At 43.3% G+C, this 144,179-nt stretch overlaps 2 protein-coding genes across 3 annotated transcripts; one reads left to right on the top strand and one right to left on the bottom strand.

Annotated features, from left to right (window-relative positions):
- Positions 1–23,609: 23,609 nt before the first annotated feature.
- On the bottom strand, positions 23,610–98,060 carry DCAF5 (DDB1 and CUL4 associated factor 5). 2 transcript variants are annotated; one of them, XM_074148794.1, is made up of 10 exons: positions 97,828–98,041; positions 86,941–87,084; positions 82,614–82,650; positions 80,822–80,961; positions 76,338–76,467; positions 57,650–57,863; positions 43,393–43,459; positions 32,285–32,412; positions 24,374–25,673; positions 23,620–24,319 (listed from the first exon to the last, which is right to left on the bottom strand). In XM_074148794.1, the coding sequence occupies exons 1-10, from the start codon at positions 98,039–98,041 to the stop codon at positions 23,865–23,867; spliced, it is 2,829 nt and encodes a 942-aa protein (XP_074004895.1). In that variant the 3' UTR covers positions 23,620–23,864. The 2 variants fall into 2 exon arrangements, with proteins under 2 accessions (XP_074004894.1, XP_074004895.1); XM_074148793.1 differs by having other exon boundaries at positions 23,610–25,673; positions 97,828–98,060.
- Positions 98,061–108,772: 10,712 nt separating this feature from the next.
- Positions 108,773–117,710, top strand: EXD2 (exonuclease 3'-5' domain containing 2). Its single transcript, XM_074148511.1, has 8 exons — positions 108,773–109,111; positions 110,035–110,291; positions 111,341–111,467; positions 112,275–112,600; positions 114,904–115,010; positions 115,223–115,358; positions 116,127–116,483; positions 117,494–117,710. The coding sequence occupies exons 1-8, from the start codon at positions 108,773–108,775 to the stop codon at positions 117,708–117,710; spliced, it is 1,866 nt and encodes a 621-aa protein (XP_074004612.1).
- Positions 117,711–144,179: the final 26,469 nt, after the last annotated feature.

Raw genomic sequence — 144,179 nt, 5'->3', positions numbered from 1 at the left:
AGTTTCTGAAGGGGAAAATGTGAAAAAATTAAGAGGGCTGCCACTTGTGTAAGATGAATTGACGATATTTGTTTGCGAAATACAGTGGAATATATTATTTTCTACTGCAATTCATTACAACTACTCATAGGCACAGTTCTGTGTTTCCTAATGCTCATGGCCATCTCAGGTCCGGAGCCAGAAATATTCTCTCAGAGAAACAATTCTAGTTCTCTGCTGATAGACGTCCACTCACGGCCCATGGAGCATATTTTAACCCCTCTCTGTGTTCCTTTCAGATTCAAGTGCACCTAAAGTATCTCAAGTACCTGGTACCCTGAAGAATAATGGAAACAAAAAAGAGTGAATATTTGACTAAGAACCGAGGGGAACTTACATGCAAATTACACATTTGCAAACCGCTGGCAAGCCAGTGCCAATTTCTTCCATAGCACTACACAAATGCAAACTTGGTTGATGAAGGGTTTTTGCTCAAAGTTCTGGTTAAATTCTGTCCTGACAGCACCTTGTTGGGGTGCCCTGTGATTCTTAGCAGACAAAATTGTGAAACAATTTCCATCATAGGTCTGTGCGTAGACTCTGTTCCACATACTCATAATTTCTGAAACATTCAGCTTTGGGATTAATCATGTTTCCAGGCTCTTAATTCAAGGATGATTTTCTACTAAGGCAAAAAAGTAACCAAACATCGCCCTCCATCTCCCTGGATTCCTAAGGCACCATTCCTTGAACTGTGGGCAATGCAAAAAGTACACAATTGTCATGGTAGAAAATAAATATAAAAAATTCTCTATCACTTGACTCAAACAAGGCCCCATTTTGGATTTTGACAGGTACCCAGGTCTCCCTTGTGCTGAGTTCAGTTTAGCACCATTGCTTGACTTCAGTGAAAGTGGAGAATATATGAGCTTAAGGTTATTGGAATATCACTTTAAAACATGCTCAAATAGCATTTGCTAATAGTAGAGCTGAGCACAGCTCCCAGCGTGGTGGCATCTACATGCACATCCCCTCCGCCCAGGGGCTTAGGCTGGGGCTGTAGAGCTGCTGGAACAGGCTTTGTGGGTCTGGCTGAAACACATAAATAACCTCGATCCTCTCTGATTCTGTTTTCTTAAACCAGCAAATTAGCCACAAGTTACATTGCTTTAGCTAAAAATAAAATATAAATATCACGGGGTTGTCTGCAGACGTCTGGCCTCTTTGTGCGTGACACCTGAGATCCCTACAAGTGAAAAACAAAGTGGAGGGCACCAGGCTCCCCGTTTTCTCCATGCTTTTGCGGTTTGTTGTCTCTGGACATTTGTCAGCACCGTGCAATTGCTGAGTTTCCTCTCCAGGGCCAGTTTCCTTGTTTGCCCAGACCTTTCAAATAGCTCCTGGGAGAGAAAGCCCAACCCCTTCTGCATGACCACCAGAGAGGAGAAGTGAGTCCCAGCCCAGCTGTGCGGGTTCTTCTGGGGCATGGCCAAGACTGATGGCGCTTGCACTTCTTTTGCCACAGAGCCACGGCACAACGTCTTTGCTGATGCCAGCTGGTCGGGAACAAGTCCCCTGACCCTTATTATTTTGCAGCATGACCCGTTTCTGCACAGTTGCACCCCAGCCCTCAGGCACTCTCTGGGAGTGACTCCCATTTGCATCATAGCTTTTGCACTTAAGTAATGAAAACTTTCACAAGGGAAAAAAAAAACCAACCAACCCTGCACACAACAATAGTGGTAATTATGGAAAGAGCAATTAAAAAAAGAGAGGGAGAAAGAGGGTCTGGGCCCAGTCCAAATTGTGTGTGCCCAATAGCAAAAGTACCATTACCTTGAACAGGACTGAGTGCTGGCGTCTTCCTGTTTCCCAAATAAAGCTGCAGAAGAGACACACCTTGGATTTACAGTAGCGTTTTCTCTCGTACCTGCTTATCGGCTTTGTTCATTTATCAGTGACTTAGCATTTATATTTACAAAATTCAGCCCATCCAACAGGTTTCCAGAGCATAGTCACAGCGTATTGCACGCATCTAGAACACCCTGAGAGAAGAAACCAGCTCCAAGAGCTACTTAAACATCAATAGAGTTCAGCTCTGCCAGAGCGTTGGTGGGAGAAATTACAGGCGGGTGTGAATGGCTGAAAAATTCCTGTCACCGTTCTCCAGCCTGGCTCAGCAGGAGCACTAACCTCCTCCCAGCAAACTCGTCCCTCCTGACAGCAGGTCTGTTTCCCTCTGGTCTCTGCCCGCACAAGCGGCCCGGACACCCCCAGCCCTCCACGGCCACCCTTGATGCAGGTGATTCAAAGCAAGGGCTGTGGTGTCCCCTGAGCGCAGCCCCATGCTGCGTGTGCTCACACCCTCTCACATTTGCACCATCATCTTTTATTAGACACAAGATGACACTCAGACCAGCCTGGTCCCAGAGTAGGTCTCTATATTCAGATAAGCTTGGGGATGGATGCCCTGAAGAAGGAGGGGGGCCGGTATCTGCCTTTACCCTCCCCTGGAAGAGCAGAAGCAGCATTCGCTCTACACTCGGTCCCGCTGAGAAAACTTCAGATCTTGCACTTTAATCTCTAGCTACAGACACGTCTCTCGCTCCTTCCAGCTCCAACGGGGAAGCTTGGAAAGAGCTGCCACCGCAGGGAGTTGCCTTCCGGGAGGAGGTGCACATGCATGGGCCACAGGGTGGGAGAAACTGGCTGGGCCACCGGGCCGGGAGGGCTGGCTGCTGGGGAGCTCTGTGCCAGGGGGGAGCCTGGGTGCCTTCCACGTGGTTTGCTTAAAAACAAAACCAGAAAACCACATCAAGTTCCCGGGGTTATAATGTAAAAAGGCATTAGGAGCTTGAATTGCATTCTGGTTTAATGTCTGTGAAAGTTCAGGACAAATTTTTCAGTAGGACTCTCGTTCTTAAGCACCATCAGATAATTCAGGTTGGAAAGGACCCCCGGAGGACATCTGTTCTAACCACCGGCTCAGAGAAGGGCCAGTTTTGTTCAGGCTACTCAGTCCAAAAAAGCATGATCCCACTAACATTCATCCTATCTGCTGGCTCGAGAGACTGGATTGTGTTTTTACCACATTTTAGTCACACTAGCAATGCAGAAACCACCGCAGCTCTGCTCAGCTAAGGAGTCAGGTTCTATTTTTTTCCCCTGGTTTATATAAAAACGGCAATTGGTAAGAGCCCAAACTGTCCTCAGCTCCACCAGAACAATGGCCATTGTCCTGGAAAAAAGTAAGTCACGCTGAGGCCCCTTATGCTACTTCTAGTGGCCACATTGTCTTTGATAAAAATAACCCAGGGCTATTCTTTAAAAAACATGCTCCGAGGTCCTCCAGAAGGACAAGGTCTTTTGATAAAAAAACATGTCTGAAAGACAGTATCTGCCATGTCATGGCCTTGTAACACCACAACTAAAGTAGCGCTGGTGAAATTTTCTTGTGGTACCTGGGTTTTGCCTTGGAGATCTCCTGGACAAGAGAGAGTGTGCTGGGTCTGCACTGCCTGGGGACCCAGCGAGCTTGTGGTCCTTCCCTCGCAGCCTTCCGGTTTCACCAGGAGTCCTGTGCCTTGTAACCGCTTTTGCTGCAGTCCATGGACTGAGTGAGGGAAGGTGTGATGTCTGGGTTTCCATCATGCAGCGCTGGGTAGGGTAAGCAGCATTTTGGCCAAGCGCTGAGACCAGGCGAAAGGAAACACGGAGAAGGAGAGGCTGTAAAGACCAGAGAAAGGGAAGGAGGAAGGATATATTGGGGCCATCAGGTCACATGCTCCCAACGGGAAACTCAGTGGTGTTTGGGTATGTCTGGTTTTAGGAATCAAGTCCTGCTTCCTCCATGGAAACATTACCATGTGGGAAAACCTCTGCTCTCTTCAAAAAGAAGTTTCTTGCCCTCAAAGTTATAAGAAAGATCTGGGTCTCTCCCCTGAATGCCCAAAAGGTGGATGACATCTCCTGCTGGTATGAGACTGGTGGCAGATTGGGCAGGGAAAGGGGCTGGTGGCAGATGGGGCTGTCCGATGCCACTGCCCCACACCATGGGAGGGGGAAAACAGGAAATATGCAGAAAAAGTGGCATGAGGGGAAGATTAGCCAGGGAGCATGCAGGGAGACACTGTCCAAAGTGACATGTTGAGAGAAGCTCAGGACCACACAGGCTGCTTGCAACCATGCAAGATGTTTCTATCCAGGCTTTGAAAAGGGTACGGAGGAAATAGCTGGAATTTAACACTTGGCGTGCCTATGTTTTATACCAAGAAGTATCATTTTCCTCTTTGCTTGTAAAGGAAACAAGCCATCTTAAAACAAAGGTTTAAATGATTGAAAAATCTCTTCTGGGCAAACTTTGTGGGTGTCTGGTAAGAAGCAAATGAGCCATTTTGATATCACAGTGTCTTCCCGCACTGTATTTTAAGAGGCATAGAGGCTGCTACTTTCAGGAAAAATTGCCTGAGGGAAATGACAAATAACTGATAGATTGAAAGGCTTATGTCAAAATCCTCCCTCGCTTTCTCCCAATTCAATCTCAAAGAGAGGTCAAAAATAGGGCTGGCACACTTTGAGTGTCCCTAAAGACTTTGGATTTTGTCACTTTGCCCTACACTCAGCAGACTCAAGCTTCCAGTCAAGTGTTTCTAAAATTGATGTTGTATTGATGTCAATACAATCCTCCAAAGCACAAAATAGGACACACTCGAGCAAGCAGACAGATTTCCAAACTGTCTGGCCCCTTTACATCATTTCCTCCTCATAACTCATCCTGCGGGCCGTACCTCTGACTTGCACATCTCTGGCTTCCTTTTAGATAAGGGAGAAATTCTTCTCATGCCACGTGAACTTCTTCAGTTTTATCACCAATCTCTCAGATAAGGAGCTCAACTGAAGCAATCCTTGCCGTGCTCACATTCCAGTCTTCTAACAGCAGAACATGGAGCTTTCCCACCTTATAAGGATGAGTTTCGCTGCTCATTTGAAAGGTGCTGTAACTGCTTTAAAAGATTTCTCAGCCTGAATACTGCAGGAGGAAATGTACCTGGTACCTGCCCTTCTGGATTAGCCGGCAACCTGGCGTTCCTGGGATGCGCCTGAGCAAAAAGCATTTGGGAGGCTATATTGAATACTTTTAGGTTTTGTAGACGGATTTTTATCCCTCTCCCAACCTAAGCCAGTGCTGGCTGCAGTTAATTCAGCAAGTCACAAAACTTCTGCAGCGAATCAGAAATTCGTTTCATAGATGGGAATTCACTTTCCCCAAATTCCGCTCTCCTCGCCGATAGTTGAACTCCAGGCTCTGAGTGAATGTCTGCTACTGCTGCCTGGAAAACAACCAAGCTAATGTGCTTCTGTCTAGAAGAACCCCAAAGTGTTCTTGTTTTTTACTACATGTGAGGAAAATTGGAATGTCAATGTATTAACAAAATAAGCGTTGGCATTTAAAATGAAGCAGAGAAACCAGATGCTCTGTCTCCCTCTTCATGCAAAGCAAGAAGCAAGTGTCCCAAGAAACACCGAATGGTCCCTGTTGTATGGAGACCGGGCTGCCTGTTCAGACATTTATGCAATAAAATGGACACTTTAAATTATACCAAATATGCCATTTGGCCTTTTAATTTCTTTCTTTTTTTTTTTTTTTTTGTTTTGTCTCCAGTTTTCAGGTTAGAAGTCCTTGCTCCACTCATAGAAAAAAATATCTGTTTTGGAAATCAAGGACTGGGGAGAATGGGAAAGGATCCCTTTTGGCAGATTATTTGAACATCCAGGCTCCAACGATGAGTGATGCGCTATAGACCATTTCATCACAGGCCATGCTGTTCTCATGAGGCTTATTTCTCACACTCCTCCCTGCTCACAGCAAGGAAAGACGTGGATTTGATGGATGGACCACTCAGTGGATAAGGAACAGGCTGGATGGCCACACTCAAAGGGTTGCAGTCAACAGCTCAGTGTCCAAGTGGAAACCGGTGACGAGTGGCATTCCTCAGGGGTCAGTACTGGGACCAGTGCTGTTTAACATCTTTGTCAGTGACATGGACAGTGGGATTGAGCGCACCCTCAGCATGTTTGCAGACAACACAAAGCTGTGTAGCACGGTCAACATACTGGAGGGAAGAGGTGCCATCCAGAGGCATCTTTACTGTGAGGGTGGTGAGGCACTGGAACAGGCTACCCAGAGAAGTTGTGGATGCCCCATCCCTGGAGGTGTTCAAGGCCGGGTTGGATGGGGCTTTGAGCAACTTGGTCTAGTGGATGGTGTCCCTGGCCATGGCAGGGGGGTTGGAACTTGATGATTAAGGTCCCTTCCAAACCAAACCATTCTATGATTCTATGATGCTCTGAAAGCTCAAGGGCAGAGCCATGGAGAGCATCAGGCCCCTCTTCCAGTGCTGGATGGACATAGGGCTGCGCAGTGTTGTCCTGCAAGAACTCAGCCAGTTCTTCCTTTCCTCTCTGTGTTCTCCCTCCAGACCTACCTGAGAGACATTTCTTTGAAGGACAGGTCAGGAAGGGCCAAGGACAGACCTCGGGGTTTACACTGGGTGGTGGAGAAGCAGGAGGATTTTCTCTGTGTGGGAGCGAGGGCAGACCAGAAAGGTTGGAGGCTAGTGTCCCATGTCAACTGCTTCAGCCAAAACCGACGGCAGGAGAAGAGTAGGTTATTTTTAATTAAACCAACAACAGAGAAGGACCCATGATATTGTTCTTGAATGGGAACTATTTAAAGGAATAAATCATCGCCATGGAAACGGGGAGCTTTGCCAGAGCAAGGCAGGAAATGAAGTTCAATGAGACATACCCGAGGAATTTTCAGCCATGATAACAGCAGTAACTGCCCATTTTGGGGTTGCACCTTTGGGCCAGGGGACTCCAAGTTGTCTTCCTGAGCCCATGGAGCACAGGGAAGTCAATCACCCCAGGCATTTGTGGTGGGAGGCAGCACCTCTGCAAGGTTACCCTTCAGCACCACGTATGCCTGTGGTGGGAGGTGAGGAAGAACACAGCCTGTAACCGAGCTTGCAAAAGAGCTTTGGAAAGTAAAATTAACTACACAGGGATTAGACCAAAATGAACCCAGAGGTCTTGAAAGCTTTGAAACATGTTATCAGCCTGGCTGCTTCTTTAAGTCCTGATTAGATCCAAAAGCCTGTTCTTTATCTTGAAGTCCTAAGAGGCAAGGACAAGAGCTTAGCTGAAAGGCAACAATCCCTTCACCCCATTTAGGAGTTTGTTATGTCCCCCGCACTCATCCTAATACTCTAGGGAAAGTACGGACACCCCATTCTTGGCTATTGCAATTGCTCACCAAAAATAAGTCTCCTAATTGCATAGGGTGGCTTATACACCTTACACAAACCTGTTGGCATCTAGCCTTCCTCCCTGTGCTGTCAGGGAGGCTGAATCCTGAGTAGATCTATTCACTCAATATGTTATTGGCCTTTTTTGAGCCATTTCCATGCTCAGGAGTCCAAGGCAGGGCAACTGCCATCTCCTCCACTGCGTTTGAAGCACTATGGGCAGGTGCTTTGTGTTATTCTTTGTTGGGTGCTTCTTCAATGCAACTCCAACCATGGTTGAGTGTGCAGGCAGAACCAAAGTTGAAGGCATAGAAAACCCGGAAAAGAAAAATCCAGTTGTATAAAATAAGCTAGAGAAACGATAGTTGCAGTACCCCAAGCAGTGATATGGTGGCAAGAAGGCTTAGAGAAGCCTGAAGGAGTGGCACCACCAATGCGAGAGGAACCAGCAGCCCCAGTCCTCACTTGAGAGCAAGTGCATTCCTTGCCTGGCCTCCTTGACACTTATCTTAATATTCCATTTTGTGACAAGAAACTCCAGCACTCCTGTAAGGAAGTGAGTCTTACAGCGAGGGCGCCGGCGACCTCAGAAGTGACCTTGGTTTAAGTAGCAGTCATCTGCCTGCGAGTCAGCCTGGAGGCTTCCTGTGATGCACGTGTGTCTGTTTGCAGGCACTTTGAAGCCCATCTTGAGCAGCAGCTCTTGGGTGTGACGGAAAAATGTTCTCTGTGGTCAACACTTTCACGGAATCTAATGCCAGTTGCAGATCCCATGATTAGTCCTTGGTAGATTAGTCCTCCAGGTGGATCGAAGCAGAGGTGGCGAACCTGCTGCATCTGAGGACCAGCCAGTTTGTTAGGTGCAGGGGGGCGTCCTCGACTTTGGTGATCTCCTTGTGCATCTCCTCTCCTTTTTTGGGAGCAGAAGACCCACACGTGTCCTGGGGACACGCCACACCACGGCGCCTGTGCTGGTCCTCGGGGCAGCTGGGCTGCAGGCGCCAGACCCAAGCCAAGAAGGCAGCAAACCAGACGGAGGCTAATATTACTCTTCCCAGAGGTTCAGTAGGTCACTGCTTCATCCTGTGAGCAACTCCAAATTTCAGGGCAGTGAGAGAATTGTTTATATTGGCTACTTGTACGAATGTGGAAAAAAAAAAAAAAAAAAGGGTATTATGGGACTTCTGTTCTTTAATTCCAAAAAGAAATCAAACATGTCTAGACTGTTGCACGCATGTGGCTTTCTTCCAGGCTTCTCCCACCTGGAGCAATAAGCGGGCTGGAAATTCTCCACAAAAGAGTTTTCAACACCCATTTAAGAACACTCTCACCCCATGCACACTAGTCAGCTTCGACCAGCCAAATCCTATTAGGAAGCAACCTCAGAACGGGAAAGAGCTTTCAGGCGCAGGTCGCAGAAAGTCTCTGTGGTTTCCTCACCCCCTTTCCACAGAAGGAGACTGAGGACCTGGCTGGCAGCTCACCCACTGTGGGACAGGATTCGGCTGGTCTCAGCAAAACCCCCAGCACTGCTCAGTTGATAAAAGAAAATGTACTGGAACTTGTTGGCCACAGGCCCTGGGAAGGATAAGATAAAAACTTTCAGAATAGGGAGTACTGACTTCCTACAAGGACAGCTGGTGAGACTGTAAAACAATTATCCTGTAAAAGAGAAACTATTGTCCTTGCTCAAGATAGATTGATATAATTAGAAGAAATAAGTGTTTAGAAAAATACTTTTTGCATTAGCATCAGCATTAGCCAATCTGTGAATGCCTAATGTGGAATGTGAACCAATTAGCTTAGAACATGCTACCTTAGGACTAGTATAAATGTATGTAAAGAATTATAATAAAATCGACACCTTGCTTGCATCAAGCTGCGTCCCGTCTCTCCATCGCGGCAACCCATGGCCAGGGCAGGGGGAGCGCAGGGGGGACACGGCCACCTGCCCTCCTGCAGGGAGTCTGCGGGAGCAGCAGCCACCACCCACCCCACGGGGACGCACGCTGCCCTCCTCCAGCTGCAGGTCCATCCCCAGGGACCCACCCACCCCCGCATGAGACCACGTGAAGCAGGGCTGCAGTTCAGGCGTGGTTTTGGTCCTTTGTTGTTATCTGGTGAACTTGAAATTGCTGCTGACACGAGATGTCAGAGCTGGCTGCGGAGAAAGATTTTTTCCCTTTAGCTAGGAAGCAGCCCGAGTTCAGACTTCATTCTCATCAGCTCACCAAGGAGACGTGATGGCAGAGGTGGAGGAGGACTAGCAACCGGGGAATGGGTGCGCTGCTCTTGCAGCCCATCCAGCCTGTCCCCTTTGATAAAGCTGACAGCCGGGGAGGTAGGAGGGTTGTGGGAAACGATTAGCAGAAGGCACAAGGGAGTTGCTGTGCTGATTGAAGCCCGACGTCTACCTCGTCTGGCAGCAGCCCCAGCGAGGCTATTCAGAGGGACGTGGAGAACCGTGTGGTCAGGCACATGTGAGACTGCCACGTACCTTGGCTTTTTGAGAGGTTTCCCGAATCTCATAAACACTGAAGCTCAAGCTACCATGACCTATGTTGTGTTCAATCTTCTTCCAAGATTACCAGTCCCAAAATTTTCATTCTTTCCCTCCGTATAGAAAGGAAGATCCTTCTTATCCCATCACTGTAGACATTTGTCCAGCAGAGGCAGAGGTGAGACACCAAAGTACCTGCATAACCAGCAGAGGTGGGAACCACCATAGGAGCTGGCTTCTGAAAGCCGCAGATTTTTTTTTTTTAAATTGGTTGGAAACAGAAGTGCTGAGGTACCAACAGGCCGACTCCTGTTCTTACCTCTGCTGTCAGAGTGGTTCCAAAGAATGTTTATCATCAATATGGTGATAGGCGCTTTATATATATAAATAGATATATATATTCCCTCCCTTTTCTTAGCAGATCTACAGAGCTACCTTTAACTGGTTTCTCTGCTGCGTGTCCTGACGCGCAAACCCCCAACACTTTGCCATCACCAAGTCTTTCCAGAGCTGCCAGGGACATGGGTAGAAGGTTTAGCCCCACGAGGAGAAGAGGGCCAGGGAAACAGGCGGTGGTTTTCACACTTCTCTAGTCCAAAAAAGTCCAGATCATGTAATTGTCTGTACACGATGCAAAAGACAAGTATTTGAGAGAGGTTTTGAGAAATCTGCTCCTACAACGGTGAAGAGCTTCTGAACTCAGACAGCAAGTTCAGTCCCAGTATGAAATATTGCTTAGTGCTAGTGGAATGTTGCTACACAGCAGCGGGGTGTAAGTAGGTCTAGATCATCAGACAGGAATCTTTCTAAAGCTATAAAACTTGAAATAAACAGAGAGCCGGGGTCAGACTGGGTCAGTTCCCCAGGGCTGGGGACTATTAAGAAGAGTCCCCTGCTCGGGAAGGGGGTGCTGAGTCTGTCTGCTGGCAACGTGCTCTGACTGACCACGCGTGGAGATGGGGTTGGTCTGCAGGGCTGAGGGCAACCCTGCTGCTCTGGGGGTACCGCCTGCCCCCAGGGCCAATGTGTTACTAAACACAGGGGGAGGCTGGCCTGGGCAGGAGGGCGAGATGGGAGCCCTTCCACCCATGTGGACCACTCATACCTGAGCTTTTCCTTCTCCTGCAGCAGGGCCAGCTCCTCAGCTGGGAGAGAGGCCACACCAGTTTGGCAGTAACTGGGATCTCTGACACAGGAGGAGGACACAGGCTGCAGATGGGCTGTGCAGGAGCAGACGTTTCCCATCTGGCGGAGCCGACAGCTCTTAAGCGGATGGATAACACTGTGGTTACACAGATGCGCTATGTCCAATCAGCTATTCATATATAATTCAAGATGTATGTGGTGACATGCTTTAAGCCCTATAGAAGAATCCAAGATATGTATGAGATTACCAAGTACTTACTTTGAGGGGTTATCACAGCCCACTGCCTCGGTGGCATCCTCATGCTCAGCACCAGCCACATCCCCCCCGTCCAGCATCCCTCCTCCGCCACCGTGATTTTCCATGGCCAGGAACAACCTGAACAGAGCAAGGCAAGGAGCGGGTAATTACCACCATCATCTGAAAATGATTTCTTTGGGAAGCTGAGTAATTTGATCAGATACTTCCATCTTCTGCTACCGACTGCCCAGGGCCAAGCACGCTGCTTTCTTCACCAGCAGGACATTGTCTTGTTAATATTACATGAATTATAAAAGGATGAATGAACGATACCTATAATTTGATTCCATTTCCTGCATTTAAAAAAAAAATTAGATTTATTTAAGAAAAGAAGAACTGAGTTATTATTCATCATGGAGCACTCCACTGGGAAATGTTACAGAGCTACAGAGAAAAACCCAGGCTCCAGAGTCAGCTCTTTGAGTTTAAAGTAATAAAATTTCTCCAGGAACATTCATAGATCTTTCACTAACGCTAATTCAGCCTCTCCCTCTGTTTATGCAATGATGAATTCTCTGGCTGATTAAATCGGCTCCCCCATCATAGTTTTCATAAGAAGGGAACTTAAATCAGTTTGGTTTGTTGAAGGTAGTCAAGCACAACCAAAAAGTTTTTGGAGAATGATCTTCAAGCTGCTACTTTTCAGAGAGGAACAGCAACAAGGCGTATAATAAACTTGGTGAACATCACCAGGACTGTTCAGTGAATTAGTCTACTATGTCTCAAAGAGTGTGGATACTACTGTGCAAGTATAACACAGAAGGGATTCTGTAGTCAAAATATCTGTATAACCCGTCTTTCCTCAGTCTGTTGCCATATAGAACCAGACACCCCATGGGTTATTCCCCAGAGAGCTGTCTGCGTTCACAGATTTGAAAACATCAGTTCAAGACCGGAGTAACACGAAATGGCATGGCCTCAGCGCAGTGCTCCGAGGGGCCCCTCCAAGACAGGATTCAATGAAGTTACGATCAGATTTGCACTATCATCGGTCTTTTTCCCCATCTCCTCATCTGGTCATCATTTAGCAGCAGCGAAACTCCTGTTGCCGTCTGGCCGGGCGCTGCCAGCATGGCTGGCTCCAGCTGCCCGCTCGGTGGAGCACGGCCTGGGCAGCAGCACAAGGGGTGAGGGAAACTGAAAAAGAGAAGAATCACAACCTGCCTTAGTAGGAAAATGGGCTGAAAGAGGCTTTTGTCTTTGTAACACAAGGCAAACGTGGCTTTCACATTCGCCTAAAAAGCGGGCAACTGGACCGGCAGCTGCAGTACCTTAGGAATGGCTCACGTGGGCTTAGCGTAGCTTCTGTTGGATGGATGCACGCAGCCTCGTTACCTGAAATGGCACTGGAAATACTTTTTCCTCTCTCTGCTTGCCTCTCCAGTGCATCAGGCAGGTGCAAGTTCACCTCCGCAGAGCATTACGCACCGCACCATTAGGTTCCAGCAGGAAATTGTGCTGTTTAATACAAGATTTACAGGGGTGAACGTCCGTGCTGCTAACGTTTCCATGGTACAGCCGCAGAAGGTGCAGAAGAGTCAGCATCACGCAGCCACAGCGCTGCAAGCAAACGCTTCCCTTCGTGAGAAACCCCCAGGGCTGACTTGTGCTGCAGCAGCCACGGCGATCGACAGCAGGGCAACTAAATGCAGGCATCCTTGAAACTGCTCGGGAGTCTGTTTTCGTTTAGTTTTCCTAAAAGATGATAGGAAAAGGTAACATCGAGTCGCCTGTTTTATACCCCTCAACCATACAAATCCCTGCTTTTCTGGCTGCATCCCTCCCATTCCCAAGGCTCCCAGCTCTGTTTGCCTTTCCCATGCTTACTCCAGCCCTGACACGAGATCCACGTTCTAGGGTCTCCTCTTACTTGCCGGCTTCCCACAGCAGCTCGTCCCCAGCCCCGCATGGCTTTGCTAAGGGGAGGAGACCCCTGTGGGCTGTCCCCATGGCAGGGGGGGCGCACCTCGGCCCCCAGGGTGGGAAGATGGGGTGAAGCGAGGCGTAGCGTTCCCATATCCCGCTCCCAGCAGCAGGGGCCGTCTCGGGACCTGCATCTTTTCTCTCGCAGAAGCCTGTTAAGAAGCCAGCACAAGCAGTAGGTGAGCACAAAGAGAAAAGGCCTCGTGATTTCTCTTTTGTCTAACAGCTATTCTTTTTCTCAAGAAATCGGCCCAGGTTTGGCTTAAATGAGAACTTATTTGGTCCCTGGTAACAAGCAATGTGCAGGTTCTTCAGCATCAAAGATGCTTTCCTTTGCCAGCATCAGCTCTATTTTCCCTTCGTCGGTCCTGCCCAGCCCCCCGAGAGGCTGCTCCCAGCTGAGCTGCCTCGCGAGTCACCATGTTGTACGAATTGAATCTTTGACGGGATTCTTTTATCGCATCTAGGATGTAAAAGAAAAGTGTTCCTGCAGCCTGCGGGCTGGTCCGTAAGCGTGGCAGTAAAGCTTTTCCACACACGCCGTGTCAGGGCATGATGGTGGCTCTTCTCTCCCGGCCGTGAGGAGGCAGCGGCTCCGGGCTGTGACCGGGTGCTGCCACAGAAGCCGAGCTTCAACAGCGTGGCATGTGCGTGTGTAAACCTATAGCTATACATTTTCATAGAATATAAACAAGTACAGGCAAATGAAAACAATCCAAACCAGCTGAAGCCTGGGCTGCGTTCAGTTCCCTCTCATTAGGCTCAGTCCCCCGGGGCCTCAGCAAGGACACAAGCCCAGGTGCACCCTGAAGCGTGGTCGGTCCCTCCACCCTGCTCTTGGCACCCAGCAGCCTGGTGAGAAGTCAGGGGAACTACATGCGGTGGTGGCCGTCACTTGAGGGTCGGGGCTAACGAGACCAAACATTGGGAGGCCGAGCCTGGCTGCTGATGGCACCTCTGGACCTTCAGCACTGATTCACTGCCCCGGTGCTGCTTTCTCGGGTGATGGTCTTGGGCTGTTAAACTTCTGTATCTAAGCAGTGTGTAGAAACACTCAAGTCTTTTGCTTGGTTCTCGTATGGACTCGCAGGTGCCGAGATGGTCTGGGGCGTCCCAGGCAACAGAGCCTGATCTGCAGAGCCCCGTCCTTCTCACAGCGTGCCTTTCCCGCCTGTAACACCGGCTGCAAAGGACACAGCTACGCTTGTGTGTGTTGCCCAACTATCAATAAAGGTATTAATCGATATATCAGTAGCCATTTCAGGCTCTGCAGTTCACTAAACGTGTTTCTGATGATTCCCTGCTTGAGCTTAAGGTTGGTTAATGCTCAACACACTGAACGTACGTTGCTCTGGTTTAGTAGACAATGCTTGGACCTTTCAACACTGAAAACACCTCTCCAGGAGCTTAAGTGTCCTGGTTTGAGGTAAAACAGAACTAATTTTCTGTTCAGTACTTTTACTTTTTTAGCTAGGCCTCTTCTAACTAAACTCTGAAATTAACAGGATTATTGCAGCTTCTACATTTATCAGCCTGAACCTGAAATCTCGTAACATACGCTTAGCTCAACAGTCCATTTTCTATGCCATTCCCTATCAGTTTGCGCTATTAGTTATCCACAATAATATTTTTTTGCTTCTTTTTTTAGCTGTTGTCCCATATCAAGCCTTCCATCGTTCTGTGCCAGCGCTGAAAGCAAGCCGACGGGACCGGAATTAGGTCATCCCATTTCCATAGCTGCTTCCCAGTCCCCCAGAGCTCCCCTAAACTCCAAGGCTTATTAATAAAACCCCCGTTACGCTGGCGGTTCAGAGACCTCTCCATGCTGTTGGTTGAAAACTCTGGAGTGCAAATTATCCGCTCCTGGTTGTTTGAAGATACACAGCAAGAGCAGCAGTGGCTTCCCAGCTGTGGGGGCATCTCCCCTTGGGATGCTGCCCACCCACTGCCCACCCTGCCTTACCGCAGACAAACTGCACTTCCAGCTAATTCTGGGCAAACAAGAGGTTCCTTCTGATCTAGATTTAATTGAACACTCCTTCTTGCCCTTTATTCCATGTTTTTCCATTACGATCTTTGTTTCCCTCATTACTTGCCCACATTTCCTCATTTCTAATTCATAGCAGTGAACTTCCCCTTTTCACTGTTTGCTAATTATAAATACATATTTTATTACTGCATTTACTGCCCCTGCACCCAAGCTCATTTGCAAACCACCAGTACCCAGATCTCTTGGTGTGGCTTTTGGACTTCCTAGGAAAATCTCCTAAAATTGTTTTAAGTCAGGGCTGGGGAGAAAGAAGCCACTGCTACCTTATATCCTGCTCCTGGCAGCAGTGAAATAGGGGTTTTGCACCCTGAAACCAAAAGCAAGGGTCTCGCATCGAGTGGTATCGGTGAGGGAGGGAGAAGGAGTTCTAGCGACTCTCCTCCCTCCCCAGTAGATCACTCCTCAACAGGGCAAGACCCCACTTCCCACTGAAGCCGGGAGGCAGAGCACCCCCCTTCCAGTCTGGCTCCCACCAAACACTCCTGCTGCTCCTTCTGGGGTTTTCCTTCCCAGTGAACAAGCAGGAGGAACCTGTCAGCTTTCCTTCAGCTTCGGAAGCTGAACCCGTTCCCACGGGAAGCCCAGGAGAGCAGCACTGCCCCTGTCCCAGAGAAGAGAATTCCCTTCTGCAGCGGTTTCATGCCAGTAGATCTCAGCTGCTCAGGAAACCATCAGCCCCCTCCTCACTCAGAGCTTGCAGTTGAAATGTTGGGGTTTCCCCCCCTCCACCCTCCAGCTGTACACAGATTAAATCCTTTCTTTTAGGCAGTATAATTGCTGTATGGCATGATCAGCTGAGGATTCCCTTTGGTTTAAACTTCACGAATGTAATTAGCTAAGCAATGCACTCACTTCAAGTTCTGTAATAATTTTCATCTGGCAAGGGTAAGACAAAAGTAGACTTGCCCTTCGGCTGGAAACAAGCGCTGGCTTTGGAAACTACAGGATAACGCTGTAGAAACATCAAAGGTATTTCAGGCCCAGCAGCAGGAGACCTCAAGATGTGTCACTCAGACTGAAACCTTCCGATGTTTGTGCAGAATTTCAACTTAAGAGCACAGCAAAGTGATTAACAGACCATTACTCCTGCCGTCTGCTGCGATTTGTGCACCCCTAGCAAGGGGACCTACTGTCCCGATGTGTTCCTTAACTGCTGGGACGTTGGGCCGCAAAAGATCTGGATCTTTTGCATCTATATTATTAGTGGAGGGAATGAGAAAATATGCCCTTCCTGACCAAATAGGTGAAGAGCCCTCGTGTTGGGTGGCAAACTGCAGAAGTTTTGACTGTAAAAGTATGTGTAAGTAAGGAAAAATCTCCATCTAAGGCTCTAAATCGCTTCCCCTGTTGCTCAGACAGATTATCCTAGTCAGTCAGCCATTTAGGAATTCAAAACATTGCTACAGACTTTCCCAGCTTAAAAATAAGTCTTCCACATCATCAGAAGCATGTAGGAGCTAAAAAAAGCTTCTTTATGGAAAGACTATAGATCTGCCCCGTAGGACGCACTGAATCAGTTCTCGGGCGGCATTAACAGGCGACAGGGGACGGCGGCTGCTGTCGTCCCTGCGTGCAGGTGAGCGCATCCCACGGCAGAGTCGGCGCATGGGAAAGGCAAAATACTGAGAATATTTGGGAATACTTGGGAACTTGGGAATACTGAGTGTATAGAGAGGGCTTATAAATGGCTCGAAGCATGTTACTTCCTTTCATGCCAAGACTGTTAAAGCCCAGATCGTCTTTCCTTTCTCTCCCTCCAAAGCTCAGATAGGCGGGAAGCAGACTTTTCTCATGCTTTGGGGAAAATTGTATTCAAGGTATAATCCAAGCCAGGAAGTGCCAGATCTGGCCATAATATACTGGAAATATCATGGAAGCAAAGAGCATTGTGACATCCTGAACTGGGGACAGTTTCATTTTTGCTTTCTAGGCACCCGGCGCCACAAGTGTCTCTAGATCCTAGAGGGAAGAAAAAGGTACAAGGCTCCTTGAGGAGATGTAGAAACCTCAGGAAGAGGGAGTTAGAGGAGGCTCTTGCCTTGGAGTTCTCTGTTCCTCCTGCAAGGATGCATTAGTTTTCTTTCCTCATTTTAACAGGCTGCATAAAGATCACCCTGAAGTAAAGCCCCAAAACTTCCTTCCAAGGTCCAAGGGCAAACATCAAATAAAACCAAGGTGCTTTCCTCCAAGGATCTTTGTTCAGCAAGTCCCAGGCAACGTGAAGCTAAACCAGACAGCTATACAATGGAAGAGACAGGATCAGCTGGCCAAAATCAGGGACAACCTTGCTGCTAACAACCATTTGTTGGGAAGAAGTGATCCCTGCTGGGTGACGCACCAGTGGATACGAGGCATGACGGTGGCTTCCCAATCAGTGATCCAAGTTGTCCAAGCTCAAGTGTGAGAAGTCACTTCTGTTAACATATTGCTTAGGCTTTTAGCAGCTAGAATTAGAAGCAGGTGATGAACTTTTATGCAGAACCTAATGGGTATTTAGGGTATGGAGGGTTTTTTTTTTTGTTTGCTTGTTTTTAAATACATTTCAACTCCTTTCCCAGTCCCTGACAGAACTCAGTTCTGAAGCTCACGCTGTTTCTTTCAAAAAATAATTCAAAATGTACCTCAGCACTTTTTAACCTCACATGCGATGCATCAGGATTTCCTTGAAGCAAGTTTTGTTTCAGGGAAGCAGAACTTGACCCTTTTGGTCTTTGTTCTGGAAGCAGGACACTTACACCCAGGACTTCCACGGAGAGCATATGGTTTGACCATTTTGAAACGACCAGAATGCAAACCCTGTAAATAGGTAGGAGCTGGTGTTTTCAGCTGTTGATACTGCTACAGGCAGCCATGGTTTGTGAAGTAAAATGCTGCAGACCACTGGCGGCTCATAGTAGTGTGGTCCCAGAGGTAGATTCTATCTAGAAACGACCAACTTCTGTAGTATCTGATCACGGAAGTGCTCAGTGTATAGCCAGAGGCACCGTCTGGCTGTGAAGGACCTGGTCCCCCATCAAAAGTTCAAATTCAGGCAGGTTTTTTGCCTATTTATAGGAACAGTGAAAACATTTTTTTGCTCATTCGTGCCACCTACTTCCAAATAGCCAGTGTGCAAATGGCAGCTTCAGCAGAGGGGCAACTCCCTTCAGCTCCAAAAGCAGCGACGATGCCAACCCACATCTGTGCAGCAGCTCCGGAGGTGCCGGCCGATAATCGAGACTAGAACTGAACAGAAAAATACTCATGAGAGAGAAAAGCTGAGCCTGGCAGCCATATCCCAGAACAAACAGCTCACTGGCTTGGGCGCTCATTTAGGAGGTTGGTATTACGTGTCCCCAGGAAAATAAATAAATAACCCCCCACGCACACGCCAGCTGATTTGGAAAGGGCAATTCTCCCAGGTCTCAGACAAACGGGGTGCGTACAAGGCTGGGTCAGCACCTCCCTCCTGCTCCCTGTGCCAAAGAAGATGACAGGAGGGAGAGAAGGGAGAAAGAGAATCCTCTGGCATTTTCTCAGCAAACTATAAATCACCCCAGTATTTGGGGAACTCTTTCCATTTCCTTTCCCCCTTTTGCATTTCAGACAAAGAATTTCACTGAATTTTTAGAGTTGGAAGGGACCATAAAGATCATCTAGTCCAACTCCCCTGCTGAAGCAGGATTGCCCAGAGCATGTCAGAGCATGTTACTCAGGACTGCATCCAGGCGGGTCTTGAAAATCTCCAAAGAAGGGGACTCCACAACCTCCCTGGGCAGCCTGTTCCAGGGCTCTGTCACCCTCACCGTAAAGAAGTTTCTTCTCATATTTGAGTGGAACCACTCAAGAAGAACAAAGCCCACTCCTGAGTAATGCAACAGGCTGATGCTTGGGTTGTTTAGGACACTCAAGTGAAAGGCAGGAGACCCGGCTTCGAGTCCTGGACCGGAATCAGGCAGAGCACAAGCATCAAATCCAGATTGCTTGTTTCCTACGGCAACACAACACACTGACACCTCTTCTGAGGTTTCACTGCTGCTGAAATGCACAACCACTAAAGAAAACTTCAGCAAACCTAGCACCTGCCATAAGCCGGGGGGTGGGGGGGCTCGGAGGGGACTTTTGTTTTGTTTTCCCCCCTAAATAACTGCCATTTTCTCAGTAGGTGTTTGAAACAAAGTTCTCGTTCACGTTAGTATAGCATTAGCTGGGTTAAGTAGTGCACCCTGACCCAGCAGTACACTGATGTGTTTTACAAATTATGTACGTGCTATAATTAGCTTATTGGAGAATTCCTGAAGAACTAGGTGCATATGTACGTAGTTACTCAGTTGTGGCAGCGATTTGCCTGACTCTCCGGTACCCTGCAGAGCCCGCAGCGGAGCACTGAGCTTCCCAGGTCAGGCCAAAGCGTACTCAGAATCCGAGTGGGTGAAAATGAGAGAAAGCATCAGGTGCCAATGGCTCCTCTCTCCATAGTACTGCCTGGAAAAAGATGAAAACTCACCAACACGGATCATTTTAACTCAATGACAACATAATAAAAATCCTGTCTTGCTCTTGTGTGCAAACAGCAAAATAACTGACTGCAAATGAAAGCATCCCAAGACCTCAGTAATATCGAGCCACAGCAGCTTCTGATGCCACGGTGAGGAAGAAACCCCTCTGTGTTCACTGGGAGGTGGCAGTGCAGGCACGTACAGGACCTCAGAAGTAGACCGAACCGCATTCATAGAATCATAGAATCATCCAGGTTGGAAGAGACCCTTGGGATCATCGAGTCCAACCATCTACCCTACACTACAAAGTTCTCCCCTATATTGTAACCCCCAACACCACATCTAAACGTCTCTTAAACACATCCAGGGATGGTGACTCAACCACCTCCCTGGGCAGCCTATTCCAATGCCCGACCACTCTTTCTGTGAAAAATTCTTTCCTAATGTTCAGTCTAAACGTACCCTGCTGGAGCTTGAATCTTTTAAATATTTGAGGAAGAATGCTTTTCTAGCTACCAAGTGACACGGCTTAAAGCAGAGATTAGGACCAGGTTTCAATCACTTATTCTATTATGAAACTTAGGGGGGAAAAAAACCATCCACTGTAATTTTTGAAGAGAAAAAGTTCTGAAATTAGTTGTCCCTTCCCAACTATTCCTCCAACAGAGACGGGCTGGATTTCAAAACATACTGCAATCAACTGGTATGGCCATGGTCAAACCCCCGTGCTCTTCCCGTCTCCAGGCAGCTATTATCTCTCTGCATGTGCTTTGCCTGCGAGAAAGCACTGCTCCTCCACAGCAAAACGTCATCTCCATTGAGCCACTCACCTCGGAGAAGGCTCGCCAGCTCTGGCAAGAGGATCACTTGAGAGCTGGGAAAACCCCAGCAGAACTTTGGTTGATAGATCTTGTATCCTCCTGCATCTTTGAAAGCGGTGAATACCCCAGCCCAGAAAAGCCTCGTGCTTGCCTGCTTCAGAGGAAGAGTCAGCTTTGACTCTCTCACAAACTGGTTGGTTTGACATTCGTTCTTTTAACAGAGAAAGCTGAGATAAGCTTGTAGATATATATATATATAGATATATATATATATAGATATATATATATATATATATATATAAAGAGCTTCTTTAAAGATCAATCTTTCTCTACCCCAAGTGTTAGGAGGAGACGTTAAGGGAGTTTTCTTTCCCACTGACAAGGTTTTCTGGAGATGAACTCTACAACCTGGCCTGGCAAATGTCCTGCCATAACCAGTTGCACGATAAGCAAACAGTGGGTGGCCAACAAGGTAGTTCAATATTTACACAACCTTTTCATTTCTAAGTACATGGCGCAGATTTTTAGAAAAGGTGAAATCTCTTCAGATAAACTTGTAAGATTTTCCACGGAACGGCTTCCTCTCTGTCCCCAGAAGCGGGGAGCAGCAACCCCAAACACCCAGCACCGCTCCCATCCCGCGGCCCAGGAATGGCCAGTGCACAGCAGGGCCAGTGACCCAGCAGGGCTAGTGGCCCAGCGTGGGGAGAGCCAGCAGATGTACAGCATCAAGGACAAAGAAAAGCGCTCTACAAAGAGCGGCTGTTGCCACTGCTGGCTCCCTGCAGCGGGCATGCTGCTGCTGCCTGCTTGATTTTATTTGGTCTTTTCCAGACACTGCAGCTGCCTGGCACTGATAACAGTTCTCCGTGTCAGAAGGTGAACCCACTGATTGGGAAGTTACAGTTCTTGTGTGCACTGAAATTTCCTGCGAACAAAAGGTTAAGATTGCAGCCTACCTTCCTCCTCCTGCCTGAGGGAGACTAGAAACAACAAGCTGCAGAGGGGATGGGAGGCTGTCTTTGGGGAAACCACAGCACACCTTTATGCCCAGAGCCCGCAGAGGAGCGTTAACACCAAACCCGGGAGATTTTATTCTGCTTTTGAAAACAAACAAAAGAACCAGAAAGCAGATACTGCAAGGCATTTGAGATAACACTGAGAAAAGATGACCATGTCAAAGGAGAGTGGAGACACTCACTCACCAGCAATCTGGGCATTCTTCAGAGGAGAGCTGAGCCCAAGAAGCGACAGCTGAGAAAATTTTCCAATGTAAAGAACTTTTAAAAAATAAAATAATAAACTTTTGACTCGGCAACCTCAAGATTTTGGCTAAAACGCAGCATTTACAATAAGGTGTCTTTACAACCAAGGAGAACACTCTTATAGTGATCTTGATTGCAGCACTCTAAAATAGAATCAGTCCAGAACAATTTTTTCATTAAGGTAACAATGTATCAGCTTGTCTCCTTATTGGCACTTGCACTTCTGTTTGAAAACATCCCTTTCTTTCGGCCTTCTTACGCCCTTCTTAAATATGACATCGTACCTTATTCCAAGTTCTCACTTAGCGAAGCCGACCAAGGGCGGGCAAACGGCCCATGGCACACAGTAGCTGTAAGACAATTTTTCATCTCGTGTTCTTCACTCTCCGCCCCACACCGTTCCCTCCCAGCACCCCAAGTGCTCCCTTACTTCCATCATGTTTTAACAGGGCATCTTCCTTCTTTCCCCAGGAACCAGGTAGCTGTGCGTATGAAATAATTATTCTGAGACCAGAATAATTAGTGTACTGCTAGAGTCATATCGAAAGCAAAAATCTCCTATTCCTTAAAATAATCTAGTCCTTCCTCAGTACTGGGTTGAAAGCCCGTGACAATTACTGGGGTCAAAAGAAGCCTCTTTTTCTGTTGTCAGCACTGCAAGCCACGCACACGTGGTTTTCCTGTCCTTTACAGGTGGTTTCTTTTCCCTCCACACTCTGACTCCTCCTACCTTGTTGCTGGGGAAGCAAGTGCAATTCCGCCAATTCCAGCACACCAGGACTGAGAGGACTCACAAGATACTCCATCAAAAACAGAGCTCAGGCAAGAACAGACTCCGACTACTTGACCATTACACCAGTTCCTGGCAGGCAGAGCTACACTCTTGCTCCAGTTCCGATTGCCAGACTTGGAGCCCCCGCGTTCTCACACGTGGGGACGTTTCTCTGAAGCTCTCCCGTACCAACACAGCTCTGCTGAATCCACCCACCAATCTGCAGTGGTGGGAAACCAACCCTGACCTCCAATGCCAACCTGTTTTGAGCTTTGGGCTAAGAAAACTGCTAAAAAAAAAAAAAAAAAAAAAAAAAGGGCAGTTTTCAGACTTTAGCAAGTGTTGCTGTTAATGTGCACCAGTGACATTATCCATTCTTCTGCTATTTTCTCTTTGGCCTGCTGCCTCCCAAAAGTAAGCACATGGGGGGAGGGGAGGGCACAGTCAAAACACATCCCAACACTCACAATCAGATTCTTAATAATAGTAATGAATCTCTACATGTTAAACTCACGGAAAGGCATGTTTCAATGCCTGATTTTTAATAGCCCTTGGTTAGAGTGAGGCCTACAACATAATACTTTCCTCTTGGCAAACAATCACATTTTAGTATAGTGATGACACTGTGTTATTCAGTTCTTTTCTTTTAAAAAACCCACAAAATTGAATGTCACCATGGGAACAGTCTAAAGTTGATTTTGGAAAGAGGCTCACTTCCTATAGCTTTTCTGTTGGCATAAAAATAATGTCACTGAACTGTATCAGAAGCAAGTGTTTTATGAACTTTAGTCTCTAAAGATACCAGTCAGTTCTGAAAATATCCTCCCTAATGGTTCCATTTCTTTAGTTTCTGAAGCAGAATAAAGGGCCCAGAAAGGCTTCTTTCCTGTTTTCCTCAACAAGAAACACACCCCAAGCTACCACCAATGTGATCTAATTCAATCATTCTTCAGCCTGTAACGTGTAATAAGTGTCAGTACGGAAAAATTCCTTCTCAGAAGAACAATTAAAACTTAAAGCAGTCATCCTGGTTGGCTGGCTGAACAAACGACACATGTTCACACAAGAATAATTCAGTCAACCGTCTTAATAAGGATTTACTTTAAACAGAACCTTGTATGGGTACACTAGACTCAGTCTCATTAAGGAGTAAGTTGGATTTTTATACAGCATGAACCATTGGCAATCTAAAACAGACCCACTGAAGAATGGAATGGAGAATCAAACGCAATGTTTCAGACCCAAGCTCTATGTGCCTTTAATACTTTCTTTTTCCTTTTTTTTTTTTTTGAGAGAGTGCACACTACGACAGACATTTGCATTTATCATGTTTTTAACTTCTTTTCTAAGGATGAACTCTCTGAATCTGCATCTTCCAACTCCGCTCTGTGTCTTTTCAGTCCTCCGAGAGACTGAGAGCTCTCACTGCCCGCAGGATGCAAGTCAGCGGTATCCTCCCTTGTGTTCACACTGTAGCTGTTGGAGTCCAGCTCGGACAGGCAGCAGTCTTTGTGCAAGGTCACACCCGTCTGTACAAGGTTGCCATGATCAGCATTTGAGCGCACCTGTAGTCCCTGCGTCACAGCCTCCTGCTCTCCAAAACTCTGTCCGTTGTTGAAGCAAGAAGGGCGAAGATGCAAGTGGCCATTGTTGTGGTTAATGCAGGAGGTGTCGAGGCTCCTCTCCTCACTGTCATCAGTCTGGTTTCTGGAGCAGTGACCTGACATGCTGCAGATGGCCACAGCGGAGAATGGAGGGACCAGTGAGTGATGGCTTGATGCTGGTTGACAGTTCTGACTATTTTTCTGTTCCACAAGTCCTGCTGTCTGAATGCAAGGTTCTTCAGTACAACTACTTAGCCCTTTACGGTTGGCTTTTCCATTGAGCTTTTTAGTCTCAAAAGGATGCTCTATACCTCCACTGCTAGCGTCTTCAGATGTGTTTTCTTGACCCTCCATCCGCCGCTGATTGTCACATTCATGAGCTTGACCATTAGCAGAATTTTCTGTCAAGCCACGTTCTTTTAAAGTTTCTTTGTTGTGGCTTTCAGTAGAAAGAGCTGGGGAACCTTGAGGACCTACTGAACTCAAGTTCCTAGCATCTTCCTTATTTAGTGAGTGTGATGTACTGTGCCTTCCACTAGTTCCTGGTTTCCCTTCATCATTCTCTCCATCTCCTCTGGAGGATTCACCATCTTTACTAGCTGAATACGATATGTAAGAATAATGAAGCCATTTGTAAGCTTTGTAAATCTTTCTCTCCACTGATTCGCTGTCTGAACAAGGAGAAGTCCTTTCTTTGAGAACTTCTTTATTGGCTGAACTCCTTTCTGGCGAAGAAGCTGGAGAAGAAGAAAGATCATCTACTTTGATCTGGGGGTAATCATAGATGTCCTCACCTATGTAGGGGGTCACATTCTCCGTGTTAGTGCTAGTCCTTTGCTCCTTTTGCACCTTCTGCCGGCGCCTCAAGGCATTGCGTTGCCTCATAGATGTACGTCGTTCATTCAGTTCCTCTTCATCTTCTGTGCTGCTGCTGCTGCTGGAGCTGCTGGATTCGTTCTCCTCAGGGCTCGGGGACCGTGGCCGTGGGAAAAGGTCCGTATCTAGTTCCGCCTCACAGGTATTGTCATCAGAGTCAGACTCATTGGAAAGAGCCAGGAGACGTTTATCCTGATACTTTCTCAGTGCGGAGAGCCTCTGCTGACGGGAAGCCACGTCTTCTCTGGCTGAGGGGGATTCACTTGATCTTAAGGCTCTCAAGTTATAGGCAGTTTCATCAGACTCTTCAGCCACGTGTGGTGGGGAGTGATGCAAAGAGGCGGAGGACTCCGACTCGCTGTAAGCGGAGCGCTCACTTACTCCTGCATGGAGCTGCAGGATTGTGCTCTCACTGAGGTCACTGTCCGAGTCTGAGCTCCAGCCCTCGATCTCCCGGCGCACCAGGGAGTCAAAAAAGGCCATCATCCTTGGATCTTCCTGGACCGACTGGTTGGCATAATCATGGGACAAACCACTACCACTGTTCAACACCAGGCTGATGTACTCTTCGTGAGTGTAGAGGCAACGCGAATCATCCTCAATTCTACCATCCAGATCCCCCGTGCAGTCAGGCTGCTTGTAAGGACTCCAGATCTGTAACAGAAAACAAAAAAAAAATACGTATGTGTTTGAATTCATAAGCTATTATATGCATTTGAAATAGAACAGTAGCACAAATACACAAAACAATTGCAAGTTGCAGATTGTTTTTATTAAATGTTAGCCATCAGACTCATACTTACAAGTATTCCGGAGATGTGGGGTTTTTTTCTAGCCTTTTACAAATGTGTTTTTCCTGCATCTACTTCACCCATCCAGAATTTAAAAGCTTTCACCCCACAGATTATCCATCATTTCAATATTTCATTGTGTAATAATTTCTCCCAAATTGCAGGGCTCTATTTTTATGTAACAGGGGATGCGTACTCACTAACGGTAAGCTACAATACAGTCTTAGCACTAATGAAGGCACTTGTTTCCCAGGAAACTAGAGTTGCTTGTGCCAGTGATGTAGAGTATATTTCACCCAGCTGCATAGTCCCTCACACCTTATCAGCAGGCAGGGAGCTCAATGTGTGGAGGTGAAAAGCAGAACTGCACTGTTCCCTCCAGGAAACAGTCTGGAGACTGTTGGAAAGGAAGGAAAGAAAGGAAAGAAAAGCATCCAACATCCTCTCAGGACACAGCAGCAGTTTTAGTTAGTAGGGAAAGGTGAAGGAGAAGAGTTTTACTGAAAGCTACTTCTGAAGTGGAGAGAACAACATTGTGAAGTGTAATGATTTCACCAATAGCAACAGCCTTGACTGTGCTGTACATCCAGCCTTCCCTCAGTTTCCTGGTGTGGAGGGGAAAAGAAAAAAAAAAAAGCCCCAAAGAAGATCCACCAATATCCCTAAGAAACTGGTAATACTTATCAACATAGTATTAGTAATCCATAGCAAACATAGTAGTTGGAGCTCCTTACCTTTCTCAGTTTTACTCATGGATTTGGGACAATTTGTTTAAGGCACACATTGGACAACCCTATCACCTTATTCTAGATCGATTGTTAACGTGATGGACAACACTTACGGTAAGCAGAACTTACCCACAACACTGCCTTGTAGTTCTGCTTATAAAATACCTGATTTCAGTCATGGTTTGCTTTTAGCCCACTAACAAGCCCAGGGAAAAAAAATCCTATGCCAGCTGTCTATACCAGGTTGGCCTTTTAAGATAGACTTGCAAAAAACATCTAACTCTCTTCCCCAACAGAAATCAGTCAAGTTTTGTTCCAAATACACAAAAGCACTAACAAGAAGAGTATTTTGCCTGTATAAATGAGATAAGCAGCACTCATTTCACAGATGCGTAGTTAACACATGCAACATAATCTGATACTACCATGACAAGCACTATAAAAAAAGCCCACGAGAATGCCAGTAATTTGGTATTCGCAGAGCTTTTCAACAGCGTACAGTAAAACCGCACACCTTTAATATTGGAAATAAAACAAAATAAATTATCTTGCACCTACTTGTTCCACACAGCCAAATTTTAGATGTACAGGTAACCTATATTCTGGAATTCTCCCAAAGTTGAATACCTTTACGTCGCATCCCCTGTAATTTATGGTTAACAGAGCTTCCACATATGATCTGGCTATAGATCATATAAAAGATACACTATTCCAAAATTAAAGTGGGCTGCAGATACACCTTCTTCTGTATGGCAACCATCAAGCTGCTTTTAGAACAAAGGCAAAGGAATTTTACATTGCATTACATTGGCCTGTTCCTAGGAATGTGCCTCAGTATCAAGGTGTACTCACTATTTGTACTTAATTGCTATTTTTATTATTTGCAGTACGTAAGTAAATTCTCTTCCAGTACAGTTCATTAATATAATACTTGAAACCACAATGAAGACAGTCTCCACTGGTTCAAGCACTGCACTTACTAGACACCTATCTCAAGGGACAAGCATCAGGTTTGGATAAAGATAACAAAACCCAACCTAAGCCCACTATGTATAGACTTCCATCAACCATAGTTAACCTTTTTAAAATATTCAAAAGAACAGAATCTGCTTCGCCTCCTAAATACAACATGGGAAAGAGTCTTCTCTCAGTGGGTGCACAAGAGAGACTGTCGATTCAGGGATACAGCAAGTTTTTTAATAGAAAAATAGAACTCTGCTTGCTCTAGGGACTATTCTGATTTGCTGCCTTCTTGATGATTTAACTAGCACACGTTCAGTACCTTCTCTCACAATTTATCAGATCTTTTTCCCTCTTTGTCCCACTACCGAGCATTTCAGCAAGCAGATCAGAGCTTTCCGTATTTAAGAAGCGTATACCTTCTTGTAAATCACAAAGATAAATGCTTCATACTGTATGCCTGGGCAAGCAGGCTGGCATGCCCCTTCCTCAAATAGCCTTAGCAGTGCTAGATTGATCACTAGGTTTTATAAAACTTTTTTTTTCTTGTTTAAGCAAGAGAATTAGAAAACTCTTAAGATTCTGTGTGAACCAATATAAATGGAGGAGAGGTAGTCCACTCTGAAGCGTCTCTGGGAAAGGTCTGTTTTATAATGAAAAGTCATCTAAAAAGGTACATAATGTGTGCACAGAGATTCCACATCCTCATTAGTGCTAACAGGTATTTCTGCAAGCACCAGAGAAAATACAGCAGTGTTAAATATTGAAAAGATAGCTACACTACAAAGAGTCCATAGTGAGGCTTTTCCATTCCAAGACAGATTTATTCAGAGAGAAGGGGTAAATAACAAAGAGAAGTCAAGGGAATTCAGGATGAATACCTGTTTGTACAGCATCAGATGTCTCTGGAGATTGATACCCTTACTTCTTAGACATTTTGCCATGAGGGAGTGCAAGGGCCTGCCAGAGTCCCAGAAAGAAATCAGACTAAGAATCTATCCTTGGCAGAACTGGGAGGTCTTTAAAATAGCAGCAACTGGTCCAATGCCCTCTGTGGCATCCGAAATAGGCTCCTTTGTAAATGGAATGCCTTTGGCTTTTTCTCATCCTCTGACTGATGCCATGTCAAGGAAGAATGTGAGCAAATTGGAGAAAATAAGTTGGCAAATCATCCCACTGAAGCAGCAATCTATCACGAAGTTCTTTCTCTGTGAGAGGATTAAGGAGCTGAATATTACTCACTGATGCCCCAAGTATGGATATAAAAATAGGAACAACAAAAAAAACGGGGAGTACAAAACTGGTTCTCTACTTCAGCAGAGATGCTACAGAGAGCGTCTTTGAATTGCTTGTATTCCATGGTGGCAAACCCCCAAATTTGAAAACAAAAAAGTAGTTATGCCCGTAGTGCAAGAATAATTAAAACCATCCATATATCTGATTAGGCAAAGGCAGCTAGCCACAATGACATTAATCTGTCACCATAGCAACATAGGCAAATAGACTTTGCTATCTTTGATATACTGATGATTTTTTAACAAATGGGACCTACAACAGTTGTGCTCAGTTGCACGGTATTACATTTCCAATACAAAACAGTATTTCTTTCTGAAAATCTTTATGCACTTTCCCTATTTTATCTTTTCTGGAACTGTCTTCTAACTGCATAATTCTCCGTGGCCCTCCTCTAAGCCCCACACATCAGAGGGAAAGCCTCATTTATTTCTTCTGCAATGCAATTTGTTTTCCTGCCAGTATATCCCAATGTTTCACACATTTAACTGAGGGAAAAGTGGTATTTTTCTGTTTTATGTTGCTTTAGCCCTCGTGGCGAATACTTGCTGCAAATAATAATTTTAGTTCACAACTGTGCTTTTCCATACAATTTTACTGTGGTTCAGGTTTTTGAAATGGAGGGCAACGAGCATTTCAGTTGGGTTGATGTGTCCCAGCACACACTGCCAGGAGTCAAGGCTTCTAGTATTCTTTACCGATGAGCTTGTTGAGTCTTATTTTAGGTTTCTGAAACCTCCTCACTTGAATATTCACACACCCCCTGACCCTCATCTTATCCACTGTATTCTCAGCCTGAGCAGAATTCAAACCCTAAACCACTGAGTTACTGAGTTATATTCTTGCAGGTGTTTTACAACAAAATAAAACTAAAGCAAAAAGCCCATAACCACAAAGGTCAAAATCATTCTTGTGAATACTATTCATTTCAGCAGGGCTAGGCCCGAGATGAATTTGTATCTCATTTGCAATCAGCATTAAAATAGCAAGTGTGTTGGCAGAAGCACGTGGAACTATTGAATGGCTTGTCTGTATCACGGCTTGATACTGGTGCTATCAATTCCTCACTTCTTGAAGTACTAAATTTAGGCCAGCTAGTCTAAAAATTAAGGGCTCAGACAAACAACTACTTGCATCCACATTTTTAATTCATCACAGAGTCTCTACAATTGAGGGAATGGAATACCAGCCAACCACAGTGAAGTTATCTTCTGTAATTTAATTCCAGAAAGATTTTTAGAAGACTCTTGAAGGACAGTTAAGGAAGGACACTTCTTAAGGAACTGAGTAAAACAAACAAATAAAAACCAAGAAAACAAGAAAACATAAAAAACCCTATCACTTTAATTTATGGCTCTTCCTCTTCTCATCTCAACCTCTCTGAGCAAGCACGTCAAGTGTTTGTATGGGGGAAAGACAGCCATGCAAGGGAAGGACTTGTGTTCCCAGCTGTTTCTAACACAGTGAATAGCCCCTCAGAACTGCTGGTGGTGCTTTTCCTGGTTTGCCCTTGTGCTAGTGGCAGTTACCAGCCTCCAGCCTATCTGCAGAAGTAGCTGGAATGAAGAAGAAACCACTATTGTATGGTCACCCACAACTGCTGTTCACTAAGACGGTACCTTTCAAGAGCGAAGTCATGCAGATCAGACAAGATACGAGCCTTAAAACAACCTGATCCCCAAACAAGGCACACTACAAGCCAAGACAAAATGACATACAACAACAGAGTAAGAAGTTCTGGCTCACTAATACATGAAACACCCTTCCCTTAATTTGTTTCTAGCTTGCAATGTTTGGGGAATTCAGTTCCTTCAAAGCAGCTACACGAGTTCCATCGCACACACTGCGACACAACAGGCGTTCTCTTCTGAGGAGGCAGTCAAGCAGAGGTGTCTTTGAAAGAGTTACACAACCTGTGACTGGAGCCTTAATCAAACTAACCTTTTAATCACTAGGTAAAAAAACAAAAACCCCGCCAAAACCCAAGCAGAAGTACACAAAAGCAACACAGGGGATGTTTATACCAATGGTAATCCAACAGTCTAAGAACACTCATGCAGGAAGGATTCATCGGGTAAAGGGTCAGCAGATCAAAAATCCAAAAGGGAGAATTCAGGCTGTGAATCAAGTTCCCAAATAAAATAAAAAAAATGCCTCTGGCAAAACTGTTGTTAAACAGCGGCAGTTTGACTGCTTGGAAATTGAAAACTCGGTGAGCTGCTAAGACCCCTCGATGCACTTTTGTCCAAAGCCTGGACTTGATAGATTTGTGATCAAACCTGTCAGAGGATACAGATGAAGAAAAAAGTAGAAAAGCAAACTAAAGGATCAGTGGAAAGTAGAAGAGAAGAAAAGCTGAACCACAATCAGAACCCAAATGCTGCTAGCAGCTGTAATGCAAGTGATGCAGCTGGACATTGGGCCATGATCCCAGGGTTTTGGGCCAGTTCTGGTCCATAAGTTGCAGACCACTAACACTTTCCTTTGCAGGGCAAGTTCACTCAGTCAACTTGTAGCTGACTGAAGCATTTACTAATATTCAAACAACCTCATTTACAGCCACATGCAGGTAAGACTTTTATGAAGTCATTCAACAGATAGACTGAATTTTTAAGTAGGAAAATGAGAACTGATGCTGCTTCTAACTTTCTGCTTTCTTTCATCTTTTTGGTAGACCAAAATTATAGCAAAATTTCTATGGCAGCAGAACGCAAGTGCATTATTGTAGCATAATCCTCTGCCTCCCCACCCTCCACCTCTGCTATTAGAAATGACAAAAAAGTTTCTGCCTTGCTCCCACAATACTGACTGTCTTTCTTTAAGGAAAAAAAGTTTCAGGACCTAAGATTGTTATTTCTTTACATTCCATATAAAAAAAGAACACAAACTGTCTAAAAATACTGTACATTGCTGGAGGATTCAGAAAAGACATATTGTGGAAGGTATTAAGAGTCCTGTTTCCTCTGGAAGTCACAGAAAGGTATGATGAATTGATTCAATGCAGAAGTGCGCTCAAAAAATTATAGAAGGGCTCCTGAGGCAGTATTTGGTCTAAATTCAGGTAGGTCAGGCTAAGCCAAGCCCAATGATACTCTTTGGAGAGATTGTTATTACATTTTAGACCAAACTACCAGAAGTTTTAGGAGGTGAGATGTTAAAGCTGTGATCAAACTCTCCAGAAAAGGACTGTTTGCATGATACTTCAGTTATGTACAGAAAGAGACTGGAAAAAAAACATTTCCTTTTTCAAGGTACAAATCCAGGAAATTCTGATCTTATCTCTTATATCTCAAACCTTTAAAATTGAAACGGAGTTCACAGCTGAAATGCCCAATTAAAAATTTGCATCAGTTTAGCCAGCAAATGAGACATACCACTTTACAAATGAGTAAGATGAGAAGACAGGATGGGTGTGAAAAAGAATGACGCCGAGCTAAGCAAAGTATTTATCCTGAAATACTGAAAGAACACATTTTCTGATAATTAATCTTACCTTTATAATCTTTTCAACGCCAGAAGAACAGATCATGTAAGTGTGAGGATTAAACCGGACTTGGTTTACAATTGACCGATGACCTTTCAATACCATAAAAGCACCATTGACGACCCTGCCAATGCCACCTAGGGGAAAAACAAGCACACACTGAAATGAATCATTAAATCTTCATATTGCTTTCATTCATAATCATTCAAAGTTGTATTATATTTGACAATGTGCTTCAGCTTTATTTTGCAATATTTTAAGGCCTGTGTTGGCTGCAGAATTCCGATTTGATGAGCAATGCCCCTATGAAAACCTGCAAGTTTGATGAAAAGCATCCTTCTTGCAAATTAGGACTTAGAGGCTAGCTTTAGTTCAAACTATCTAAACAGACAATGAAGGTTTTTGACCTAATACAACAAGTATGTGAATAAGAACAACATACATAGTTAATGAAATCACCAGTGAAACCATTGTGCCTAAGGCATGACACTACTCACAGTTTGTAAATTTGAAGCAGAGGGAAATAAAGAGGTTGACTTAATAGCTATACTCTGTTTTTTCAATTTACTTTTTAAATCAGCAATTCATTACTGTCACAGTTTAGTCCAGTCTGATGGGAAGGAATCTAAAGGAGGCAATCTTCAAGCCTAGAAACTTGAGTTACTACATTACAGCTGGACTTAGTATAAGTATAGCCTTCCCTAGACCAGGATCTATAACACCACATACTTCTGTGAATCAAGCTTAGAGAGGGACCTGAAATACCATATCTGACCAGTGGGTTATATCACTCTTTGTCACAAGGCAGCGAATTGACTGAAGTGGAATGCTTTTGTGCTTATGGTAAAACTCAAAACAGAAGCCAGACATTGTTCATTGACTCTTACTAGGTCTATATAACCAAAGCAAGAAACTCACACAGTAATTTTTTATATTAGTAGATTTACACAATTGAAACCATATGTTTGTTAGAAAGCATACCTGTGTAAACATACATAATAAATCAATATAATAATAAACAAGTGTCAATCAACATGCTATGATTAACATCTTCAGTGAAAGAAACCGAAACGTTAAAAAGAGGGAAAGTAAAAACTGAAAACCACTTCAGAGGAAAACAATCTTGCTATTTACAACTTCAAAGGTTGTAAGCAAACTTTACAGAAAGTTAAAATAATTTCATTAGCTTCTCTGCTACTTATAGGCATCTCAACACTAAATGAATAAACTTTATGTTTTTCTTGATGAAGATGTTTGCTATCCTCCTTTGTCCTCAATGGGAGCTCTTTCAGCTGAAATAGCTGCTGGTTTAAGCCCTAAGCCCAATGTTGAACAACTTGTCTTCTAAAACAGAGAGTTGGAGTTCTCCTGCAATGCACATTTCCGAAAGAAAAACTTGCATTAACACTGAAGAGTAGCAAGATAGAAGGGTCAAGGAAAAAAAAAAAAAAGGAAAAAAAAAAGTCATTCCTATATCACCTTCAATTTGGTAGGTTACATAAACAATAAAGAACTGCAGCCAGTGAGGTTGTGTTTAGCCCCTTTCTTCTTAGAAAAAGTACTCTATCCCTTCCACTCATTTTAACTACACTCTGAAGGCCAGACCGATGCATACATGGTGTACAGAACATGATAAGGTTTTAGAAGCAAGGAGTCATCCAACTCCTAAAAATCTAGAGACAGATCTTTTTACTGCTTTTGGAAAGTGTTCTGTTTGCACAAATCATTCTTTGCAGACAAACTGCAGCCTCATGGAACTTTGGGATAGAAAGATAATGTGCCTGAAGAAGGGAAAAGAGATGGTGAGTAACTCCAAGGACCAAATCGCATGGCCATTTTAAAGACTTTGTGTATAGAATGAAAGCTCATTTAAAATTAAGAAAACTTGAAAGGGAGACGATCACTCCAGTGATGAAATACGTTCATTGAAACTGCACTGAGACTGAGCTACATGAACGGTTCTACAAGTTCTGCCTTTGGCCACTAGAGCAAGATTTCACCAATGTAAACAAAGTTGACTGAGAAGTAACTGATTGAAGAGCAAGTTCATTAAATGCCAAATTGGGCTTTTTTGATTTTCTTTTCCATTTTATGAGATTACTCACGTCCTTTCATTCTGCTCACCCTGCTAGACACTCATGACCATATTTATGGCTGATGGCAAGTTGCCCTACTCCCATAGCATTCCTTCCAGCCAAATCACAGTTGTCAATCCAATTGCATCTATCAAGCCAGTGGTAGATGGTTACATCAAGTCCAGTTCTCAGTGCATTTATCTTGACCTAGCAGACAAGTGTTCCGGAAAGAGGGCCTCGGGAATGAACAGACAATTTGCTTAGGAAATGTTTCCAAGTCTGTAAGTAATGCCTAAAACAAGTTTTAACTATCCATGGACTCTAGCTGCCTGAATTCAGTACAAACCAAGAAATATGCCCTATGAAACACACTATGAATCACTCACAAAAGACTGAGAAGTTAAAAAGACAATAAGCAAAGAAAGAATTATAATGGAGATGAAATACCAGTTTAGGGCACCAATATTTTGGGCTGCATTTCCAAGTCAGTCATTGGCCTTTTGTGGTACTGTGTGAATTAACACATGGTTATTTTCCTAGTAAAACAGTGAAAACAGTTATTTAATGCCAGAAATGTCTTCTGGCATTAAGCTTTAAATGTTTATCAATACACTAAAAGCACTGGATGAAGAGTGCACAGCATACCATGTCTAGAGCACAGCTCTCCCTAGGCTCTCATCAAATTCAGAAAGTGTCTGAAGCCCAGAAAGCCAGCCGCATCCTGGGCTTCATCAAAAGATGCATGACCAGCAGGTCGATGGAAGTGATTCTGACCCCCTACTCCACCCTGGCGAGTACCTGGAGTACTGTGTCCAGCTCTGGGGTCTCCAGCACAAGAAAGACCTAGACCTGTTGGAGCAGGTCCAGAGGAGGGCCACAAAAATGATCAGAGGGGTGGAACACCTCTCTTATGAGGACAGGCTGAAACAGTTGGAGTTTTTCAGTCTGGAGAAGAGGACTTTGAGGAGACCTTATATCAGCTTTTCAATAAAGGGGGCTTATAAGAAAGACAGACTTTTTATCAAGGCCTGTAGTGAGAGAAGGGGCAACAGTTTTAAGCTGAAGAGAGTAGATTTGTATTGGATATAAAGAAGAATTTTTTTACAATGAGGGCGGTGAGACACTGGAACAGGTTGCTCGGGAAGTTGTGGATGCCCCATCCCTGGAAGTGTTCAAGGTCAGGGTGGATGGGGCTTTGAGCAACCAGATCTAGTGGAAGGTGTCCCTGCCCTTAACAGGGTTCCCTTCCAACCCAAACCATTCTGTGATTCTATGAAGGAACTCAAAAGCTTTCTGTTATAATACTGAAGTTCTCCAAAATTCCTTCTAAGCCACTAACAGTAAAATCAGAGGAAGCACAGTACTAGAACATCCTTCACTCCTTTTAGAGTGAAGGTGAACTTCCCTACAAAGCCTCTTAAAACAACTAACTACCCAATTTACATTAAAGTCCAGTAGGAGCAGATTACTGCAATCACAAATCTTAGCAGTCAGCTTCTTCCAGTAGCATAAGAGGTTTTAATAATTTAAACCAAGAAGTATTGATTCCAGTAACACTCTGATAATCTCTGTGTCAAATATAATAGACTGCCCCAGAACCTCATTTCTGGACAATCCCTTGCCTGATGCAATTTTAGTCTACCAACTCCTATGTGCTTAAGTGACATCTCTAAGTTAGTGCTTAATGCAGAGCCTTCTACATCCTTCTCCTGACAGTGGTCCCTTCATTTTACAGTGGCTCAGCAAAGTTGGTATGGAATTACGTGTGTATCTGTGTGGCAGACAGATGCCTGTGTCCAGACTTGTCTGGAACCCCCCTGGTCTCCCAGCAGAGGCTTAGCTGCAGCCATAGAGCTTCCAGTCATCTCACAGTGTGAGTAAAGTTTGCTCATGTCTGCTGGCAAAAATAACGTGCATCTGTACATTAAGTAGAGGTTGGCCATGAACTGCTGAAATTCCTGAGGCCATCTTCCTTTTTTGCCTGTAATAATTTCTATTTCTTTTTGCTGTCTTCACTTGAACTGGTATATTCTATTTGTATTGTTTCAGCAGAATTGGCCTCTGCTATCCCAACAACACTCAAATTTTGCTTTGGAGGTTTGAGGGTTTTTTAAGAGATAGGAGTGTTGTTTGTTTGGTTTTAAATTTAGTGGCACGCACAGGTCCTGCAACTGGTTTAGCATGGCAGCTTTTATATTCTTCGGTAATTACCACGTGTATAAGCAGTGCTTATATGTAAGCTAATGGCTTCTGTATATGTTGTTAATAATATTACCAAAAAAAAAAGTCTTCAAAGGCCAATTACGCTGATTTTAGAAGGTTTGTAACTTTCTAATCTCTAACTACTGGAGAGAAGGGATGGAGATATACTAGCTGGTTTTGCAATACTTTCCAAAAATTGCTATGCTTAAAGACAGTTCTGAGTAGTGGTTTAGTGTTCTAGCTGTGCTCGTTGCTGTTTCTTTGGTCTGCTTTTATTTGATACACGAAGTGAAATGTCAAGAAAATCTCTCTTCCTCTGTACCCTGCAAATAAATGCTCCAAAGAGGAGCAATACAAAGTCTCAAAAAATTCTTTACATAATATCCTACTATGATATCTGACCATCTGGAAGAAATAACTTACAAAAGGCTAAATCTGAGGTGTACATTTTAAAACAGATTTCCCCTACACAGATTTGACAAGAATACCATGGCAACACAAGGAATGTCTACAGGCTCTGATATAAACTGAAGGAATAATACGATGCTTTGAAGTAGTAGATGTCTACTAAGTTGTCAAAGTGATTACTTCTTGGCTTGCTTTATTATTTTGTTTTATATATTATGCTAATTAAATTGTCATTAGTTATGCACCTTTGTAACTATTTATGCAAATGAGATGACATTTCACATATTGAGGACATACTAGATGGTACATACCAACTATCTTAAAAAACACTAGTAAATCATAATGAAGGCGAGTGAGAGATTTGGTCAGCAACCTGACTGCTGATGCGCAAGTTCCACCACACATAACAGTGTTTAAAAAAAAACAAACCAGAAGAATTAATTATTTGAAGGATAAGGAAAAAAAAAAAAAAAGGAAGCGATAGATTATTAGGAAAAGTGCCCTAGTGCAGAAATCCTGTAAGAATGTAAAACAGTCTCTAAACTAATGGAAGCTGCATTGTTCCAACCATTAAAAAAACCCAACTGTCAAAGTGCTGGAGAACTTGCTGGGCTAAGGAACAATCCTCCACTGGCTCGGTAACAGAGGAATTAAATGACCTCATTAAGAAGAAGTCCTTTCTATCTGTTCTATCTAGGACACTGAAAAAGAAGTCCCAGTGGTTGTTCATATAAGGTAGAAAGACGTTCCACAGACTAAAGCATAACTTCATACAAGCCTTGTGAATTATTCAAAGTGCTGAAAACTCCTGAGAAGAACCAGATATTTGCAGCCGCTGCCAGTGTGCCATAGCATACCATTCCACTGTAGTACTTGGCACTACAGTAGAAAGCTCGTTTAAAATTAATTTCGTTTTCATTAATAATATTCCGGGACACATTTAGACCGTAGGCCACAGCCCTGCATTTGAATCCTATGAGGTCATGATGTGCTAACGGAAGAGACATATCATAGTTTGGAAAGTAAATCCACAGCACAACGCAAGCAAATATGTACAGCATATAGGGCCTCTGCCTGCAGTGAAGCAGATTATGTTTAGATTCCTTAAAAAAGCCTCTCTCTGGTCATTCACACACCTGTATTTGTTTTGTACAGTGGATCCTTTCTCCTCCCAGCACGGTAAGAGGCGACAGTTTCAAGGAGGTACCAGGGGATGCTGTCTTATTACTTCTGCTACTACAAGAGACAGCGAAAGGGAGTGTCTGCCCAAGAGAAAGCAGCTCCAACTCCATCTGCAGACTGCCTCCTTTGTCACCTTCAAACCCACCCTCCACCTCCCAGGCCAGGTGAAAGGATCACCATGGCCTTGCAAAGATTTACCATAAGCACAGGGTGCAGTGGCCTGGCATCAGCACCTGCCTCAGGCAACCTACTCTTCCAGGCGATCATCCCCTTTGCCCAGCCTATGCCTCGAACCAGCCCCATGGCGGCCTTGTACCTCTGCAGAGGTTCCAAAAGCCAAAAGAAAAAAAGTCATATTTAAACATCTAAAGAATATACAGAAAGCTGAAGTGGTAGTGGCTATTTTTGGATGTATATTTCCTCCCTTCTTTTGTTGCTACTGCGTACCTGCCATGTCTATCTGCATCTTATCTCTACCAACCTTCCCACTGTGGTTATCACCATCAGAGCTGAACAACAATATGAAAGCTAAGACAAAATTATTATAGAAATAAACTTTGGCACACCCTTTCCATTTTGTCCCCTCTGAGAGAGGTTGCTCTTTCAGTGTGTTTAACTGCATAGGTCGCAATGGTTTTTACAATATAATTGGAACCATGCAAATTACCACCACCAAATACCAAATATGCTTTCTGAACATAAAGGGAATAAAATAAGTGAAATTATCACACAACTGATAGCTTTTTTTTTTTTTTTTTTTTTTTAAAACAGAGGTGTGAAGACTGCTTGCCTGTGCTTTTATTTTGTACTGGTAGCTGCAAACACTTTCAATAGAACAAAGAGGAAGGAGCTTTGGTACAATCAGATGGCCAGCTGCTGGGGACTAAGGCTTCTCCAGCCTCTCCCAGTGCTCAGTCTAATTTCCACCTTTCTGGTCCTAAATTAGGTATTAAACATGCCAAGGCCTGTGACAGAAACACTTACAGATGCTGAATCTTTTTCCACCTGGCTACAGCACTACAAAGCACCACCTTGTTTTCTGACAGATGCCATCTAGCCAGGACATTTCCACAGGTTCCTGGTATTAAAATCCAAACGACATGGAAACCAGTCTAAATCCCACTAAATTCTTCTACACTGCCCCACCACTTTCTTGCTGTGATAATCAAACAAGTGTTCCATTGCACACTATGGTCAACACTGACCTGAAGGGAGAGAAACCACAGTCCTAAAAGTAAAACAGTTTAGATCCCAAGACCACACTTCAGAAAAATCCATTTTTAAAAAATACAAACTTTCCAGAGCGTGCTCCCCATTGGGCCAGGCAGCTTCCCCCTGTCCCAACCCAACTGGTAAGTATATATGCATGGGTGCACATATACAGAAGTCTCAAAAATAGCTAAAGACATTAAGAAACACTTAATCATATATTATTCATCTTCACTTATCAGCCTGGAACTTTGAGAACTTAAACCACAAGCTGTCTCCAATAAGATAACCCTGTTCAAATGTTGTGAAAAGATCTGTTGCTGAATTCTTCAAGCCTAAAGAGGTGTCTGCATTTACAATGACCAACAAGGAGAAAAAAAGGGAAGAAAAATTGCATCAGTTCTGCTGAAAATTGGTGCAATTGGTTTAGTAACAGGACCACAATGACAGGCCCTTTCTTGCTAGCAGTTACAGTCAAAGGCAGAATTAAAAAGTGGTTTTGAAATGCATTTCACTGTTCTGATTTAGTGAAGTTTTTGAGAAGTCTGGTGGCAGCCTGCTCACGTAAACTGAAGGATCCCCAACTGTCTTCTCCATCACAAATAAACATCATATCCCTCACATAGCATCTTTGAGCAGTATTTCAAAAGCAACAGACAAGCTCTGAGTTGCAAAGATGATTCAGAGTAGTGGGTGAGGAATGTAAATTCCACTTTGCAAAACATTTGGTCTACTAAGCCCTCTATTACTCCATAAGACATGTCAGGTTTTGTCTTGAACAGGGATTCTTTACCAGCTAAGAGACCATGTTAATACCAGTTATGTTTACATACTGCCTGAAGTGCTTATACCTTAACAGTCTTGCTGGGCAGATCATGCAGGGCCGATGTCTCTTCTCACTTCTAACTTGCCTTGGAGTAAAGTAAAAATTGTGGAAACTCAGGACCGCTTTACTTCCGCCAGACTAATGTATTAATTCTGCTAGAAACTCTGCCTCTGAAGAAAACTGGAATATATACTTTAAAGAGGAAATTGGCTAACAAATTCACCAAGTAATCAGCAATTACTTCTGAAGCACAGTGGAAAGCTGGATAGTACTTGGATGGAGAAGAAAGTGGAAAAATGAGCAAACTACTCCATCTTCAAGAAAGGAAAAGAGGTGGTAAAAAAGCAACAAACCTTCTGGCATAGGAAATCCTGGCCTATTCAGAAAAATCTAAGACTGTGGAGGGAAACAGCCAATAAAACTCTTTAACAGAACAGCTTCCTAAGCAATTTAGGAAGTATCTTTTTTCACAGACTCCCCCAGCCTGAAGTAAATCCTGTCTAATAACTGGACCGAACAAAACCGCCAGCAGAGTTTCCAGCTGAAGGGGAAAGACTTAATGCAGCCTACTGGCAGGACACCTCAAAATTATGATTATTTGCAAAAAACAGCAGAATTTGTTCCATTTTCCTGGCAAAATACCAGCACAGGTAACCGTATTCCTCCAACTTGAAATATGCTTGCTATTGTCTGACTGGTGTGCTCCTTCCCACTCTTCTTCACCTCTTGTGTAGCAACGTTTCTAACCATTAGCTAGCTAGTACTTGCTGCACCTGTACTTAAGCAAAATCATCTATTTCAGAGTTGTCATTAAGGATGCAGCTCTGTAAAAAGATTTATGCTTGAAAAAAACTTGCTATTTACAAATAGCTGATATAATTTAAGGGAGCTGTATCATAAATATTTATAGCAACACAATGTCTGAATTCAAGCGGAAGGTACAAATCAGTTAGAGAGACATTTTTATTTAAAATACCAACCAACAGTACAGGACGTTGCATCATCCTGTCTAGTTTGTACAGTATTGTAAATGAAAGACCACATTCCACCCCCTCAGATCACAGACCCAAAGACACTCCTATTTTAAGCTATAACATGAGAAGGAGTTTTCTACTGAAGCAGAATCTTTCCACATCCTTACAGCAAGGCTGCTTCTCCAAGAAGCAGCACAGCAACCTCTCTAGCTGAACAATTATTCTGAACCACAGGATGAGATTTAAGAAAGGATGTTTCATCACATTCAACACAGGCACAACCCTTCAAGAAGGGATGAATGAAGAAAAGCACTTCAATAAGCCTGTCACAGGTGATTTGGATGGCCAATGAATTATTTGCCACAGAAGCCCAATCTTTAGGTCTAACAAAGCTCACGAGTTTCATTAAATTGATAAGAGAACTGCTCAAGTTACAAGAGACCAAGACACACAGCTCCTAGTACAGGATATTTGGATTCCATTAAGCAACCACTGAGGGCAATTGACATTAAGTAATTAATTTTGTAACTGAAATGTCGCAAGTTCACTGACACCCTTCCTCAAGTTACAAGAGCCAGAAACCAGAAAGCTGACCAAAACATGGATGGCGTTGTTTTGTGGTAATTCTAGCTATTTGTGCAAAAGTTTAGCAGTCTTTGTGCAAAAGTCCCAGCTAAAAAGTGTCATCTGCAGCTGCCTGGGAAAAAAGTTTTCAAGAGCATCACAGCCAGATAAACACAAAATCCCAAATCTAGAATTTACAAACAGAGTCAGGACAACTATAGTAACATGCATAAAATGTATATCCACACAGATGTACAGTCCACACATAAAAACCGACAGATAAATCAATAATAAAAATGTATGTAATCTTTGTTTTAACTAAGGGAAAATTCCGTAAGTGGCAGTAACACAGTGTCAAACGTAAAAGGGAATCATACAAATTAAAAGGGAAGCGGGCAGAAGTCTCTATAAACCCTACACAAAAACAGAAGGCCAAGGTACCGGTATCTTTAGCAAGACCATCTTCAGGACTTCTGGACTGCAACGTCAAATGTTGTTTAAATAAGCAATCCAAAATTAGAATGGCATTTTCCTCAAAACCCAGTCGCTAACCAAACCTTTTAGAGGCCAGTCATCCTCTCAGCTGTAATTAACAGCCTTTGAAAATGAAACAAAATATTTTCACTTTACCTCTAATGCAGCTTGTAATTTGCTCTCACTATTGCTAAAGCACCTGAGACCACGGGATAGCACTCAGTTGTACTTAATACCACTAAAATATGCAGTTTAAACTGTCAGAGCCATTAAAAATAGAAATGGCAGAACATTTTTGTAAAGTCTCGGGTCTTTCAGTCAGGATTCACACCCTTCTAAAAGAACCCAGGGATTTGTTTCAACAGAAGAGATATGCTGATGTCGTACGGCTTAGAGATAGCAGTGGATGATGTCATATTGCCAAACCCTACGCAATACCAGAAGACACTAAATTAGGCACTGACCAACTGTGGCATCTACAATACTACTGTTACATCCCCCCCCTCCCCCCCCCCCCCGCTGCTTTTCTTTACTCTAACACCCCTCTCCTCTACTTTCACGCAGAGCTGAGGTAGCGCTACTTGCTTAGCATGTCTGCCCCAGCATGGGAAGGGTCAGAAAAGAGTCAGAAGCAGTCATTTCCAGCAGCTGATAGTGCTTCTCCACCCAGAAAGTAGAAAAGCATAACTGCTCTGCATTGGAAATCAGTGGGAGGGTTTTGGTGCAAGAAGAAAGAACGAGGGGAAGAGAGGCCAGTGCACTGGAGCTGTAAGGAGCAGCAGCCTGTGAACCCAGCATCATTTTATGTTGCAAGCTTCATTATGAGATGAAATTTCTTAATAACAGGTTGCAAGTTCTTCAGCGAACTCAGATCAGCTTAGAAGCAGCAGAGTTAGTAGACAAGAGGGAGGAAGACACACCCTGCTCCACCCACAGCTCTTTCTCTCCATCAGCTCATCAAAAAGATTTAAATGACCATTATACAAGAAGAAAAATAAAATCAGTACAATAAAAGATTCAAAGGGCATTGGACATTCTTATCCAGAGACTGAATTAGGCATTTGTAAACTCTCCCCATCCAGCTTTCATCAGAATCACTCTAGATTCACTGGCTGAGTAAGAACAGCAATTTTTCCAAAAACAAACTAGTATTTGTCAGACACCTGCTCCCTCTCCCCCAAATTCCAAAACAACAAAACTTACCTGCTTCTGGATCTGGAGGAATCCTCCACATATACAAATTGAAGTCATCAGAACCCGAAAGGATGTACTGTTAGGAATAAAAATAAAAACAGTTTACCACGAAGTATCACCTGAATTATGTTATTTTATTGTTGATCTAGTTTCTCCAAACCAAAGATGAGAAAAAAGCATAAATTGTGCCATTTGTTGCACCTCAATGATCAACTCACCCTTAAACGGGGGTGAAGTACCAGCACAAAAATGTTGCATACATATAAATGGACCAAAATTCAAAAGCACGCTTCATGTATCTAATGCTTACTGCCCAAAACGTACGCCATCTTCACTAAATAAGGCTATGGATTTTGGTTGGCTTTAATACAAGCGTGTCTAGATCAAACTCTCATATCTTGCAGCCTGCAACTCTGCTCTTTTTTTAATGTTAAAGTCTTTCATCCTTTTTTTTTCATCTCCTGAACTACTGAGGAAAGCTCCACCAAACACATACCTAAGAAGAGAGCTAGCATGTCCACTACACACAAGCACAACACATCTGGCTCACCAGTCTACTAAGACCATCAAAAGTCAGTCACTGAGGATAATCTTGAACACTGAACAAAACCAAAGCTAAACACTCACTGTCAGCAAGTCTCAAGCAGTTTAAAAAACCCCACATTTATCACACTGTTCATTTTTTTCCTGGTTATAGTTACTCTGAAGAGATGGAAGGCTGCCCTTTTTCAACAGTGCATGAATGATAAGCAATATCTTTATTGTACAGAAGTTTAGGCAATACGCAACTTGAAGTAGCTTAATATACTACAAACATGCAGTGGAATGACAGGTGACATTTGACACAGCAAAAAGCTTATGCCTCTCAGTTACGAGAAGCCACAAACAGCACCTTGTCTCCAAATACCTCTTCCCCAATAAACTGTATTCCATGTCATTTCTCTCTCTCCCACATTAGAGATGAGATGACATTTAGTCTATAGCGCAGATTCCAATTCCAGTTATACTGGTGTAGACAGTGTAAATCTCTAGCCCTCAACTGACTTAAGGTTTCTGTTTAATCAATACAGTCCAGAAGTCCATTTTATTATTATTAGGGTAGAAGGAAGGGAGAAAAAGAAAGAAACGGAGCGAGTTTGTCCCTTTTCTAACCTTTCATAGGAGACATTCTGTTTTGTTTGGCTCACATATAATTGGCTTGTGTCTTTCATTCTCCAGGAATACATAAACTCATCAGGCAAAGTAACATCAAGCAGTGAGGAGACAAGTCCTGGAATAACACAGGACTGAGAAGCAAATAAACAAAAAATATACACTAACACGGAGACTACAGCCATAAATTTGCGTATATTCTGTTTGCAATACTAATTAAGTTCGTGAAGTGTTTGGATGCTTCCAGGCACAAAAATGGAATAACCAACCACTAAAATTCCTTCTTTGCTTTCCTCCTATGACAATCCAACCATTCTTTTTTCTCCTAGTTTTAAGGATGTAGGATGTGAGTAAGCACTTATGAATGCAATTCTGCTTGTTTTCTGACAGATAAGAAGCACTGATCAAACAAAAGTTCCTTTAAAAACTTGTGCACACTAGTTCTGTATCACTCATAGACCCATCCTTTCCAAGCCAGAAAAGTTTTTTCGAAAAGCCAACATGTTCAAGCCCTTAGGCAGCTCACCTCTGCCAGACTGACCTGACGGTGCCAGGAATATGTGCTCCCCTTTCATTTGACTGCTTGTAAATGTTAGCTCACAGCAGGCTGAGCCACTGCGCCAAAACTACAGAGATTAGGGCTCATATAAGCAGCCTCCCAGCACCCCTAATATGTTGTTACACAAGAAATGCTACATGAAAAAAAGAAGTCTTGTTTAAAGTTATGAAAATTGTTGCCAATTGTTAGTATTTATTACCAAATTGTGTGGTTGAAGCAGCAACTGGTTTGCCTAGGACACGTGGGGAAAAATGGAGACTTCTAAAACAGCTAGAAAGCTCAGTATCTTGAATTTATGACCATAACACTTTTTTTTTTTCTCTAAAACAAACAAGTTCTAACAACTCCTCAACATGAGAGTCATTTTATGCCATAAATCAAAGCAAGCTACCAAAAATGACAGACCCCAAAGTGACAGATTTGAGCTATCCTGCACCAGGCACACAACACAGAAAAAACGTGCAGGGAACAAAGTGTCTGTGAGACTCCTCAAGTCAGCTTCTGAACTGATTTGCAGAGGAACACACTGTGTATCCTGCAAGACTCAAGGGTCAATCATGTAGGAAATCATTGCCCAATGAACAAGAATGTAGTACCTGCAAAGACCACTCATCTGAGTATACTCTGTCTTGCTTTGGAGACAGCAAAATTTAGAGTGCCCTTGCCGTGATGTGGACTAATGGCAACTTGACTGTACTATCAAAAGTGTAACCAAGAGGTCAAGACAAGCGATTATTCCCCTTACATGGCACTTTTGTGGCCACTCCTGGAGTACTGTGTCTGGTTTGGGTCCCTCAATACAAGAGTGACACTAATGACTCGGACAAAGAGTGGAGAAGGGCCACTGGGGCTGAAGGCACATGTCCTGCAAGGAAAAGCTAAGGGAACTGGCTTTATTTAGCCAGAAAAAAGAGAAAGTGAAGGGACAGAGCGGACCCCAACGGTCTCTCACTGTCTGAAGGAATACGGAACAGCTGGGGACAAACTCTTCTCAGAGGAATGCCACGGACACTCGGGAAGCGACCGTCACAAGTCACAGCAAGGGCAATTCCAGCTGAGCACAAGGGAACAGCACGTTCAAGAGGAGCATAACAAACACTGCAGCTCAGCCCCAGAAAGGTGCTGGAATCTCCACCCTTGCAAATCCAGAATTTACCTCTACAATTCCCTGAGCAACCTGATCTGACTTGGAAGATGCTCTGCTGTGAGAAGCAGCTTAAGTCAGATGACCTTAAGTCAAAGCAGTCTTCTGATTCATTTTTTCAAAGATTACTGAACTAAAAAGCGAAATACTTATTTTGGTGGATTTGGGCTGGTTTTTGGGTTGGGGAGTGAGAAGGAGGGAGGGCGGGAGAGGCGGGCAGTGTCAGGAGAATGCCCACCTGAAACGTTTAAACTCCATCACATATCACAGCTTCATGAAAACTCCAATGGGAAGACAAACTTTGGCCACATCGAGGCATAAGCTGCAGTTCAGCACAAAAAGCTCTAAAGCACCATGAAGTCCTTCACATCTTTACCGTTTTCTAGCCTTTATGACATTTGCACCAGTCAAATACACTTGGCCAAAGTATTCTGGAGTGAATGAAGAGAAAAAAAGTAGGAATGATCTGCATTGCAATTTATGTTTAGTCACAGAACAAAGCTCAGCTCAGCATCTGTGCTGTTCTGAAGTGCTTACAGGCTTAATCTTGCAACTGAGACAGCCATCAGTAAGTGCCAAAATCATTAATTGACAAAGTCATCTACACAAGTTTGATGTTGTAAGCAATGGGCTGTGAGTTCCAAACTTTTTATGTAAATTGAAATTTTATTTTGATAGCTAGCTCTGCCAATAATTATCAGAAAGAAATCATATTCCACAAAATATCCAACTGTTTGGTACCTCTGCCATTCCACTGCCACCACTGTAGCAGCCAGCATTGTTTTCCACCCTCTTTTCCCATTAGGATACCTCTGGGATACATGTTTTCCTGCTGTTCTTACAATATAGAACTGAATTCCCAAATGCATTCCTTTTGTCCTTTTCTGTAAGACCAGGTGATAGAGGTCTGAGAAGTGGAACATGCTTTTTCAGAGAGAGATCAAGAGACTGCCAGAAGCACAACTTCATGACTGCAGCTATTGCAAGAAAGATGTGCCAGCTGAAGCTTCAAGAATAGACCCCCAAGCTGCTAAAGCCAGAAACACGCCTCTTCCATGACATTTCCAAAAGAAACTCAATTCCAATTAGTACTCTCTGCACAAGACAATGGGAACCCAAGGCCTCTGGAGAGCGCAGCTGGACTGATGTTACTAGGACATCTACATGATCATCTGCAAAAATTTTTCTTTGATGTATTCATTATTAGTATAACAATGAGCCAATAGTTTTCCACACTACTTGAAAGTTGGAGAATAAAGATTATGAAAATGCAAGTCAGTCCATACTACTAGAAAATTCAAAGTAGTAATTGCTACGAAGTGCACCAAGCCCTAGCTAATAACACTGAAATCTTGAGGGAACAGAGTAGACTTTTATAAAGGAAGGAACAGAAAGAAAAGACAGGGGCTGGGGTGGGGTAGATGAAAGAATGTCATGCTGCATATGCTTAGACTCCACTTTAATTGTGGCCAAGGATTTTTGGTCCAGAGGGGATGTGCAAAGTACCTTCTGTTCACTCACTTTAAGAACAAAAGCCCAGATAATCAAATCACAGAGGTAAGCCAGTGAGAGGCAAAACCAGGCATTTCACAGAGACAAGTAAATGGCTCTCTCCCTCCTCCCACACTCCCTCCCAAAACGGCAAACTGGAAGCAGAGCATAACCTCAAGAACCAGTGCTGAATTCTGAATCAGACCAGACACTGCGCGAGGAGCTCAGATGCTCAGATGTCTGGGGGGAGAGACCAATATTAAAACCACCTGTTTCATTGTCTGCATTTTTGCTGCCTATCTGACCAGGACTTCGGAAATCAACATTCACAATATTCACATGAACATGAGATTAGACAGAAAAACAGTTGCTAATAATTAATATTGGAATTTTTTTAGAAGGGAAGAATCAGCTTCTATGTCTAGCTGTTAGCAACAATGACAGGAAAAGGCTTCCAGACGACTACAAGCTGCTGATTCAGAAGTTTGCCTTAGAAGGAAGAAAACTCTCAGGCGTGGTTAGTCTGCTGCTGGAGAAAACACAAATTCAGTCTGAGCTTCAAGTACGCATAAAATGCTTAAAATGAACTACCATCAGGAATCTGGCAGAACTACTTCGGACTAGCACTCCCCACTCATTCCACTGTAACTCTTCTCATTTTCTCTCTCCCCAAGGAAATTACAGCAGTTGATATAAATAAATGGAGATCTAATCTGCTGCTGCTATAGTCTCGTAACAGTAGCATTAGCATTGCATTTTGCAGAGTACTACCCCTCTAGGGGGTTTATTTTTGTTCTTACCACTGCCAGTTTGAAAGCTTTCAAAATCCCACAAGCTACATTTCCTCAGGTGCTACTGAATATGGAGTATTTAAAAAAAATTGTATTTAAATCAAACCTTATTTTATAGTTTCAAACATCCACGTTTCCTGTTTCCATAAAATTTCTTCTTACTTAAGACCTGTATCAGAGACATTTTTAAGCTTTTGGCCCCAGACAAGGGACCAGCCAACATGGATCATTTTCCCAAAAGTATCAGCCAGTCTTTTGAATGGCCCTACTAGCGTAGGGGAGAACAAGAAGAATGTAGGGGAATTTGTCTTAAAAACACAAACCGAAAAGCACCACGATCATAGAATTATAAATGGATGAATGCGACCACGGGTAGTGGTACAGAGATGAAAACATTTGAAAAGTGATTGCTGCTAAGTTACTAACAGGAAAAAGCTTGTTAAGAGATACTCAAATTCCATGCTGCTGCTTACAGCTTTTACTAACAAGTCAGCTCTGAAAGAGACTAAACTTCTTAAATCTCAATTCCCACTCACTTGACCATGTCTGTCCTTTCCTCAGAGGGGCCCATGAAACTTGGGGCAGAAAAGATCAGAATAGACAGAATTTTTCTCAACCTTTTAACTGTCCCTTAGCTTCTTGAAGTAATGCAAAAGCCATACACTGGGGAAGAAGTACGGAGGCATCCAAATTTGAAACAGTTCTGCTGGTGCTTTGCACACCTCCTTTAAGAGGCAGGATGTACAGTCCCTCTATATGTGACGGTGGTGAGGCACTGGAACAGGTTGCCCAGGGAAGTTGTGGATGCCCCATCCCTGGAGATGTTCAAGGTCAGGCTGGATGGGGCTTTGAGCAACGTGGTCTAGCGGGAGGTGTCCCTGCCCATGGCAGGGGGGTTGGAACTTGATAATCTTTAAGATCCCTTCCAACCTGAACCATTCTATGATTCTATGATATTGCCTATAACTCATGGGTGAGTCACTTTGCTTTTTTCCCCTATGACAACATATAAAGAATCTGGATTGGTGGCAGTCTGCTAGGCTGAAGTCTTAACTTCCCTTGAGCATATTTAAAGATCCGCCTTGCACATCTTCTCTGTGGTGGGATATGCGCTGAGGAAACCACAGTTTGACATGAACCATCACTGAAGTCTGAAAAACATTATTTGTCCAAAAGAGATTGAAATTCATAGCAATCAGCACTTTGGAGAAAGAATCCATTTACATGAAGAACATAAAAACTGTATTTTTCCAAGGAGGAAAGGTTTCCTAAGGAAACAGAGCTTATGCTCTTTTGTTCTTTGTGGCATCTCTCCGACTAGAAGAACTTTTAAGCCTAATGGCCAATTTCAAATTTGATAGAGGACCTGAGGGTTACAGAATTGTGGACTGCCTAGAAATATTCTTTTACAAACAGGCAGACACACGGAAGAGAGCGAGAGAGACCCTCTAAGTAGCCACTGAGAGCAAAGCAGTATCATAATTACACCCCACTACTAAACATCAGGAAACCCAAATGGGAACTCATCCTGGAACCCAACAAAATCCCAATGATTCATCACAATCTGCTTCTCATGAACTATTTAAAAGGGAATTAGAAAGCAAGCTGTAAATAAAAAGTAAAAAGAAAGATCACCTCATATGCACATATATTTGTGTGTGTGCTTGCAAGTATATATAAAACATTGCAGCCATGAACAGAGGTCTTGCTATATATTACATTTTTTGCATGAAAAAAGTTTGACAGAAGACAAACAAAATTTTTTTTGATAGCTGCTTCTGGGCCTTTTGTGATGCCAAGACTGCTCTACACATATTCCTTATAAATGAGACTTCCTCTGCTATTTTCTCCGTTTTAAAAAAATGATTGATACCTAATTTACTATTTGATCAGAATTTGTTAAGTCTGCATTTCCTGCAAGTAGAAAGTCTACAGATTTGTTTTCAAATCATGTCTTTGTTGTTAGAGTACCTATTGACCAGAGAGGAAACAAGGTAAGGACACATCTATGGAGGAAGAAAAGACTTTCCTATTCAAAAAGCTAAGAGAGGCAAACAAACAAGGAATCAGCAACATAATACAGCTTGTTTGAGATGGTCAATACCAGAAGAATGAAAGAAAAAAAATAGGGTCTCCCACAGAGCAGAGCACTCTTTTTCTTTCCTTAAATAATTAAGAAATAAACAACCATATATTGGTCAAGTATTTCCATCTCTCTGCAATTCCTGATCTTTCTGTCAGGCTGCAACCTTTACGCTGATGAATCTAGGCTTTTAGTATAGAACTCCCACTGAGTACAGCTTGAAAACCTGCTCTAATGATCATCTACTGACTTCCTCAGTAGGTATGTTCCCACCTACATTCCCTTATGCCAACATCAGCGCTCGTAACACAGCAGTAGTCTGGTTCGGTAGCTAGAACAGTAAAATCCCATACAAATCACAGTCATTCAACACTATTTCTTCTCATTTATGTATTTCAACCAGCTTTCAACCAGCTTCAGGTGGATGCCAGTACAGCCCAAGTAAAGCACAGGACCTCCCCTCTCAAGGGCATAGAGCTTTTTCGTACCCTCAGACTGCAACCCCAGTCAGAGTGGCTGCCTCTTCTCCTCCCTTTAGAAGCTCTCACTGTCACCAACTAAGAATTTCCTCCCTCCAAGGCAGTTAAACCAGGGTGTAGGGTAAGAGCACCCACCTCTGCAGGCTATTAACCTCTTGTTGCTGTCTCTCAATGACAAAGCCTAAAGTAAGGAGAGACGTAACTGGGAAAGTAATTTCTGAAATGTGTTATGGAAAAGTTATGGTTAAGAAAATAATTTACCTACAAGAAAGGAAACCTATACATTCTTTTATCTCTGCTTTGTAATAAATTCTGGGGCACAAATCATATCCTTTGTGCAATATTTAACAAATTTAAAGAGTAATCTACAACTAGGGCTCACAGCACTGTGGTATTAAGAAACACATTTGCTTTGAAAACAGCTGTCTTTTTTTCATACTGGCCGGAACAGCAGCTTACAACCTGTACCGTTTCAGTCTGTTTTCCAGGAAGGTTGAAACTGGCACAAAAAAGAGCTTAAAAGTTTTCTATCTCAGCCTAAGAATCAAACAGGTATGTCCAAAAGATTTTTACAACAGAAACTTTGTTCTTCAATAAAAAGCATGCCTATCTCATGAACTGGAAAAAGAAAAGCTGTGACACAGCAGACTGGAGAAATACAAATTGCTCCTAGTACATAAAATTCAAAGCCAAAAATTTGTATTCCCACTCCGTAAATCCCTAATCTTATAAGCAGCCAACTCCATGTGGGGCAATTTTAAAAGCTTACAGAAGCATCATCAAGAACAATCCATCAACATTTTTACAGCTGCCTTTTTGCTGTAGAGAAAGGCCATAACAGTAATTTTATTCATGAACAAAAGCAACTTAGAAACCCTTACTGTGGATTTCTATGGCAGGGAAAATGTTCCTATTACATTGCAAAGAAAGCAACACCATGTTTATCTGAGCATACGAAGGGGACTCACTCTTCTATACATGGCTGAAATCGCATGTACCCCAACTGCTCTCTTGCATTTTTTTCAGCCATCTGTTACTTTACTTTTTCAAATACACATTAAATCAAATATTCTATTAGTCAAAATCCTCCTACAGAATTCATAGTTGCTTCTTCAGTATCTAGACAAGGCCTAGCTTTAACAGCTACAAGAGAAACACTGCCAGTGCAGCACCCATTGTGTGTCACTTCTCACTCCCTTTCCTCTCAGCAGCCCGGCCAGGGATGGTACTAAACTGCCGATCTCCTGTGATGCCCCTATGAGGAACACGAAGCCTGTTAACCTCACTCTCCTGAGTCAGGGTTCCACTCCACCAGAATACAGCTTCAGCATGGGTCCCTTTGGCTAACGCATCACTGCCCAGAGGTCTTCCAGAATGCAGAAGAGAAGGGAGGCAGGAAATGGAGCAGGGAGGATGCCCTAGGGAACTGGGAAGAGGTGATCAGCATAAGAAGGGTTAAAGAAAACTCCCAGCCCCTTCTGTCAAGACCCTGACTCTGAAAAGCCATTTTCAGTATGACTCTCCCATGTCAGTTACCAAAAGTGATGGGAAATAAATAATTTCATAACCAGATAAAGTACTCATGTATGTATTTTATATGTATATAATGTTATACATATAGCTGTGATTTAAAATGCCATTTAAATAAAGTAAAAAACAAAATACCACCTCATCAGTAATTCCTGAAAGAAGCCAACTTAAGGCAAAGTAAAACACTGATTTTTTTCATCCAATCACAACAACATATTTGCACACTGAGCGCTTTTCGTATATTAAGAAATACTGACTGCAGCAAGCTACTATTCATTAAGAAGTCTTCTATGCACAGGAAACTCACAACATATTATTTGGAAGAATAATTCCCTTTCTTCTTTTTAGTTTTTAAGGCTAGACGTTGATAAGTACTATTTCCTGAGATAAATGGCCATTAAGTTAGATGACGTGGAGAAGAACTCAGAAGAAAAGTTCTATTTCTTTAAAAAGGCAATGCACAGCCCCTGGCACCTATACAGCTAATCCTGCTCTTGGAAGGGTTATGGTCATGTAATAATTCTGTCCCGCTAAAAACTGGGTTGTCCCTAACTGGGGTTGTTTAACACAGACTTCAACATAATGAAGGCTGTAACTTTATAGGGAGTTGAAGCAGCCTGCAGGACCGCGAGCGGTGCATTCCTGAAACTCTCCTATACCAAAGTAATGTCAACACAGAAGGCTGAGTGGTGACGTAATGTCTGAGGGCATGCCAGAGTCAAGACACTTTTTGTTTGATTCACAAGGGTATAAGTTATTTCTTCCCACCCCCGCCTTTTTAAAAATTGGGCAATAAGCAGTTGATTTTACAGCTACAAGCGTTATAGAGCCTCACATTATCTGCAGAGTGAGAAAAGGAATGAGCTGATAGCATTCATCACTATGACACAGGCAACAATTCTTGAGCAAGAAAAGCTTTTGGCCTATTTTAGTTTAGAGGGTTTTTTGTGGTCTGTGGGGTTTGTGGGGCTTTTTTTGCTGCTGCCCATCACTGTGGTCTCTGAGGCTCCTACACTTAAAAATGCATTAAAGCTGAAGTCCTTTAATATTTCTCATATCCTCAGATCCAAGAAGATATTTTTCAAAGCAGTCTAGCAACTAAAAATCCTTAGTATTTAAAACAACATTTCCCAAATTTTAATGCTGACAAGAATGGAAACTCCCCCAGCACCCTGACACGACTTGAGATTCTCACACACTTTATGATTTGTATGTAAACAAACACTTGCGCACACCAGGGTAAAGCCAGTGGGAGTCAGGTGCATAAACAAACTGCCTTTAAAATTCTGGGCCTGGATGCCTGCACCAGAAAGATGGATAGATTATGCTCTCACATAAATTTCTACAGCCAACAGAGGGAGTGGGCAGCTGAGAGTCACACTTGATCCATCCAGTCTATCTCATCCTTCTCCCTTCCACAGCTGTATGACTCAAGTGAGCTCCCGGATAACGCAAATGGCATACAATTTTGAATGCATTTATCTACCAACATCAGAGCTCGCCTACAAAGAACAGAAAAAAAATCAGTGGCATGTGAATGAGGTCATTACACTCATGACATAGACAAAAGACAGAGTTCTGAGAGAAGCAAATAAAGGCAATTATAAATGGGTACAAATAAACCACCATCTAAATATTGCCTCTCAAGCTTTGGTAGTTGTAAGAAACAAGAAAAGTCTGACTACGGCATTTCTAGGAAAAATGCTTGCGTATACTGTTTGCTGATTTTCAAATCAGATTCACAAGGACAAGGGCAATAATGCTTTTGGAGGAAAACAAGTTTGCAAGGACACAAAAAGAAGCAAAGCTGTTCATCCTCTAAGATCTCTGTCGCTTCGCTTGTGCTACAACCCACACACCCAAAATACCTGCAACGACTCAAAACCATCTAAGCACTTCAGAACGCGTTCTCTCAAACTTAAAAAAAATCATTAGGGTTAGCAGGTGAATTTTTCTGAGTTTTGTTCCTTAAAGCATTAATGGTATTTCATTCTTTGTTAAGAGGTTTCACCCTCCTTGCATCACAGATGCTCCAATAAAACAAGCTGGTATGCAGCAGGCTCCCCTCTAGAGTGACAGTTCAGGAGTTCTGGATGCAAGTCCTGTTTGAGTACCTGTCACAATCCTTGGGTGCTAAGACGACAATAATGAGAAAAGATTAGTCTACAGGGCCTAACTGCCATCAACAGACAAACCAATCAAACCATTCTGCAACCAGCAGCGTGTGTTTTATTTGTGCAAAGAAATTGTATTAATTTAACACATATACCTTGTCAAAGTAAGAATAACGCATCTGATCATTATGGGAACTTAAGTATTTAGTTTCTTGAAACTAATTCTTGAAATATAAGGGTGACCTCTAAAAGAGCTTCCCTCTGTGGGCTTGGAAACAGCTTGGAATCTGTTTGGTTTTGCCATACTAGAATCCAACAGCTCCATACAGAACAAGATGTTATTTACCTTCTCTGTAGATTTTCACCACTGTGTTGCAGCAAACCTCCAAAGGCAAGTACTAAGATACTAACAGTTGTGGGTTTTTAAACCCTGGTGGTCATGATTTACAGGAAAACCTCCTGTGAGGAAACCATTTTCCATGTACAAACACCATAGAAAGATTAGCAAAGGCTGTAGTTCTGTGAGGTGCCGAGTCTCACAGTGCCAAAAGGCCATCTCTCCATCTCTCACCCACCCTCTGATCCCTTCCTTATACTGCACCAAACACTTGCCTGAGCTCTCTGAGTGTTAATACAAGTCATTAACCACAAAGAAGTAGTCAATGCTGCTGCCAGGTTGGAAAGTTGAATCAGTGATAGGTCATGCGTCACCTCCTCTGGGTAAGAAAGGCCTCCCCCTTTCAGCACTTTTTTCCCCAATGCAACTGCATTCTAAGCATTGAGGAGTTAAGGATATCCCTTGCTTGTTAGGCTTAAAATATAGAATTGAAATGCAACTTTATCAGATAACTAACTGTGCAGGCAACACATAATAGTTTTTGAGCACAGGAGAGTCACATTTTTATATTACTAGGCTCTGTAGGAAGTATTAAAACCTAACTATTTAAGACAGCTTAAAAGAGGAAAAAAAGATTGAGTCATCAGTTTAATAAAGATGAAAAGAAAAATTGAAGACAGAGGAAAATAAGAGGTGCAATGAGAGAAAATTTCTGAAGAAGCCTTCTTACCACAAGTGCCACTCATAATTTGAACACAACTTTCTTATCCTTAGATCTCTCCAAATGAGCCATAGCCCACACAAACTTTTGATCCTACAAGGAAATACAAGCAAGGAATTCCACGAAGCTCACTTTGCATGGATCTTGAATGAAAGACATTCTTTATTAAGACAAAGGACAGCAATATTAAATGGGAGAGGGGGCTGGAACCAGATTAAATTGGAAACAGATTTATTTATTTTTTTGATGAGTTCTGATTTGCGGGTGAAGTCTTGTATACATTATTTCATACTCACAAAACTCACCAGAAAGCAAAAGCATACTAGTTGTACAAAAGGGTAAAGTCAAAAAACATTGTAATTTTTTTTTTTTATTTGTCTTCTGTATCTTACAGTAGGTTCCAACTCTAACCTTCTTCTCTAGATACACCTGGAACTGGGTTCTCTGTAAAAGGCAGTCCCTAAGGACTATCTACAGTGTAGACAATCCTAGTCAGCTGAAGTTGAGGATTACTGGACTTCATCTTCCTTATTAGCTTCTTATAGCATTTATAACAGAATATAAATGTATTTTGCTCTGATTTCCAACTGGTTAATAGCATTATGTGCTGCTACTTACCTGAACAGAAAGTCCATCAAACCAAAAGAATACCAAGTCTTTTAAAAATGCAGAATTCTGAAGTATCAACCGTACACAGAACAACCATATTCTTCCCATTAAAATAACACCACACCCATAAAATGGCTTAGAAAGCACAACAACAGATACTAAGGCTTTTATCTAGATTTTCAGTAACAGATAAGAAGCTTAACTGTATGTCACAGTGTACACAGGTCTTCTCTGACTTCCAGAGGAGAAATGAGTGTCATCTTTAGGCTGACTAAGTAACGGACCACAAATTGTAACCAGTTTTCTTCTTAAACAATACATGTGTTTGCCCATTCTTTATAGTAAACCACTCTTTTTTTTGAGATGGTTTCATTACTGCATTTTTACACTTCTTCTACCTAAAACCATGTAAAACTGAAGAACACTGCTCAACTTCAGTGATGCAAATGTATTTCCTACTTGCAGTCTGAAAGAAGCTCAACTCTGCCTCCTGCAGCAGCAGCAATAGAATTAATGACCAAATTCTGACTGCAGGAATTTTATTGATGACAGCAAAGAATTTTCAGATCTTGGCTCTATACTATCATGGCTTAAAAATACATTTTTTTTTTGTCCTTACACAGTGTTAGTGGTTATTAAATACAGCTGTCCAAAGACAATATCCAGCTCCAGAGTCATACAAACTGTTGTTAGTCACTTTAGGTGTGACTTATTTCTTTGTGATTTAGTAGTAGGGACAGAGTCCCGCCTCAGTGAAGTAACAAACTATTCCCTCCTAAGCACCCGCCATCACCACTTACAGAATTACTGAACTATAAAGACCTATAATGGGATCTATTAATATAGTATTAAAGGAGAAACATTATAATTTGAAGTAAGAATCAGTAACTCTATAAATCCACACTATTTATGTTTTGGATTGCCTCTACTGGACTCAGTACCGATACCGAAATGAAAGGAAGATGCTTCCTTAGCATATGGAGATAATATTGTCTACTCACGGTTCTAAAATCCTATTAATTGGACCTAAAAAGCCTCTGCAAATGTTTTTCTTGTGAATATCACCTTCCAAGTAAAATTTATCATGTGCTTTGGTATACATTTTTCCTTTTTCAGAGCCTACGTTGCAAAACAGTTCTGAGGTAAGCCTACATGTCTCTTGCCTCCTGTTTTAATTCCTGAATCGTGAAAAAAAACCCTTGCAGAGGGTTGCATGGAAACTCTGGAGACTTGGGACATCACTGCTTGCTTATTACCTGATCACGATCACCTGCAAAACAGCAGCTCTTCATGGTACATGAGTTGAAGTACCCTTGGTTGTCAAACTGGAAGACGGGCAGCCGGCAGTGGATATCATAGAGGACCGGAGGAAGGCGCCGACGCAACGCCAGCAGCTGGGTTCCATTGCTGTTGAACCGGACACTCATGGCACTCTGAAGGGAGAGGTTTCCACCATAGCGGAGCAGCGAACTGGGAAAAGACAGAGGAAACAAGTGAGATGGGCCGCGCATAGGAATTTAACTACTTAAAGACAGAACTCTCTCTTTAAACTTACCAAGTCATTTCAAAGAAACAAGCCCAGTAAACCATAATCTTACTTAGTTTCTGCTTCAAATCATCAGTTCCTGAACAAACTTGATTCAAAACCTGAATAACAAACTATCAAAATGCTAAGACTATAAAGTGTTCAGAAGAGCGAGTAGTTTTGTTAATAACAAAACATTTCCTGCATAGGAGCAGTGTCTCAGAGAGTAGCCTTAGCCTCAAAAAGGCTGTTCTTGCACTTCTGGGATGTCTGCATTTGGGACTGACCCTACCAGTGCTCAGCAATATTTGGTCGGCTGCTGCCTGAATCCAGCCAGCCCAAACTTTTTTTTTTCCCCTCTGCTCTGGCACTGGGTGGCATTTTCTCCAATTGTAGACACCCTGACCACTATTTCACTTCTGCTTCTATTTACATTTCTACAGGACATCAGAGAACGTTTGAACTCTACAATCAGTTCCAGCTGTCTTACATAGAAGGCCATCTTACTAATAAGTTATTACAAGAAATGCTAAAATAAGTCACTTAGCTAATCTCAAACCCGCTTCATCTAAAAATACTGCCAAGTAGGCAAGACAATTATGCTACCACATCGCTATTACCTAAAACTTTCACACATTGAATTTGCTGGTTTCCTTGTCCCATATAAGGCTGTATGATCACAGCTGGAGTATTTGTATCAGTTCTTACTGATATATACAAGATGAAAACAAAGGGTCACAAGTTTCCAGGCTTTCTCTTTAAAACAATATGAGAACATGGAATTTGTTCCATCCAGGAACCTAAAGATAATCAAAGCATACCTGAAATTCAACTTGCATTGTACGAGCTTTCTGATTTTTTCAAAGACTTAATTCAATCCCTGCACTTGAAAAGATTGTGCATATGGGAAGGGAGACAAAGATGGAGGCATTTTATTCATTTTTTGTTCAGTGAACATTGAAACCTCCTTAAGCAATACCAGAGCTTGACCTTTTGTTAACAGGTTTTGAGCAATCCCCATCAAATCTTGTTAAGAGCTGTGACTTTTATGTACCTTCTGGACCAGACAAGGCACACTAGCACAGAATTAGCAGATTCTAGAGGGAAGTTTAATCATAGATTTTAATGCATTTTACTTTTTGATTTAGGCCTCTGCCCAACATTTGTGAAAAATGAGTCACTCCACATGGACGGGAAGCCACATTCCATGCAGGTTGAAACACGCATCGTTACATGAGATACTGTAAAGTTAAAAAACTATTGTTCCTAAGCCAGAGTTAAACAAAACCAAAAACAAAATAGAAGATTCCACTTAATGAATACACTGGAAATATGCTTCGCTCACAGACACTCACTTTGTGAACTGAAAGTCAGAATGCCACAAAGCAACCAGAAGTCATATTTTCAAAGCCAACTTGTAAGAGCTTCAAGCTGAGCACCAAAAATTCTGAACGCCTGTATCAGCATGAAGAGTCCTGCTCTCTCACGTGTGTATGTGCACTCTCCTCCTGCTAGGCAAAGACACTGTGCTTCTCTTAATAGTGTTTATGGTTTTAAATAAAAACATGAGAAAATTTAATACTAGAGACTGTAATCTTAGAAACGAGGATTTAGGATCCCCCTCATCAGCCCTAGTTTTTGTTCGAGATCAATAAAGTACTCAGCCAGCTCAAAACAGTCAGGCATCAAAAAAACCAAAAACCCAAAACACACTCTCGACTTTTTTTTTTCCCCTCCCCCTTTCCCAATAGGTTTGTGTAAGCCAATTTCTTTTTCTATGGAAGTTTCCACTTCCTTAAAAAAAAAAAAAAGAAAAAAAGAAAAAAAAAAGAAAAAAGAAAAAAAAAAAGAAAAAAAAAGAAAAAAAGAAAGACACCACAAAAATTAAACAAAACAACAAAAAAAAATACCAAAAAACCCCAAAACCCCAGCCAAAAAAACAAGCAGAAGAAATAAATCTAGACTTTTTTGGCTACAAAAGGTCCATTTTTCTATAAAAATATACATATATGTCATGGTGAAGAATTTGTATCAACCAGATGTAATTTTAAGGTGCAGGCACTGCTGCTCCAAGGCTAAGCCCCTCTCCTCACTACCAGTTCTCCTCCTCAATCTAAATCGCAACCCGGAATTCTCTCCTGCCTTCAAGTGAGTGAGCCTACCAGATGTCCCATCCTTTCAAATCTCCACGCAAAGTTTCCATGGTTACTATTATTATGCCTTGTCTGAAATATTTTGGGATTATATTTTATAGTAATAGTAGTGTAGTATTAAACTAGCTTCCATTCTGCTTACAGATGTTTTCATTAAGCTCCTATAGCAGTCAAAGCTATCAAAGAAAATGCCTCTTGTAGCTGAATTCTGTATTGTGTCTCAGTAACTTTGGTGTAACAGATCTCTGAAAGAATATTTTACTTCAGAAATTAAATGAAATAAGAAAGGCTAGAATTTCAGAAATTGGGATCATATGCACACGTAAGAAGTCTAGAATTAAGGAGCTGCACAGTTAACACCTCTCAAAAGATCCACAGCTCTGCCTACCTCATACCCTCAACTCCACACAATTCAGCCACACATGTAATGGAAATACAGTTTGTGCTGCAGTTCCTTGAACATTTGGCTCAAAAGAAAAAAAACCAAAAAACCAAAAAAAACACAAAACACCACCCACCCCACCCCCAACCCAAACCCCACGCTAATAAAAAAGGCAGTGGGCTAAGTTTGGCTGATAGAGAAAGAAATGCTAAAGCAGCCATTTGCCATTCATATGGAAGAGCAACATGCTGATGACTTTCCCCTCCTCTCAATTCTGTCCACAAAAACCAGACTCCGGAGCTCCCAGTGCAGCATTTCACTGCACTAAATCACAAGACAGTGGTCTTCTGTTTTCCCCACCCTGCTGTGTCCTGCTTGCTTCCTCTCTGCCTCTTTGAAAGGGTTTGTTAAATTAACTGCACAGTGTTTTCCTTTAACAAGCTATGAAAAGAGGCAGCAGGTAGGTAGGTGGGGATGAAGAGAGCCAAACTGACATCAAAAACCCCCAAGCATCCATTTTCTGACCCAAACAGAGGAGAAATATTTGCGCTCTCTCTACTCCTACAAGGGAAGGTTTGAGAGATATGGTCAGAAATATGATGGGGGGGAGGGTCTCGAGGGGGTGCAGCTCATGGCTTCGTCTTGGTGGAAAAACTAGGAACCTATAGCTCACAAATAGAGGAGATGAAGGATTTGAGAAAACTCTCTCCCCCTCTGCCTCCTGCTGCAGGCAGTGCAAATGGCAGCAGTATTTAGAACTAAGCATTTAGACTTCAGTAATTTCCATTATAAAATTTAGTTGATTATAGAATAACCATGCTGGTTTTGGGAAAAAAATAAAAATTGACAAAGATGTCTTCCACAGTATTCCATCACCATAAAAATCACAGGAAAAAAGCAGTCAATCATCTCCAAGAAAGATGCTGGGGGAAGCTATCTTATTTTTTTTATAGTATTAAACCAATACTAGTACTCATTATTACTGAAGAGGATGTCTGAATCAAGAAGCTCTAAAAGATCTTCAAACTAGTCATAACCAGAGCTTTTGCTCTTTTTCTTTTATTGGGGTGGGGAGGGAAGAGGAATGGGAGAGCTGTGTTTAAGCACGTTGAGTGCTCAAATGACTATCTCCGCTTTCCCAGTTGCATCACGGCGCTGCTCTGTACCTTTAGTCAGTGCTACTTTTGGATTTTTTCACACAGGATTACGCGGGGCAGTGTAGACATGCTTGGATAAGTTGCTCATGTTAGAACTGCCACTTCTGCCTGCTCCTTATTACATGCTCCGGCAAAGGATTTTCAGAGGCAACACCTTCTTGCAGTTACGAGAAGTTTACTGATGCATCAGACTAATAGCAATACTCCCCTCTCGAAGACATAGGCCATGACAGCCAGTGAGAAATCTGAAGACAAACCTAAAAGGGCATCTCTGAACAAGATGGGCACCCTTTCTGCTTTATCTTTACAAATCCAGACCCAGACTACTCCGGGATTTAGTCTGCTTCCAAATTTGGCTCACCCAGCCAGCTGTGGAATGCTGATGTTGCCCACCAGCTCTGGAAGCAATAGAGAGAGATGCGTGCACTTCTGAGTTTTGAAAAAAGTCATCCTGTATGATTAAGGGAAATATTTAGTCCACAGATGGAACGTTGCAATCCAAACACACACGCTGGAGCTAGAGAATGGACAGTTATGTGCAATATGGTAATTTCCGTACTTGGATGTGCTGCACACAGGCAGCACTCAAGTGTTAACTAAATACCAGCTCAGGCAAACAATGGAAGGCTTTCAATCCAAGAGCAGCACCACTAAAGTAAATAAATCCTGTTCTACTGGCAGCCAGTGGGTGAGGGAAGAAGTAGTCTCACTGCGCTCAGAATTTGCAGGAAAAGTCTATACCTGAAACAAGCATTTCCCTCTCCCTCCTCTCCCCCCTTTTCTAAACAAAGAAGTTGTTTCATCCCTTTTTGAAAAGTCAACTGCCTGAGTGGTAACATAAGCTTAGCCCAGGCTATTCAAAAGTTAGCTTGGCAACAGACAGTGGCCATTAGAACTGAGAGAAGATCAGCGTCTTGGTAGAAATAAAATAAAAACAGGATGCATGACAGCATTAAATAGAACCGCTAAATAAAACCATTGAATAGCTTCTCTTGATAAGCTACAAATCTGACAACAAACTGCAGTACAGACACTGTCCTTGGCAAATGAGTGCCATTTAAGAGGGAGAAGGAAGGAAGGAAGGGAGAAAGTGTCGATACCATAAACAGCAGTGTGTGAAACTAACTTAATGAAAGAATGACCTTAAAAGGAAAAAATGAATTGAATGCTTGTAACTAATACACACTATTACACACAACCGTGTTTGTCAGCATTTCTGTAACCACAAAATTGAGGAACTTCTAACTGTGCAAAAAGAACTGGAATGAAACTCGGCAAACAGAATCTTGGCCTGGAAAACTCCAGAAAGATTTGGGGTTTTATTTGGAAGAAAGTTATTCTGTGTGTGTAAACACACACAATTCTTACTTAGTTTGGAGCAAACACTTAGAAAGTGCCAAATTAGCGAATAATAGAAAAGCAAGCACAAGATCAATTAGCATGCATATTTTTTTTTTAAGTAGATCACAAATATCACAGAAATATCAAGACAGCTTCTTTGAAAGGCAGGTAAGTCATGTCAAAGTGTATGGAGTTTCTCTGTATGGATTCAGAAGTGTTAACAAACGTGAAGAAAGTCCATCAGTGTTTTAAGATTTAAAAGGTACATAAGCCATACTCAAGATTTTATTATTTCTCAGTAACATGCTCATTTTTCTAAATTCTGTCATCACTATCTCTAATTATCTCACTACCTTTATAAGAACTTTCTTCAAGAACTACATCCCCCGGAATCCTTAACAGGAAGTAAGAGGTATTTGCATGGGCTTTAGAGAATAACAAAATAAAAGAAAGGCTGTACATTGTTAGCAAAACTAAACACCTTTTGTTTCCTACAAAAAGAACGTACAAGTAAAATCAACTACATCCACCAAGACTGATAAAGTAGGGAATTGAAAAAGTAGGGAATTCAGGGTAAAGATTCTGCATGTTCAAGAACATGTCATTCCTTCTGCTCCTTACTGTTAGGGTCAGGAACATGTAAATTAGTATAAAAAGGAAGCCCCCATCATTAATAAACTTTCATGCACGGCAAACTGTAAGGTGAAGCTTCACCTTTCTCCCTAAAACCATCAAGGCAATAATTATTTTTTTTTTAATAATTTATTAATTTTTTAAATAAGGGAGATTCTTATCTGGTAATTTCAGAATAACTTATCTGACTTCAGAATTCTGGAGCCTCAAGAACGTCAAACATCCCCAGATTTACATACCCAGAGCACCCAGACCTCGTAACAGCAAAGGTTTGCATGGTTTGGCCCTTATGATCTCATTGAATCACTGAATGCTAATGTTGCTTCATGGGTGTTCTCAGGCAGCTCTCCAGAAAGCATCATGTTTTCCTTTATTCTGCCTTCATTCACAGGAAAAAACCTACAGATTTTCAGTGTTTTGAGGAAGATGACAAGAGCAGAGGCATAAAGTATACTAAGCTCTCCCCCTCATTTGTATTACTTTTATCCTTTTAGGACTTAAGGCTTACCTCAGCCATTACAGTGATTAAACAGTAGCAAATGACAATAATAACAAAAACAACCCTGTGTGTTTGAATGTTTCACATCCTCCTCCAGCTCTATCCAAGGTTTGTTTTGGTCTTATTACAGACTTGTTCCCAAACATTCTCACTGTCCTAGGCTTGCCCCCACTAGAGATTTGAGAGTCAGCAGGCACAGGAGTGTTCTATTCTCACTCTCTGCTTGAATCACCTAGGTGTTACTGTAATGTAAGTAATAAATGAGATCTAGCAGACAGTAAAATAGTTTTTCAGGAAAAGAAAAAAACATTTAGCCAGATTAACACAGAAAAGAAAGTAGAGAATACAAAGTAAAGAACAACTGTCCAACAACCACAAGATAAACTAGCTAAATCACCTGATTATTTTCCTCCTTTTCTAATCCCTAAATTCTACAGTTGGAGTCCATTATTCAGCCTGTTCAGAAATAGCATCTTGTAGGATGGAGTACAGCTGAATCCAGCAAAACACAAAGGAGTAGCTTCCATCAGATAACCAGACAGAGAATATGCAAATACAGTGAGTCGTGGCATGGGAAGATGACCTTTAGGCCAAATGAAGGAACAGGAGCTGTTTGTAAAATGAAGGACACACTGAAGTCAGCATAACTCAAAGAACACAGACACCAGAGAACGTTACCTCAGTAAAATGAGTGTAAAAGTTGGTAATTCTTCCTGAAGGATAAATCCATCTTCACACCTTAGTGTCTCTGCAACATTAGTCATGTATCAATACTGCAGTCCTCCGAAGCATTTGTTCCTATACACGTTTCTGTGCTGCAATTCTTGTACTGCATTAGAAAAACTGAGTAACACCAGCCACAGATTTCTTCTCTCATCCAGTAACATAAATACACTCACTCCCTTTCTTTTCTCCAGCAAAACTCCATGAATTTTTAATTTAACAAAGCTACAAAAGCTGAAATTAAAGAAAAGAGCAGCAACAAGAAAGTAACCCTTTCTTTAAACAGGAGAAGTGGCAAGATCCAAGATGGTCCTGCAGCAGCACAGTCCAGTCTTGAATCAGTAAAGCTTTTGCCTCTAATAGGCACAAGATGAATAGAAATTATCATGTAAAGCTAACTGAATGCAACTGCATGCACAACTTTAGTCTCATCAAATTGGTTCCACCACAATTTCCCATCGACTGATCTTTCAAAGACTAATTCCCTTGTTTTACAACAGAGTGGAACTAATGTTTCAGATGTTCTCCCAGTAAACGCACTAAGAAGGTCCCTCCCTTGTATTCAGTTACCAATGTATTTTTTTTAAATTTTATTTTCCTTTTTTAAACAAAAATTATTATCTCTTAATTCCTTTCCTTATTTTAATTCCCTCCTGATTGAAAAGAGGCATAAAGGTGATTAGGGGAAGGCTTGTATGATCACAGACCTATTTCCTTAAAAAAGGACTCTATAAAAACACATTAAATCAGAGCTCCTTTTGAACAACAGATTACTACTTTATACTTTTAAATTTACATTGCAAGGTCAATACTTTGCACTTTAAATTCTTGCTTTAGGAAGACCTGTGTGCTAGAGAATTTCAAAGCTAACAAAAAGATAAGCAACATTTGGCTTTTGAAGCAGGCAGTATTCCCATTCCTTGATACAGGAAAAACTGAGAGCAAGGGAGGTCAATCAACAGACCTACCCAACACTGTGAAACAAAACCAGGTTTCCTGACTTCTTGTTTACTGCATGAAGCTACTTATGTTCTTGAAAATTATAAACCTGAATAGCACCGCCACTTCTGGGAGCAAGCTGGATCCCACAGAGTAAAAGATCAGTACCTGGCTTAAAGTGCCTGGCCAGAACCAAACTAGGGCTAGCGTGGGGATGCTGGTAGGTGTGAAAAAGTTTAATCTTCAAATCAGAAAATCCACATGCATATGATGGAGGGCTAATTATCTGCAATGGATAGGATGATTTTAGCTCATAAGGTTTGAGAAAACTACTAAACCAAGACAGGAAAAACTGAACAGAAGAAGAGTCACCATAGCCCTAAGAAAAACAAACAATTAGAAGCTGAAGTACTAACAATACTTATTTTTGTTATACAATTTGAACCTTAGTACTCCAAAACTCAGTTGCGTGATCAACAAATCTGAGGATGCTAGAGGAAATTCAGAAATCTTTCATTCTGTCATTATAAGAAAACTTCAAAATCTTCAGTTTGCACATCAGTGGACTAACGTGAATACACTCCACTACAGGAAAAATATCAGCCCTAAACATAGAAGCAGCTAAACTAAACCCTCTAACCCAAGAGGGGCTGACAAGGTCAGGCATAAATAAAGCAGGACTGCCAGTGCGATAAGGAATGTTCAGAAGCTAATGAGAGGGCCTTTCCTATAGCACCATCCTAGTTAATTCCGCAATAAGGACAAGATATAAAGGTGGGGAAAAGAGACTACAGCACCTGCTTCACCCACTTGAATACCAGGCAGTACTCAGCAGACTTGCACACTTACTTGAGTATTTCTAGACTCTCTATTAGTTGGTGCTCACACCAGCAGCAGAAAATATCACCTGCTTCAGAGTAAAAAATACGTATCTATAAATTCACTGATTTGCATCTTTTGCAACTTTAGCACAGCACTTCTGTTTCTAAAAGGGGAAAAAGAAATTTAAAAAAAAAAAAAAAGTCAAAAAGCATTAACTGGCTGAAAGTGGTAAGAAAAGGAGTCCATATGCAGGAAAGAGCTCTTCCCAGCAGAAATACCACTTAATCCATCAGCATGACTAAAGCCTTAATGATTGTCACCATCTCTCTTTGCCCAAAGTCAAAAAGGCTTATTTGCAAGTACTCCCTTTTTAATTCAGTGGCCCCCTACTAGAGAGGCAGAGGAGACTACCTTAGATGTTTCTAACATTAAAGAAGTCATTTGATTTTGGCTAAACCTGTGGCAAACATCCCACTCCTGTAGCCATCATGTAACATCCTATTAAAAACATGTAAGGAAAACACAATTACAACCAAAGATGCTACTTTGAGAAAATTCCCGGTCCACCAGTCCTAGTCTCTAAAGAGCCTTGAGCCTCACCAAACTCAACTGTCAGAAGCAAAAACTGAGTTTACCCCCCAGATTAATATCTCCTTCAACACAACTGTCAACAAGACTGGATCCCACACTTGCACTTCCAGAAGCTTAGTATTTCAGCCAACATACCAGACATATTGCTAACACACAGATAAAACTAGGCAACAGCTACTTTTTAGAGTAAGCTCAGGAAAGTAAGCCAGAAAGGATAAAACTCAGCATGTGCATGAGCATTTCTCAGAAAATTGCTGTCTCTTCTTCTGGTATGATCTTTAAGGATCAAATACCTTGAAGATATGGCAACCACTGGAGACCTAAAGCTATCACTTGGACTCAGTTACAGTGCTGGTTTTATGACCCTACAATACCTTCTGCATCACCACACAGGTTTTTCTAAAGTCCTCTCTACACAACAGGCTATAAATATCACCTGTGGTACAGACAGAGCTGCAAACACTCATCATCCTTTCCTCCCTTTTCCTTGCACTCCCACCCATCAACAAAAAAAACCCTAACAGAATAAACCATGCTTCTATTGAGAGGTAGGACTTAGCCCTCTCTTGCAAAGACAGTCTATTTGACATGCATCTAACTAAACTCTGAAGAACTGTTCTCAAATTGTCTGTAGTTCTGGTAGCTACCACTTCTATTTCAAAACCGACATAGAACTCCTGAATCCAAACCCCAGCTTTTCCAACTACATGTCAGCACGTCAATCTAACATAAACCACCTGCAAGACTTCTACGTCCTTAGATTATCACGAGTAGAGAGATACTCCATACCCCTCCGTAGAAAAAGGTCATGTAGTACATACAGTGTTTTCATCTTGCCAGAGACCATTACACTGATCCAGAAACAAGAAAGTAATACTCATCAGGTCTTTAAAGGGCTGTGAACTAAATGAAACAAATAAAACCATAAGGCAAAGCAATCAGGAGCCAAGAACTGGATTTTCAGAAGTACTGAGTACCTGTGATTTCCAACAGATTTGGATCAGAAGTTATGCATACAGTCCATTTACTGTTGTAAGAGTTGGATTGTGTTTTCCTGCAGCACAACAACTAAGCTGAACACCCAGTATGGGGTAACCAAGTAGACCTCTGCCCCAGTGGGAATTATGGTTACTTCCTCTCTATGAATAGGCTCACCAACCTACTGATAGTATGTCCAAAGTTGAAACAAATTTGGCAATATGATCCGTGTATCATTGCTTTGGGCTTCAGCCCATGGGTGGAAAGATGGGCACAGCTGGGTTAGCTCTTGAGGGTGGGCTGCCTGACTTATATGACTACCCTCATGTGGACTATGACATTAAGGGCTCGGTGATGTAAGGGGGCAGCCCCTCATCAAGAGCCACAGTCACTGCCAACGTCTACCCTGGTGAACAGAAAAGATCCTCCAGCCATCAGCCACTGATGGAAAAGATCCCGGATGTCTATCCTACAAGAGCTGGAGATGAGGACTGTTGGAGGAGCTGGAACACCTAAAGGTAGTAATTCTATGTTTTGTACTTAGAATTGCACACAGGTGTTACCGTTGTGATTGATACTGTAATAACCCGATTGTGACTGTTAATAAACTAAGCATGAAGTAAGAGACATGGGACTCTTAATGATTATTAATCGTGATGCACCACATGCTGATAATGACCTCTTACCAGCTATGATCAGGTGGATGGGCCACCTTCACTTAACCCAAAAAATGAACATGTATTCTATATATGTTCAATAAATAGCACTTGGCAGAAAAAGCTCTGTTCAAGACAAAGACTTTAGAGAACATACTGTCAGTACAGCAGCACAGTACAGCCACATCCTTCAAAGTCCTCCACACACTGGCAAGGTCAACATACCCTGACATTCATAAACATGCTAAGAAGAGTCCTCCCTCAAGATCCCCCTGCATCTAATTAGTCTATTACAGGGAAGAAATTTCCATCTCTATATTTTGCTTACTATTTAATGAGCTAATCACCAGGTGATTCGCTAATACCTAACAACAAGTATTCCTTATCCAGAGCTTGGAAGTTTGCTTCCTCAGAATTCTCAGTGCAGGAAGCAAATTTGATGTTAGTTTGAAGCCCTCTTGACTGGTCTATTTTGAGACACAAATATTCATTTAATGTGACCTAAAAGCAGTTTGCTTAAAAAGGCTCTGAACTGCAGTTACTCCTCAGCCAAGACAAAGACAGAAATCAAAGCTGAATTAATGTTCCTGTTTGGCTTTGTCTGTAAAGCACTGATGGAAAACACTGAAACTGACGCTCTCTTAACTTGGGCTTTTTATGACTTGTATGATCATTTTAAAATATGCCACAAGGTTTACAGTCACCAAGGAATACCAGGTTTGCCCTGGTGGTCAAGGGTATTTTTTTTTTTAACTCATCATTGGGCTTTTCGAGTACATTGACTTGTAACCACACATACAGCACAGGCCTCCTGAACTTTCAGAATAATCTTAAAAAGGTCTATCGCATGTAAGCACTTCTACCTCACTCAGAGCTTGAATCCAGTACTTGAGTTCTGGGGACAAAAGTGTTCCCAGAACTCAACACTCAAGACCGGTGTCCTGGAACACTATGTTGTACTGCAGGAACATAAAAAGTCAAATGTCAAGCAGACATACTCTCTGCTTATAGTTTATTCTCATGAAACGGGCAGCCTTGGAAGGTAAATCATCCCCAACTTTGGTTATGTTTCACCTCTTCTACTTTGCAAAAAGCCACCAGGAATTCTTGTAAGGAATGTACAGATGAGATAAAAAAGGGGAAGGTTACTGTAGCAAAAGAAACTGAAGCAAGTAAAACCGTAATGCCACAAACAGCTGAACATATCTAATAGTTCACTGCTTCCTTCTTATCTCCTATTCTCATCCCTACAAGCTTCCCTTTCTCTTCTCCATCATCTATGCTATTCACTGGGGCGCCCTTGAACCCAGCTCAACTTGCTAGGACTCACAAATGGATCCCACTGTGTAAAAAGCACAGGCTCCACACTCCCATCACAACCAGAAAACACTTCTGTGAACAGCATTTTTGTAGCATGAAAATCAGTTTAAAAGTATGTGATGGTCATTAATAGGACAGACCAATAATCATTTTGATCTCAAGACCTTCCAGATCAGTTGACGTAAGTAGGGGGGTGGGGTGGGTGGGGTGAACAAAGGAAAACAATTAATTAAAGGGGATAATTATCATATTTTCTCAGGAAAAAAAAAAAAAGCCTTTTGATTTCAGTAAAAGAAGGAGATGGGCATGGGGCTGCATGGAAAAGGGGAAGGGAGATCTGGAGTACCTAAAAATAACTGGAATTACATAGTCGTTGCTTGAAGTATGTATGTAAACTGACTTGTTGAGTTACCCCCAGCAATCCCATAACAATACATATTTGCAATACATATTTTATTGTAATGAGTTTAAGATACACAGACTTGCCTTTTTCATTTTCTTAAAAAAGGCACAGCTTCCAGACCCCATCTAGTGGTGTGAGTGCCTTCCAACAGCCTCATTAATCAAGACCACAGTTAAGCTTTTCAGTGCACTGTTTTTAAAAATGAAACAATACAGTCGGTTTGAGTTTAACGTCCACCTGAAAGAATGGCAATACTCACACGTTCTAAAAATAGAAAAATAAAATTTCCAGAATCACTAGTCAACTTGCAATCATGCTGGACTTATATTAGTTCTATTTTAAAAGTGCTTCATATGCTATTTTTGAGGATCCATTCCACATTCAGATCTTATTAGTATACTGGGAGAGAAGGGGGGAATCTCAATTGCTGCACTAAATCCGAGACAGAAGAGATACCAAGCTGTGAATGAACTTTGGAAAAAGCAAAATGAATCCGCCTCTGTATCCTGACTCAGTCAGCAAGACTAATCAAATTACGACTATTTGAAGTGAGCTAAACTTTTCACAATTCAGAGCTGTCTCTAAATTTCCCCACACATGCCAAGAAATGCTGGCTTTCAATTACCTTCTTCACTGTAGTAGAGAAGCATAAAGCACTCCCAGCTTCCCATCAGAAAGCTAACCAATTTCACAGTATATGAGTAAAATCTACTCATAATCAGGACTTTTCTCTAATCCTAAAAATATTTTATTTTGAATTTCTAGATGTGTTTAGTGTTGCCTGTCCAAAGCAGAAAAAAACAACTCTCCTGGCTGGAGGCATGTAACAGCAAGCTAGAAGGCAAATTCTCCTATAACCCAATTGGAGATGAGCCGTCTATTTTGGAAAAATATACTCTGGTGTAAAAATCCTCAGATTTTCCAGATAAATAAGTAGATGCAGCTCCTTTGTTTCTGACAAGCAGTGGAATCTATATCTGAATTCTCTAACCTACTAGTACATCACTACTCCATTCAAGATTTTGAAAATTCAGAGCTATTCATTTAAAACAGCACAATTAGCCATATTCCACTGAGTGCCATACAAGTTTAGAAGTTAACAGCAAATCACCCCTTTTCTGACAGTGCATCATCAAGCTGAACAAAATAAAACTATACCTCAACCTGAGGAGTCTCTGTTGATTAAAACCAGAAATTCAGCATTAAACCTGATCCCCTTCAAATAAGTGAAGGGCAGCTGAATGCTGTGGGCTTATCAAACCCCACCTTGGTCTGTAAAGAGTATTACTGCACCGGTGCTGTTGTATATGAAGGTATTGCTAGCTACAGTACTGTTATTTGCCACAAACAGCTAGTCTTCAGAATTCCAGGCTTTCCATTTGTTTTCTAGATTTTGCAGGGGAGCAGCAGGATTCCCCAGAACAGTCTCCAGTTATGAACCAAACCAAGTAGTGGCTGCATCAGTTTAATTCTGCTTCCACTGACAGAGAACAGTACAGTAGTCAGGGTAAATGAGTTTTACATGAAGTGTTATACTAGCAGCAAATTATTAACTACGTATCACCATTTCACCTTCCCCACATTGGAGGAGTGCTGCAGCCCTGCTTAACCCACTGGAAGGTACGATTTTGGCAATCCACAGCAAACATCTAAAAGCACCTACACTTCTTCCCCTTCTTTCTACCCATTCAACTGCTAATCAGAACCCCACCACCACACATCATGACAAAACAAGACAAGACATTACCTGATCCAGCCATTTCTGCTAGCACCATGGGAAGAACAATAGGACTGGAAAACCTCCCACGATGGCCACAATATTATGAAGGATTACATCAACGCTGAAGGAAAGGAGGAATTTCCCTTGACAGTTTACAGCATAAAATAAAGTCTCTCACAAGTGAGCTTCATGCACAGCAAAGGAAATAAAAGGTAGGCTAGGGAAGGAATAGACTGATCTAGCAATTTTATACTATAGTTATATATTGTGCTCTTCAACAATCCCAGCAAATTAATCCTTCTACATCATGTCCCCCAAAAGTCTCTATTCCCTCATCCTTCCTGTACCTCAGGAAGTGTCACATTTTCTTGGATACTGATGACAGTATAAAATAGAGCTACAAACGTGTAGAGAAGCAAGGATTTCCACTATTAGCAGACTTTTTGGTAATGAGAAAAGCAGCTGATGCAGTAGTGCTTCTTTGCTGTGCTAGTGTTCTGGCATGCAAGTTACACAGGCAGCTTCCTGTTTATCCCTAGATTACGGAGAACTTCAGGGCTGTTTAATCCATTCTGCCTATAAAATTAATCAGCCAAAATGCTTTTGGCACACATCTTACCTGAAGCTACACCGTGTCCTTTATTATTAATAAGAATACGGAAAATATACACAAACTTCCTCACATACCAACTTCAGTTCTATGTAAAGTCTACCACAAGTGCTTACAGCATTATGTGGATTACTTCATTCTTAACAAAAAACTTATTTTTTTCCTGACAATTAAGCTCACAGTGTATTTTCCCCAGAAGAGACTGTAACAAACTAAAACCCACAGATGAAAATCTAAATTCTGGCTTCTACTTCCTCACTGCAGCAAGCATTATATCTTAACTGATCTACAATTTAATAAAATTGTTTCCTTATAAGACAAAGTAAATTGGCTCCAAATACATGAAAAAATCAAGTTCCGTATTTCTAGATTAACAAACTAGATCTATAGATACCAGAGGGAGTTTCGGCAAATGCTCTGTACTAAAGACTGAAAATCCTGTCTAATTTATTTCAACCTGAGGGACTCTGGCTTTGGCAGCCCGCTAGCAGGACACAGCTCACTGTGAAGAGGCCCCTTCCCCGAGAGCAAACTGCAGTGGCAGCAAAGCGCTTTGGGCCATTTTCTTTCCCTCAGCCAAGCATACCCTTCTGCACCACCTTTTGGGCACAGCTCTGATCAAGCAAAGGAGGAAAGCTGATGGCTGTCCCAGGAAAGTGGCAGCTGAGAGCAGACTTAGCACCTGCATTCATTGAAGTTACAGCTTGCTCAGCCTAAGGCAGGAAGCACGTGCCTATTTTACAAAATGCAACACACCAAGTGGGTGCAAATGCTTTAAATTCAGTGCTTAAGGGAACGGACTGCATGGTATATGCAGTGTGTCCAGCTGTACAATAAGGGTGTTTTCCCTACATATGGAAAAAGTTGTGTGACCTATGCACCTAGGAATTTCAGCACTGTAGTTGCAAGGTATGATGTTTAACGGTCACCACTTAGTTTTTTAATTGGAAAGATTTACTTTCATCAGATTAGGATCAGAGAAAGGGTAGCTCTTGGCCATCAGATGTAAGCATACAAGCTTCCACCAAATTAAATTGTGCAAGGCCTTCAAGATGTCACAGAGGTTATAACGTAAGGCACCCTTTCCCCTCCCATCAGTCAAAAAAAGACTGTAGAATTCAGATTTGTCAAAGGTTATTAAATCTTTCATACTGGTGCTAAGCCTGAAGAAATATGAATTACTTGCCAATAAGCAGTACCAATTTAATTTTGTTATAGCTATTTTATACTTGGTATTAGGAAGAACAATGCCACAATACAGCTAAAAATGTGTCCTTATGTGTGTGAGCATGGACTATTATCCCATACACACACAGTGGCCCCTAACAAGCTCACGTCAAGCACTTTGCCTTGTGATTAGGACTGAGGCAGAAGGTAGGATAGCATCTAGACTGGAGATCTTCTGAGTTTCTATGACCTTATAGCTGCTACCACCCCAAGAAATAGCTCATCAACACTTTTATATATAAACTGAGAAACTTTTGGAGATAAAAGTCTTCATGAGGATAGCTAAAAATAAGAAAAAGGCACCATTTCTGCTATTAGAAAGCAGCTGTTAAAATTTTTAAGAGGAGAATTCCTTCCTCAAGTAATCTGCTTCTGCATTTATCAGGGCCAGTGCTTGTATCCTTAGTGATACTCACTTCCTCTCTCTATTCTTGTTAGCCTTGTACAACCTTTCCAGGGGTGATCCCATTTCATTTTGCTACCCAAGTGAAAGACTTCATCTAAATTTTGCATCCATATAGGATTTCTATTGATATCAGATATAGCACTCCACCAACATAATTTTTTTTATATTCAAACTCTGAGAAAAAATGTCTGAAGAGAGACATTTTTGGGGTAACTCCCTTTTGAAAATAAGACCAGCACAACCTGCAGAAGTTCTTAAACCATAAAATTGAGGTAGAAGCTGAAAAACAAAGAATCCTGCAAAACCAGTATGAGGCCAGCTGGCTTGGCAAGAGGAAGCCAACATTGTCTGTATTAGTTCACAAGGAAAAACCAGACATGAACTGAAGTTAAAATGTCAGAAATTTTATGGGGAAAAAAACCAAACAAGAAACATGTTTTGTAAGAGCAAAATAACCCTAATGTCATGTATTTCTCTCCCTCTATCCAGTAAATGCTGACGTTACTTTGATGTTAGGAAGTCACTCACTAAGACCCAGACATAAGGAATTTGACAAGGATAAGAGCATATAGCTTAGGCAACTTCCTAACTCCCTTCCAGTTAAGTTTCATCAAACCTAAATTTGATGATAGCAGACTGTAGAAGAGCTGCCAACAAGGGCTCTGGCAAACTTCACAAATGTGAGTGAGCTCTAGAGCCATCAGCATGAGCGTGCAAATTCTGATTTAAGCTTAAAACCAAAAATCAATTCAAACCATTAATGTTTACAATTTAAGAATAATAAATCCTCCTGAAACCATAATTTGGTTGCTATTGTAATGGATGTCTAAACATTTCGATTTTTTTTAAGCCAGTTATAATTATCTCTGTATGAGATTGCTTTTAGTGTCTATATAGTACAAAAGCAAGAATATTTAGTGATATGTGCTTCTAGGTATTCCAAGAAATTCACCAATAAGGGGAGAGTCAAGTGTACACTATGAAAAATTTTAAATAGCTGAGGCTACTGCACTATAAATGTACCACCTGTTTTCCTCTCTTTTTACTTTTTTGAAATTATCGTTTCTACACTTACACTTGTAACTGGAAGTATGTAAACATAAAAGTTGGTGGGGTGAGAGAAACATCTAATTGAGGTGCTCAAACTTTTTTCTGATTATTATGATAAAAAATGGAAATTACTTTCAAAATCTGAAAGATTGAAAAAGACTTCAACAGAAGCTTAATCTCTCATGCACGCGAAACTGGTGTCAGACATTGCACATACATCCACTTTAAAACTCAGTCTGACCACACTTCATGCTGCAAATTTATTCTCTTCATTTGTTTAAAGTCCTATGCAAATCTGAAAGCACATTATGCAGCCAAACTGATTATCCAGGTGTTTAGGAAGTCATAAAACTCTTAAGTGTTGAGTAAAAAGCTCCCTCGACCATAATCTCTGGTCAGCCACTGAAAACTTAGCTGGGTAGAATAAACAAACTGTAAACCAGGCAGTGCCCACCATGGCTTCTGCCAGTATTAGCAAGCCAGTGCTAAACATAATGATGCAAACTTGACACAACAATACGAGTTAATCTGCAGCGGTGAGGCCAGAGAGGCTTCCAAAAAACCACTTACCTTAACATTGAAGACCTAGCCCCCTTTTAAATCAAATTAGATTGCACATATGAAGAAGAATGTTAATTTTGCAAAATAATTGAATTCAGCATTACTAACATTGCTATTAACTTTGTTCTGCATCTTTTCTTACCATCATATGTTCTGACTTAAAAAAAAAATAGTGGCATGCCATCACCTCTCAAGGGAAAGAGATAGCACAGCATAAAACAAGGCTAACAAGGACAGCCAAATCTTACCTCTGAGGTTTACGAATATCCCAGAGTCCCACACCCTCCTTAGAGTTGGCAGTAGCCAGTAATCTGGGTTCTACTGGATTAAACATCACACTGTGAAAGGCTGATGGGTAGTGTGCCAAGCAGAAGGGGTCTGTTGAAAAAATTAAGATTTCAGACATAAGAACAAACAATACATACAACTGTTCAATGCAGTGAGTTTGGCAGCCTAATATGGAAACAGCATAACAAGATCTGAAGATACGGAGACATGTTCAAACCATTTCTCAAGCTGACACATCCAAAGCAATATAAAAAGTGAGGTTTTAAAATCCACCCACGCGTACATTAACTTTGTCTAAATATGGAAAAGGACACATACTGGATTTCAAGACAGCATTTTGCTTATGGAAGGTTATCAGAGTTTAAAACTAGCCACTTGAAGATCAAGTATATGAATCTTCTTAAGGTTCATGACCAAACGGTCACCTAAGAAGGACTACATACAAGGGGGCTTCTGAAAGTTTCCAAGCAATATATACCTGGAAGCTTCCACAGCCATTGATGACCACCCAAACTGTAAGTGTAGCAGCAACTGCTTACATGGGAGAATAATATTACAGAAAGTGAAATAAGCCTGTATGGAACTCAGCTCAAAGCAAGCTGCCTACCCTGAGAAGAGAAGCCTGCCACATCTCAAGTATTGCATAGTAGACAAGAAGGGTGTTCCTCTTGCATAAAAATGTTAACAGTTGGATTTTGCTGCTCACGCACAGAGTTAAAAACATGCTCATCCAGACTCTCTCCCTCTCATCTCGATTAGTGCAATAAGACTGTGTTTGGCTGCTTCTCTGCCCTATTCATACTGTCAAAATGCTGCCTCCACAAAGAGTGGGAAAAAGCCTGGATTGTCACCCTTCTCTGTACGTTTCTGCTAGGCTTTATGGCTTTAGGCATAGCCTAATTCTTTTTGTTGTCTGTATCTTTTGTGGCATGCTGCCACTCTTTCACTCAACTAAGAAACCAGAGTCAATGCCTACTTTGAGCCAGGGATTAGGCCAGACTTTTCCATTCACTGTTTGCTTTGATGCAACCACTGTGCTGCTCATGTGCTTGGGAGACTCTCTTACTGCTCTTATTTGAGCCACTGTGTGCAGGCACCTTTAGACCCACAAGCGCCTCCAAAGGTACTTCATTTTCTTTCCTCGTATTCCTCATTAAGATAACCCTCCCAAATTCCCAATTCCTTCTGAACTACTGCCCATCAAGCAATTGAGACAGAATTAACGTTTACTTGTCCTGCCCCATCTGTATCCTCCTCTTATGCTCTATCACAAGCTTTTTGACACAGGGACTTTCCTTTTCAGTGTTCATTTTGCAGGGATCAAAACAAAGGTCTCTGACCATGGCTGAAGCTCCCTGGTGCTATTAATTGTCAAAGGAGGCAGAGGTAAAAGGAAGAACAGGAGCAAACTTTTGTTCTGCCAGTCTGTACCAAGGCTTTAGAGACTGCTGTTGGTCTGCCAGCAGCTCCAAATGAGGTTTAACACCAAAACCGACCTTCTACATTTGCATCATCAAATCAGATCCCCGCTGGGACATAAAAGGCTGCATTATTAAAATGGCAGCCCCCACCGAGAAGCAATGGCCTGCATTAGCCAAGTGGAGATATAAACATTATCAGATTGCCAAATAAAGGAGCTGGTTTTTAAAACAAACTTTCAATTTGTGTACCTTTGTTTAGTCAAATCATTGTCACTAATTACTGGTGTTTTCCTTCACCCCTTTATTATAAATAGCCTGCCCTGGTACCAGAGTTTTCTTCTAAGATATCAAAAGTGTCCTTTCAGCCTGTCAAATTAAAGAGATCACAGGAGTTAAACTAATGAAGCACTAAGTCACTTTAATGAAAAGCAGGGGGATTACTTTTTTATTGTTCTTTATGCTCATTCACAATTGTAGCTCTTATACACTGGAGTATGAAAATGTTTCTCAAGGGAGAAGCTCAACACCATCTCTAACAAAAATTAAAAGTGGGTTTATAAAAATTATTGCATAAATCACTCAACAGTGAAAGACAGGTAGAAACAGAAAGGGAATGAAACTCCTTTTCCAGCTTCTTTTAATGCGCTATTTTAAACCAGGAGGTTATTTCCAAGATTTTAATGAGCTGGCCACTCAGGGTAACTAACTATACTTAAGGCTGGCAGGCATAACACCTATTCCCATGACAATACCATTGCAAACAAGGAGATTACCCCAGTGAAAAGCATTATATTGTAGTAAACATTGGCAGGGCTCACACACAAATGCTGACTCAGGACTCCTAGCAAAAGCCCTTTATTTAAAATTCAGAGAACCTAAGTAAGACACTACTCCAAAAAAGCCCCAAATGTACCACAGCCAGCACTTCTTCACTCCATTTTCACTGGTGCAGCCTTCTCATTCAAAGTCTCAGCAACAGTAAAAGCAGTAGCAAGGCTTAACTACAACAAAGAAGGACAAACCTCATTTCATACAATTTCAGAAACTCAGATCAGATGGGACATCAGCTTACAATACTGAGAAGTTTCATACAGATGCATTTAAGCAGGCAGTCGCACTGACTGCTGGCATCCGCTGTCAGCAACAGGTTGTTCTCTTATCAGAGACAGATCTTCATGGTGCAGAGTTCAGGAGAAGGCAATAAAGGAGCATTTCACCATTTCTAATTTGGAAGCCATATTCAGTGTCTGGTCTCATTACTTGGATATTACAAAAACGGACACATAGGGATGAAGTGACACTTGGATTTACCAAAGGTAAATTAGTCACATCTGACTAATGTGGTGCCTTTTGTTGATAAAGTAACTGACCTTTTATACAGGGGAAAAGAGGTAGATCTAATCAGGACTAATTTCACATGTGGTATAGTATCAAGTTTAGCTACAGGCAGTTGGGATTAGCCAAGGGAGTTGAATGGGGTAAAAAACTGGCTGAAGGAAAGACAACAGTTCACTGTGCTTGTAAGGGGCTTCTGAGTAAGAGGGAGCCCAATGAGCTCCTCAGAGACTGTTCCAGAGAAGAGATACTATAGATATTTTTATTAAAGTCTGTGACATACATATACTGTGTGCATTATTTTTCAGAATGTTTTAACAAAATTACCAGATGAGAAAGAGATAAGGGGGTACCACAATTGCACAGAGAATCTGAATTCACAATAAGAATCAGAATACTGAAAATTGAATGCAGTACTATTACCTTTAATTTTCATTTATACAAAGGTAATGTTCTTGGGAAGGGGAAGACATCAATAAGTAATCTACTCCAAGTATTCTGGTGGAGCTTATCAAGAGAGACCTAATTCTGGTTAGTCATGTTCAATGAAGCCCTCATGGTACTAGAGGCTCTAAAAGATTCTTATAAGACTATAAAGTATGTCTTGTTTCAGCTTTCATTTCCTAATCAAGACGAGACAGAATCTCAGTCTAGAGAAGTTATCAAATTCACTAAGTACGGAAAAAGCTAATTCAGTTAAACAGCAATTTTGACCCAATAGTAAATGTGTACAAATTGCCACAAAATACATAAGCTGGATTTCAATGCCATAAACAACTTTCCTGTAAGACCAATAGAAATGATGAGTTAAGGCAATTGCATTTAATCAGCTTACAAAGAAAGATGAAAGTTTATTATAGCTAGGGAACCAGACTCTGTACTCCTGCAGATTGCTCAGTTTTAATTTGTCAGCTTTGTCCTCTTTAGAATAGGGTAAACTCACTAAAAAGTTCATTTACTGAAGTATTACTTAAGAATTCATATACTGAAATTCAATTACTGAAGTATTGCTCTCCAAATTTACGTAACTACAATTCTAAACTGAGATTCTTCAGCCTTAAAACTGCAGCTGTAAAAACACAGATTGCAGTGTTTTGAGAAGCTGCAGGTTTGTTACATAAAACAACCGTATTCAGTTTTGTTTTACAAAACAAAGATTGAAGTAATAATTCAGCTTCCCTGTTATCACATAAGGGCTCTAAGTTTCCATACAACCAGAAAACATTATGCATAAGAACAATTCTCGGCGTCACTGGGAAGTATATAAACAGCTTTGGAAAATTATTCAAACCGAAATAACAGCTTTCTTAATGTCCAAAAATTTTTTATCCCAGGCTATAGACAAAACAAAACAAAAAAATACTCCACATTCCTAATTGACTTCAAGTTTAGCAAGACGTTTTTAGTGGACAAACATGTCCTCCGCTGCTTCTTTACTCAAGTTAGAACCTATTCATACTAAGTTCTATGATAGCCTGCACTGTACACTGGTACTTTATGAAGTCATTTAAGACAGTGACACTGGACTGTAAAGACCAGGGCTTGCCTACCACTGGCCACAAGAATTATGCCTCACTGTCACTCCAGCACTCCCTGCCTTGATTGCCCCAGAGAAACATAATGTTTTCCTTCCCTGCCTTGCCCAAATTCTTCTGAAATCAATCATCTTTTCCATCTAGAGATCTCACCTCCATGGGAAGACTCTCGGATGTCCCAAATAAGAACCCGGCCATCATCTGATGAACTGGCAAAGATGTTGTCATTTACTGGACTCACTGAAAGGCCGTACACTGCATCTTCATGAGCGAACACATCCAAGGTCTCAGTGCTGGAAAAAGACACACAATATTATCATTCTTCCTTCATTTGCTGTTGTTTTAAAAAGCAAAGTACTTACAGCTTTATCTACCTATTACTACTTAGTGACAAGGTTTATGCAACTTCATAAGACCCTTTTGTTTAATTAGAGTAAAAAACAAACAGAAATCGCGTTGTACTAGATTAAGTTTGGGAAGAGGTAATGGGAAAGGGAAAGAGGTCTTGAGACCTGAGAACTAAATTTTTACTATTTCATGTGAAAAAGAAAACAAGACAGAAGTTAATTCTTTAATACAGGCTTCTGCATCATCCAAAAGTTCAGTTGAAGCTCACAAAAGAGCAACTTTCCAGCTGGCTTTTTTAATAAGAGACATAGCAGGAAAAAACATGTTATATAGAAAATTGTCAAGGACCAAGATCTTGTAGAAGCTTGAGAAGTCAGAACACAATAAACAGTGCCATCTAAAATTTTGACATTTCCACATTTAATTAAAAAAAAAAAAAAAAAAATCAACAAAACCAAAACACCAAAAAACCCTCCCAAGCCCAAACTAAACAAAAAGTGCACAAAAAAGATGTACCCAAAAAGCCCCTCAAAATCACAAAAAGTCAAAACAAAACAAAAATAAAAAAAAAAAACAAACCAAAACAAACCACCAAACAACATCACATTCCTGAGAAAGCATTAGAAGAATAAAACAAATTTGCTTTTGCCCGTCTCTCATGTAAGATTTATACAAGAAGTAGATACAAAGTGTGATGGAAGGCAGATGTACATTGATCAGTTCAATGCAAAAGGCTTTAGACAAACCTAGCAAGAATTATGTCCAAATTATGTTAACCAGGATTCAGGCAACTCAAAAAGATTTAAGGTTTTATATTTCTCTGTTCTTACATATATCTCTTCCTGCTTTTAATTTTATACTCGATTTTCTTGAGTTCGAGTTATTTAAATGGTCTTTGCTTAAATCAGTAGAAAGTTATTAGTACAGGCCAAAATTTAAACTTCACAGTTTTTCTACTTCAAAAGCAGCAAGCTCAAAAGACAGGATATCTAGAGAACTCCAATCTAATACATTACCACTACTGTATTAATTATATTTTGACTAACAGCCTAATCTTGATGTAGCACAACAAAGCCTAATTCCCAACTGCTTTGCATTTTTGGTAAAAAGTAAGTATCAAAATAAATATGCTTCACATTAGTCTGGAGAATCAGGCAGCTGCAGCCAAAGTTTTAGAAGGTAGGTAGGTAGGCCAAGCATTAGCTGTCTTAAATACAAGTCAGGTGAGTGTTTTGAAAAAACAAACAAAAAGCCCATATGTGCCACAATACTTGTACATGTGCCAAAATAATCTGGCTCAGAATCTACTCAGAACCTACTATGCTGTCTGCAGGACAGCGTATGTATTTAATAACCATTCTCTTTCCCGAGGTCAAAACGATGCACAACCTGAGCGCTAAAAAAAACCCAACACCACATAAATGGGGTGATGGGGAATACTTCATGCCAGATATGAATTTAGATAAATAAAAGGCATGTTTCAGGATTAAAACACTGTGCTCTTCTCCCAGACCATTAATTTAAAACAAAAAGTTCCTCCAGTGAGTTGACATTAAGGGAGCTCTTGAAGAAGTGGAAACACAAACTGTGTATTTACCTTTCAACATCATGGAGTATAACTTGCTCATCATTGCCTATAAAGAGAAATATAAACACTTAAAATCATGTTCCAGTGGTTAAAAAGCAGTATAGTGAAAGAAATAAAAAACAACAAATGTCTTTTTTTTTAAATTTTCTATTTCAAAAACAAAACTGAAGCAGAGAGAAGACCAGTTCAGTTGCCAAGAGGTCAGCCCTCTGCTCATTTATGTGAAAGGCTCCATGTGACATTTCCAGTCATGATCAAATGCACTAATCCATTCCATCTCCTACTGGCTCAACAAATAATTCTACTTGACTGTGTTACTGATCATTCTTTGTTCGGTTTGAGCTTGAGTTTTGCAACATTTGCAGTAAAGAGAAGAATATTACATGATGCAGCAGAACACCTCTAACTGATGTGAATGCACCTTTTTTCCTGCTCAGAGGAAGCTCCATAAAAAGATAGTGGAAGGTGAAAAGAGATGCCATAAGCAAAATGCACTGGACTCCCAGCTCAGATGTCGCCAGTTCACACTGTCAGCATTCAGGGTTTTGCAACCATTGAGAAGGCACGAACATGACAGCCAGTATGATTTCTTTTGTATTAACAAAAACCAAGTAACCAGACAATCATGTCACTTTTCTTTGATCACATCCACTGAATACAATGGACACTAACCACATGCATGCACACTAAGAGGGTCACAGCTACAAAGTAATTCCACTGGCTCATGCAGTGTTTTTCAAGCTACAGCAACAGAGTATTTTTTTTTTTTTTTAGTCTCTGTACTGAATATTAATTTATCTAATTTGGCACCTCCTCTTTAGAAATATTTAAGGAAACGCATGTTTATATTTAATTCAGAAGAAAAAACCAGAAAGCCCACAAAGTCATATTGATATGCTCGGTATGTCTTTGTAATTGTGACATCAAGTTGTGAAGCTTTCCTCATGTACACCAAAGCTTTAGAAGGAGCAAGATTTCATGTTATCATTCTTAGGTGTTCAGTTGACTCAGTTTTCATTTATCCCACGCACATTTCAACTTGTATTCTGTCCCAACAGAAGAAATATGAGAAAGTTTCTCTTCGACTAATGAGGTGTGAGATTTTTCTACATCCACTTGCTCTTTGCACAGGCTCCTAGTTAAATCGTGCCAGCCTTAGATTACTTGCAGTAGCTCATCTTTTCCATGGTACAATAAACAAGTCACTTATGTGTAAGCGTCCTTTGATCATTAATTGCAATGGAAACTGCCCATTATATGTTGCAAGCATATATACCTAGTATTTATACCTAGTAAAATTACTCTAGTGCCTATGTATTTCATCAAGGAAAAGCGTAGCCTAGTTTCTCCAGTGACAAAATTTCCTCCAGCAGACGCTCCTGCTCCTCACTCTCCATACAGTATGAGCACAAGAATCATTCTAGATGCCTGGCTTCAGGCCTCTAGTCATCATGGGATCGACTTTCCCTTCCATCACAAGCTCCAAAATGGGAACAAAAGAAGGAGGTTGTGTGGAACAACCACTGCTTCTGTTTTGTGTGTAGGAGGAGGCGGCGGTGACAAAAATCTAACCACAAACTGCTTGGTTGCTTCTGGTAAGGATTCATCCCTGCAGAAAACATCACTGCTGTTCAGCCCAGTAAGGTTCCCACTTACATTGTTTTACTTTAACACAGGAGAGTTCACTCTTCATCGAGAATAACTGGGCTGCAATTGTACACACAACTCTCCAATTTATAATCTCTCTTGCTTTGATAACTGCAGTTACGACAATCAGAAAGACAGGAAGTATCTGCCATTCCCTTCAGTCACACCTGTGAGGATGAAATACTGCAGAGCACATACAGAGGAGCACAGCTAATGTGGCCTAAACCCTCTATCTGTCACATCAAGCCTCTACCGAAACAGAGTTCCCTTTAGGTTTATTTCAGCTTTTCATATATCTAACATTAAATGCAAAAAAAAAAAAAAAAAAAAAAAAAAAGGAGTCCATGCAGTTTACTAAGAGGAGATCTTTCATTTCAAATGCTGCTCTAGTCTGAGTGTGTGTGGAAGGGAAATGGCATTCTTCAGGGATGGGAACTTCTTTGGTATCTTAAGACAGGTTTTTTTGTCTCCAGAGATTACAGGCAAAACACTGTCCACTCAGTTTCTGCCTTCCAGTTTTGTAATGGCTCCATGTGGTGCATGCTACGCATGCGCTCCTTCAAAGCACAGAGCTTTGAAATTCCTTGGATGCAATTCAATTTGTACTGAAGTGGAAAATACTTTCTCCTCTGCTATCAAGAGCTGCTTTAGGGAAAGGTCATCAGATCCTAAGCCATTAGTCATTGGCAGCTTTATTTACAAGAATGAATTGAGTTCTGTGCACCTTGTGCTAGTTTCCATAATGTAATTTTTAGGTTTTTTAAGTATTCTGACTTCCATGATCTGAATATCACTCCAACTTCAGTATTGGGGGGTGGGGGTGTGTGTGTGTGTGTGTGTGACACAACCAATAGATCTTAGGACAGACAATTCTCTCAGACCTTTTAAGAATCCAGAACATTGTAGAGTGAATAAATATAGTTAGCCCCATTTTACTGACAGAGATAAAACAGATGGTACATCTAGGCCATGCAGCAAAATGACTCTTAACAAGGGATCCAAGAGTCAGACTCACAGCCCCTGCAGATGAGCTCTGTGAGTCTTGATGGAGCAGCTGAAAGAGTTCCTGACTCCTCCAATGGAAATAATTTCTGGCAGAGGTACAGTGTGTTTATGCAAACTGGAGGAGGAAAAAGAGATGAGAATGGCCAGTTTGTCTGTGCATCAGCTGTCACAGCTCATCTAACCTGGCATCTTAGCAAAAATCCACCATAATGAATGATGTTAATCCTTAACTGCAGGTGTTAATTGCAGTGGCACAGTACAGTCAAACCCCTCTATTGCCCTTTCTGTGAAAGCAATAGCCTCTGACAGCAGGGCCCAATGGATAGAGGGGTTGAGTTGGAAAGGAGAAAATACCATTACAAGTGCTCCAGCAAGATTTAGCACAGTTCGTTCCTTGAATATTCACGTAAGGTTCCATTTGTCTGAATTCAAACTAAAGTAAAATAGACTCCAGCCCAAAATTTCATTGGAATCACTCACGCAGATACATTCATTTGAAGACAGTGCGGACTGCCATCTTTCTCAAAAAATAAACAGCAGTCCCCAGAATCAGAAGACTGGCATCACTATTTGACATTTTTGGGGTTTTCTCCACCTGAGAAGTATATCTGAATCATTTCACCCTTAAAACTTGACACCATCTTAAGCTTTGTCATGTCTTTTTTTCTAGGGGTTGCTATTGTTTTAACAGAACATTGAAGGCTGCGAAGCTTCCACTGTTCACATGGGCTTAGAAGCAATTTATAGCATTGATTTCCAGTTCACAAATATTGGTTCAAAAAGACAATGATGGGCTCAGACCAAGTAGTCTCATAATATCCTAAAATAAGTCTAGCTGTATGTTAATGGACATACTGATGAAAGATACAAATTCCTGTCCATTCTATTATCATATCAGATTGTCAAAATACAGTCAGTGTCATTTTCTGCTGTACTTCATTTTCTCTCTTGTGCCTTTTTCTTCTCACTTCAATTTTCCTCCCTACTTCAACACTTCAAAAATCAAGTGGTGAAATGAGCCTGAACTTTAGGAATTATTACCCCAGAACAAGTACATGTCCACTTTCCTTATACTAGTTTTAAAACTGAATTAAACTTTCTGTTAAGTTGATTTATAATAAAAAAGATGAAAAGTATCAAGGCAAATTAGAGCCAACAGCATACCAACACTTCTAAAAGGCAGACACTTACATAGTGAGGACTGAAACGAGGTCTGAAAAAAAGTGATTCACCAATAGATGGCAACAGCCCTTCATTAGCCATCTAAGGGCGCATTAAAATCAGCTAGTAGCAGCAGAGATTTTCAAGCATCAGGCTTGAGTGCCAGAGAGGATGCAGGGTCTGCTCTCAGTACAGCTAAGAGGGAGTAACAACGACCACGTTCCACAGTCTGCAGCACAAGTAGAGGCAAACCAGACCCAGGATTCTCATGATAGCTCAAGAAATGATGCGCTTACACCAGGGTTTGGGAAAAGGAGCAGCATGACAAAATTGAAAACGTTGTGCTAGCTAAAGAATTTCCTGTTCCCAAAGAGCCTTCAGCTGATGATTAAGGACACCTTCCAGCTCCTTAGGGGACTATGGAAAAGACTTTTCATGTGGGGCAGGATCTTGCTCATGGCTTCTATTCTAAGGCATTCACAATACAAACCCCTGTGAAATCAGGGTGCTCTTCCTTCCTTACCTCCAGAGAACACTTTTGTATTGCCGCTGTTGAAAGCTAGGCAGAAGATATTAGAGTGATGCTCCCCTTTCAGCTGAACTGGTTTAACTCTTGAGTGGATGGCTTCTTCCATATGCCACAGTAAGACTCGGCGATCATCCCCTCCTAGAAGAAAGAAAGGAAATGTGCATTACTGCCTGAGCTATGTGTAAACTGATGACAGACAAGTTATTTAACTCTGCAGTTATTCATAAAAGGCTTTGCTAAACCCTAATTAGCATGAAAGAATTTATACCTCGCAAGGGTTTGGATATATAGACACGCATTTACATTAAGACGCCATGCAATCAGGTATTCAATTAATATTAATGAAAACAGAGGAATCAGCAAGAAGAGTTTGGATTAAACAGCTGCCATTCTGCCAACACATAGTGACAACTATAGCAACCTGGAGACTCAGAATTTTACTGGTATGTAAAATTCTGTGGCAAGCTGTAGATGAATTACATGCCAAATTAACATATGCAAGTTGGCAAAATGCTTCTACACCAACTCCTTGTTGCAGCATCGCTTATGTTATTCCAAAAACAGAAACTTTTTTTCCCCTTTCACCAACACCTGTATCTCCTCTAGCAGTCTTTGCAAAGCCTTCATAGCATAGGTTGGCTACAGGACTGACCTGTGGCCATAAAAAAGTTATACTGAAGCAGTCAGAAGTCTTCAGCATGCACAGTTATGTCACGTGTCTAGATTTCTAAAGGTTAAGACAGATGCTTCCGAGACAAACTCCTGACAAAGACATTAACCAGGGAAAAGAAGTTCAACTCTCTTCTCGCTTTAGAACTTGCTGTACTTCTAATCGCTTGCCTGGGTGCAGTTCTCAGTTCAGAGATGCCCAGTATGCCCAAATATATTTAAGTGCCTCCTTCTTTGTCTGGTAAACAGTCAGATATAAAATAAATGTTAGACTGTTCATGCTTCAATTGCATTCAACTATTGTTTATTAGGAACAGAAAAAAATTCATGATACTATTGTATATTGATAGCACTCTCAACATCAATTTTGGATGCCTGTAAGAATCTGAATGAAGCTTCTTCAAGTCAGACTCAAAATATTTTTTGTATCTGTCTTTAATAACAAACGAAAAAGAATGGCATCAAAAGTCAGAAGTGCCACATGCTGATTTCGGTTAAAACATTTTACTGCTTCTTTGCACAATCAAAAGCATTAACTCAGCGCCTTCTGAGCTGCTATCCAGAAGGAAAAAGGCATGAAACAGACAAAAGGAAACTGAAATTAATTGGTCTGCAGTTTACTTCAAGAAGAGGTAAATGCATAAATAGAATTCATGACTACTGTTAATCAGATTTCTTAAAACCTTTTGCATCATATGATGCTATTAAGAAGTTTTCCCATGGAACTGAGTTATGTCAAACATCCTTTAAGTTAACAGTCTTTCAGCCTTTAAGTCTCCTAACAGATTTTATGACAATCACTTTGATAGACAGTACAGCTGCATGTTATGCTTACCCATGCTCCATGAAATTAATTGTGTATTTCTCCTCCTGATCTTATACTTTACAGAGCAAACAAGAATACACAATAAAAAGATTTGAGATGCATTTGATAACTACCAGGAATAAGAGTCAAATGTGATGGGTCCAGAAAACTCACAGTAATTTATGGTCAGTGAAACTGATGGGACCTTAGATTCCTTTCTGTCTAGAAACAGGAGAGAAAGTTGTATTTGCACCCTAATGATTGCAGATGAGCTAGTAATAAGGACACAGAGAAATACATGACTGCTGAAAACATATGACCACGTTAGTCACACTAAAATCAAGACATGATTGTCACACTTACAGTGGTTAGTTTCCAAAGCTGCCAACAGCCAGGTCTTAATGTTATCGCTACCTGGCAAACAATTTAAGCAACATTTAAGGCTGGTGAACATCAATATTGCTTCTATCAGATTACATTTATTGTCTTTCAAGACTTCTGTAAAAGACATTTCAGAGCAAAACAAAGTAACACACTGCTATTAATTGTTACCATAGCAAAACAATTTGCAAAACCACTGTAGAAAGTCTACACATCCTCCTACTTTATAGCACAGCCATGCAGGTGTCTCACTTTAACGGCAAACTCATATTCATTTCCACTACACACCTAGTCCAGATACTAACCAAAACAGTGAAGATATCCAAAGACAACAAACATTACTGTGGTTTCTAGCACACATACAATATGGTAGGAAGAGGATAAATTGCAACCCATGCAGAAAAGTCTTTGACTATTAAAAGTTGCCACAACCTTTTTTTTTTAATAAGTTCCTATACCTTACTACCTGTTTCCTCTGCCTCCAGCTAAGAAACAACTTTTCCTACTGAATCCAGATGTCTCTCTTCCCAGACACGCGACTTTGGTACAAAGGGCCCCACTATTGAGTATCCACTACAGCAGTTTGAGAACTATGTTTGCCTTTGTGGTGGCACATGTTCCATGGTTCAGGAGCTTTTAAATGCTCCCCACATTCATGCAATTCTGTCCCTTCTGTGTCTACATATTGCCTTGCACATACTCGTCTTTGAGAACTTTTACACTCCAGTTTCATGCCTCAGTTTTATTCCTCTCATACCGCACTGAGACAGAAATGTTTAATAAAATGCTAACGTTAACTGCATTGGAAGTATGTTCCGTTCTAACTCCAATTCAGCTACTCCAGAAATACTTCTGATTTAAGGCCAGTTTCACCAGGAAGAAAAAGCCCTACCAACGCGTCCAACCACAGAGGAGGATTTGTGGCAGAAAGACACTTTACCAGTCTCAGCATCCTCACGTAAGAGAGCAAGAAGTGTTACAAGCAAATGTACCCAAGAAAAGGCAAGCCTTATGTGACTGAAACCAGGAGAGGTGCAAACCAGCAAATGCAATCTCCACTACCAAAACCCGACTCTTCAAAGTCAGAGGGAAGAAAAGTACACACATATGGACAGGGAGACAGCAAAGAAAATGTGAATATGTAGACCTTTTACACCCTGTAGAAAGGAACCATGATTCATCAGACACATGCATGCACATTATGCAACATAAGTTGTAAGTCTGAGAACTTTAGGAAACTCCAGGCCTATAGCACTCATTCTGTACAGTTGATTAGTGAATGCGGATTAAGATGCTTTCAATTTGCGGTGGATTTATAGAGCACATACACCAATTCTACAACAGGTAAAGCAGAAGCCACTCAACACTTTTCAAAAAGCAGTGGACCCACTGCACAAACTCATGATAACTCCACAACGCTCCCTAAAAGAGAGTAACTGTGTATGGCAAAGGTATGCTCTTGACATGATATAGAGCGTATACCAACAGCAACAGCTTTACTACACATCTGGGAAACCTGGATATATGGCCTCATACGAAAATACCTTACCCACCAAGGCTCCATACGTGGATTTTCTAGAAAATGAAGCCCCACATAAAGTCTTGAATTTGTAATTTTTCATCAGTTCATGGTACCACAAGTAATGTTTGACATCTATGCAGTGGAAATAGCTTCACTTCTATCTTATTTTGCATGACCGACAATTTGAAAAGTAAAAGTTTGTGTGACACAGCTAAGAATCGTACAATGCCATTCTACAGTTACATTTCAGAAAGGAACCACATTTCAAAAGATTTAATTGGTCAAGTACTTCAGTGTTCATTATGGGTCAAACCTGCTTTTACACTCAAAATCAAATTGAGACAGGAAGAGAAGTCAGACCAAATAAGTATTTGTGGTCAGAGGGGCTGGAAATTTTATCACTTTCCCATGTTACTTTTGATGTAGAGAAGAGCAATATTCCAATTTATTATTTTTTTTTTTCACAAGCACACATGAATGAAAAATACATAAACACATATTTCTTCCCTGCCCCAAGTTACTGGAATACTTTGCTAATGCTTTGGGCCCTCTGACTAAAGTTGAAGAGAAGGCAAGTAATACAACCTACCTAAAAAGAAAGCTTGCATTTCAAATCTTGGGATAGTTATCCTGAAGTAGATTAAGTAGACAAACATTTTGTGTTCACCCTGGACAATCTTCTAGCTCCTGTGGACCAAAGTGGACCTCCTAAAAGAATTAAAAGTGTCTTGTCTTCTTCCCAGTTTGCCTGCTTCAGAATGGTTTCTGATTGCTGCCTACCTCAAGATTTGAGGGGGCAGAGGGGAAAGAAGGGCTCCCCCCAAAAAAAGTTCTTTCTTTTGTTTTGGCTAGGTGAGGTTTCTTTGGTGGGTTTTGGGTTGTTTGTTTTGTTGGTTTGTTTTGTGGGGGGGGTTTTGTTGGTTTTTTTGTTGGTGTTTTTTTTTTTTTTTAAGTACCACAGACAAGCATTATAGGTAGAATATGCCTATTCTAGATGACTGAACAGGTCCCAAATGACTCAGCATGGCATACACTTCAGCACAAACAGTTCACTGCCTCCACAGTTCCTAAACCAAAGCATTCTAGTTTTGCCCTGCTTTTGGACTAGTTCCTCCCCAAAAAAGTTTCCTGATCTGGTTATCTTCTAAATAAGTAATCACTAAATTTATACACAATTAAATTTGGAAGAAGAGTTTACCTTACAGTTACAATGGTCTACCTGTAGTCCAGGACTGTTCTTGTTAGTCCTAAAATGGTTCGAAGGGGGCCAGAACATACCTTTGCCAAAAGCAAATCTAGTCTAAACAGTACCCCCATAGCTCATGAAACACGCTTGAGCTCTTGTGTGCTAATAGAAGTACTTCAAAATCATATCAGACAGGACCTGAAAACTGCAGTTTTAAAGTGCATGAACCTTGCTGATTCCAGACAAAGCTCAAGACTGCTACTCCTGTCTCCCATATAGCGGGTCCAGTCACTGAAGAACCTACATGGCAAGTGGGAAACGCTTCTAAATCATAACATAAAAGATTAATCTTATCGCTTGTGTCTACTTGAGAAGTTGCACGAATCACAGAAAGTGGGATCAGACTGTATTTCAAGAAGTTGACCACTTAGTTGACCCCGGCCGTGGACAAAAGACCAGACTGCATGAAAGTTATTCCCAGATGTGTGTCTAGTTTGTTCTTGAAAACACATCACTGAGGTAGATTTCACACCCTCCTTAGGCAGCCTATTTCAGTGCTTCATTATCCTTTCCATTAGGCAGATTATCCTAGTATCTAGCCCAAGGATGCAGTTTGACGTTACATATAATCCCACTCCCCCATGCCATGTGCTCTTGCTATTTTCCCTCCCATTGAATTGAGTGGTGATGAAGCCAGAGGGGGAGTAGGGTAAAGAAGTTCACCTGACAGAAAATCAACTGTCAGACAACCAACGTCTCCCTCCCTATTCCTGCCCCCTGTTCAGATGCTTCCATCATACCAGCTGTAAGAGTACCACATTACAAACAACAGAGAGGAGATATAAGTGAATAAACTACAGGATGAAGGGGAAGTGTAAGATCAGGTAGCATCCTTAAATCTTTTTTCTATAATTTAAGGCCATTTCTTTGTCCTATTCCCAGTGGACAAAGAAGAGATTACAACTTTATGTAATAATAATTAAAAACACTTTTATGCAGCTTATGACCTGCATCTCTACTCAGCTTTTCTTTCTGTAGACTAAATGGACCCCTTCTTTCAGTCTTTCATTCTCCTAGACCTCTGACCATTCTTCATACCCAATTCCGAACTTCCTCTAGTTCGGCCACATCTTTCTCAAACTACAGTGGCCCAAAATTGCACACAGAGCTCCATTTGAGGCCCCACAGCATCAAATAAAGCAGGATTACTTCATATGCTTTCATGTTTGATGATATTTATTTTGTGATCTGCTATTACATTTGGATCCTCTTCTACATGACTATGGTCTAGTCTCCTTAGTGCATTTGTAGAGTTGACCATTTTTATTCAGGTGCTGTAGTTTGCACTTGTCCCTGTCAAAACACATGACATTTGATTTTCCAGGTAGTGTCTCTTAATTAACTTTGAATTCATCTCGTAACCTCTGAAATTATTGCTGTCTTTCCTGGTATCACCTTCAAATTTTATAACTTCTTAGACACTAATGAAAGCGTGTAGTAATTGGACCTAAGATCCCTCCTCATACAGAATTCTGCTTGATACAAAGAGACTAAGATCAAGACTGCCCCTCTTTTAAAACACACTTGATAGACAATCCCCTTACTTCAGAAGAAATATTCCACTACCTTTGCTAAAGTCACCTCATTCCCCTGTTTTAGGCTCATACTTCTTCAGATTTACATGGCAATCAAATGACAGACTGATTTCCGGTACTTTGCTGCATCCCTACAAATTTATGATCATAGAAGAGGTATTCATTTTTGCATTAGCTGATGAGGGTTTCCCCCTGAGAAAAGAAGGCGAGAAAAAGAACATATGCATGGATTAAGTAAGTCTCAGATTACAGTACTTCCCAGAAGTTATCTTGCAAGTGCAGTTCAAAGTAGGGAAAAAAAAGTGGGAGGTTCTGATAAAGATACTCATGTTTGTAAGAGATAGCAGGCATGAAAAATGACAGTCAGATAAACAAATAGGAAAACATATCCACCAAACTTCAGGATGGGAGAAAGAAAGTCTACAATACAGACTAAGTAAAAATGATTTTTAAGAAGTTCAATTGCAGAAGGAGATGCTTGGCATATCTGAGGGAAAAAGTCAGTTGCCTATCATCGCATGGTGAATGTTATTTCCACGCACGGACAGTCATGTGTTTCTCAAACTGTTGACAGAAAAATAGCACCGCCTAGTATATAAAGTGTTGCAAGGACACATTATGTCCAATTAAAACTTTCAACTCCATCCAGCAGCTAGTTTTAACTAATTTCAGCCCACTTACACATTTCTAATACGTTAAGCTTTCCTTTTCCCTTGTGTCATTCTACAGACAGGTCTTTTCTACTTGTCACATCGCATCTTCTCCAATGTATCCACCTCCTCCTTTCATTTCTCTCCTCTCGTTTTTCTTTAATTCTTGTTCTTATGCCTGTCTCCTCTTCTAGCACTCCTGCCCCAAAACATTAGTGTCTCTCCCCCTCTCTAAAGTGACACTGTCGAGTTCCACACTGGTACAGCAAAAGCCTATAAACTGGCCCCCAATCCAACTTGTTGACTTCAACATTTTTACTTGAAAAAGTGGCTAGGAACAAAATTAATTACCATTAAATGTGTAATCTCCAACACAAGATCTAGAGAAGTTAAGATAGCAAAAAGCTTCAAACATGCTTTCAAAAGGCCTGCTGAGTCTTGTCTACACTGAAGTTCTCTCCAAAATCCTAACTGGAAAACTATCTGGAACTGTAATATAAACCTTGTTTAAGCAGTTTGAAATGTTTACTGAAACAGTAATCATTAGCCTTACAGACTTGCTTCTGGGAGATACGTCCAAAACAAAACAACAAAAAAAGTGGGACACATACCCCCAAAAAAAGCATTCCAGCCAAGACTGATGAGAACAGCACTAATTGGGATGCAGGCTAGCATCTAAATGGCATCAGTATAGCCACTATGAATGCGCTGTATCAGTTGTACTTAAAACAGCTCTAATAAGGTCTAAGTTGTTAACAAGTCAATTAGCTGAAGCAGACTTCTCTAGGTTAAGAATATACATATTACCTAAGACTGAACAACTGAAAAGACTGCTTGTGCTCTCCCGTTTCACACACTCCAAAATCCCCGTTAACTCTCTCAGCTGCTATAAGCGCAGATGGAAGCATCTAACATCTCATCCTTACCTCAGCACACTGACTATTTTGAGGGAGGAGAGACCCACATGCCATCTATTCTAAGGCTTTATCTGCATTTGGAAGTCTTCTGAAGCAAGTCTTCTAGAAAACTTCAGATTAGAGTCAGCTTATACCCTTCCTTTATCTTTCATCTGAGCTCTCCTTTTCACTGTTTTGTCCTGCTTTTGCTATTTCTCAGTTTCAAGATTAAGTATGACCTTAAAAAAAAAGGAGTGTTTTGAGTGTAATTTTAATAAGGCCTGGGCTTATAATGGCATGAAATCTAACAGAGTATCCATCAATCTTTTGCCTTTTAATTTCTTACTCTTGACTGAAGAACAAAGCACCTGCCTGCTGTTGCTACGTCACATAAAGCAGTCTAGATCTTACGGCCACAGATAACGTAAAACTTTTTGTTAAAAACAGTTACCATAATTAGAATTCTTCATATTCTCAGGGCATCAGTACAAGGTCAGACTTAAGGTAGTCTGTTATTAATTACCCCAAAGTTGTGCACTGTTAACACATATAACTTGAGCATTCTCTTCCCACCCCTGCCTTTTTTTTTTCTTAACTTGCTTCCTAGTCATTTAATGAAATTTAGGAGAGTAGAACTCTAGTACCATTTATCTTCTATATAGAGAGGAAAAGCTTACCCCCTTTAAACATTCTGCAGCTTTACAAGGAGTTAGGAAATTGAAAACTAGACATAGTTTGAAAGCCTTCCTTTTACATACACTTCTTTAGATATCCACTTTATGGGAAATCTGCCTCTGTTCTCTCACTGCACCTATCTTGACTCAGGCAGTTTGGACAAAATTGATTCTTAAAAGTCCCTTCCAGCCCTCAACTTTTTATGCTTCTACCTTAAAAAATGGATGTCAACATAAGCCAGCACATTGATGGTATGACAAGACCTGAAGTGTCTCCTGAGCCTTTCTTGAGCAAGAGCGGAAAATACTGATGGTGTTTCCACCACTTACTATGGAAAATAAAAAAGCAACAACAGATGCACTTGAGTTCTCTGTAGCACTTTATAAGTAGAAATACATAGCTCTACTTAATATTGGAGAAGGACCAGTACCAACCAGCATGCCAACTCTAGCACATCTGTGAACTTTAGAATAGATGCATCAGCATTCCCTTCCAACACACACGTGTGTATATACATATACACGTGTATATAAATATATGTATATTCACAAGATACATGGATGTGTATCTCCAAAGCTGCATGTGAACATTGATAAAAGAATCCCTATTAGTAATACTGAGATCTGAAATCACCAGACTTACATTTTTAAGTTTCTTGAGGTAAGAAAGTTAAATTTAGGAAGGTGTCAGTGTATCAGCTTCCACTCTATGTTTATAAGGTGTTTTTAGTCTCCCCTTGCTTAAAGGTAACCAAACAGCCATAATAACTTTTTATTGAATCCCCGTGTTATTTCTGGAGTTATTACCAATACCTTTGTGTAACAGAGCCAGCCTCTGCCCAGACACCACGGCAAGGCAATGGGCAACCCGCTCAGCCATGCTCCCACCACCTTCCTCAGCAGCCCCTGTAGCTATTTACAGCCCACCAGAGGGTGGCCAGGCACACCCGAGACCCTCTCGCCCCTTCTCCAGCTGGTAACCATGCCATTAGCCCCTCGCAAACGCAGAGACCACTCCACACAAAGCTACCACGGCCCCATGCCAGGGAGCCCTGCAATTCCCCCGAGGGCCGTTGCCCCACACGACGGGGCAGGGGCCCTGCCCGCGGCAGCCCGGCCCCGGGGAAGGGCAGGGCAGGGGAAGGTGAGGCCGTTCCCTCCCGCCCGCTTTCCCGGAGGGCGTGGGGTGGCCCGGACGCGATGCCCCCCGCCCGCGGCCTGCAGTGGACACCGCGCTCAGTGGCCAGGCCGTCCGCGGGGCGGCCCCTCCCGGGCTGGCAGCCCCCCTCCCCGCCGCCTCGAAGGGCTCAGCCCCCTCGCAGCCCAGTGCGGGGCTACCCGGCGCGGCGGGAGCGGAGCGCGGCTGCCCCTCCAGGCCCGAGCCCTCGGGGCGCCGCGCCGTGCCCCGCCGCGGGCGGGATAGGCCCTCGATTCCCCGGCCTGTCGCTAAGAGCCGCCCGAGGAGAGCGCGGCCTGCAGCGCCCGGCCAGGCCCCGGCCTGAAGTTGCCTCCTTCCCCCGCCGCCCCTCCGAGCCCGGAGGCGGAGAAGGAGGAAGAGGCACCTGCGCCAAGCGCTGCCGGGGTGGGGGCGGGCGGGCAGCCGGCCGCGGAGCCCCGCAGCCCCTCCCCGGCGGCGAGGGAAGAGGGGGGGGTGCAGAGCCGTCCCCCATCCCCGGTGTCGCAGCTAATGTCAAGCCCTCGCCTCCCTTCTACCTGACAGCATCCCCCCACCCCCATGGCTCCCTCAGCCCCGGGCAGGCAACGGAGGGGGGAGGGAGGCTTGAACCCAAAAAACATCACCACGGAAATAATCCCCCCCCTCCAAAGGCGCCGTGCAAGGGGAGGAAGGAGGAGGAACAAAACAAAACCCCGCTCCCCTCCCCCCAAAAGAAGACGGGAGGGAGGGTCCCAAAGTGACCAGTCCTTAAATTAAACCGATCCGGACACTTAGCGGGGCTGCAGACCTCTTCTTCCCCCCCCCCCTCCCCCCTCCGCCCCCGCGGCAAAACTCCCGCCCGCCCCCCGGCTGAGACCCCCGTCCCCCGGGGGAGCCGGCCCGGGGCAGGGCGCTGACAAATGTCACCGGGCACCCACAATGCACGCCGCGGGGTTATCTCCCCTCCCTCTTCGTCCCTCCCTCCCCCCAAAAATAATAAAATCCCCTTTTAAGGGGCAAACAACGCGAGCCCAGCAAATAAAGGGGCACCCCCGGCTTCCACCCCCCGCGCCCTGGAAACACTCTCGTAAAAACTTTGTCCGGGGCTCCCTCCCCCTCCCCAATAATAGTAGAATTTAAAACCTGTCAACCATTTTAGGTCTCTACTTGGGAAACATTATTCCCGGGCACCGGTGGGTTTGAGGAATGAGTCGGAGCGCCGCCGCGGCTCCCCTTCCCCCGGGCCGCGGGGGAGGCGGCCGAGGGAGAGGAGGAGGAGGAGGAAGAAGGTGCTTTCTGGGGAGGGGGTGGCGGGAGGGGGCGAGGGAGGGGGAGCGTCGGTTTTACCTGAGACCAGCCACTGGCCTCCATTGTTGGAGAATTCAATGGCATTGACACAGCCGAAGTGGCCCAGGAGGTCCTTCTTGTAGAGGTTCCTGCAGCCCCGCAGGCGTCTCCGCTGGAAGTCCTGGGTGAGCAGGGGGTCCCCCTCCAAGCCCCGCTGGGACAGGAACCCCACCACCGACCGCATGCTGCCCCCCCGGCCGCCTCTCCTCTTCATCCTGCCGCCTGCGCCGCTCCCCGCCGCTCCTTCCCCCGCCGCCCCTTCCCCCGCCGCCGCCTCCCCTCCCCCGCTTCCCCCCTTGTTATGGTTATGATGATTTTTCTTTAGCCAGCCATGGCAGAGAGGTGTTAGACACTCCGCCGCTTCCTGATCCCGCTGGCTCCTCCCCGCTCCCCTCAGCAGCTGATCCTCAGCTGCAGCCCGCGCCTCCCGGCCCGGCTCTAACGTCGCGCCGCCGCTTTTTAACTCCCTCCTGTAGCGGCGCAGGGAGGCGGTGGGGGGGACACCGATAAATTCGCCGCTCCGAGGACCCGCGGCGGGACGTTTCCCGCCGCCGCGGCCCGCCTGAGGGGCGGCCCGGCCCGACCCGCCTGAGGGGGGGCCTGCCGCCGCCAACGGCCCCGAGGTGGCGGCGGGCGGGCAGGTGCCGCTGCTGCGAGCGGGCCGTCGTCGTGCCCGATGGAGGGTGAAGGGGAAGGGACCTCTCCGGAGCCACAGCCGGAACATGAGGAAAAAATTACCCCGAGCGCCTCCCGTTTGCAGTGGGGTTTGCCTGCTCCGTACGTGGTGAGCAGTCTCTGGGGGGTTTCCAAATGCGAGGTCTTGATTTTTTTTATTTTTTTTTTTTCTTTATTTTTCTTTAAGATGGTTTTTGCGGGGCTCGCTGAGGTTTTAGCGCTTGCTCTCTCCTGCTCCCACTCCAGCAGTGCTGGAAACAGGAGTTGCCCCTTCTCCAGGGAGTAAGTAGACCTCTCTGGGCTTAGCCCCAGAAGACTGCCAGAAGTGCTGGTGAATTTTCTTCTCTTCTTACCTTTCAGTACCAACAAAACCCCAAGAGGCAGCCGGCTGAACAGGTGGAACTGCTCTGTGCTGCCCTTCGCTGCTTTAGGACACCCTAACCTGTGCGTTTGTGGGGGAAAAAATATACCTTTTGCCTTTCGCAGGACCCTGTCCCACACATGTAATGCCCGGGACCGTGTAAGGCACCGGAGCATCGCTGGAGGAGGAACAGTGTGCAGCCCCCAGCCCCACATGGCAGTGCCAGGCCATGGGCTCCCTGCGAACAAGGTGAGCGGTCCCGGACCTCCAGCTTGGAACTCCCAGGTCTGCACTTCCCCACAGGCGCAGGTGAACTGGCACCTGTACTTAGGGACTAAGGTACAGTTTTCGGAAGGTGAGGAATTGGCCTGACAGTCCTGGCCTCCTCTGTGGGGAACAGCATCTGCCGGGAATTAGGAGTCCTCAAACTTTAAAACAAACAAGTGAAAATCCTTCCTGACATAAACTGTTGTGTGACAATGTTACTGGGTACTGTGAGACTGCTGCCATGTTCCAGTGACAGCTTTTCAGTAGAAATTGAAATTACAGAAAGTCAGTTAACTACTTTGGGTAAGTACTTAACTGACTTTTTTCTTGGCTAAGATTATAGGAAGAACATGAAATCCTACGAACCGTGCTTTTTGGTTGACAACACTTACTTTTAACATGTAACAAAAGAAAACAAACTTTTCACTTCTAGTCAGAATAAAAAAAATGTAATAACATGTAAAAAAGAACAGTAAAAACATTTCTTACATTTCAATTCTTCATATAACTTCTTTTTTTCTGTATGTGTTATTTGTAAGTATAAATATCAGAACTTAAATAAAGGTATAATAATTTGAGAGGAATATCCAGGCACAGTCTGTTAACTGTTTTCTGTTGGAATGATAATTCAAATTGTTACTATTGAAGTGAAAGCCAAGAACACTAAATCTCTTCTGTATCTGAGAATGGAGATTTTTTTTCTAGTTACCGTTGTCGATGGCCAGCTCTTGCTATGTAACGTGTATAGTAAACTTCAGCATAGAGAGGCAAAGACCCTGACCCTCATGATTTGTGTTTATTACCTTAGCTTCAGACACAGGTAAATTGCAGTGGTATAAATCATATTTTATAGCTCTTTTGCTTGCATGCCATTAAATTCTGTGCCATTACAATTATATCAGAAACTGTTGCTCACTTCTGAATTCCCAACATAGGTAAGTGGCATTACACTCTTCTAGCTATACTAAACTGACTCCATCAGTTTTTATTCCATTCTCTCCTTTATAATTTCCATACAACTCATACCACTATATGATCTGAGAGCCTTCCAGAAATACGTTACAGAATCACAGAATCATAGAATGGTTTGGGTTGGAAAGGACCTTAAAGATCATCTTGTTCCAACCCCCCTTCCATAGGCAGGGACACCTCCCACGAGACTAGGTTGCTCAAAGCCCCATCCAGCCTGGTCTTGAACACTTCCAGGGATGGGGCATCTACAACCTGGTTGTAGGTATCTTTGGTTTCTGTATTGAAATAAATAGGTGTAGGAGCCTTCCATTTGAAATGCAACACAATAAAATCTCGGTGTTTTTTCTTCATATTCTGGATCCCATTTCTAGGAAAGTTCTCTACTTCCATGGACAAATAGAAGTAAAATTATTTCCTAAACCTCCAGTTCTAAGATGTTCAGGAGAGATTTAACTGTGTTGTTTTTTTTTTTAAATCACATTTGTAAGCAGTCAGAAAGAAGATACTGTGTTGTCAGAATTTGAAAGAAACGTAATAGAAGACTGCCAATCTTTTCTGCTAAATGCAATATCCTCTCACATGACCATATAGGTTAAAAAAAAAAAGGTATTGGTAAACATTCTTTTTGCTGTCTGGTTCCTTTGTTTGAATTAATTTTGAAAATATGTAACACCTAAGAAAATTATAATGACCTATACTGGTAACATTTTCCTTTGAAAATAATGTGTTGCTATGTTAATGCCCAAATTCTATAATCTCTCCAAAACGCATACGCTATTGGCCTGAGTCATGCTGAAGTAGTGTCAGTGAAGCACCTTTTTTTGATTTAATAGGAACCTTCCTCAGCTTGGGATGGAACTGAGGTGTGGACAGGACTTTATGAAACCGATTGGTGTTCATCGAGTTACTGTTTCGTTGGAGGTGTTGGGGCGCAGGGTGCTGTACTGAGACTGTATGTCACAGGACAAACTGGATTGAGTCTGGCCAGGCTCACTGGGCACAGTAAGTCAGGTTCTCTTTGTAAGCACTGCTTGAGCAGCTTAATTCTGTAGGATGTTTATAGTCTCCTCTGTGCCTCAAAAGCAGCATGAAATAAAGCACAAAAAATGTTTTGACTGGAATTTCAACAAATAGGCAATAGAGAGGAGGAGTGAACCGGAAAGGAAATGGGAGATAATGAACAGGGCGGTGACTTTCTGTAGAGGCTCTTGGAAATGAAGATGAGTAAATAAATGTTTGATGCAATACAGAAGAGGGAACTAGCAGAATGCTTCAAACAGAGAAGTGTTGTGGTCAGAATAATGATCTACATAAACAATCTTGGGTTGTGGTTTCAGGGTTGCTAATTCCAGGGCTATGCACAGTCCAGTCTCCCAGCAGTACTAAGTTGATCTGGATCAGGTGTGGCCATGGTTTTACGTTGGTCTCACATTAGCTTCTGCCCATGCTGTGGAGTTTTTGTTCAGCCTCTGGAAGGATTGACAATAACCGATCTGGTTTTAACATCTGCTGGTACAAAATTATCCCTTCAACATTTTTTCTGAACAAATTTGAATTGGCAGAATGAGTTAAACTGTATTAGTGTTTTCCACTTGATGGCTGTAGCGTATTTGATCATTAATAGGAGGCCTACAGTCAGCTTTACCCTGTTGTCAGATCATGGCATTTACAGCAGTTAATGGCTGTTGTGTTACGAGTTGTGTTGGTTAATGCTAGAGGGAGGGGTGTCGGGGGTAGTCTAGTTATGCAAGCAAAAGACCTAAACAAGGGTCTTAGTTGTATGGATGGATCAAAGGACTTTGTCTTAGAGATGCCATGTAGAAGAAGTCTAAAATTTAGATGTACCTTGAGTGCTAGGATCCACAGAAAGGCTTCAGTCAGAGCTGATAATTGACATACAGCTTTAGTGGCAGATAGACTGGTGATGTTGTACACAGATATGCACAAAGAAGACAGTAAGAGGCCTTTTGGTGAAGAGGAAGAACCATGTTCTAGCTCTGCTGAGCTTTACTTTCCTGCTAGTCATACATAGAGAAGAGAAAAAGCCTATGATTTGAGTTTGGATAAAGGGAGATAGCTCTGGGGAAAGGAGCAGATCTGTAAATCATCTGCAGAGGGATGTTAGCTGTATTTGTATTTCAGATGAGATAACTCGCAGATAATGTGGGAGGATAAAAGGAGAAGACCAAGGATACAGCTCTCTGAGAGCATGAGGGGAATCTGTCAAAGAACACTTGGAAGGAAGGGTTAAACAGGTAAAAGGAAAAGATTTTGAGTGAAGCATGGTTGATTGTGTCAGGTCAGAGAGGATGGGCTTTAAACACTTTTTTTTTTTTTTTTTTTTTTTGAGCTCTGTTGAACCTTTAAATGGCTTTGGTTAATCCAGAGTGGAAATGGAGAAGTCTGGGCACTGACAGATGTCTATGGAGTGAGTCTAGAGGTGAAACAGAGAGAGGCCAGTTATTAGAGAGGGAAGTGGGGGTGGGTTGAGGCATTAATTTATTTATTTATACTGTTTTCCTTTTTTGAGGAGAAATAGAAGCAAAAGAAGAGTGAACCAAGAAGATGATGTCATATTTTATACATTTTTTTTTGTTAATAATTTTACTCGTGGAGTTTATTCCCTCTAGTGGAAATTAGATGGCTTCTGGGCTTTTCTCCTTTTGCTTACTGATTTCACAGGTGGGAAGAACAAGCATTCTTCTCTCAAATGTCATCCCTTGGGGCTGTTCAGCTAAAGATTTAGCTTTAACGTGCAGCTGAGCCCATCTAATGACTTGTGGCTGCTGAAAGGCGGCGTTATTCTTCATGGGTATGTGTTCTGACCCTTTTTGTACTGATGCCACTCATTGGACCTGTTTATCTACTGGTTTACTGAGTTCATTTGGCTCATGGAAGTGTCCTGTTGAGTGCCAAAATCAGCACAGGCTAGTCAGGAGTGCCCATCTGGGAGCGGAGGTTCTGGAGATGGGGGATGTCTCCTTCTCAGCAGCCTTGAACTCTGAGGTCAATTTAGTGTGCCTTCTGCAACTGAACCACTAGGGTAAGTTAAGCAGCTCTTCAAGAAACAGAATTGTGAAATTCCTCTCTACATAATCCATGAAAGAGTTGGCAATTAATGAATAAATATGTTGATGATGATGAATGTTAATATAACTCATCCTCATGGGATCAATCTGGCAGCTCACACCTCTGAGAGCAGTTTTTTCAGGTTCTTTGCAAAACCTGCAAACTCTGGCAGATCCCTGCAGTGAGTTACCACTGATTCATCTTTTGGCTTGGGATGTAGTTTCACTGAGATGTGGCTCTATGGTAAGCTAATTCAAGGTGTTAAACCAGAAGAAAGCTATTTTTCACTGTGCTAGCTTTCTGCTCGCTGAATTCCTTGAATCAAACTGGCACCAGTGTTTGCAGAAGTGAGGCAGTAGAAGAATTCCTACAGGTACAACGGATAAGCAGAACTGCCTTTTCAACAGGAGCTAAACCTTCTATCCACCTTGTTGCAGTGTCTAACTCCACCTCTAGGATGTGGCTTCACAGTTGAGTGAAACTGATCTCATTCTGACTTTTTGATGAAAGAAACTGTCCTACTGCCTCCCTGGTATCAGCCCTGTTAAAACAAACCCTGCTCAAAATGACTTGTAATATGTAGTCATGGGGTTACTAGCATCGACATGAGGAAGATAAATCACATTAGGAGTTGAAATGTGAGTTTTGGCTTTCTTCTGTAGCTTGGGATGGGGCCCCAAATAGCGATACTAATGAGCTAGTGGGGACTGCATGCAGCGCTCTGCTCATTGTCTGCTAACAGCAATTTGAGTCTTGACTGGAGCCTCTTTCCTTTGATACTCCACAATCATTGATTTTCCTTTGAACACTGAGTCATTTACCCTAGTGTTCTCCCTGTTAAAGGATGAGCTAATGTGATTATAAAAATATTATTTTTTTTTTTCTGTGATCAGCAGAACAAGCGAAGCCTGGTTTCCTGTGGGCTTGTGCTGATGTGGCACTGCTGTGTGGATTCTCTTATGTATATTAAGCAGTGTGTGCACATGCTTGCCATTTTATCAGTGACCACTTTATTAGGATGTTTCATTGATTTGGTTTCCATTTCACAGAAGTTACCTTTGTACAAATTTAGATGGAATTGGGCAATGGCTTAAACATGCTTTTTTGGCAAGGAAAGGGGGGAAGAAAGGGGGACCCCCAGGCAGAAACATCAACAGACAGAGTAATTGCATAAGCCTTCTTTCCTTAGGAAATCAGGCTAAAAATTAGTCTTTTGACAGAGACCTCCGCAGAGACCTCAGATCAGGCTACAGAAAGAGAAAGAAAAGTAAATCTTGCTGTTTACCGTGTAAAGGCTTCCAGTTACCTGCTGCAACAGGTTTTTCACGAGTAAGACTAAGCCAGCGGTTGGTGTTCACTCACTTGGTTATCTTCTCATCTTCAGCAATGTCCCCATCTGGCAGTTGCTTTCACTTACTTTTAATTTTACTTTATACTTGAATGAATGGCCACGTAGGCAGTAAGACAAGCTGTTAAAGAGACTTGTGGTTTACGGGACTCTGTTTATGTCAGTGATGCCATGAAAAATAAAGGCTTTAGATGCGGCCAATGATACAATCCTGTTACTGTAGAAAAGCTAGACTTGAGTGTTCCACTATATAGCATCTTCTCTCTGAGACTTTCACTGTGTAATAAATGCTGGGGTATTTTATTGTTTTCCTCCCTTTTGTAACTTTACACATAAACTCCTATTACCTTAGAAACTAAAATAAACAATTTGTAAAAGGAAAAACTGGCCTATTTCAAATTTCTGGGTAGATGCCAGTTCATTACAAATGGGTCCGGCTACAAACAAGCTTTGCAGATTTTTTCAGATTTTGTCGCTATTCCGAGCTTGTCTTGAGCTCCGATAGAGTTCTCTCATGAATGCCTTGCCGACCCCATAACAGCTGCATCCCAGAGCCCAGCCACACCGGCTTCTTGGGTCTCCTTCCAATCACCTGGACCTTGAAATAAGTCTGTTGTGTCCCCAGATGTGAACTTTTTTCCTTGAACTACTTTACAGCTGGATTAGTTCCCCGCTTCTCTGACCCTGTCATTACAGAAATGCTGGTGCTGGAGCAAGGGAGGAGGGAGGGGAGCAGTCAATCAGGTTGAGCAGGAAATGTGGGACTACCCTTCCAAGTGGCTCCAGGTTTAGGCTAGATTACAATGGCCATGTATAACAAAGCATCATTCCCTGGGGGGAGTGAAGGGCAGAGAAGGAGGGAAAACATTGCCCATATGACTTTGGGAACTCAGTTCTAGCCAGACCCCTCCAGTTTTTTCTCCTAAGCGTGAGGTGTGATGAGCTTCAGAGTAGTGCTGGCTCCTGCTTGGTGACCTCCACTTCAACTGGTCAGCTGTGTCTGGTGGTAAGGGATGGAGGGAGAAGCTGTGGCTCGGTAAGGGAGATGCAGCCTTTCCCTGTAGAGGAGAAGGAACCAGAGATGTGATGTGTGAGTTGCTACGGTGTGTGAGATTGCACTGCTTTTTAACCCCTGGTGGATCAATGTAAAAATGGGTAAAATTTTCTTCACTGTAGAGCAAGATTGAGGGTCTTTGCAGAAAGACTTACTCTACAAAAGCTCTAACTCTCAGGTATAAAGCAAAGGTATGTTCAAAATACAGACTCAAGTCAATGGAAAGCAAATTTTCCTGATGTGACCCCACCACCAGTGAGACCTAACATGATCGCACCATCCTGGCTTAGACCAGGTCCTTAGAACAAGCAGCTGTTTAAGCTTTAATGGCTTGGTCATCTTATATCCGATAGGGAGAGGGCCTTATTCGTTTAGAGAAGTGTTTTCTGGAAACCAACTGTATTTCTTGTTTGCTATCAACTGGTCCCTACCTCATTCCTGAGTTAAAAAAGAAGGAGGGGAAGCGAGCATTCACCTATAGACAGAAAAAAATACTGCTTCTATAGAGAGTTTCCCTGATGACAGCCATTAGCTGCTTTGTGGCACCCCTCGGACAATCGGCCAGCTAAATGCCAAGTCTCTCTGCCAGGGAGATCCTCCTACCTTGATGATCACATTACAAGTGGCAAAGTTAAAACAAAATGGAATTTGACATGGACTGTCAAATTGTCCAAGCAATTTAAAGCAGTATTTCGTGTGGTTTCAGTGTCTCCTTCAAACAGATGCAGCTATCTGGGATTCTAACAGCACAACAAAAAAAAAGGAAATACTGGGAATTGCAAAGGAATTGGAAGAAATTGATTTAGATTAGATATCAGGAAGAAATTCTTCACTACGAGGGTGGTGAGGCACTGGAACAGGTTGCCCAAAGAAGTTGTGGATGCCCCATCCCTGGAGGTGTTCAAGGCCAGGCTGGATGGGGTCTAGTGGGAGGTGTCCCTGCCCGTATCAAATCCTTTCCAACCGAAGCCATTCTGTGATTCTATGGAGGAACTCATGGCTTTCTCATAAAGCTTTCTGCTGTAATATTGAAGTTCCCTAAATTCCTTTTGAGGTGCTAACAGTACAGTCAGAGGAGGCACAGTCCTGGAACACCCTTTAAGGTCCCTTCCAACCTGAGCCATTCTATGACTCTATGGACACGGCAGCTGGCTGTACTCTCGTTGTCCCTGTGCTGTGGTGTCACGGTTCTTATGTTCGTACTTGTTCCCCGCGCTCGGGCTTTGCCGTTAATTATTCCTCCCTTAAACTCTTAATCCTTTCCTCTCGATTTTTCCCCCGTTGCTTCCTTCCGGCTTGCCGCTTTGGAGACCCCTACCATTCGCTTTGTGTTTTCCGGGCTGCCTTTGTTCTCCCCTCCCCGCGCTGTTCCCCGGCTGCCGCTTCGCTCCGCGGGCGCGGAGGGTCCGGGGATGCCCCGCGGGGTGCCGTGGCTGTCACCCCGCCATCCGCTCCGCAGGGCCCCGCTGTGCCCGCCCGCTTCACGGCGCTCTCCGGCTGCGGGGGGACTTCTGCAGCTCGCCAACAGCTTGCTCATCAAGCCTTCCTAATTACAAACAATTAGCGGGTACGACCCGAGGTGACCGAGCACGCGCCGTCCGCGGAGGCCCGCAGAGCCGCCCCGCCTCGCCTCAGCCGCCGGGCCAGCAGCTGCCGTACAACATGGCGGCGCCCATCGCCCGCTCGCACCGCCGGGAAAGAGGAAGCGTCCTCCTCTCTAAGCCTCCCGGTGTGCGCGGCGGCTGCCCGGTGGGGCGTTCCTGCCGCCGGAGACAGCCGTTCCGCGGGGAGGCAGGCAGGTAGCGAGCGGGCAGGCGGCGGCCCCGGCGGGGCGCCTGTGGGCCGGGCGGCGGCGCGGCGGGGGCCGGGCGGGAAGGGGAGCGGTTGCTGCGCGCACCCCGGGGGCGGGCTGCGCCGGCAGGTGCCCGGGCTGCGCAGGCCGGTGAGCCTCCCGCCTGCCCGCTCTCCACGAAGACGGGGGGGTACCCGTGCCTCTTCCCGGGAAGGCCTAGAAAGGGCAGCGCCTTCGACCTGGTGTTAAGGGGCGCTGCGCCCCTCTCCCACCTGCCCCCGTCCCGCCGGGCCAGCGGGGCGGCACAGAGGAGTGTGCTCCGTTCTCTCTGGGGGGGGGCCTGCGGCTGCCAGGCCCCCGCCCCGGGTCCCCGGCCTGCCCTCGGCCCCGAGCCCACCGCTGCCTCCCGCTAGCGGGCGGCCTGGGCCTCCTCGGGCCGGGCGGCATCCCCACGCACCGCGCTTGGCCTGAGCCCGGGTCGGTTTCTCTCATCGGGGTGGGATGGGGGGCATCCCCCAGCTCACAAAGCGGTGGCAGCTGCTGGACCTGGGGCAGAGGCCGTAGGTGAGGGTGACCCTCGTCTTCTCCCTCAGTTGAAGCAGTGAGGAGGGTGGCTCCACAAACGTTCAGGCAGGTGCCCGTGGCCGCGCTCCGAATGTGGTCTGCAGGGCTGTCGGAACACCGACACCTCAGCTTCTGCTTGTGTCAAACAGCCAACCTTTAAAAGTAACGTGGTGAGTTGGAGAGGTGGGAATGCAGGGGCAGGATTGATTTCAGCTCACTGCAGGGGAGCTAAGCTTTTGTATGACAGAGGGAAAACGTTGTTATAAATAGATGCTGCTTCTTTAGGGCTTTTCAATGCCTGAAGAGCCATTTGACCTTAGTATGGATGTGAATGTAATGGACAATGCCTATTATTTAATAATGCATGAATGGACATGCTTATTCTGCAGTGATCTCATTTTGTCCTTGTTTAGGCTGATCTGGGTCCAAACTGAGCAAAAAGATGCTGTGAATAGCCGCGACTATTTTTTTTTTTTTTTTTTTTTTAATATGAGAGTTTGTGGAGGCATCTAGTTGCACCAGTATAAGTCAGTGGATTCCCTTTAAGGTTTCTGGTGGTGTGATAACAGCAGCATTCACTCTCCTGTTACTGCCCAGTGCACCACTGCAGCAGTCCGTTCCTCGACCCCCAGCCTATCAAAGTGAGACTCAATCCTCCTGTCAGGATCGCGAGTTGTGGCTAGAACCTTGTTATGATACCAGTGGGTGTATTTAATACGTTTAAACACATTCAGTTGTCTTTAATTTCCACCTCTTTCCTTTTTCTTTGCAGGCCATGATAAAATCCTTCAGTGCCATTTTGAGTGGGTGAAGTGAAGGGGGAAAAAGGGGGGATTAAAAAAAATGCGCAAGCAAACAGCAGTGACGATTACTTTGGCGACCCTCCTGGGTGTTGCAGTGGGGGGCCTGGTTTTGTGGAAAGCAGCTCAGCGTCGGAAAGGAAAAGCACGCTGCAGTAGCCAGCGAGAGGAAGCAGTTATAAACTCGGGAGATGAGGAACTGATTAAGGCAGAGGATAAGGAGGTGCTTTCCTTATTCAGATCTCCCACCTTTTCCTGGGTAGAGAGGACCCTTGGTGCAGACATAGTGATAGTTTCAGAGCAGGAGGAGTGGGATCGTGTGGAACCTTTGCTGAAGAACGAGCTGGAGAAGTGGCCAGTGCTTGGAGTTGATTGTGAGTGGGTGAGTGATCGAGAAGCGCCTCTCTTTTAGATTGCAAATTGCAATGGGAAATCATCTGGGTAGGAGCGATTCCTTTGCTTGAATGGATACAACAGGACTGACTATTGAAACTGCCTATGTGATTATCTGTCACGACAGCAGTGAAGTAGCTGCTAATTTTGATTGTTCTCACATTTAAGTGTGCTAACTTAAGTTTTTAGTTTACTAGTTGTATTCGTTTACAGAACTCCTGTGATAAAATGACTATGCTAAACATACTGATACTTGTATGGCTAAATATAGCACTACATGTTTTGTATAATATGTCTTTAAATGTGATTTACTAGAAGTAGCTTGGGTTTATGCTATTTTAAATCCATCTACGTACTTAAGAAAAAATTTCTTAAGAATAATAAACCCAAAAGTAATACTGACATGTGGAGTGGATATAACTCACTGGGACTACCAGGAAGCAGAGTTCCTCTTCCACTTGCACATTTGCCTGTGTGAACTCTCAAAACAGGCTTTGAGTCATTTATAACACTTGGCTTCACCATTATTTTGGCTGGAAATTTATTCACTTCATGGTCATTAGTATAAGCCACAATTAAACAATGTGTTTGCCATAAACGTTTATGTAGTGGGTGGCTTTGTGCTGATGCAGATTAAGAAATGTGTCTGATGTCTTCCACCAGCTCAACTATGAGGGGGAAGGGTAAAAGGGGGAAAGTTTCTCTTGTAGGAGTGTGGCAAGAAGTAGCTGGGGGACAGTAATACTGTGAAACAGATCACATAATTTGCAGTAAGATTTTAGAGACGTGTAACAATACTGACTGTATAAACTGACAGGTATTTCCTGTCTTCAGTGGCCTCTGCAATTTGTTCCAGCTCCAGTATTAGTAATAACGCTGTAACCCAGACTCTTATTTTTGTCTATGTTGCAGGTATCTGTGCGGGGAAAAGCAAATCCTGTATCCCTCCTGCAGATGGCTTCTTCCAGCGGCCTATGCATTCTTGTTCGGTTGCCCAGGCTTGTTGCCAATGGACAGACTATCCCAAAGACCCTGGTGGACATCATGGCAGATAGTACTGTGTTGAAAGTTGGGGTAGGATGCTGGGAAGATGCTTGCAAGTTACTTCATGATTATGGTCTTCCAGTCAAAGGGAGTGTGGATCTCCGGTATTTAGCCATGAGACAGCGGTGAGTGTCTGAAGACAGAGGCAGCTCTGTTTAAGGCATCATTTGAGTTGGAAATATTTTAAAAGTAATTTGCATATGCTGAATGATACAAGGCAGGTAGATCTGGAGTTCTCAGGATGGTTTTAGAGCATGAGCGTTGACAGCTGCAGCCCAAGAACATGTCATGCTTCTGTTCTGTGGTCTTGGAAATGGAAATGAAATCTTCATGAAGATTTCATATGCTAATGTTAGTTTTCTCATGCGATACCCATATGAACTTTTCTGAGGATCGCGCTTCAGCTTGTAAGAAGTCCAGGCGTGGTGATGTAATGCAGTGAAAGTGATCACCATGTCTACAGATATTTGAATACTGTCTAGAAGTATGGGTAAATGTGCCAGGGGCATGTAAGTGGAACTGTTGAATTACAGGATTTCTTGAAAAGTTACTAAAATAGAGCATCTCTAATTTTCTCTTCTAGTAACAGTGCTTCTGTTAAAAGGTTACAATTGTGATGCCATTTTCTCATCCTTCATTCTTCCTAAAATACAAGTGTTTTACTTGAGAATATTCTTCACATACAGTATATGTATGCCTGGGTGTGGTGTTAGTTATCTGGGGCATGGATTTGTTGATCTGACAATGCCTTTTTATCAATGAGGATGGACTAATTGTTTCTGGTGGCCACGATTCATCTGAGTCATTGCTGGCTCTCATGCTCCTTATGAATCCCTACAGGCAGTCAGTCCATCCCTCTGTGATAGACCTCTTTAGTTCAGAAGTGGGTAGTTCAGAGCCAAACACTTAAGCCTTAAATGTTATCAACTCCCAGCCTTGCCTGTTTTGCATATTGCAGGCACTAGATAATTACTAAATCTAGAAAGGACATTTTAGCAGAGAGGAGGGAGAGGGCCTGTAAAGCTGTCAGGCAGCTGAGCACTGTTTGAGTGGGAGTCATGCATCATGTGCATTGTGTTCTGGCAGGTTCAGGGTGTGTGAGGCCATCCAAATTTGCATGGGTGTATAGTTTCATTTTTAATATGTTTGTTTCACTTTCTTTGTTAAACTAAAGGAAGGATCTACTTCACAACTGCCTTAGCCTTAAGTCTTTAGCTGAAAAAGTCCTGAACTGCCCGCTTGACAAATCTCCTCATGTGCGTTGCAGCAACTGGGAGGCAGAAGAACTGACACAAGATCAGGTGTGTCTTCCACTTCAGCTTGGTGTTTTGGGAGGAAAATCAACCTTCTTAGTAGAGAAGAGACATTACAGTAGGGAGATCTGAGCCTTCTTCGAGTTCTGCCCCAGAACCTTACGTATGACTGTGGTCTGAAGTTAATTTCAGGCTCTGTGCCTGCATTTCCCTCCTTTTCCATGAAGGTAATTTTCTGCTGTTCTCCTGGAATTCTTGGCCCTTGATTTCCTTTAGTACTGAAAGATCTATAAGGCCAGATCCCTTAAAGAAATGTTTGTGCACCCAAAATCTCACGTTTTTATTATTTTCTTTACTCCAATCTATAACAGTCAGTGCAATATTAAAAGAGAGACCCTGGAAACCTTGTTCACCATCTTTAGACCGTTGTGTTTTCCCCGCTTGCTCACTTTCTTTACTGTCATGCTGCAGGCATGTAGAAAATCAGTGACCGGTAGAGGGAGTGACAGGATAAATAACCACACTGAATAGGCAGTGGTATCAAAAGGGAGCTTTTTTTTCATTTAGGGAGGGCTTGGTGGGGTGGGAAGGTTTTTAAGGCCTGGCTGACCTGAATTTTTTTCAGCCCCTTGTGGTTCCTGAAGGCACCTATGAGTATTTCAAGTATGACTGACCCTAAAAACCTGGGGTGTGGTGATGTTATGAAAGTGTCACTCAACTGCCAGAACCCTGGGTGAACTTCAAAAGGAAGTAAATTCAACTTCTGGCTTTGCTGTACCTGGTGTTAAAGACTGATAATGTCGCATTTGAGTGTTTGCTGTTTGTCATTATCTTAATGCCTGTGCTTTTCTGCAGGTTCTCTATGCTGCTAGGGATGCCCAGGTCTCGGTGGCTCTGTTCCTCCATTTGCTGGGATTTGCCAGTCTCCCTGCTACATCCGAAGGTGAAAATTATATCGCTGCTTGGGAGAAAGCACTGGGTAAATGCAGGGGATTGGTGGATATCCCATTTAGAGGAAGAAGGAGTGGCAGCACAGGAGAGGAGAAGAGTGGAGAGGGACACTCCCCTCAGAAAACAAAAAATCGGAAATCTTCAGTGAATGGCCAGCCCTCTGGCAGTCAGCAAGTGAGAGATCCGCGGAGGCACAAGCGAAAGCCTCTGGGCGTGGGATATTCTGCACGGTAAGTCTATGAGCACGTTTTACTCCTTGGGCTGCAGATGGAAAACTTTGAATGATGCCTCATGCTCTACTCATTAAACAGTGAATAATATGAGGTAGGAAAGAAAACACAGGTCATGGGAGCTAGATCCTGCTTATGTTTTCCGTGTTTTCCTCTAGGTGGTATTGAAAGTGGGCGCAGCACTGCGATCATAAGGAGATTGAGGGGCTGTCTTTAGCTTTTGTCCTTATTACCTAGAGCATTATCTAGAGAGCTGAGTCCCAGCAGGAGGCGGTTGGCTGTCTGGGTGGCACTTACTGCCCACGCAGCTGTGCCCCGTCTCCCCCAGGGAAAAGGTGGTAAACTGCATGGAGCTTCTCCTGTCAGCAGGATCTGCCTCGTGGAGTGCTGTTTATTCTGTGGTCTCCCAGGTCACTGTGGCCACAGAGATGTCAGGGTGTTGAGCAGAGATGAAAGCTAAGGTTAGAAGGGGTGAGACACCTTAAGTGAGGTGCCAGGAGGGCACAGAAAGGGACAGTCTGCGGCAGCATCAAAGCAGGGCACTTCTGTGTTGGCCAGGGAGAGAGGGGAGGGGACGGTACTGCTTTGGGTTTGCAGGCTCAGCTGTTGCTGGACTTGGGGTCCCTGTCCCGCAGGTGATTTTTGTGGAGCACAACCTAAATTCTTACAGCCTTTTGCTAGTGAAAGTTCAGTTGTTTTTAAATTAAAACAAGTTGGAGAAGTCTCTTTCAGCTCAATGCAGTGGAATATGTGGAGAGCTCGTACGTGTCGTTTTGTTTGGATGCAATCTAATAAAATTAATCACATGAACGTAGGAAATAAAGTTGTCTGTAATTAGCATTTGGAAAGAAAACCAGTCATTTTTGTATTTATTTTCTCCTTTTCAAGTTTATTGGATTGGCAATAAAGGTGTTTTAATACAGTCAATAATATTGATTTTATTAGCAATCGTTAACAGTACTATATTGTACGCAGCAGGTCTCTTCAGATTTTTTTTTTTTTCCTGTTGGAGCTCGTATTGTAAAAAACAGAAGGACTGCACCTCACGGGAGGGTTAAAATTTAAACAAAATTGCATTCCAAGCTAAATTGAGATCTTTCTGTGATTGATTGGTTGGTTGTTTGTTGTTTTTAACTGTGCTTGACTTGAGATCTGTAGACTCGCTGTTTTTTACAGTATCTCCAGCAGTCTGGCTCTGGTCTGTAATAAGACTGGATGTGATTGTAAAAGTCCATTTCCACTCTTACTTTCTATAAGCCTGTTTATTTTTAATGTTTATTAATTTAGAGTCGGGAAGTACTCCAGTTGTCATGGTGATTGAGCTGAACTGCTGATGCTCAGTGGAAGGAGACCTCCTGTATCATTATTGTTTTGTTGTATTTTTTTCCTTCATGGGCCTCAGAAGTAATCCTTTTGTCAGATTACGTAGCCGGTCAATCAGCCTTTTCAGCTGGCAGAGCTCTGCTGAGTACTTATTTGTATCATCTTGCTGGAAAAAAAGGAAGCTTTTCCACAGTGTATTGTGACATGTCTGTATCCCTGGCCAGTTCCTCCCAGGTGCTCCCTGAGCTCAGCCTGCTCTGCTCTTCAGTTTTGTTTGGAGGAGGTTGGCAGAGTAAGGAAATGTTTTCTGCAGAACAGAGCCCTCCCACACACTACCACAAACCACCAGAGACCACTCCAGCAGGACTTTTCGCCACTGACTAAGGTTAGGTGCATGTGTTTCAGGAGCCTCAGCTCAGCTTTTTTGTTCCCATGGACTCAGGTGTTTGGGTTCCCCGTGCTCCAAGAGCTTTTTTATATATTTCTATTGGATTAATTGCTGTTCACAATAAGTTTTAGAAAAGTGGACTTAATAAAATATTAAAATACAGGCTTAAGCAGCTGATCCTTGAAATTGCCTTGCCTGTAATTGATACTCTCTTTTAGCTCACTCTTAGCTCATCGTCCTTCTTGACTTGAATTCTCTTTTGTTTTCTAATGTAATTTTTTTTCGAAAATGTCATCATTGATGGCATCTCTTGAAAACTGGGATTCAGAGTTTCTGATCACAGTTCTCTTGGCAGCAGGAGAGCAAAGACACCTTACAGTCAGTTGGTGAACCCCAGGTAAGTTTTCAGATGTTCTGCTTCCCTTAGCAGCAGCCTGCGCAGCGCTCAGCAGCCTTAAATGTGCATTTAGGGGCGCTCCTGTGATTTGGAGGAGGCTGCATGAATTGCAGCGTGGAACGCATAGCTATAGAGAGCTCTGAGGGTTTTTTGGCATGCTGTTACAGTTGCTGCAATGCTGCCCTTGTTTCATAGGAAATCTCCGCTCTATGACAACTGCTTCCTGCATGCACCAGATGGACAGCCCCTGTGCACTTGTGATCGCAAGAAGGCTCAGTGGTATCTGGACAAGGGAATTGGAGGTGAGCATACTAATTTTCGTACTGGTATTTGAAATACATCACTGTTTGTTTTTTTTCTTTGTTTCTTGGGTAACTGGGCATGAACTTCTTGTATCCTTATTGGAAATACCGTTGGGGATTTACTAAGATGATTCCTCTGTTTTAACATGGCTATTTTAGCTTTTAGCTTCAAATTTGTCTCAAATATTCTCTGTTTGTCCTTACCTTTTCAGAGCTAGTTAGCACAGAGCCATTTGTTGTGAAGCTGCGGTTTGAGCCTTCAGGACGTCCTGAGTCTCAAGTTGATTACTACCTGACAGTCAAAGAGAACCTCTGTGTTGTATGTGGGAAGCGAGAGTCTTATATCCGGTGAGTTGTTTAGTGGTGTAAGAGAAAAACGTATCTTTTAAAATGGGTCTGAGGTCTGCATCTAGTTTGGCATCCAGAAGTTTGGGTAGTGGCCTGACATGTCATTCTTGTTCACATCCTGGCTGGGCTATCACTATTTGAATGCTCTGTAGTTGTATGCGTCTGGGTGAATTTGACACTGAACAAAAAGCCTTCCCTCTTCTTACAGAGGCAGGAGGTATCTGTCCTTGGAGAGAGCGAAGCATATGGACCATGTATGTGCTGCAGTTTGAATGACAGGGGGCAGCAGTATGCCAACACACACAGTTCTGATGGCATCCCCTTGTGAAAATAGCTGTACTATTTCTTCCATTACTTAATCCTTATATTTTTGAAAGGTTTAGGTGAGTCTGAAGTCCATGAGGTCATGAAAGGTGAGATTTTTTGTCTTTGCAGCTGCTACTGTTTAGCTGAGTGGTATGTGTGTCATAGCGCATTGCTTTACTTATTTTATTTTTTTTTACAGTATAAATAACTTCTTTTTAATCAAAAGCAATGAATTTTTGGTAGGAGAAGAAAAGAGAAATGCAGAAAACCTGTAGAGAGAAGTACAAATAAAAAGAAGTTGCAGAACCTATTGCTGCACTGAGGATCCTGACCCTGATGATCTTTTTTTTTTTTTTCCTGGACTTTTAGTATTAGTTGATCCTTTGTGGGCCAGGAAGAGGAGGAATTGGGGAGTAATAGCCCCAGGCAAATGTAATGAGATGGCTGGTTTGTCTTCCCTAGGAAGAACATTGTTCCTCACGAATACCGAAGACACTTCCCCATCCAGATGAAGGACCACAACTCCCATGACGTGCTCCTCCTCTGCACATCCTGCCATGCCATCTCCAATTACTATGACAACCACCTCAAGCAGCAGCTGGCTGAGGAGTTTGGTGCCCCCATTGGCTCTGAGGAAGGTGTGCGTCTGCTGGAGGACCCTCTGCGCAGGCAAGTGCGCTCGGGGGCTCGAGCCCTGCTGAATGCAGACAGCCTGCCAGACCCCCGGAGGGCAGAACTTCTGCAAAGCATCAAGGACTTCTTTAACACAGAGGCAGTCACCCCAGAGATGCTCCAGGAAGCAGCTGGTCTGGAAACCAGGTATAACAAGCCCATCAGCAGATGTAACATTTTAGTCATTTGTGTTGGCACAGAAGTTCAACAAAAAGTTCTCTACATACAGAGCCTTGGGTAAATATTACTACAGCAAAATGAAAGAAAATCTGGTAGAATTTGCAGAGCTAGGGATCACGCATGCTGACTTACTTGTCTGAATTTGAGACTACTAGGAGTTGATCTGCACAGGAAAAATGAGCCTCCAGAAGCATAACTTCATCACTTGTCTAAGCCTCCAGAGTCTGGTTTTATACTACTTTGATGCATTTAACTAGAAAGCAAGGATAGGAAGAAGCTAATTGTATGTGCTGTAGCCTAAGGCTCTAAGCAGACAAGCGCACTCTGTGTTTCTTACTGTGGTTTTGTTTGCCGCCTTCTCCCCTCAACCCAGAAGTGGTTTGTGAACTGCAGCTCTTGTTTTTTCCCCTCTTTCCCTTTCTGTTCCAGCAATCTCCTCCTGTTCTTGTTCTCTATCTTCCCCTCCACTATTTTATACCTTCTCTCCTCTCTTTCTCAAAGCCTCCTCAAATATCTTTTCTTAACTAGTATCTGGTCTCTGCATGAAGTCAGTATTTTCTCCTTGTTATGCTCACTCTTGTTTGTAATGTGCCAATGTTATAACTCGGAACCTATCCAGGCGGGGAATTCAGTGGCAGGATCAGGGCTCTGGAGCGTCATACGGTTCTTGCCTTGAGAAATTTGCAGTCTGTCTCCTGAGGAGCTTGTAATGGACCTTGAGAGCATTGTTTAGTATTGCTGTAAAAGAAGAACACTTTCTCAGTTCAAAGAAACCAGCTTCCCAGTGTGACTGTGCTCCAGAAAGCAGTCTGGCATTGAAGTAGAGCTTAAAACTCTCCCTCCTGGTTAGCTTACCATGTGTCTGTAATCAGGCTCTGCAGCTGAAATCATCTTCAGTGTCTTGCTGTTCATTGTAGACGGGTCTAGAGTCTGACGGTGGGCTTGTGTGAAAATAAACTCTGCTTGTGTCCTGGCAGGATCTGCAATGAGAGCTACATGCCACATGGACTGAAGGTGGTGCAGTGTTTTGCTAAAGGAGGCCTGCGCTCCCTTATGCAGTTGGAGAGACGCTGGCGGCAGCATTTCTTGGACAGCATGCAGCCCAAGCACCTCCCAGAGCAATGGTCAGTGGACCATAACCACATGAAGCTGATCCGAAAGTATGGGGAGGATCTTCAGATTGAGCTTTCGTGAAACTAACTTCCTGGACTCTAGATAGCGTCTAATGGACATATGTAACTGAAGGTGGAAGGACTGTTTTTATTTCTATGTCTCCACTAACCTCTGGGCCTGGGTGTGCAACAGGCAGCAGTGGATCTGCCAGGTTTGGCATTTTATAGAGTTAAATCCATTGAATCCGACTTGAATTTTCAGGTGTGTCATGGTTTAACCCCACCAGCAGCTAGGACCACGCAGCTGCTCGCTCACTCCCCCCAGATGGGGGAGAGAATCAGAAGTGTAAAAGTGAGGAAAGAACCCCTTGTGGGTTGAGATAAAGATAGTTTAATGGGTGGAGCAAAAGCCACACGCGCAATCAAAGCAAAATAAGGAATTCGTTTGCTGCTTCCCATTGTCAGGCGGGTGTTCAGCCATCACCAGGAGAGCTGGGCTCCATCACGCGTAACAGTTACTTGGGAAGACAAACACCATCAATTTGAACATTCTCTGCTTCCTCCTTCTTCACCCAACTTTATATACTGACGTCATATGGCACGGAATAGCCCTGTGGACAGTGGGGGTCAGCTGTCCCAGCTGTCTCCTCCCGCCTTTTTGTACATTCCCAGCCTGCTCGTTGGCAGGGCTGTGAGAGGGGCTGAAAAGGCTTTGACTGCTTAGCAATAACTGAAAACATCAGTGTTTTACCAACACTATTTTCCTCTCAAATCCAAAACATAGCACTATACCAGCTACTAGTAAGAAAGTCAACTCTATCCCAGCTGAAACCATGACGAGGTGGTTTGGAATTTTTAATCCTAGTCCGTCACTGACTCATTCAGTGCAAGAGTGATATGCTAAGGAACTTGACTTTTCAAAGTGACTATGGGGAGTTATTTTCTACCCCCCCAAGGGTGGCTGATGCCTCCAGACCATCTCTTTTAACACAGAGCACAATATTTGAACATTTCCAGGTTTTCTGACAGATATATCTGTGCCCTTAGCTGCACCTTTAGAGTCTCCTGATAAAAGTCTTTGCTTTCAGTGAAGTTGTACTCATGAGTTCTTCTCAGAGAAGACTCGCTGCCAGAGAGAGATTCCTTGTTTGGAAGTGGCAAAGAAACCTTACCTTTTTTTGCAGATTCTGAGCTGTATCAGCATTGTATATAGGCCTCTGTGACTTTGCTGGTGACAGGTCCCTGATGAGAAGCGACTCTCTTTGGCTCTGGCACTCTGGAATCACCCATGGCAAGTCTTTTCTTGAACACCTTCCAGCAACATACAGTTTATAAAAAATGTTATGTCCTACTTCCACTTGCTTATCATGAATAAGTCGTGGTGGGTACCTTTTCATATCAGACTGAAATGGGGTCAGGTGTCTTAAAAGGGATGAGAGGAAACAATTTTTATTTAAATACCAGCATCTTTTAAGACGTCAGACTGCATGTGGCAGAAAACTGGAAGATCTAGTGTTCTGTTCCTGGATTTGACGTGTGTGGTGGTGAGCAGGTCATACTCTTTCCATGCCTGTTTCCTGGTCTCTAAAATGGGACTAATAATACTTACTTATCTCACAAGGGTGTTGTGAGGCTTAATTAATTCATGTTTTTGTAAAATGCTTTGAAAATGTAAGCTAGTGTGTGCTAATTATTACTGTTGTTTTTTAAGATGTGCTGCTGTCTGACTTTCTTAAATATTCATGTTTTTTGCCTGGTGCTAGACCTTAGTTAAATATAACTTTTTAAAAATACATGCCCCTATCTGTGAAATCACTTTTGATTATTTTGATTGCATGAGCGTGCTTCTCCTGAATGATGAAGCTATGCTCAACTCTTACAGGTCTCTGTAAAGAAGTTTCAGTAAAACCCTGAAGTCGTACTTCACGCTACTGCATATAGCGCAGTTGACTCGCATTTTATTACATTTGGGCAGAATCGTGGACCTGCTGTTACCGTGGCTGAAGCTCTCCCTTATCAGATAATTCAAGAAATTTCACAGGCCGGGGGTGAAAAACCTGTTTGTAGCAGAGACTGAGATAAGTAGGAGCCATGAAGAAATGGTACGTTAATGCCATCCCAGAGGAGCTGCAGTAGCAGCCTGAGCAGAAGGAATCAAAGATTAATGATAAATACTACTTATCTCTGAGCTGCAAATGAGACCGTTTTCATTATATGGGCAATTTTGTTCCTTTCCTGTACCACTGACAGGTCTTAACAAAAACTGATCTAGCCAAATGTGTTCCGTCTCTGCTCGTTTGCACAGCTGATTGTAATCTCAGCAAGAACCTCCAGTCTACAGCAGCAGCTTGAATACAACTATTTCTCTCCATAGAATTTTGAGCATGTCTTCAGGTAGTGCGATCTCCTATCTTGAGTGCCATCTGATCAGGGTGGCGAGAGCTCTTTGCATGGCTCAGAAACTCCTTTTCAACAATCAGGAGTACAAGGTGTCCATCTCGCTTCTTCATTCTGCTTTGTTTTTTCTCCCTTTGTTCAGATGCAGGAACTCCTGATCAAGGTGTCCTTATTTAATGGAACCTGTAGGCTGACCATAGGGCTGCTGTCTTTTCTCTTTGTTGAGACAAGAAAATGATGTTGAGACAAGGACAAGGTCCTCTAAATATAAGAAGTCAGTGGTATCGTTGAAGAGTTTTGTTTTTTTCCAAATCACTTGTTCAGAAATAGAAATTTGCAAGGAAAACTTCATAAATATTTTCTTAACTACAGTTCTTTGTTGTTTGTAAGAAATCCTTAACTTTCATCGTGTTAAGTCAACCTGAAAGAGGAGGGGAAACGATATATTTATTGTGCAGAAATAGGTTATTTTTATATGATTATGATTTTAAATTTTCTGCCAGTCTATAGATAGAACTTGTGTGTATGTTTTCATCGCTAATTGTTACATTCAGTAAAAATTTTCTCTTTTACCAGCTTAGCACTATTGAAGCTCTTTTTTTTTCCTTTTTCGTGTGCCTGCTATTTCTCTTCTTTCCCTGTGTCTTGCCCTGTCCTTGTGAGTCCATCGTTCCTTACAGTAACACCTGGACCTCCCCCTCTGAGTTCCCCTTCCCTGGTTTGTCTGTCAGAGATCAGCTGTGGAAGAGCCTGTGCTGGCAGCTGTACTATACTTCTGAGCAATGCCATAGCAGGTTTGCTCAGGTGTACTTGAATTGTTGTTCTCAGGCTCTCAGTGAATTCAGCTGCTGTCCTTGGCCTGGTCACGTTGGTCAGTCATGATGTCTACAGATCTACCCTTTTTTAAAAAGTTCGAGAAGAACGGCCAACTGCTGGAGAGGGTACAGCAGAGGGCCACAAAGATGATTAGGGGTCTGGAGCATCTCCCTTACGAGGAAAGGCTGAGGGACTTGGGTCTTTTTAGTCTGGAGAAGAGAAGGCTGAGGGGGGATCTGATCAATGCCTATAAATACTTAAAGGGTGGGTGTCAAGAGGACAAGGACAGTTTTTTTTCAGTGGTGCCCAGTGACAGGACAAGAAGTAATGGGCACAAACTTGTACTGAAGAAGTTCCATCTAAACATGAGGAGGAACTTCTTCACTTTGGGGGTGGCAGAGCACTGGAACAGGCTGCACAGAGAGGTGGTGGAGTCTTCGTGTCTGGATACGTTCAAAACCCACCTGGACAAGTTCCTGTGTAACCTGCTCTAGGAGGACCTGCTTTGGCAGGGGGGTTGGACTAGATGATCTCCAGAGGTCCCTTCCAACCCCATATCATTCTGTGATTTTGTGATTCGGTAAATAGATTTTGTTCAACCCGAGCATTCAAGTTTTTATCTAGGTTACCCTAAGTATCTTACTGATACTAGGACCTTCCTGCACTAAACCAGGTGCATCCATTTTGCCTGTGGAGGGCAAGAATTGCCATGCCTCTGGGTTGAGCTGGCTTTCATGTGGGATTTTTCATTCTGTCACTTTATGTTTGTAAGTGTGCCCAAGGTACGCTGCCTGAGATGGGGGAGAGAAATTTTCCCTTTTATCTGGCACTTGATGGCACCTGTCTCAGACTGGTTCTTGCAGGTGAATGGGGAGCATGCTCCAGCTGCTAATGTCCCCAAACCCGTCTTGGTTTATGAATTCCCTGCAGAACTTGCTTCCATCCTTTTTGTTTCAGGTGTTTTGCCCATGTGAAATGGATGTGCTTTTCTAAGAGTACAACTGGCTACGAGTTTCCCGTGACACTCCTCTGCAATGCGAGTACCAACCAGCCCTGTGGTAGGTTAGTTTGACTTCCCTCATGGGGTACAAATGATTTCTGCCTTCCCAAACACTACAGTTTGCCTTTTTCTTGGCTTTGCAGCAACTTAGACGTTGTTGCAAGGTGCAGGAATTACCAGCCAAGCAGCATTTTTGAGCAGCAGTTGGAGGTGCTGTAAGTACTGCATTTCTGAGCAGACCTTATGTGACATGTTAATTATGCTGCTGGCAGACTTGGCATTTGCAGTGCCTTGGTTTCCCTCCTTTGACAGTCTTTAAAGGTCCCAGCTGTCACATCTATGACTGACAGGACTGAAGACAACATATGCCCGTGAGCTTCTTGCGTTTTTCTCTATTTGGTGTTCACTAATGGCAGGGATGGGGAGCTGTCTTCCCCTTGCATTTCTATTCCTCTGGTTCCCTGTGGAGTATCTTTACTCTGCACTATCTGTAACATTTTTTGGTGGTTTTTTTTTTAGTGAAGGCAATGTGGTTATTCTTGAGAAGTACCTCATTGCCCTGGCCTTGTGCCTAATTGCCTTTGAAGAACCGGGCCTTCTGCACGTGCAGAGGGAGCTTCTGTAATAAGGAGTCACCAGGAGCCCTCGCCCATCTACAGTGTTCTGTTCTGATTTAGAGGCACCTCCAGTCTGAACCAGTAGGTCAGTTCCCATCGCTGCTCCTTGATCTCCTCCTTCCTCCAGGCCTCCATAGTAGTCCAGACCTATACTGCCTTCTTCATTCCCACAGTCTGACACTGTGGGAATGCCATTCCCTTGATATTCTTTGGGAATAACAGGCATTTTAAAGCCTTTTCTCTCATTTTATGTAGTGCTGTGCATTGGCATAAGGACTTTTCCCCACTCTCAGGAGTACGCTGTTCTGAAGAAAGGGAGAGGCACTTTGAGGTTAAGTGCAAAAAAGACATAGTCAGCTTTCTCTGTGGGTTATTAAGAGAGCCACAGCATGTATTAGCCCCATGTCAAGGGAGTTTTGTTTAATGTTTTTACAGATAGAGAGGGTAATGCAAGAGAGCCAACATGGTTAAACTTACTAAGGAAAGAAAAACACCAAAAAGCCAAATAAACATGCATGGAACATCATTTCCCATATTCAAAACAGATTCCTCTACCACTGTGAATTCCATCATGAACAGCAGACAGCTGTGGCAAGAATTTTCTGCACCAAGGTTAGTACTGCATCTTCCCACTTAACTATCATGGTGCTTGTTTCTGTCTTGAATTAGCCAGCGTGATACCACCTGGGGTCTCAGTGGTGTTGGTCGCCAGGAAACAGAGCAAAACCATCTTTCTTTTATTATTTTTCTTTGCAAGCTATTGGATAAGTTCAGTTTGTGAGATGGGGGAGTAAAGAGAACTGACAAAAAAAAAGAGGATGGAGGCTTTTATTGTAAAATAGAGATGTCATCTTCAGATAACAAGAAACCATTTCCTTGCACAGGAAAAAATCCAGCTTCAGCTATAGCTGATATAAAATATGGCTTCTATCTTTCTTTGCTTAAAAAATTGAAAGATTGTGCAGTGGTTAAGGAGCCAAAGAGAGAAGACATACATATATCTCAACACAAATATGGCAAGTCTGGGAAAAGGTACTAGGCAGCTGTCAGAAATGCAGGCTTAAGAGAAAAACTGTCTGTCCAAACCCCCTTCACAAAAAGCTTCTCTAAGGAAGCTGTTTCACATTGTAGTGTGCTCTGTGGGGAACGGACATGTATCTGTTTCACATTGATTAACAGCAAGTCCTTTCCAATTGATTGTCCTTCGAAAAATGCCAAACAGTACTTTGTGTCAGCTGAGATCTGCCAGTTGCTCTCCCCTTTTTCCTCTGTGCCCTGACTCTGTCCAGGACTTTTAGCCATAAATAAAAGCAAAGAGACTGGCTGCTGGTGGCAAGTTGTGAAAATCAGAGTGGGACCTCCTTTAAATGCACTGTGAATAAAAAAATCATTATCCCTGCTTGTCTAGCAAGGGCTACAGAGAGCCCAAATCTGAGCTATAAGTATGTATATATAGTTTTGTCAGTTTTTTACTATTCAGATAATGCTTTCCATATATTTTAAAAGCATTACACCCTATTCTTTCCCCCTCTGGTTCTCCTGTGATATATGGGTAGCAATACTAGATGTTGTTCAGCTGGACATCTCAAAGCCCTGTGCTGATGTCTTAAAGACCGGCTCCGTTTTACAGATACTTTTCCGGCAATAGGAAAAGAGTCAGTCCAAGCTCTAGAATTAAGAAATCTTTACAGAGCCCTGGAAAATACCAGACTAGACTGCCCATCTCTTAACAAATTAGTTATGGGGGAGAAAGCTTAAAATTCAACAGGCCTTCCAGTGCACATGCACGATAGCCATAGGTGACAACCACTAGATGGTGCTGAGTATTAGACACACGCCCCCTCCCACCCCGCCAAAATACCGAAGTATGTTGTTGGTATTTTTCTCTGTGTTGTAAAATGGGCATTAGGACTCTTAATGCCGCTGAGCTCTGGCCCCATTAGCTCCATGCCCCCCAGTTCTCCTCCACTGCTTTCAGGGTTTCCAGCGTGTAGTGAAATATTAGAGGGTGTTCTTGCTATTGACGGTGTAGAAGCCCTGCTGCAGCTTCGGACAAAGGAGGTGGTGTAAGTACAGGTAGATAGATGTAAGAGCTAAAAAAGGTGGGTTATGTTCATTTCACTCAATTGGAATAATCACCAGTTAAAAACAGAAAGACTTCCTGCCAGCTGGTGTCCTTTAGTTGGATGTCTTTTACCACCAGCTGTGGCTCATCAATGGTTTTACCGAAAAAGCTCATTTCTCATGATGGGCTTCAGTAGGGGACAAGGAAGAGAAATTGCTATAGCTAGCAGGTTTGCACTTGAGTAATAACCTCAACCACCTCAACCTGCCTTGCTGTAAACATGGAGGGAAAAGAGATGAGGGAAGCTCAGGTGGATCCTTGTCCTCCTCACTGCTTCTTTTGCTTGGGACCTGCCACTGTGGCAGGTGAGTCCACTGCTCTGCAGGGGACACCGGCATGGAAATGTGGCTTGTGAGCAAAGCCCAGAACTGAGTTTATCTACCTTAGGGGAAACAAAGAACTGAGAGACAAGGAGATAAATAGAAAAATATTGTGGTGAAGAGGAGGGGGGTTTTCATGGTTTGCTTCCTAGTCTAGCTAGGACAGGAGGTTATGGACTTAAATGTCAACGAAGGAGATTTGGGCTAGTCACAAAGAAAATCTTCCTTATGGTATGCCTTGCTTCATGACACAGGTCACATCGCTTCCTCACAAGTGTGCTGACTGGCTCCGCAGCTGCAAACCATCTGTGCTGCCCGCTCACAAACCTGGAGGTGATAAAAACAGAAATATTTTAGCTAACGTTGTCCATGGACATTTTACTCCCATACGTGCTACATGCCCTTCAGTCACCCACTGCCAAGACTGATACACAGCGCTTCTCTCTGAACTCTTTAATTAATGTGTGCCTGCTCTGGATTTTTATAGCTCTTAAAAAGTAGCTGTGAGTAGTATCTTGTATCAGAGGGAGGTTTTATATCGCTGCTGTGAAGCTTGCCAGTGCTACCGCTGAGGAGGTGACCTTGGCACGTGTTCCCTCCCTTTTGCTCCTCACACTATGTGTTAGCACCGCGCTTCACTCTTCCAGTCAAATGCTTCAAAAAAGGACACACGAGCTAAATGAGGTTTTATTGTTTTTTTTTTAAAAATGCAACTTAGTAGCTTTCCAAAAATCCCTGCTCCCTTGAGAAGAAAGACAAAATCAGACCTTCAGACCTAAACAAACTTTCTCTTGCTAAATAAGTACTCGTTTTTTAAATCTCAGAACTTCACTTAGGGGAGACAATGAAGGCAGTAACCTCACTAATCTTGTTTTTCTATAAATTGCTGTGAATTTGTTGGGGGAATTTTTTGTTGTTTTTTTTTTGGTAGTTGTTTGGGGTTTTTTTCCTGGGAAGTTAAAAGGAACTGCTGGACAAGGAAACAAATTCTGCTGGAATCAAGGTGGGAAATACACACCAGTAAAAACTGCATGATCTTCTCACTTCTATTCTTACAGGCCTGTACTTATATCCTGAACAAAGATGAAGCCTGAAAAGCACAGTCAACTTGAAGGGGATTCCAAAAACCATGGGGTGCTGTGTGTTCGGCACACTGCAAAAAAGATAGCCCAAATGATCCATGAGGGCAAGGATGGGGATGCAGGAGTTGCTGTGCTGGACTGAAGCTAAAGTCTAGTTAGTTCGAGATAATTTAGTAGTCAGTAGTGAGATCTTGGTTCTCCCTAGATACTTTGGTTTTGACACTTCATATTTTCAGGGTGAAATCTGATTTGTATTTCATGTGGTAGTGTGAGGAAAGCTAGGCAGAATTTTTCTAGCAAGTCTTCTGTCACCAGGACATGGGGTGGTGTGTGCCTTGCTGGGGATGAGCTGTGTGGTCTGCAGGTTTAATTTCACCTTCCCCTCTCTAAATACCCAGCAGTGAGTAGACTCCCAATGAGTTGGCTGGCTGAAAAACACGTGGCTGCATGTGTTTCTACCAACACAAATTCCCAAACTGCATTTAAGGTTTGAAGGGGGGGGAGAAAGACCCCAATTGATGCAACACTGCTTCAGATTGCTCCTGTGCAGAGGGGCTGATGGTTAGTTAATGGGGCATTTTACAAGGAAGAGCTTCAAAGTCTTCACAGGGATTGATCTTTGTAGTAGTCTGTTCTCTAGCTGGCTCTTTGTTTTTTTTCGTTGTTTTTTTTTCAAGGATGGGAGATGTAAGGAGCAATGGTAAATGTGGGCATCTGTGGAATGAAGTGCTGGTGTTCAGGCAAGTTTGGTGGCAAGTTGCACAAGCTGTTTTGCAGATTTTAATCCCAAAGATGTGTGCTGGTTTGATAAGGCAAAAAATGGCTTTTCCACCCTTCTTCCTATGTTTGTCAGTGGATTGTGGTGATAGTGACATAAAAAGATGTTGGGGAACAGTGTCAGAGACACATAACCTGACTTCCCAATTACAGTCTGTGGCAGAGGAGTAGAAACTCCCCTAGCCTTGCTGCTCTACAGATTTGACATGGAGAAGAGAAAGAAGGAATTCACATTGCTTTTGTGGTCCTTGTTGCCTTGGCTCAAACTATGTCTGCCCATCAACAGCTGCACTGTGCAAACAAAAGCCTTGTAAGGTAAATAGTGGCAAGGAGACAGATGAGCTGACTTCATCTGTTCAGGCTTGAGGAACACCATGGCTCTGTCTTCAGCAGTGAAGTACTTAAACGTCAATGGTCCTTACTAGATATGCCTGTTAATGCCCACTGAGATGCATCAAGTGACCTATTTCAAAGCTACTGCAGACTGTCTGAAGAGGACCCTCTGGATGCATCTGTCTCTGTTGTGATAGCCAAAAATTTAGACCTCACTTACATGGTGTTGATTATTATCTTGATTGGGGGTGGATTTTTGGATAGTCTTTTTGTTTATCTAACCAAAATTTGATCTAATGCTGTCAAGGGGGGTGCAAAGGCATGTTATGTGGTTGTAGCTCATTCCCCTGGCAATGCAGTGCTATAAACACCTCGCAGCCAGCAGCTGTGTCCATCCTAAGGGAGCTGCACTGGTTTAAAGCTGTCAGTATATTGAAGCAGTATTACTTGTGTATCAACAAGCTCCTCTTTCTTTTAACAATGAAAACATGTAGTGACTAAATTGCAATTTTTTTTTCAACAGCAGAGAATAAAAAGCATTAAATCTGTGTCCCCACCTCAGGCTCCTGGCTAGGTGCGTTTATGCACTGCTGGCAGCCTGGACCCCTGCTGCCACCCAGCAGACCTGTACAAAGCAGCCTGCTGAGGAACTAGACACTGGAGTGTCTTTGAACAGAGGTGGGAGATTTGAACAGCACCAGGGGGCCAGCCTGCCTTGGGAGCAAAGGAGTAAGGAATGTAGCTTCTCCATTTCTCACTTCAGTCATTACGGACCTCACGATTTCACCTTTTGCTCCTGCTCCCTATTAATTTCACATCAAGGAGACCCAAAACACACACGATGGATGTAGGAAATGCGTCATTGCTCCTTCAGGCAGCTCCCAGGGGGAAGTCTGTCCTTGTCATTTTTGAAACCTCAAATCTCTAGAAAGGGCAGATGGTGTCCCGGTAGCTGAGCCCATGCTGCAGCAGGTGAGGTGGTGGTAGGGCGTTGCACCCCAAATGCAGCGTAGCTGGAAATGGTGGAACAGTGCTGGGAAAAATGGTTTCCGAATGCAGCAAAATAGGTTTTGGGAAAAAAAACCCTAACACAAAACCAGAGTGAGACTGGGGCATTTTAGGGAGACCAGGCTGCTAAACAGGATTTTCAGAGCTGTAGCTATTTGCTCTTCAGAGAGGGGAGGAAAGTGCTTTCCTTAAGGTGTATGTGTCCCACCTTTTCATTTCTGACCTTCCTGGCATCCATAAACTCTCTTCTGAATCTCACTTGAAGCTGTGAACTCCTGACTTCAATAAATCCGCAGCAAAGCATGGCACATGGGCTGAGGTCAAGAAATTACAAAATCAGCAGAGGCACAAAATCACAAGTACCTGGAAAAGCTGTCTAAATCTTGATGTGCTGGCTGTAGCTCGTTTATTGACTTCTGCTCAGTCTGGGGGCAAAAAATGGGCACCTGGATGAGTGTGCAGAGTCAGCCTCAGTTCAGTTCATGGAAGGCAGTGCCAGGTTGCTCGTTTCAATGTTTTATTCGTGAAAGAAATGCATCTGAGCCAAAAATGAACTGCAATTTTTGTTATTTATACAGTAGTGGCCAGTGGCCTAATTACACATGGAAATTTGGGTGAGCCCCAGTTCATGATGAATGGGCAATGACCTAATGGTCTGATGTCATCACAAATCATTTCTGTTGCAGATGATTTAAAACAACTTCAGATTTAGATGGATAAGGTGCTAGTCTCACCCCAGATGATAGCCAGATCTTTTGTCATCCTTATCCCTCTCCCACGGTATCCCAGATTCACTAGCCCTTAGTTTTATCCTGCGTCCCCTGTGGTATGAGCAATCCACCTTCTCCCTCTTCGTCCTTGCCATACACCTAATTTCGCTTGTCTTGGTAATTCTCTTTCCAGCAGGCTTGTCCCAGAGCAGCCAGGGCAGTGGCTGAGCATGCCCATGAGAGGAACAGCCTCCTGGCTCTTCCTTGCGATGCATGGGACAACTGGCCGAGGAATTCCTGGCATTCCCCAAAATTGGTCCTCTGGTGTGATTCAGAGAATGAATGGTTAAAGGTTGTTAGTGTGGATTTAGTACAGCCTGGCAAAGAACAGCTCGGAGCCCAGCATTCCAAGATAAAGAAATGGCCTTGTGTATAAGATAGCGGGAACAGCCTGCATGCTAAGGAGGAACCTAACTGTCTGGGTAAAGTGTCCATCTGGTCGGGACCAGTTTCGCGGTTTGGGGTCCAGCCAGCCCAGCATTCTAAGCCAAAGGTAAAAGTACACGGTGAAGAAGACTGCGAGCCTTCCTCCAGAAGACCCCAGCCCACGACCACCAGGCGACAGTATGCATGCGGCAAGGGGAGGAGACTTATGATAATGAGTTCCTAGAAATAATTAGAATAGTAATGCCTTTTCTTAGAATCAATTATAATAACCCAGCCCACATTAATGAATATCTATGCTTTTCATCATAAATAGACGCTTGTTTTACAAACCGGTGTGCAAGTTTGGAGGAGCGATCCCCCTTGCACCCGGCGCCGCAATAAACATACCTGCTTTATAACTCTCTGTGAGTTGTAAGGTTTGTTTCCACGCGTCAGGTGAGTGATGTCTCTTTGCGGCTCCCTCTGAGACTCCAGGAGTTCCAGATCCAATGGACATTTTTCATTGTGATTCCCATTTGTCATTCTCAGCTTTACTGGCTCAGACCTTTTATTTCCCACTTCCTCACATCACAAAAGGCTGTCAACCTGTGTTGTTTAATGACAGGGCTAGTTTTCTGCTAGCAAGCAGAAAATGCTTTTTTTTCCTTCACTGTTGATTACATTCTCACATTGCTTATTCTTAGCTCTTTTTTTTTTTTTGATGCAGAACCTGAAGGAGGAGAAGGCATGAGGATGGATATAGGAAGAAGTGGAGCATTTACTTCTCCTTGCCCATTAAGGACTGGAGTTTTGCCTTTCTTGAGTGTGGTAGTTGTCCTCTGGCTTGTTCTGCAAAACTCCATACTTCTCCATCTGTTTGTTTTTAACTCGGTCCATCTTCCCTTGCCATGGTTCGCTCCCTCCTCACTACTCTCCTGCCTCTGGTGCACATACAGCCTGCTGAAGAAACCACATGTGCCTCTGACAGCATCTCACCTCTGCTTTGCAGGGAGATGCACAAGATCAATTTGTTCCATAGCCATTGTGTCATTTTGCGCTTCATCACTGTGTGAGCTGGTCACACAGTGAGCAGGCTCAGGTGAATGCTAAGGCTGTGAGGGCAGTGGTGAGATCATGGCCACACAAATCTGTACTCATTTCAGTCACGGGGCAGCCTTTAAGCTGGTTTTGTTTGAAGCTTTCGAATCAATTTAAGACATAGCTCAAAGCAAGAGGCTTGAACTCACTTAAATTATCCTTTGAACTGCTGTGGGGAAAATGGCGTTCAGCCCAGGTCTGAAGGAACAAAGCCAGCCACACAGAAGCTTACATGGCCATGCTGGAGCAGGTCCCTGGCCATGGATAAGGGGCATCCAGCAGCCATCACCAACCTACCCATGCTGTCCCTCCAGCTCCATTTTAACTCTTGGTGGGCTCTTTGCAATGACACGTCCTCAGAGACAAGCAGCTCAGGCCAGGACAGTTCTTGGTGCACCATGCAGAGTGCATCTGCTGAAGCACCACTGGAGCAGACAAAAAAACATTTTGTGATGCTTCTGGCAGAGGATCTGGCTGGGAGCTGCTGAGAAGGGACCTTGGCCCAGGCCAGGCTGAGAACTGCTGCTCCTGTCCTTCAAAGCGATCTTCTGCCCCGTGCCATGATCTCATCCTGCTCCACTCTGGGGATGTGGGCTTCCCCTGCTGGGAGAACACCCGGTGGTGGTGACAGGCACCCCCTCGGCCACTGTCAAGGGCCTGCCTGTGTTAATGAGAGCCTTCATCTGTCCATGGCTGTCAGCATCCTCTCAAATAAATTCTTTTTATTTGTTTATATCTTTAAAGGACAATGTTTGCCTATTTGAGGGCTGGTCTCTCTCAGCAGGAAGAGAGACTGAGGAGTCTGAGCCAGCCAGGGATGACACCCAGTATTTCAAGCTGGCTCGTGTGTTGTATTGCAGTAATGCACAGTCCTCCTCCCATTCGTCATTGTGCAAGCATTTTCCATCCCTTTGGATATGTAAAGCACTGTGCCTGACAGGGTTCTCAATAGACTTGTGCATGGGATGTAGTGACTGGACTAAAATAACGTCTGCCTATGGATGAAACATGTAACCCACCCTAGGTACAGCTGACTGGGCTTCTCCCTTCTAGGGAGTTAGTGTCCATGGGAAAAGTGCAGGTACATTCCCAAACTGGAGGGACTCGTGGGTGCTGAGGCCTCAGTTTTAACCATCTCTCTGCATCCCTCACATGGAGGAAAGCTTTGAGTCTTAGAAATCTCAGTTCTACCTCCACATCTGACCCTTGCCTCTATACTGAGTGAAATCATACCCTCTTCAGTCCCAAATCCAAACCCTCAGAATGTCCTGATAAATTTATACCTGGCAGGCCCAGCTTTAGTGTATTAGCTCCTCTGTAAGAAAAAAGAAGAGCTAGCAAATGAGAGGACAGCAGCTGGCTTTCTGATTTACAGATGGTTTTGTTGCAAAGGGCCTCAAAATGACAATTTACAAGGGTAGTTTCTCAGAAACAGAACAAGCCTCCTTTCCCGTTCCTGGGAAAGGTCCATGTTTTCCTTTTTCTCTATCTCTTCCTATTTTTCCTTTTCAACAAACATCGTTATTTATATGCTTTAAGAATGAGAAGCAGGTTTTCCCTTGCAAATACCAGAAGGGTTTAACCTCAGGCCATTCTTTGACAATAATTAGCTGCAGCACACTCTGCCCCTGCTGAGAGGTATGAAAAGAGGCTCTTCTCCTTGGCACCACTGCTCAGAGAAGAGTCTAATGACACTGGATCTTTGCTCTTGAATAACAAGCCATCTTAAATCTGGATCTTGGTCTTGCTGCTAACACTGGAAAATAAATAAATGCCTTAGGAGATGCTGTGAAGCCTAGATGTAGCAACCGAGGTTTTTAAGTTAGGCTTCAAAGCTGACTTTCAGGGTGGTGGCAAGAGTGGCCTTGGGTGGGCCAGATCTTGGAGGGTGCAGCTGCCATCACTGAGGTTGGAGCAGGCACCCATCTTTGGGCAGAGCAAATCTCAAACACAACGAGGCTGATTGCACGACAGCCATCAGAGACAAATGAAGATGTGATGTTTGGAGAGCAGAAGAGATAAAATAAAATAGAAAAAAAATATATTTAAAATCTATTTTTATCCTGGATTATCTTGCAGAAGTCCTTGGGGGCTGGGAACCCGTCAGAGCAGCCCCGTCCTTCAGAGCTTGGCAGGGACCAAACTGCCCTAGGAGACACAGCTGTCCTCCCAGCGAGCTCCTCCCTGGATGATAAAGGGAACCTGGTGCCTGCTTCCCTTCTCGCTCTGTGTCTGCTGCCTTCAGCTGCTCCTCCAGGAGCCGGGTAGGGAAGAGCTGCCTTGGAGGGTGGTGGGTGTCCCCATCCCTGGACACATGGGTACAGGGGCTGCTGCTGCATGGCTGGGGCAGAAATGTGGTGTGTGAGAGCTCAGTGTGGGTTTGAGGTGTTGTGATGGTGGGGCCTGACGTCGCCCTGTGCTGGGGCTCAGACAGAGCCCGCCTGGCTGAGATGGCTGCTTAGAGCAGGAAAGAGCCAGGCTGTGGAGTGTGAAAGGTCCGTATCATACTGACACATAGTGATGTGACTGCCTGCAGGCTGAGATTACACCTAGCTGTACATGGGGCTTTAAAACTTGGGCCTATCGATATGGTTATTTTCATCTATGTAAGTTTTACTGTGCTAAAATCACCTGTAAGTGTTCTTCAGTATGTCATTAAGCAATACAATTATAACTGTTGCATTTAGGCTTTTTCATCTTCTCTCTGCAGAGAGAGAAATGTTGCAGTGGACACATCTGTAGAGGAATTACATGCATAAGTAGTTATATATTTGCTAGAGATAGTGCTTTTCTTTGATCTTGCTGTGACCTTTAAACAGAAATGGTCAGGCTTGCGATGGCTTTTAGCTCCTGTGGGAGATATTTTCCTTGTCTTCAGCCTGCATCAGAGAAAGTAGTGCCTGCTGCAAACTCAAGTTAGACTTGAAACTAATCTAAGCATGTGAAACACACGTGCACGCAGGTATATGCGGCAAGGATGTAACTATGCCTCTGAAAATGCTGCAGTGGTGTCCTGAGCATCTCTGCAGATGTGCAAGCGTTCAAATGAAAGAGTACTGCTTCTACTCACAGTGACTTAACCAATTTCTACCATTTCTCACTCTTCTTTCTGGCAGCTGTGCTCTCATAGTGACAGCTCTTCATTGCCAAGTCTTGCATTCAGGTATTGGAGACAATTATGAGCAAAAATGAGGGGTCATTCTTTAAACAGTGAAGTCTCTTACTTCATAATTCCCATCCCTTTTCTGTGCAAAAGTGATGGAGGTAATTTTGTTCAGCACTTCTGAAGTATTCACCTTTGGGGGGGAAAAACTGTTTGTCCTAAAATGCGAGTATTTAAAGAATATGAATCTGACCTTCTGTATTGCCATTATAAATGTAATCTCTAGTACATTTCTTTACTATACAGTGCATGTTTTAAAAATGGCTTCCTAATGATGAAGCACATTGCCTTTCAAGGAGAGACAAAAAGTCTGGGACTCCTCCATTTGGGGAAGGGGGAGCCTAGCTGAGGGGCCAAATCCTGGAGGTAGTGGATAGGGTGGACGGAGGACTGCCATGCACGAAGTCCCACTGCTCTGGCACCAGGGGACACTTGGTGGAGCCTGTAGGAGGTTCTTTTCCAACAGGTAAAAGGCAAAGTGTTGTTGCACACTGAGAGTGAAGTATTGGACCTTCATGTCACAGGAGGTGGTGGAAACAGACACTGTTAAAAGGTTAAGGCGGCAATTATTTAATTTATAGGCTCTGTTGCCATAAACAGATCCTATGGGGAATAGCAGGACTCTGCATCCTCCAACATCCTGCACAAGAGGGGCAGGTATCCTAGGGGATTATGAGAGGAACTGACTGCAGGAAGGGGCCAGGTTTATGAGCTGTCTCTAGACAGCATCTCTTCTGACCACTGCCAGGGTCAGGGTGATAGGGCAAAATGAGCCATTGGTTTCACTCAGTAAAGCATAACAACTTATGTTCCTGCTATCTGTGTCAAATGCTACATTTTCTAGCAGTCCTTTGGGATGTTTTGTAATAGATAGCCCCTGGTGTCAGCTATGTTCATGGTGAGGCTGTCAGCTCGGGCACCAGCACTGGGGAGCTTTGGAGGAAAACCCTGCCCTCAGGCTTGCACCTCCAAATCTCCTTTTGTTCTGTGTGACCTGATCAGTAAATTGGAATGCCCATGTGCCTGCTACAGGACTCAGGGCTGGAAAGGGCCTGCAACTGCAGAGATACCAATCAGGGATGATGTGAACTCGGTTCCCTAAAGCAAATGCACTTGAACCCTCATCACCTTCAGCTGGAGCCAAGTGGTCCCAGGACCTCGCAGCATCAGTCTATGGAGGTTACGTGTACCTCCACTGAGATCCCAGCTGCCTTCAGGGATGTGCTCCTACCAGTGCTTCTGTCGCCGTCCTGTCATTGCACTTTCTGTGCTTCATTAGTTCTGAGTTGTGACATGGCACAGGTCAGCCTGGCTTTCTCATCCTCCTGTGCTGCCTCGGTGCTTAACCCCAACATGGGAGAGAAACAGGGAATGCTGACCTGTCCCACTGCTGGCAGAGGCTAGGGGGCTGGAGTTGTGCAGGGGTTTAATTGCCAAGTCTTGCCAGGCAGAGCTGTCACTGCTGAGGGTTTCTCATCCAAAACACCTGGCCTTGCATGGTCCCAGTGCAAGGGGCTCCCATGCTGGATGACTTTATAAAGTCATGAGAGGACAGCAGCTCCGGTTCTGCAAGAGCTTCAAAATAAGTTAGCAGCGTGTTTGTGGAGGCTTAGCAATACCTGGATCATTGTTTAAAGCAATCGCAATGGAAAGAGATGCTGCCAGACTCAGACTGTGTATTTCATTCTTAAATCAGAAATGGTGCCGTATTGATGGAGGTGTCTGTGCATTGCCCCATGGAGTGCCCTGGTGTCTTCCAGACTGATGTAACCACTTGCTGGCCTGCTGCAGGTCAGCAGTTTTTATTGGTTGTAGTTCCACCAGGACTATCATTTCAATAAATTATCTTGCCATCCTTGAAGTCCCCTTCTCCCACTCCCTCAGAGTAAAGATGTTCCAGTATAATGCAGATGGAAAAGGTAGAAACTGATAAGTCTTTAGCATCGTGTTTATCTGCCTGGATCTTGCTCTTGATGTTACAGGGATGCCTGCTGTTCTCTGGATTCCAACATGTTCCCTGGCTTTTTCTATGCTCTCCAGTTGCCACCTGGAGATAGATCTCAGTCCCAGCAGGCAGAGACTACGGGATCAGCCTTGCTGCAGGGGCACGGCAGTGCCTCTGGAGTTGACAGATCTGCGGCTTCTATTTCTGAGTTCCTCTCAGCCTGGAGTTTCTCACGCTTAATGCCAGGGCTGGAATGTTTTGGAAAGTTTTCCATTAATTGTCTAGGCTATTTTCAGTGATAGAGCTTCAAAAATAAATACATTGCTGTAACTTTTTGGAAAGTTAAGCATTTTTCATTGCATTCGACTCCAACCCAATCTGCTGTGCAGGCTGCAAGTCCCTTTTATGGGATGTGCAAGAAACTGGGTAGGATATTTTTCACAGGTTATTTCCCAGATTTTTGTGTTTTCACATGGAATTCTTCCATAGTGGAAGACAGGAGTTTCATCATTTTGCCAGATGAGCATTTTAAGCTGCTTCTGCTTTGCAGCCAAGAGGACTGTTATGAGCACTAACCTGGTAGCTACATTGAGCTGTAAAAGCTTTGAATTTCTATGAGGATTAAATTGCAGTTCAGGTCACAGTTGGTGCTGTGATGGGCTGCCAATAAAGGAGAGCAAATTGTCATCAGATCGTAATAAAAAGATTTTATTGTTAATTAATTCTCAGCACCAGAAAAAGTGCTACGTGCTTTACCATAAAGGTGGGAAATAAATCCATGTCCTAGAAAAGAGGCAGCAAGTAAGAGAAGCAAATGATTTGGGGTGAGAAAAGGAGATAAGAAAAGTGGTAGGAGGGAGAGCGAAAATTTGTATCAGGCTCATAAAGTGAATCGGGTTCATTATAAGTGGATCTTCTAGTTAATAAGTTGTATTAATATGTAATTATTACTACTTAAATATTTATTCTGTTTCTACGCTTTTAAAAGATTGCTCAATGGGTGCATGAATTTAGAGCAATTTTTGTTGCTGTTGATATCTCCTGCCTGATTGTGCCATAATTCCACCCCTCGCTAAGGCTGCACCTTGTCTTGCGGTGGCAGATGGGGGGTTTCCTGGCTCAGAGAGGGTTAATGGGACCCTCTCCTGGTGGGAGGAGGGGTGTCCTGAATCCCAGCTATCCATATCTGAAGACTTTTCTGGTTCCTCCATGCTGTCAAAGGAGATTCATCTTGCTGCTGTTTGCCTTTCAGCAGATGATTTTCTCTTTGTACTTGAAGAGCACAAGTGCAATGTGGAACTGCGAATTACAGCTTATTGGGAATTCTTCTCTGTGCTCTCATTTTCATTAAGAAACATACTCAGGAAAATAACATTAAGGTTATAATGACCTTAAATAGCACTGAAGACAATGTTTAACTGTACAATTGAAAGCAACTAAAATGCTAGTTCCCAGTTAACTATATGCTATTTACCTTGAGTCACTCCCCTCCACCATCTTACTGTTTGCATGCTGGCCAGAAACAATGAGCCAGAAGGTATTTCTGTCCTGATCAACATATATGCCACCCTAGGCAGCTTATTCTGTTAAATGCAGAAATATTTGGCATCTGCCCTCTGTACCTATTCCGATTGATAAATTAAGGATGGAGCTGCTCCCAGGGGAGTGGTTTGTCTGTCTGGGCTTTCTGCAGTACCTGTGGCCATGGTGTAGGTGATGAAGAGCTGGGGGCTGCCTGAGCAGTACCCACCTCTAGGCAGGGCATGATCAACACTAGGTGTTGGACTTCTGGTGCACCTTGTAGTTTCCCAGTGGTGACCGAGGCCAGTGATGTGGAGGGTGATATATGACCTGAGGCACAGAAACATGAATTTTCAGAAACTCACATGCGTCCCCATGCCCTCTGACCAGCATGAGAAAGCTTTTTCAGACAAGGAGAGTATTTCAGGCAGTTTAGGAATTTGGCCAATGTAGATGAGTAATGCAGATAACATTTTTCTTTTCAACAAACACGCGGTGGCACACACTTTGCCATCTTGGCATTAAGGTGGAGGTAAACACGTCTCAGAGATTTGCAGGGGTATGATTTAGATCTGGATGAAGAGCACAGTGATTTGCTATGGTCATCAGAGGGGCCTTTCATCCATTATGGGGGAAGGACTTCATCTCTTTCTGCCCACTAGCACAAACATTTCTTCTTCTCCCTCCTTTTCCTGGAGTTTTCCTAAACTGAAATCAGGGACAAGCTCTGAGTTCTCTCCCTTCAGTAGGCAAACTGCTTTCACCCACATTTACCTGCCAGTTCCTGACCTGGAAGCAGATCATTGACCTTGCTTGGGAAAAGCATCAGGGAGGGTAAGTGTCCAGCCCAGGGATAGGCAGCAGGAGGAGGAAAGATCCACTTGGTGGCAGCAAGTTCAGAGAAAACCATCTTGAGGTGTCTCACCTTCTCCCAGGCACCAGTGCAGAAGGAGCTCTCTGAGGAGCGGTCTCTTGTGAGAAGAACTGAGGCTTCTTTTCCCTTGCATAACTTTGCCAGAAGCTGTGACACAGGCTTAGCTAAGAAAAGTACCAGAGCTGTCTCAGCAATGTGTATGGATGTGCTTTGGAGTGAGAATTAAAAGAAAGAACTATTGTAGCTGGAGGGCTATAGGGAGTTAAGGCATATATTTGTCCTTTTCCCTTGTGGCTTTAAAATACAGGACTTTCCAGATCTTCAGTCTGTAGCACGTGCAGCAAGCAGGCAGGAGCCCAGCTGGGTGCACAGGACTTTCATGCAAGGTGGAGCTCAGCTCCCAGCCAGCTGTGGGCAAGCAGAGCTGCCTTTCCCTGACCAAGTCCTCTTGTCCCAGCAGGATAACATGTCACTCTCATTTCTCTCTGGAGAAACCTGCTGTGGTGGGTTGGCCCTGGCTGGACACTAGGTTCCCACCAAAGCTGCTCTATCACTCCCCTCAGCTGGAGAGGTGGGAGAGAATATCATGAAAGGCTTGTGGGTTGGGATAAGGACAGAGAGATCGCTCGCCAATTACCATCATGAGCAAAACAAACTCGACTTGGGGAAAATTAATTTAACTTATTACCAATCCAATCTGAGTAGAGTAATAAGAAATAAACTCCAAATCTTAAAAACACCTTCCCCCCACCTCTCCCTTCTTCCCCGGCTCAACTTCACTCCAGTTTTTTCTCTACTTCCTCCCCCTGAGGGGCGCAGGGGGATGGAGAATGGGGTTTGTGGTCAGTTCATCACAGGTTTCTTCCACTCCTTCCTCCTCAGGGGAAAGTCACAAGTCCTGCCAGCAAACCTGCTCCAGTGTGGGCTTCTCTCTCCACAAGGCCACAGGTCCTGCCAGGAGCCTGCTCCAGCATGGGCTTCCTGTAGGGTCACAGCCTCCTTTGGACATCCACCTGCTCCAGCATGAGGTCATCTGTGGGCTGCAGGTGGACATCTGCTCCACCATTAACCTCCATGGGCTGCAGGAGGACAGCCTGCCTCACCATGGTCTTCACTACGGGCTGCAGGGGAATCTCTGCTCCAGCACCTGGAGCACCTCCTGCCCCTCCTTCTTCACTGACCTGGGTGTCTGCAGGCTTCTCTCACTCCTCCCTCCTGGTTGCGGTTCCACAAGTTGTTTTTCTTCCTCCTTCTTAAACACATTCTCACAGAGGTGCTACCACTGTCGCTGGTGGGCTTGGCCTTGGCCACTGGTGGGCGCCTCTTGGCGCCAGCTGGCATAGGCACTGTCAGACATGGGAGAAGCTTCTCGCAGAAGCCACCTCTATAGCCCCCCCGCTACCAAAACTTTGCCATGCAACCTAATAAACCTACTCCAGCCCCTGAATCCTAATGCTGATTTTTCTTTAAATGTTCTCTAAACTCTGTATGACTTTGTTCAAACTGTTTCCAGAGTCTAGACAGACCTTATGTTCGTGTTTCAGATGGCACTTCAATGCCTGGAGGCTACAAATAGAGAGGACCTGATTTTTCAGATCAGAGTAGTGCTAAGAAAAACCTTTTGGTGTTCTCCAGATGTTTCATAGTTGAAAGCTCAGCTACATTTTATGTCAGATGACTGCAAAACCATGCACTTTGTCTCACTATAACTATAAAGCAGTCACACTTCACTAATTTTTTGAAGACGAATCTGGACTATGCTTGTCTTTTCTTCCCCTGCAACAAAGATCTTAATTCTATCTGGGCAATTTGGGGCAACAGATCCACCCTCCTGGATGTTTTTACTAAGGCTGTCAGCCAAAGACACAAAACTGGCTTCTCAAATGCACTTTTTAATATTCATGGTTCTAGGAGATCTCTTTCCATGGGAGGTGATGCAGATTAAGGCCTTGTTGATTATAAAGAAAGTCTTAACCCCCTACATAAACTTCTTCCATGTAGCTGGTCATATTCTTTCCTCCCATTTCTGTATCTAGATTACTTACCAAATACTTAGCCTATGCTTATGTTAAAGAATCAGCCACCCAGATTGTCAAGGGGTCCCTTGTATTATTCCACTGTCCAAAACCATACAAAGTTTTTCACAAAATAAGAAAAGACTTAATATCTTTAGTGTGGAAGTAACAGCTGTAGATGAACCTGAAAAAGAACAAGTGTGATGGTAAGACCCCATAATCTTGATTTGTTTAGTTTATTATGCTTCTCAGGTCACTTCTCTTAGGGCATTTATTGAATTAGCTAATGTTTTTGCAAAGATCAGCAGTGAAGTATTATCACTGTTAATATTCTTTGTATATCTACATTGCAGGCTGCGTTGAGTAGAGATCTCTGTGCCAGACTGCTTCTGGTACTTTTGTTCTCTCTGATGGGACTGGCTCTCATATCTGTATGCAACATTGCAGCTTGCAGTATAGCTATGCTCGAACAATTTATATTGTCAGAGATCCCTGTAGATACTTAAGGCTAGAAATGTACCGTCTTTTAAAGGAAAGATGAGATTCTGGAGCAAAGTTCTGCAGTCAGAGGTGAAATCATTGCAAATTCTGGCTGTGGAACACAGGACCTTGGGTACAAATAGCTTGGACCTGGGAGCTAGTCATCCTGCAGTGAGGTATCTGGGCCCTGAAGATGAAATGTCACTGTAGAGACACTTTCAAAGCATGTGGAAGCCTGGTACTGGAAAAGTACATGTCTTTTCTGCTGGAGCTGGGCTGAAGGTCCTGTCTCCCTCAGGTCAGCCAGCTTTAGGCCCTAAACGGGTCTCAAAGCTTAAGTAATGTAAATAATGGGTCTCTGCAAATCTGGCTTATCTGTGCTGAATTGGGTACCTGCGGTAAAGTGTGAGCTGCATTGCCAACAGCTCTGAGGGTGGGGAACTCGGGGCTTTTGCTGGGGTCGTGGGCTAGAGCAGAGCTTCACTACCCTGTCCTCTGGCTGCATTTCTGCAGGAACAACCTGTGTGCTTCAGGGCTGACTCCTGGAGCGAGAGAGGAGTAACACTGACTTCTTCCTAGGAGAAAGACCCCTTGAACTTCAGCTTGTCCTTCCTATGTCAAATCTGACTTCTGTTTGGGGCTCTGCTGAAGTTTGCCTCCAGAGCTCTCTGCTTGTTCTGACGCTTACCTACAGGCCATCCAGTGAAAGGGATTTGGGGTCTTCAAATGAAAGGGTTAATTTAGCTGGGTTGTGTTTTTCTTGTAATTAATGAATTGATTTAATGAAGGAAAGTAGTCATTCTGCACAAGAGGGTTCCTGTCACTTGTGTAAGTTGTCAGCAGGTCACATTACCCAGGTAGTACAAGTAGACTCCAAGTTTTTGTTTTTTTCTGTGCGGTTTTCTGCACCGCTGGCAGTGCTCTGCGAACAACAGGATGTGATGGGGGCAGAATAGCAAAGAGGGCTCGGCAGCATGTTTGCAGGCGCGAGAAAGCGCTGCTGAGAGCTCAAGAGCCTCCTGTCCAGGAGCACACACTGGTATGCAGTCAGCTTTCAAGGCTTGTATGTAAGGTGCTTCCAGAGATGAGGGCCAGCTGGGTGCTGGCAGCTGCATCCTGAACCCTGCCACTGGCCGTGCTGTCCTGCCTGGCTCCCTGCATGCACGCACGGAGGTTAAGTGCCTTTTGACTCCTTATCAGGGATTTTGGTGATCGGATGAAGGGTAACAGTTTTAAACTAAAGGAGGGTAAATTTAGATTAGATATAAGGAAGAAATTGTTCACTGTGAGGGTGGTGAGACACCAGAACAGGTTGCCCAGGGAAGTTGTGGATGCCCCGTTCCTGGAGGTGTTCAAGGTCAGGCTGGATTGGGCTTTGAGCAAACTGGTCTAGTGGGAGGTGTGTCCCCCCGTGGCAGGGGGGTTGGAACTATATGGTCTTCAAGGTCCCATCCAACCCAAATCATTCTATGATTCTGTGTCTGCAGTTCTGAAACAGATTACTCTGCTCCCGAGCTCACCTGGCAGTGCTTTGCAACTGCTTAGCAAGGGGGTTGATGGCTGCTCCAGGCAGGGGGAAGCTTGGGGCCAGCCCTCAGAGTGTGAGCCTGTGCTGTTATATGGACAAGTTGCTGGGATTTATTAGCAGATGGCAAATGTTAGACTGCACTTGCAGAAGTGAAGTAGTAATGCTGTGAAAATACAGGTCTCCTCCAGCCCTTGTCCTGCATAGAGAATAAAGCATGAGGGGCCTTTGCCCAAAAGGTGGTGTCTGCTCTGGAAAGGGAAGGGTGCTTAAAATGACGTTTTCCCTGGAGAATCTGAAGAGTCAGGAAGCTGGGTTTCATCTCAGCAGAAAGGGAGAAATGCTGGGCTGACCTTACAGGGGACTTCTCAACTATTAGAGGCTTGGTGGAGGCTGAGATGCTTGTGGGGTGGGGATCACCATCAGGATGATTAGAAGCTGTGAAATGTGGTGTGGGGAGGCAATGGAGACAGCTTATAGTCTGCACTAGCAGGGGGGGCAATGGAGGAAGAAAATAAACAGCTGTGGTAGAAGGAGGAAGCAACGTGCTTGGAAAGGCAGGAGAAGGTGGTGTGTTCAGTTCAAGTGTTGGGACAGAGGGTTTTCTTCTGGTTCACACACATTTCTCCATCAGTGTTTGAGTGACTTGCTTTTCTGTAGTGAATCTCACCTGATAGTGAGAAAAGACTAAGAAGGAAACAAGCGAAGTCTGGTATGATCTGCACAGTGGTGAAAAAGGAGATTGTGACAGCAGAGCCAGCCCCGTACACTGGGACATGAACATGTCTGTCTTCCATGTCTTTCCCTTTTCTGAATCCTGGATACAGCTCCTCTGCCTCTCTTCATGTCCCTCTGCGACCCAGGCAGCTGCTGCTGGATCCAAAACCACAAAGGAGAGCAGCCCCGCTTTTGTTTGCAGGACTGTGAAAGAGACCGAAAGCAGTGGGAGCCCAGCTTCCACAGGGTACTTGTACCACTGGGACAGGCATGGACTGGGCAGCTTGGATTAATTACATTTTTGTCGATCCCTTGGAGGACTTTGTTTTTGCTTTGGGAAGTTTGAGACACTCCTTGCAGCCGGCCTGATGATGGGTTACTGGTTAGGATGGAAGATGCTTTGTAACGCCTTTCTGCATGAGGAGCACAGCGTGCTTTGCAGGGCAGTTGGTGTGGAGCCCTGGAGCTGCAGCCCTGGGAGGTGGTGGTCCTGGCAATAGCTTTCTGCCGTGAGTGCTAGCACAGTACAAATCTGATGGATGAATTTCATACTGTGCTGTGCTTCAGGAAATGAGTGGTGCACTGGTAAACCTGAAATGGCAATTTAGCAGGGCAGGTTGTAATTACATTTAGAGGGATTTGGCCATGAGGAAGGCAGGCAAAAAGTCATTTAGAGGCCCCGCTGCCATTTTCTGTACTGTAATTCAAATCCTCTAATCCCCTCGTCAGGTGCCTTGGAGGCACCCACATTCTCTAAGCACACTTCTTTGCTGTTAGAGTTTTCTTGGTACCTCCTCCTGCTCTCTCAAACCCTTAAGCCCCAGTCACACAGCAGCTGCACTGTGCCTAAATGTAGCTTGGTTTCACAAGCTGGATGGTCTGTCTCCTAAGCTGCCTGCAGGGCTGGATTTGGTGAGATTTTTACGGCTGCATCTTTGGCGATGCCCTGTGAGGCAGAATTGTATCGTGGTGTCCCCCTCTGCTGCCACACTTCCCCTCCCACAGGGCTTGGAAGGCCTCATGGCTGTGGTGCTCACCAGGTACCTGGCCCCTGTGTGACCATGTGCAACTGCCAGGTGGGTGGTTCTGTGCAGCAGCAATGGAAGCGGGTGCTTGGGCAGCTCCACTGTCACCCAGGAGACCTGCTTCTGTGAACCCCCATGGCTTCAGTGCGAGATGCCTCCAGGGATGTGCCCGTCTCCATGGAGTGGAGGGGTAATGGCTTCAAACTGGAAGAGGGCAGGTTTAGATTAGATACCAGGAGGAAATTTTTCACTGTGAGGGTGGTGAGGCACTGGAACAGGCTGCCCAGAGAAGCTGTGGATGCCCCATCCCTGGAAGTGTTCAAGGCCAGGCTGGATGGGGCTTTGAACAACCTAGTCTAGTGGGAGGTGTCCCTGCCCATGGCAGGATCTTTAAGGTCCCTTCCAACCCGAACCATTGTATGAGTGGGTGCTTAGATCCCATGTGCCACGGGGTGCCACGGTGTACTCATCGGCCACCTGCCTTATGGCAAAGAGTACAGCGGGGCGGCCACCAAGGGCAGGGAGCTGGGCTAGTGGTGCAGGAGGGCAGGCTGCTGTGGTACCCACGTCCCAGCAG

Source organism: Numenius arquata, chromosome 6 (genome assembly GCF_964106895.1).
Source record: "Numenius arquata chromosome 6, bNumArq3.hap1.1, whole genome shotgun sequence".
Taxonomy (NCBI): domain Eukaryota; kingdom Metazoa; phylum Chordata; class Aves; order Charadriiformes; family Scolopacidae; genus Numenius; species Numenius arquata.
The sequence above is the reverse complement of the archived record's forward strand: the minus strand, read 5'-3'. Positions and strand labels throughout refer to the sequence as shown.

What these genes read in the sequence shown, in the direction of transcription:
- DCAF5 (XM_074148793.1), bottom strand. Translation starts at nt 98,041, where the DNA reads ATGAAGAGGAGAGGCGGCCGGGGGGGCAGCATGCGGTCGGTGGTGGGG. An exon ending in CCGAGAGTCTTCCCATGGAG is followed by an intron (nt 76,468 to 80,821) that starts GTGAGATCTCTA and finishes TTTTTTCAACAG; the next exon opens with ACCCCTTCTGCTTGGCACAC. An exon ending in GATATTCGTAAACCTCAGAG is followed by an intron (nt 57,864 to 76,337) that starts GTAAGATTTGGC and finishes GTCTTTTCCCAG; the next exon opens with TTCGCTGCTCCGCTATGGTG.
- EXD2 (XM_074148511.1), top strand. Translation starts at nt 108,773, where the DNA reads ATGCGCAAGCAAACAGCAGTGACGATTACTTTGGCGACCCTCCTGGGT. An exon ending in TATTTAGCCATGAGACAGCG is followed by an intron (nt 110,292 to 111,340) that starts GTGAGTGTCTGA and finishes GTTAAACTAAAG; the next exon opens with GAAGGATCTACTTCACAACT. An exon ending in AAGCGAGAGTCTTATATCCG is followed by an intron (nt 115,359 to 116,126) that starts GTGAGTTGTTTA and finishes TGTCTTCCCTAG; the next exon opens with GAAGAACATTGTTCCTCACG.